Below are 144,179 nucleotides of genomic sequence, written 5' to 3' on the forward strand. Positions count from 1 at the left end.
CTGTTCCTGTGGAAAAAGTTGTATAACTTGAAGATGAAAGATGGAGACTCGGTGACAGAGAATCTGAATGCATTTAATACTGTGGTAAGTCAGTTAGCATCTATTGATATTAAAATTTCAGATGAAGATAAGTGCATCAGTTTGTTGTGTTCTCTACCATATTCGTGGGATAGTCTGGTTATTGCAATAGGTAGCAATGCAACTGCCTTGTAGTTTGATGAAATAGTCTTACCCTTGTTGTTGGAGGAGATGAGACGGCAAAATATGGAGAGCCAGAATGGTGATGCCTTGTCTGTACGAGGATGTCCCTAGAACAGAAACAAAAATAAGTCATCGAGTGGGAGATCTAAATCTAGAGGGAGATCTAAATCTCCAGGAAAACCTGTAAAGGTGGTGTGTTGGAAATGTAGAAAGGAAGGCCGCTTCAAAAGGGATTGTAAATCTAAAGCTTCTGACAAAGGAAAGGGATTTGATGAGGCTCCTTTTGCAGAGGCGAAAACCACCTCAAATGAAGGTGGGGATGTGTACTTGGCTTCTTCAAGTACACATGTAGATCATGATGCATGGTTGATTGACTCAGGTGCATCCTTTCACTTCACTCCCCATAGAGAGTGGTTCTGCGAGTATGAGAAATATGATGGTGGTGATGTCTTCTTGGGGGATGACAGGAAGGCTAAAGTCGTTGGTCGTGGAAAGGTAAAGTTGAAGTTGCAAGGTGGAAGATTTAGAACACTTCCAGGTGTTCTACATATTCCCGCATTGGCCAGAAATCTAATTTCTGTAAGCAAGCTGGATGATGCAGGTGTAAAAACAGTGTTCAAGAAGGATACCTGCAAGATGGTTCGGGGAGCACTGGTATTGATGTGGGGAGTTCGGATTGGAACTTTGTACAAGCTGCAAGGTAGCATAGTTGTTGATGGGTGCAACAGTTCTGTGGTTCTTGAAAGTGGAGTAGAAAATCTAGTGGTCTCTGGAGAGAAGACCATGTTGTGGCATCAAAGGCTTGGACATATTGGAGAGAAAGGCCTTCGAATACTTCATGGTAAAGGTATGGTAGAAGGTATAAGTAATAGCTCTCTGGATTTTGATTTTTGTGAAAATTGTGTATATGGGAAGCAGAATCGGGTGAGTTTCCCCTCTTGTGGTAAGAGGGAGAAACATATATTAGAGCTTGTGCACAGTGATGTGTTTGGACCTGTGAAGGTTCCATCACTGGGTAAGTCTGTGTACTATATATTATTTATAGATGACTTCTCAAGGAATACATGGATATCTTTCCTTAAGAAGAAATCTGAAGTCTTTGACAGGTTTAAAGAATTTAAGGCTCTCGTGGAAAATCAGACAGAGAAGAAGATAAAGGTACTGAGGACATATAATGGTGGAGAGTTTTGCAGCAAGGAATTTGAAGAATTTCGTAAGAAGTGTGGTATAGCACGGCAGGATAATACTCCATATACACCTCAACAAAATGGTGTTGCAAAAAGAATGAACAAGATGTTGATGGAAAGGGCAAGAAGCATGCTCAGTGGTGCCGGGTTAGGACAAGAATTCTAGGCAGAGGCGGTGGATACTGCATGTTACCTGATCAACAGGTCACCTTCATCAGCGTTGGAGGATAAGACTCCACATGAGGTATGGACTGGTAAGAAACCCTCTCTTTCACATCTAAGGGTATTTGGATGTGATGCATATGTACATGTTCCAAAGGAGAAACGAACCAAGTTGGATAGTAAATCTGAAAAGTGCATCTTTATTGGGTATAAGGATGGTTTAAAGGGTTATAAACTTTGGAACCCAGTAACAAGGAAGGTTGTGTACAATCGATATGTGGTGTTCAGAGAGGTGAAAGATGTTATTAAACATGAAGTCCAACCAAAGGAACCTGAGAAGATAGATTTTGAGCTAAAGGAGGAAGAATCAAACTCTACAGCAGAGGAGGAATTAGAAGATGAAGAGCCACAAACTCTGGCTGTGAGAAGATAAGTTCGAGAAAGAAGGGAGCCAAAGAGGTATAGTCCATCTACTTTATGTTCAAATTTTTCTTTGTCTGTTATTGATGATGATCCCAGAACTGTGAAGGAAGCAGTGGATTCAGAGGATGGAAAACTCTGGAAAGAGGCCATGGTTGATGAAATGGCATCTTTGCACAAAAATGAGGCTTGGGATCTGGTGGAGTTACCAACTGGGAGGAAACCCATTAGCAACAAATGGGTGTTCAAAAAGAAGACAAATGCAGAAGGAAAAGTGGAGAAACACAAAGCTTGGTTGGTAGCAAAAGGTTATTCCCAGGTGTTGGGAATTGATTTTGGTGATATCTTTTCTCCTGTTGCCAAGGTAACTTCTATTAGATTACTTTGATCTGTTGCTGTTGCTTTTGATTTTGAGGTAGAACAGATGGATGTGAAGACAACATTTCTTCACGGGGATTTGGAAGAAGAGATCTACATGAAGCAACTTGAAAGCTTTGCGGTGAAGGGTAAGAAAGAACTAGTATGCAAGTTAAAGAAGTCTTTGTATGGGTTAAAACAGTCACCAAGGATGTGGTATCATAAATTTGATACATTTATACGGGGACTTAGCTTCACCAGAAGCAAAGAAGATCACTGTAAGTATTTTAAATTAATTGGTGACTGTGTTATTTATCTGGTCTTGTATGTGGATGATATGTTGCTGGTTGGAAATGACAAAGAAATTATCCAGGATTTGAAGACCCAATTGTCCTCCAAATTCGACATGAAAGATCTTGGTGTTGCAAACTATATTTTGGTCATGGAAATTAAAAGATATCGGGAAAAGAGGAAGCTCTAGTTAAACCAGAGGAAGTATGTTGGGGCAATATTGCAGAGGTTTAATATGCAGGATAGTAAACCGGTGAAGGTTCCTATTCATGTAGGTGTGAGGTTATCTGCTGAACAGTGTCCCAAGACACAAGAAGAGGAAGAGGACATGTCCCGTGTTCCATATGCAAGTGCAGTCGGTAGCCTGATGTATGCAATGGTCTGTACTAGACTAGACATTGCACATGCAGTGGGAGTATTGAGCAGGTTTATGTTGAAACCAAGGAAGGAGCATTGGACAATAGTGAAGCGGGTTTTCAGGTATTTGCGTGGCACTAGTGATTATTGTTTGTGCTACCAAGGAAGACTAGGATTGGACAGAGTGTTGGATATTCATGGCTTTGTTGATGCAAACTGGGTTGGAGATCTGGATCAGAGAAGATCTACAAGTGGGTATGTGTTTAACTTATTTGGAGGTGCAGTCAGTTGGATGAGTAAGAAACAATCTGTAGTGGCACTATCAACTACAGAGGTAGAATACATGGTAGCCACTCATGAAAGCAAGGAAGCAATATGGTTGCATAGATTGTGTTCAAGTATGGGGTTAGTACAAGAAGCTATAAGGATAGACTGTGACAGCCAAAGCGCAATTTTCTTGGCAAAGAACCCTGCATATCATTCAAAGACAAAGCACATTGATGTTCAGTATCACTTTGTGAGGGATATGATAGAAGGCAAAAAGATGTTGCTGGTAAAGATGGACACTTTGAAGAATACTGCAGATGCATTGAAAAAATCTGTGAGCTCTAAGAAGTTCTCTTGGTGTAGAGAAACAATGGACATTGCAAGGCTGGATAAATGACTAAGCTCTCTTGTGGTCCCTTGTGGAAAGAAAACAACAAGTGGGAGAATGTTGGGTTGTGTTATATTCTTTCCACGACTAGCCCACGTAGTTAACCGGGGGTTAGAGGGGGGGAGGTCATAGGGGGTTTGAGGGGCACCCGTAACCCCACTTTATGGGGTTCGGGGGAACGCCCCGAAAATTTTTGGTTTTGGAACCTATGTTAGGTTGGGCGGACCCACCTATGGTTTTGTGCATGATTTTCGCACATGTTTTTTGGACATTATGGTTTTTGGTCCATGGTATTGGATGCGATGGTTTTCGGTCCATGGTATTGGATGCTTCGGCATGTATAAATATGTATTGTAACATTGAAAGGAATATAACAAAAAATCAAGCTGGTAGTCCCGGTTTTGGGATCTAGGGGAAAATCTCTGTGTATATGTGTTTTATGTGTTATGCTTTCGCATTGTTTATTTTCTGTGTTTAAGAATTCATATGCAGGTAATTTCTGTAGGGGGTTAAAACCTACACTTTGTACTTCTGCAACCTTTCTTCTACCCACCATTTACTTATCCTAACATTTTTTCTTCACTTAATTGGGTGCATTTACGCTAGCAGACCCTTTTCTTTCCTTTCTCTTTTGAAAAGAAAACCATCTAATTCTAACCTTATAACATCCAAGGGCTCAGATTAAGCTGATGAACTCCTTATTATTCTCTACTTAACTACTGATCTGTCAAGATTAAACAGTTTGGCTAGATCTTTATTCTCTAACTATAAACATGAGATTTAAAGCATGAACTCGTCAAAATTAAACTATTTGACTATCATGGGTTGTGGCATTTATGACAAGCTGCACACAACCATTATTTTTCATAATAAAGTAAAAAGTAGTGGCACTTGGACTTGCACACTTTCATGATCTGTTTTTTGCTTTTTGCTTTTCTCTCTAACCTAACATTTTATTTTTGCCTTCATTTTTTAGGGCATCTATTCTAACATTTTCTTTGATATGGACATATTTATTAAAATATTTCCTAACATTTTTATTCAGTATTATTTTTTTCCATATCCTAGCTTAACATTTTTTGAAAAATATTTTCATTTTTGGACTAATTTATTTTAACTTATCAAAACCAAAAAATGCTACAACATTGGCTCCATCTAGGGACTGCTTTCTCCTGTAGAATGCAGAGAACCTGCAGATCCATGTGCCTTCTCCTCGGGCTATGGAGTATTTTGCTGTAAAAAATCACACTGAAAACTTGAAAAGTAAAAGAAACCAGAGTTTTTACAATGGTAGTAATGAAATCTATTTCAACTTCTTAGTATTGAATGTAATGTTTGAGAAACCTTCCATTTATAGGATAAGTGGAATATAGCCCCTCAAGATTTTCTAGCACAAAAGTGTTTTTTCCCTTCACTTCAACAATTTCTAAAGGTCTAAACCACAGGTTGTCAAACTTGCCATGTTTTGCGTTTTCTTCTCTCCTGGAATCCCATCTTAGAACTAGATCACCATCCTTGAAGTCCCTTTCCCTGGATCTTCTATCAAACATGATCTTCATCTTATTCTGGTACTTTTTCAATTTGTATTGAACTTTATCTCTGTTTTCATTTAGTTCAATAATCTGATTTATTCTCCTTGAAAAATCATTTGGTTCATTTGTTGCATCCTGTAGGAATTTTAAAACAGGGAAGGCCAAATTGGTAAGGAAGATTGCATCTTTCCCATAAACTAACTGGAAAGGAGATTTTCGAGTAGATCTCTTTGGAGTAATTCTGTTTTCCCATACTACATAAATTAAATGAGAGTCCTAGCGCTTTTCATGATCTGCTAGAGTCTTTTTGATTACCTTTACCAGAATTTTATTGGAGGATTCTATAAGGCCATTACCTTGTGGGTAATATGGATTTGAATTATGTAATAGAATATGATATTTCTGGCACAAATCAATCATTTTAACACTAGAAAAAGCTGCTGCATTATCAATGACAATTTGAGTTGGGCAACCAAATCTAGATAATATGTTCTCTTCAATAATTTTGATTAGTACTGAATCAGTAGCATTTCTCATTGGAATTGCTTCCACCCATTTAGTGAAGTAGTCTGTTGTAGCGAGGATCCATCTATGCTAATTAATTGAAGTGGGATGAATCTCTCCAACAAAATCTAGTCCCCATTGGAGAAAATGTTCTAAGACTATTGATGGAACCAATGGAATAGCTGCTAATTTTTTCTTACCAGAAAACACTTGACAAGGAACACAACCTATGACCTTTGATTCTACTTGTAAGAGAAATGTTGGCCAATTAAATTCTCCCCTTAATATCTTATATGCTGTTGCTCTCCAAGCATAACGTCCTCCACAAAATCCTATATGAAACTGGTCAATGATTCCTTCAGTTTCTGATTCTGTTAAACATAATAACAAAATATCTAGTGGGTCTTTCCAGTAAAAATTTGCGTTTATGATACAATACTTGACTGCTTTCAGTTTGAGAGTTTTACACTAGCTTTTGGAGAATGATGATGGACATTCAAAATGGATCAAGAAATTTACAATGTCTTGGTACCAATCTCACAATAGAAATTTGTCATCAATGTATAAAGGGGGGATCTGAATGGAAGGTAAAGGTTCTCGTGGATTCTTTTCTTCAGGATAAAGGGAATGTTCTTGTGGATTCTCCTCTTCAGGATGAAGGTAAGGTTCTTGTGGATTCTCCTCTTTAGGATGAAGGGAAGGTTCTTGTGGATTCTCCCCTTCTGCAAGGACAGAAGGTTCTTGTGTGTTCTTCTTATTTGAAGTTTGATAAGGTTCTTGTGGATTCTTCCCTTGTATCTCTAAAACAGAATTGATTCCGAGCACTTTACAGTTGGATTCAAATAGAAGCTTAGCTAATCCTTGACCTTTTACTAGCTTTGTAGTTTTTTTAGTTAGATCAAACTCCAGTATTTGAGTGATCCATCTACCTCTCTTTCCATCAATGTCTGATTGAGTTAAAATTATTTTCACAGCACTGTTAGGAACATAAGCAGTAATAGGAGAATGTAGGACATACATCCTAAATGATTTCAGGGCCTAAATAAGGGCATAGGCTTGCTTCTCAATTATGTCATACTTAAGCTCGACATCTCTCATAACCTTACTGAAAAAGGCTATGGGTTGGTCATGGGATATTCATTCTTTTGTAGTAGAATAGCAGTAAGGGTTGTTTCTGAGGCAAAGGAAAAGATACTGAATGGTTTAGTGTAATTAGGGCTGGCTAAGGTGGGAGCTTCAGAGATAGCTTTCTTGATCTGACCAAAGGCATGCCTGGAAGAGACAGTCCATTTAACTTCATGATATTTTCGGAGCATGTAAGTTATATCTTTGACAATCTCAGCATAATTTGGGATGAATCTCCTTATAAAATTAATCTTGCCTAGAAAAGCTTGAATCTCCTTCTTGTTTCTAGGTAAGGTCAATGTTTTATTGGAAGAAACACGCTCATGATCAATCATCACTCCTTTTTTTGAAATTATATGGCCCAACAATTTTCCTTCTTTGATAGCAAACAAAGACTTTTTAGGATTCAATGATATTTCGAATTTTCTACACCTGTCACAAACCTTCATCAAGTGCTTTAGATGTTTTTGATCAGATTTGGAAAAAACAGTTATGCGTCAAGATAAATGACCACAAATTTATTTACCTGACCCACAAAAGCTACATCCATAGCTCTTTGAAATTTTGCTCCAGCATTGGATAAGCCAAATGGAATTCTAGCATACATGAATGTACCCCAGGGTGTAGTAAAGGTTATCTTCTCTCTGTCTGCTGAATCAACATTTGCCTGATTATTGCCTGAAAAATCATCAAGCATAGAAAGTATTTGTGCTCCTGAAAGCATAGATAGTTATCCTTTAATGATTCTTTGTTCAAATTTCTAAAGTCCACACAGAGTCTAATTTCTCCATTCTTCTTTATAACAGGAACTAAATTTGCAACCCAATTAGAATATCTAAGAGAGAGAAAGATCTGGCATCTAGCATTTTCTTAATTTCCTTTTCTACAGTTGGTATAAGAACTAGATTGATCCTCCTAAGTTTCTTTTGATAAGGAACTGCTTCTGGATTGAAAGGAATCTTATGCTGTATTAATGAAGTATCATAGGTTTTTAGATCATCATAGGTCTATGCAAAAACATCCTTATAATTTTGAAGTAACTTAAGGTATTGAGCTTTGATATCAAGATCTAGAGATGCACAAATTTTGATGTTTTTAATATCATCATTTGTTCCAATATTAATTTCTTCTATGTCTTCTTGTGAAGAAATGGATTGAGGGTTTCAGAGGACATAATTTTGATCAAACAATTTTTCTAAAGGAATGAGGCCTTTGGGAATAAAATTGTTAGACAATTGAATAATGTCCTGATCAACAATTTTTGAATTGAAATTTGAAGTATCATTTCCATTTGCATTTTCATTTATTTCTATTCTATCTTCATCAATTTGTAGAACTAAAAATTCATCTATAACCTGTAGAAAAGATTTCAAATGTTCATCATCTTCAAATATCTGCGAGTGTTTTAGATTGTCTAGGATGGATGGTCTGTACTTGACTTGTATTTGATAGAGTACATTGGTCTAATCAAGAATTTTAAATGAACTAGCAGAAACAGCTAAGGCATCTGCATGAATATTCTGATTTCTTGGAATATAAGTCAAATTAAAAGCATCAAATAAGTTTTCGACTGAATACCAAACTCCATTTCCATAATACCTAAGTGTAGGATGCTTAGTCTGGAAAATATTTCTCACTTGTTTGACAATAAGTTCTAAATCAATAAAGAAATTGAAAGATATGCGAGTGGAGAAGAAGAATTGGAGCACTGGGAACAAGACAACATGATGAAGAAATAAAAGTCAATAGTTCAATGACGCGCCGCGACCGTAAGGGCCTAGGTTAACCCTAGCCGCAGGAGCCGTAGGAATACAGGATGCCTCACTGGAACGGCCAGCTTTGAATAGGGATCGGGTATTGGATTCGTCACCAGTTAGCGACTGCGGTTATCGGAGGGTTGACCGGTATGGAGGACCTCGGAGTTACGGATCTCGTGGATTATTCCGAGGATCCACTAGAAGGGATTGGTATATTTAGAAACCCTAATGAGGCGTCCTCACCAGCTGTTGAGTTTTCTGCCACCCAGGACACCTTACCAGTGGTCTCCCTGCCCGATCCACCCCCCACTTCACCCGCTCTAGAAGCCCCGCCTCTTTCGCCAGGAACTGCCCTTCTTCTATCTTCATTATCACCAGACACATTGGCTTACGATCTACTATCATCGCCGAGAATCGATCAAGCCACAACACAAGTTGAGACTAGGGCAGCAGCAGAAAAACCCCTGCAAGAAGAAGGGATCAGGCCCTCGGGTTGTTTCAGCACTCCGGCCCTCAATGCTCAGCCCACAAAACCCTCCCCTGGGGTTGGGGTCTCTAATCCACTCGTAGATCATCCGACCACACCTCGCACGAAGAAGAGATCGAAGTGCATCAGAGCGACGGTAAAAGACATTACAGTATCCTTCGGTGACCTCACCAATTTTGAGGAGACTATGGCACTGGCTCGAACGGTCCTGGTAGGACATGTGCGGGGGCATACCTTCTCGGCAGAAAGATTGAAACTATGGGTGAAAGAAATCTGGGGTGCGCTATTCACAAAATTTCCGGAAGTACAAGAACTCCCGAGGGGATGGTTCTCTCTCCACTTCGCAAAAGAGGAATACACGGACACTGTACTGGCTCAGTACTAGCACATAGAATTGGCACCTGTGCCATTGAAGCGGTGAAGCCCTCTTTTTGATCCGGAGCGCGAACAGGTAGGAGCTGGTCCTCTATGGGTGCGATTGCCGGGGCTGCCATTACAATACTGGACTGAGGAAGCTTTCATTAGGATTGGGAATGCGCTGGGAACGTATTTGGATCACGACCGATCATACAAGGAGACCAACAAAAGAATCCTAGCTAGAATCCTGGTTCACCTGGACACCCGGGAGGGATTAGAAGAAAAGATGACTCTGAGATGGGGAAAATTTAGCAGAACGCAGATTTTGGATTACGAAGGCGTCCCCTTCAGATGCAACCGATGTCACCAAGTGGGTCACCTGTTCAAGGACTGTCCATTGAACAATAGTCAGGAAGGATCTCCAAAATCTACACCAACAGTTTCCAGTGGAGTCCCCCCAATCATCCATCGTCCTCCCCAAAGCAGTGCGGGACCTCAAGGTGTATCAGAGAAATCAGACCTGCACAAGACAACCCCGCCTTCGCCTCCGCTGACTAGGGCTCGGGCAGCAGCAGCGGCCGCGCAAGTGTCGGGTATCTCTCCTATCCTTCTCTCTAACTCATCTGAAATCTCTTATGCACATGTAAATTCTATTGCATGCTCCGTGGCTCAGTGTATTATTCCCCCTCCCCCTCCGTCGACTTCCACTGCTCCGCTCTCATTGCCCCTTTCATCCCCGCCCGCCTCGCCATCATCATCTCGATCGACCCCATCCCATTCATACTCCCTTCGACCCCGATCCACACATCTGGATGTCCCTGAATCCCATTCCGGGCTGGGTATTGTCCCTCTTGGCCCTGGTTTCCTTTCTACCCGGGGTGGCAAATCGTATCTTAGCAAAGCCATTAGGCATGCTGGCACGGAAGTGGTAGCTGGGCACCAAGCCACTATCGATGGGGTCCTTAGAGCATCAAAGCCCCCTAAGAATGGCCCCCCATGAAGTGCCTCTCCTTCAACTGCAGGGGCCTGGCTAGTTCCCCAAAAAAGCTAGCCCTCAAACGACTTTTTGAGGTCGAATTGCCTGATATCATTCTCCTCCAAGAAACCCTTGGATCTGCAGAGTCTACTATTCGATCCCTCACCTCAATGGGGGCCAGATGGAACTTCCTAGCTACTGATGCCATGGGCAGATCGGGTGGACTGGCGTTAGGATACAATCCAAACTCCATCAGACTGGACTCCTCTTGGGGGGGTCATGGTTACCTGGGAGTAGACATATTCTCTATTGACCTTGGCCTCTCCCTTCGTATTGTCAACATATATGGGCCCTGCCAACAGAGGGAAAATTTCTGGAGACATCTTCTCAGCTGCAACCTATTGACACTTGATCACATCATCTTAGGAGGAGACCTGAACTTCTCCCTGGGATTCAGTGAGTCATGGGGTTCATCGGCCCAAGTTGATCCTGTTAGCGCTTGAGATTTCACCCTAGGCTGAGGAAGGTAAACCTTCAAGGCAACATCAAACCATTTCACCTCGTAGCTAGCCCTACGGGGTATGAGAAGGCTCTCTCTGGTCAATCTCAGTAAAATATTCAATGGACAGAGATGACCAATACAGTGACACTGATATTAGGCTAGTAAACTGATTAAAAGGTTGATTTGGGGGTTTTTGGGGTTTTTTTTGGTGGCAAATTGAGGATCTGCAATTTTAGGGTGCGGGAATTTGACACAGTTTCTACAGGTGGGTCTTTGGGGCAAGGTAGGAGTTTGTGCTGATGCCTTTAGCTGAGATGGATGATCAAGGAGGAAAGAAGAGAAGCTAAAGAGGGCAAACAATGACTTTGAATCCTCTTTAGACAGTGGAAAACATAAACATTAAACAAATTTGAAAGCTGAGCATGACATGCATGAATTCAAACTTTATCACTTCATTTGTTTAATTAGCAGCAGTAAAGAAAGGGATGGAACACATAAACACACTTACAATTACAATAAGAGAACACACCATCAACACAAGAGTCCACAAGAATCCCAATGATGTCTGCAAAACCCTGGTCTTCCTTTTCCTCAAATTGCAGAGATACAAGTAAAATATACAATAGGAGCTTCTCCCTCAAGAGTCCAACCTTCCAACCCCTGAAAATGATTGAGAAAATACATAATATAGGCAATCCAACCTCTTCCCTTGCCTCTAGGGGTCGAACTCATCCTTCTAGGAGCTGTTTCAACCAATTCTAAACTGAGCACTAAAATCTAGGCAGTCAAAACAACTTGTCTCTATAAGCTAGGAAACCAATCCATTCATTAAATATTTACCCTTTACATGAATGAATCTTCTAGAAGTGTTAAAAAAGAGTAAAAGTGTCTTAGAGTTACAATAATTACATCAAAGATAATCATATTCCACCCCAAAAAGTCAAACTGAGTCAAATCTGCGTTTTCTGGGCTGTACAGTGCAATCTGGCAAAAAACTGCCTGACTGGTCGCGCCCCCTGCCTGATTGGTCGCGCCCCTTTGGAGCTCTGTTTGAGGGCCTTTCCGGTGTCCAAATCAGGTGCAAGATAGCTCGTTGGAAATTTTTGTGAGTCTACTTTCCAAACCCACCGGAATTTTTGAATTTGGAGTTTATTTGACCCCTCAAAAGTTATTTCTCCCAAGACAGATTTCTGCAACTCAAAATAGGGGCAGAAAGTAAAAAATTACATGTATTTTGAGCTTTTGGAAGCCCAAATCTCCATAAAATCTGAAACCCATCCATAGGAAATTGTATTTTCTCATGAAAATTCCAAAAATGCAAAGCTTTCCCCATTCTGAGCTGCCCCCATGTATGGTCGCGCGCGGGGTGAGACCAGTCAAATGGCCAAAACCTGTAAAATTCCCAAAAATGCCAAAAATGCTTCAAAACTCTCAAAATTTCTTGGGTTTGCTGCTAGGAGGATGCTAATGAGTATCATGGTGAGTGAGAGAAGCCTCAGCTAAGATACGGAGTGGATTTGGCCTTTTTCTCCTTTTTTGTGCCTTGGCCAACCGGCTTGGGTCCGACGATTGTAATTTTGGAATTTCTCTAAAACCATGACACATGTGAAAAAAGTGAAGGAGTTTTTTCTTCTCTGGCATGTTCGGGACAAAAACCTCTCTCAGTTTTCCAAAATTCATCTTTTATTGCTCTGAAACATCATTTGAGTGCGACTTGTCCCGATGTGTGAAACAAGGAATTTTGTCGAAATGGAGCGAAATGAAGGGGATAAGGGGCTTCTAAATTCTTGGGGAAATTTTTGGGAGTAGGGAGGGATGTTAGGAAGTAGGGGAAAGTGGAATCTCAGGGATTGGGTGAGGGAAAGGGGTCCAAAAGGGCAAAACACAGGCCCAACCTAGAAAATTGCCAAGTTGTAGCTAGAAACTAGGGTTTGTGCAAAAATGAGGAAATTGGCGGATATAAGGGATGGGAAGTGTTTGATAAGGTACTTTAAGGATAGGGGAAGGTGTATGAACATCAGGAAACAAGTTTTGCCGATGATTTGACCGTCCAAGAGAAATTGGCTTTCAAAACCCTAGGAAAGGGAAATGACCTTGCCTAGGTGCAACTGAAGCATGAACAAGGTGTGAAATAACTCATTAGATACTGACATGATAATGAAAACCCTCTGAATGATGATAGGCTCAGCTAAATGATGACATGGACTGACATTTGGGCAAACCCTAGACCTAATGCCTAGTGACCAAATTTTGCTTGAAGACTCACTGAAATGACAAAATTTGACCTTGACACTCTGAGACCACTTTGTAAGAGCACATTTGATCACTGTAGGAAGGCTGGAAAGACTGACACTAACAGATCCCATCACTGATTGCATGAGGCATTTATTGGATCAGCATGACTTCATTGACATCCCTATGCAGAAGCCCCTTCCTACGTGGAGAAATAGAAGGGTAGGATCAGCTGCACTGGCACGCAGGCTGGATAGATTCCTGCTGAAGGGCCCTCTGATTCATTGGTTGCACTCTTATAAACAGTGGGTAAGCAATTGGGGTATCTCTGGCCACTCCCCTATCGTTATGGAAATCCTGGGACCGCATCAGAAACCAAAAGCTCCTTTTAAGTTCAATCACTTGTGGCTTCAGGACCCGAGCTTCTCAAATCTGATCACCGAATTCTAGAGAGCACACCCCATTGATCGAGAATCCTCGATGGCGAGGGGATTCGTCAAAAACCTCACTGGGCTCAAGCACATAGTGATCAATTGGGCAAAAGAGAAGAAGACTAGAGAAGATGTGCAACTTAATAAAGTGGAAGAAGAATTGAATGCTCTTCTGGACGAACGAAATCTAGGGTTCATAACACAGGAAGACAAGGCTCGTCTGGTGGATCTGGAAAACCAGAAGAACAATATTCTAAAGGGTAGGGAGGAATCAATCAGACTTCGCAGTAGAGAAACTTGGCTTAAAGCCGGAGACGAGAATACTAGATTCTTCCACAACTTTGCCAAAGGAAGGAAAGTGGCAAATACCATATGGAACCTTCCCCTTCCTGATGGGGGGCTGGCGGATTCCTTTAACAAGCTCTCAAATCTGGGTACTACACACTTCAGAGGTTTATACAAGAGCCCTGCAAGTACAAATCTGGCGAAAATCATCAATGTGGCCACACATTTCCCTAGATTCGTTGATGAGGAGGATTCTGAAGGTCTTGAAGCACCCGTCACTATGGCAGAATTGGAAAGTACTCTCAAATGGTTCCAAAAGGAAAATAGCCCTGGACCGGATGGCTGGACTATAGAGTTCTACACTGCCTTCTTAGATCTCCTGGGAGGAGATATACTAAAGGTGGTTGAGGAAAGTAGGATCTCGGGTAGTCTCTACAATGCTATTAATTCCACATTCATTGCCCTCATTCCTAAAACAGACACCCCATCCTCCTTTGATGACTTTCGCCCCATATCCCTATGCAATGTTCTCTATAAGATCATCTCTAAGGTCATTGCCAATAGGATCAAGCCTATCCTGTCAAGACATATCTCCCCACAACAATTTGCATTTCTGGAAAACAGGAAGATCCATGAAGCCATTGGCTCAGCCCAAGAAGCGATACACTCCATTTGGACTAAACACCTCAACTGTATTCTGCTGAAGATAGACCTATCCAAGGCATTTGACCGAGTCAGCTGGCTATATATTAAGATGATCCTTATACATATCGGCTTCCCCCCTGCCCTAATCAATTGGATCATGGCTTGCATCACCTCTCCCACCTTCAGTATCCTAATCAATGGATCTGCCTCACACTTCTTTCACTCTGAAAGAGGGTTGCGACAGGGCTGTCCTCTCTCGCCACTACTCTTTCTACTGGTCATAGAAGCTCTAAGCCGGCTTATCATCACTGCAAAAAGGGAGGGGACTATCAAAGGCCTCAAAATCTCGGATGAATGTTTCCTCACACATATGCTATTTGTAGATGATGTCTTAATTCTATTGGATGGCAGCGTACAAGACACATCTTCCTTCACTCGTATCCTAGGTCTCTTCTCAAAAGCTATGGGTATGGAAGTGAACAGATCGAAGTCCACTATCACCATGGTTGGAACCTCAGCCAACGAATCCTACGTGGCTAGACGGGATTTTCCTTTTACCACCCAGCCTTTGGACAGAGGCCTTAAATATCTGGGATATTGGCTAAAGCCAACATGTCAAAAGATTGCTGATTGGGTATGGCTAGTAACAAAGATAGAAAAAAGGCTAACATGCTGGAGCCACAGATATCTATCCAGGGCTGGGAGATTAACCCTGATTAAATCCGTACTTGAAGCTACTCCGGTATTCTGGATGGCACTGGCCTGGATACCTCGCAATATTCTGGCAAAACTATAGCAACTATGCAATAGATATTTATGGGCTGGCAACCAAGACAAGCATATCTTTGCCTGGATTGGCTGGAACAAGATTTCCTTATCAAAGAAATGGGGAGGATCGGGGTTGAAGGAGCTCCCTATCTTTGCAAAAGCTCTAGCAGGGAAAATGGGCTGGGCTCTTCTGACGACCCAAAGTTTATGGACCAGAATCACTTTCCATAAATACATCTGGCCCCTCAGCATCATCGACTGGGTTAGGTTCCCAGAGTGGAATAAAACTGGCATATCATCTATCTGGAAGGCCCTATTACACTCAATGCCTCTCATAAGAGATAACCTGGTTTGGCATATCAGAGAAGGGAACAGCGCAAGGATTGGTCTTGACCCTTGGACGGGAAGCGGTGGAAGGCATATACTTCCACATGATCTAGTGGTATACCTCTCAGCTCAAAATATCAAGGTTATCTCACAGATTGCGGATCATGACCATTCAGACATCTTCCATCAAGCATGGAAATACACACACCAACTAAACCTCCCTAGAAGATGGCATGCAGCCTGGGAAGAATACAGAGAAGCCTTGATCGAATCACACATTCGAATTATAGAGGGCCCGGATGAACTAGTATGGAACTAGATAGATCACGGTATATACACTCCCAAGGAAGGTTACATACAACTTATCGCTCACAAAAAACCTGAGGTCAATTCTAGTTGGTGGCAGAGTATCTGGAAGCATTCCGCATCACCCCGATCTAAGCTTTTCAATTGGTGCATATTGCGGAATAAAATTCCCACCGGAGAACAGCTTATGAAAAGGGCACAACATGGTCCTACACGGTGCGTCCTATGCAAAGAGGATTCATAATCAATAGACCACATATTTCTGAAATGCCGTTCGACTCTGAACCTTTGGAAAAACCTCAATCCCTTCATAAATTACTCTGGTGATTGGGGCGGAATTGACCTCATCAATGCATGGACAGAATGGGAAAAGAAAAACAAAGGCTCTAAAAATATCAATCTCCCAATCATTGTTAACTGGTCCATCTGGAAAACAAGAAACATCGCGATATTTGAAAACAAGCCGATTCACTGGCCATTGCTTGAGGCAGGTATTATATCTGCCCTGAGGGAACTTCCTGACCCGCCTCCTCCTTCATCTCGTCAACCTGCTCCACCCCCTCCCATCGACCCAAGTATACCTTGGGCATATTTCGATGGAGTTGCTAACTTGCAAAGCTGTGGAGGAGGCATCATCCTATATGTATCAAAGCATCATCAATTCAGAATCAAGGCCGGTCTGGGTGCCGGTACCAATAACTTTGCAGAACTCATCACTCTTCGCCATTTACTTCACTTTGCACTGAGGCACCACTGCACTAGCATCAATATATTTGGGGATTCTCAGATCATCATTAATTGGATTAATGGCACAACAACATGTCACATGCACTCTCTCAGCATTATTTTACATGAAGCTCTTGCTCTCAAATCAGCATTTAACAATATTACTGTCTCTCACATCTACAGGGAACATAACAAAGGTGCCGACAAATTATCCAAGGAGGCAGCGCTGATGGACAAAGGCATTTGGGAGATTACAGAGATCAAAGACCAGCAGGAACAAAAATTTTTCCACCGTCCGTATATAGACCCGGGATACCCAACCTCGGGTCATCTAACAGCATAAAGGGAATCACTTATATATGACAGCAGTATATATATAGATTTATACTGAATTTTTTGAAAATATTTTTGGCTTGATATATGACGAACATGCTACTGTAAACAGCACAGACAGCTTACCCTGCGTGGTAATGCAAATTAACAGCACAAACTGTCAATATTTTGTAAAAAGCAGATACATTCTCATGTAATTTTTGCTTATTAATGAAATATTTATGGATTTTTCCAGAGGAAAAAAGTTCTAAATCAATAAAAGCACTTAAATTTTGAACCTTTAAGCTTTTGGCTAATTGCAGTCCCAAAAGGAAAGCTTCATATTCAGCCACATTATTTGTGACTTCGAAGTCGAGTTTGCATAATTGGGTGATATTTCTGTTTTTGTTTTTGTTTTTGTTTTTATTTTTTATTTTATTTTTTATTTTTTATTTTTATTTTTTTATCTTTATTTTTATTTTTATTTTTATTTTATTTTTTTATTTTTTATTTTTATTTTTATTTTATTTTATTTATTTTTTTATTTTTATTATATATATATATATATATATATATATATATATTTTGGTGAAATTAAAACTACCCCAACTCTTGCTCCATCTTTTATAAAAGAACCATAAAAAAATAGTTTCCATACATAAGTTTGATTTGGTACAGGACTTTCAATTACATCTTCTATTTTAACTTGAGTTTCATGTATTTGGTTTTAAGAGAGTTGAAAGCAACCAAAATCTTGATCAATTGCATAAATGGGATGGTTCCTTGGCTGGTCTGTTTTGCAAACAGTGTGCACAAATCTTACCTCTCTATATAACCTTAGTTGTTCTCCGCCATAAACTGGAATAGTGGCATAAGACATACACATGTGAAGGGTTCCCCCTAATTTGGCACAACAAGACCTAGAAAGGAGCATTCCAAATTTGGGAGGGATATCTGTGACAACTATATCAAGCACTACACTTTTCACTGGAATTTGGGCAAGGGTGACTACTAAATCCTTAATCAATCCTAAGCAAGGCACCCTTTTAGAATCAAAGGTGTACAAGTCATGATAGGATCTAGTTATGTCAAGTTTCAAATGGTCCATGATAGTTTTTGGCATGAGGTTATGTGATGCTCCAGAATCAAGCATACAATTATATAACATGGAATCATTTGTCTTAAGAGTTACATAGAAAGGAGGCACTATTTCATCTATCATATCTAAGCTAGGACCAAAGACAACTGCTGGTTTTTCATCTTGCAGACTAATAATATCACTTTCAGCATTATCCGAGGTGTTTTGCATCCATTTGGAGACTTGATTTTTATACCCAGGGTTTTTGGAAAGTTCTGAAAGTGGAATTGGGATTTTAACTCTTTCTAACTCTTTTTCAACATTAAATGTAGTCAAAGCATTTTTATCATTTTGAACAGTATCAGTTGACTGATTTAATGGTCGAATAACAGTTGTTTGAGTTTCAGCAACTTTGGTACGAGGTTCAATTATTGGAGTCTCCTTAGGAGGTCTTCCAGGGCCGGGTCTAGGCCTAAGATCATATCTCTTATTCAATTCTGCAATTAAAAATTTAGAGAAGGCATTATTGATCTTCTTGAACCTGATTTTGTTGTGATAGAGGAATAATAACTATTTGATTAGAAGAAGTATCCATGTTATTTATATCTTTAGTAATAGTCATATTATTTTCATTATGTTGCTGGTAATCTATCAGAAAAGGAGTGGGAACTTGCTGATCATTACTAGGTCTCTGAAGAATTTGTAATTGTGGATTCCTTTTATACTGACCTTGATTTTGATTTTGGGGTCTATTAACTGTTTGTTGAACTGTCCTAGGTTGAGTCTCAATCTCGGAAATTCTATTAGATAGATTTCTAAGAAGAGAAGTTATTTCATCTATTTTAGAATCTTCTGTTTTAGTCTTAGAAGAACTAGAGGAACTAGAGGTCTCTTGAATAGATTTGAGTTTTCTTTGGGCCTTTTCCTCTTTAGCTTTCAAGGAAGTCAAAGCTGCCCTATTTGCTTCCACCTCTATAGCATTTGTTTGCATATCTTCAAGATTTATTGAAGTTCTCTCTCTTAACATTACAACAAAATCTTCGTCAAAGGCTTTAGAAAACCTAGACTTAGCTGCTGCTACAGGTGTTTACAATTAGGGGGCATTTTATGATAAATTTTATTGAACCTTTTGATAAAATTTGATACAGGTTCACCAAAGTTTCTTTTAAGTTCTTCAAACTCAGTCAGAAAGTAAAGAGGATATTTCTTTACACCCCATTGATTTTTAAATATATTTGTAAGTTGTTCGCAATTTCTAATGGAATTTACAGGTAACTTCCTAAACCAAATTCTTACATTTCCTTCAAGTGACTATATAAACAATCTCATGTAAACATTTTCTTGTTCGACATTCATGTTGTTTTCAAAGTCTAGAAAAACTTGAAGATGGTCCTCAGCTGAGGGACCAATTTCTCCATTATACCTCAGAAGGTATTTCAAGTACCTAGCTGGGAATGCATCGAAGTTAGCAGGTAAGACTAAGCTACATATCAAGCCTGTACAATAGGTTGGAATGCCATAGTAGAAGGTGGTGTATGAGGTGTTTGCGTGGATTAAGAAGAATAATATGAAGAAGAGGGGGTGTGTGACTATGTGGAGGTGAAGAAGGAGGGGATCTCCTGAATAAATTTAAAGGAGCCTTAAGAACTAACTTTTGGACCTGTGAATGAATACCCTCTTTTGGTGAATGAATACCCTCTTTTGTTTCAAAGAGTGGATTTGAATACACAATGAGGGTCTCTTCAGGTTGTTTAGAAGTAAAAGCTTCAGGTCATTCAGAAGTGGAAGGAAATGAATAAGTGGTAGGGGATATGAAATTTGTGGGTTTGTATTCAGGTAAATGAACACCCAAGTTAGACTTAGTTTTAGGTGATCTTGGTGGTAGTGGGGGTTCTTGATGCATTTCAAAAGAATGAATGAGGAAAGTTGAATCTAAATCAACTCCCCTATCTAATAGTTCAAAAACCCGGGAGGTATTTGTGTCCAAACAAGATCAGATGGAATATTACTAAAAGGATCAAATGATGCTAAATCTTCAAACTGCAAGGCTGAAGAGGAAGAAGAAGATGGTTGATGTCTCCTTTTAGAACTGGCTTTTCTCAAAATTTTTTCAGGATCTGACAGAGGATTAACTAAGTCATATTCCAAATGAGATTTGGTGTGCTTAAAAGGTGCTAGCTTGGGCTAGTGGAGTCGCCAAAGGCAAGATTTTAACCTTTCTAGACCTTTAATCACCTTAAAGGAATAGAATGAATATCATTGCCCCAGAAAAACTTAATGAAATTCGAATTCCCCGGCAATGACGCTAGATTGATGTTGTACCTATGAGATGATAATGGTCATCTATCATGCCAAAGCATCTAAGATAATTGTTTTGGGGGTTTTCTTTTAATTTGGAGGACCAATGAATGAAATAGATGTAACACTGTAATGCCTAACCTTCTGAATAATATTAATACCAAAGCAGAGGGTTGCTATAAAATTTGACACAGTGAAATAGCTTGTACGGTGGTGAGAAGAAACAAAAAATAATATGATTATCACAGTTTTCAAATTGAAAATTAAATAATCACAAGTATGAAAACCTCTGACCTATGTTCAGAAGGTTTAAGAGAATATGCTTAAGCTTACAAAAGATGCTGATGATTTATTGATTCAGAGGGAATTAATTAAACTGACAATCCACTTTTTTCTCTTTATAGATTATCACTTCAAAAGCTTATAGGAATAGATTGAAACACAATTATTCCTACCTGGTTATCTCTATAAGACATAAGAATATGAAGAAAAACATAATGAGTAATACCGGAAAAACTTACAGGAAACACAAACTGTGTAAAATAGAATTCAGAATCCTTTGCTTTGTATTAAGGTTCCAGAAAATTCAAGTACATCAAATGTTTAGAAATGCTTCATCAAGGGTGCAATCCTTTAATAACTCATGAAGAGAGTTATTTATACATCAGTAGAACTAAGAAAATATCCTAAACTATTTTTACAAAAATATATTATTTTAAAATCAAAATAAAGAATGCTAGTTGATTTGGCACTATTTTGATGCTCTGCTGTTGGTGACTATTGCTAAGAAAAACTTAAAATTATTGAAGCTGGCTGACTGTCCCTCCAAAAGCTGAATGCTGTTCGATTTTCATGTTGGATGTCATATTTACTGATGACCTTTCATCTGATACACTTTATCTGCCTCCTCTGTTTAGTCTTTTACCATGAATGCACTGTTTTAACAATTACAGTAAATTCTTCCACCTTATTTCTTTGTTATCTTTTCACTTTTACCTTTTACAATAAGGCATAAGTAACAAGCAGTAAAATATGTCTTGGAGAGTTGCTAGTATGAATCTTTCATTGTTTGCTGTTGAAAATGATTTAATCTCTATTTTATCATTTACTGCCTCTGTGTAAATGATTTCTTCTGGTGTGTTGATGTATAGAATCTTCTGTTGAGGAAAACCATTTGAACACATTTCTTGAGAATCTGGAACAAACAAGTTTTTAACTATTATAAAAACTGTTTGTCCAGTTCTTATATGATCACCTGAAAAAATAAACTAGTAGTTAACGAAAACACAGGTTTGCAGGAAGGAGATAAATGGCTTTATTTGAGCTAAGAGGGGACGGAGTCTTGACAGTGTTTGGAAGGTAATTGGTGGTCGAATTGAGTTGCAGATGTTCACATTGGCACAAGAAGGGTTAGGGAGGTTTCACTGTGTAAACGGGAGAAAGAGCGAAAATGAGGGTCTTCGGTGGTTTAACGGGTAAAGTTTAAAATTTGGCTCGGAATTCAATAAGTGAGCAGTGGATGGTTTCGGCCTATGCGGGGAGGCCGTTTCGGAGGCCATCACATCACTTTTGATTGAAGGGCGATATTTTTTCTGAGAGAATGTGAGTTAATGTATAGCTGCCATGTAACCACAAGGGGCCCGAGCAAAACCACGAATCTCGTGTGCTCTCTGGCTGATAAAGGTCTGAGATCGGGAGCGCACGATATGGCTGTGGGTCGTTGGATTTTGAAGCGAATGATTGGAGGGCTGTCGCATAGTGGAGTTGCATGGAGGTAAATCAGTGGAGATTAGCGTTGCTCAGGAGATAATTACAAATGATTTGTAATTAATTTAATGAATAAAGCGGCAATTAAACATATTGTGATGGGTTTAATAAAGTGGGACCAGGGAATAAATACACTAGGGATATAAGTTAAACATGTATCAGGGAGGGTTTATTAACCACACCTAGGGTTAAATGTGGGGTTTGTTAACCACACCAAGGGGGTGGGTTAAACGGGTTTTTTCAGGAAAACATGATATTGGCAGAGTTAACTTAAATAAAGCAGAGGGGGGATAAAAGTTAGGATAAGGGGTTTTTATGGGTTTTTGGGTGAATTACAAGGGGAAAGTGATTTTTTCAATGGGGAAAGGGTTTCACACTAGGAAAAGGGGTTTTGGGTAGGGGAATGACCTTTGGGGGGTAATTTGCTAGGAAAATGTGTGAAACCAAGGGGCAAGGGTGAGAATGAAGGGAAAGGGTATTTTTTTAGGAAATTAGTAACTATATAGTGGGGGATGAAATGAAATGAGGGAAGTTAACCAAATCAACTTGTGAACATATTTTTACTTTCATAACTGCTCCTGCACACTAAACATTGGATTAAGCATGATAAATGTGCTTATGCTTCAATCAACTTTGTACTTCTGCAACCTTTCTTCTACCTACCCTTTACTTATCCTAACATTTTTTCTTCACTTAATTGGGTGCATTTAGGCTAGCAGACTCTTTTCTTTTGAAAAGAAAACTATCTAATTCTAACCTTATAACATCCAAGGGCTTAGATTAAACTGATGAGCTCCTTATTATTCTCTACCTAACTACTGATCTGCCAAGATTAAACAGTTTGGCTAGATCTTTATTCTCTAACTATAAACATGAAATTTAAAGCATGAACTAGTCAAGATTAAACTATTTGACTATCATGGGTTGCGGCATTTATGACAAGCTACACATAACCATTATTTTGCATAATAAATTAAAGAGTAGTGGTACTTGGACTTGCACACTTTCATGATTTGTTTTTTGCTTTTTGCTTTTCTCTCTAACCTAAAATTTTGTTTTTGCCTTCATTTGTTAGGGCATCTATTCTAACATTTTCTTTGATATGGACATATTTATCAAAATATTTCCTAACATTTTTATTCAGTATTATTTTGTCCATATCCTAGCTTAACATTTTTTGAATAATATTTTCATTTTTGGACTAATTTATTTTAACTTATCAAAACCAAAAAATGCTACAACAATATGCATGATTTGTACTAGACAAACATTGAACATGTAGTGGGAGTATTTAGTAGGTATATGTCAAAACCAAGGGATGAACATTGGGTAGCAACAAAGAAGCTCGTCAGGCATTTGTGTGGCACTACTAATTATGAATTGTTCTTCCAAGGAAGATCAAGACTAGACAATGTGTTGGACATGCATGACTTTGTCGATATAGATTGGGTTAAATATTTGGATTACAAAAGATATACAAGTGGGTATGTAATTAACCTATTTAGAGGAGCAATCATTTGGATGAGCAAAAGAAATTCTATAGTGGCACTCTCAACTACATAAATTGAATACATGGTATCCGCTCATTTAAAGAAGGAATCAATATGGTTGCAAAAATCATATTTAGGTATTAGGTTGGTACAACAAGCTATAATGATATATTTTCACTGTTAGAGTTGAATATTCTTGGAAGAAAACCCCACTATGATTTTAATACAAAACATATTGATATTTAATATCACTTTGTGAGATATACGGTTTAAGCCAAGGAGGGATTTCTAGTGAAAGTGGACACCTTGAAGAATGTTGCAGATTCACTAACAAATCCTGTCAACACTAAGAAGTTCTCTTGGTGTAGAGGAACAATGGACTTTGGTGCCTTGGATTGTTGATCATGTACTCCTATGACCCCTTATATTCAAGGAAAATAGCAAGTAAGAGAATATTTGGTATGCATTATATTCTTTGCACGACTACTGGCATGTGTGATCCATATGTGTTAGGCTCAGTAGGGGGGTCATAGGACAAGTGGAGCTCAAATTTTTTTTGGGTAGTTTTTGGTGATTTTCAACACAATTTTCACTTTTAGTGGTTATGGTGCATGGTGGTTTAGCCCATGGTTTTATAATTTCAATTAAGGGGATACATTTGTATTCTAGTCTAGGGTTAATTGATTGGGGGTTTATGGATGCTTCTAGATATGCATATTTTATGGTAACATTGGAAATAAATAATATATATTGAAAAACATTTATGGTTTTCTTGGTTTTAGGTTTTCATGAGTAAAATATGCGTTAAATGCATGTGTGCTATTACATATTTTCTATTTTTATTAAGAATATGTTTGCAACAATTAACTATCTAGGGTTAAAAGCAACACATAAACAATTATGCATATTAGCATTTTATTTATTCTCTAAAAAATTCAAAAAAACATTTATGTCATCAAAAAGTAAAGTTGTGGTTAGTCCTCTGTCATGATAATTAACAATGCTTCTTTATATTCAAGGTGCATGTGTAAAATTTATAAAGTGATCTTCTCGTAGGATGAAAGTGGTCTACTTAACTCGGTCTCAGTCCAATTAAACTTTTAAAAGGCTGTTCATAAAGTTGTTATTGTCATCATAAAGGCGTTTTCAAGTGAAATTTTTGACTTGAGCTTCCTTTGTGATCCATTTGATGAGCAGGATAGAGTCATGAAAAATTTGTATTTACTAGACCCAATGTTTTGGGCCATTTTAAGAAGTAATTTGAGTGCCATCGGTTCACATAAGTTGTTAGATTCTTACCTATTACCTGCATTAAACGATGTAAAATGTGTGGAGAAAGGAGATGAGATTCTTCTTGCACCTCCTATAGGAGGATTTCCTTGCAAATCCACATCAAAGTATGCTTATGGGATATTCTTACTTATTGTTTCTTTTATGAGTTCATATCTCAAACATTTTTCCTCCACTTGTGGGTAAACATTTAAGATTTTCAAACATTAAATCACACATTTGAGAAGGAGGGTTTCATTCAAGTAATATCAGATTCTTATTAAGTCATACTCCTCAAGTTATGTTGAGGGGAAGAGATTTGATATTCTTTGCATCCTTTATGGAGTACCAAGATTAGAGGACAACTTCTATATCTACTCCTTCCTGTTCAATTTTCAACTTATCATACCTTTCACTTTATTCCAAACTTCCTTAATAAATAAGCATAACATAATTAGATGTTTTATAATTTCATCTACTTGTTTGTATACATTGCACTAACTTAGACCATAAAATTTCTCTTTCTAAAGTACATCCCATTTAGGGGCCTTATTGTTTAAAGTCAACCACATGAAAAATTAAAGTCAACCACTTTAGTTTCCATATAAATCTAAACCACCAACTTTGTTGACCCCCTACACTTTTTTCAAAGAGTGCTCTATAACCTAGTTTAGGTACATATGTTCTAGAGGGGTTTAGAGTCCAAATCAACTAAGCACCGTCATTTAGAATTTTAAAATTTCTATCCTTAAAATATCTATATATCCCTCCCTTCTTTAACAAATTATTCTCTTAATCCCATATCCTCCCAAGTGAGCTATTGTTGTTATGCCATGGCCCAGACTTTGAGCATAACTATACATAAGTTGTATACAAAAAATTTGTAACCATTGATTGAGAAACTTAAAGAAAATTTTATTACCTTTTGTATAGTCCACATGAGAGTAAAGTGGGAGGAACTGTATGTAGGAGTTAAATAAACCAACTTACTTACAACTTGTAAACATCAAGCTATCATGCACCAATCTATAATTTCGTGGACTGTAACCAACGTTGGGGACAACTCTCTGCCCAACCATAGGTTTAGCTACACCATATTTTTCTGTAGTTGGCCACCCCTATTTCTCAATCAATTAATTTCTCCCAGTGACTAATCCTTTCTTCTCAATGTTTCTTTAGGAAAATAATGTCTCACATTAGTCTCCTTCTTCATTAAATATAATTCCTTTGTACAAAATTGGAAGGAAAACTTCATGCACATAGATATATTCACCACCATGCATTTTTATTTTTATCTTTAGTTTTTCTTAATTTATATTTTCAATAAATTTATCTTTGCTTATTTATTCTTTTTTATTTTATTAATAAAACAATTTGTTTTATTTAATTATTTTTATCCCTCACTTTATTTATTATTTACTTGTTATTTATTTATTTAATAATAATATGGGGCATTATATACTCTCCATTTTCAAGGAATTTTGTCTTAAAGTTAGCTTTGATTACATACTTATTATTTTTTTTCCTTTTTTTGTTAATTTTATTTTTTCACCCCGTATAATCCACATCACCTTTTATTGAACTAGTATAAAGGCCACTCCAAGTGACCACAATAGGCATCAAAAGTTCCAGATCACAACACTATGGGGAGTGTGAGCACCCTTTACTAAATTAGTATAAGGGCCACCTAAGTGACCATAATAGATATCAAAAGTTCAAATCACAACATTGTGGGAAGCGCAAGTACTCTCAAGGTCTTTTCTCGCAAATTTTAGAGCCAAGATCAAAGTCTCTAAATCTATCTGGATCCATAAGACTTATGAACTCATCTACCCCAAGTCAGGAATTTGGCTCGGTACTCACATATCCTAGGAATATCGAAAGGCTGACATACTCCCACCACAAATCACTAAAATACACATCCCTATATATTAAATTCCATTCCTACAACACCACCAATGAGAAACATTCCATCCCTTCTTTTGACATAAACATTACAACTCCAATATCATGCACTCTAGCCTCTCAATATGGTTCCATATCCCATCGAGAATTATACAAGGTAAAAGAAACACTGACATAAGTAGATGATTAAGCTTATCCCTAGCTCATAAAGTGTTAATTATATAAATTCTCCCTCATATGTATGGGCTATCACAAAATCATCAGATAAATCAACCCTTTTTTTCCACTAATGGATTCTTTGTCAAATACCACTTCCGAACATGCAACCGATGTATTAAATTATAATCATAACATCATTATCTCATAGAAAAAAATTGCACATGCTAACTCTCACATGTCATCATTAAACATGTCATCATAAAAGTTTCATCCAATTACATCACACCATCATGTCATGAGATACTATCATAATATTATAACATCAACATATTCTTATCAAATACATACCATTCCATCAATATAATTAATTGAACCACATGTTAATATAACATCATAACATAATATCATCAATATGGTAATCATACCAACACTTATAAGATGTGGAACACCAAAACACCATAAGCATTCATGTCACGATTCATTAGAAAAAATTGAATTCATGAACCTGTATAAATAATTCATACTGTCTTATTACATTTAATGCAACAACAATATTTAACATCCAACTAGGATCTAGGCTAGATCATCAATACACTAGTGTTTTGTTCTCATCAATAAGATAGCATGACTCAACTTTTGGTTCATCTTGCATCAATGTGAAGCAAAAGAATGGTGTTAAGAACATAAGTATAAGATTCATTTTTTTCTAAGCCTTTTAGACTAATTCCTTATCATTGGAAAAAATTTGATCAATTTTACATCGAGGTGCCATATTTAACAATGTTGTACTTGTAAGAGAATTTAACACACGGGGTCCATCTTCACCATTGAAAATTAGTTTTGCATACAATGATTTTAGTGCATTAAATGATCCAAGTTAAAATACATATAGTATATATATGACATTCGCACATATGCTTTTTGATTCTATCAAAGACATGCTTCAAACAAGAGATGGAGTTTAGCCTTAGAAGCTTGTTTGCGTACATTTTTGGTATTTGACCAAATCATATTTAGGAATTCAAAAGAGGTTAAATGGATGTTTTTAGGGACTGCGTTAATTTAATTGAAAAAATTCAATCTTAAGGCCCTTTGATACAAAAACATGTAGTAAATTTTTTCTTGTCACCTAGGCAATGTTGGCTTCATGGATTATGAAGCATATTGATATAAAGGTGGAATAATACATTTGATCTCTTATTGGAAATATATATCTTATCTACACTATATAATTGATGGTTCCCCAATCAAAATTTGTGATAATGAGTTATGGTTTTATGAAGCAAGAAAACCAAGTTTTTTTACCAATGCCCATTTTAATTAATTTTGAATGGTTTTAGAAGTAATATTTTTGCTCCATTTGCAACCATATGATAAAGATGAGGTTGTATTATGAGTGTAGAGCCTTAATGGTAAAATATTTGTCATATTAGCTTGGCTTAGAGAAGACAATGAAAGTGTGAGTAATATTTATGTTTTTCCATATTGACCCATCCAGGTGTACATTTCCACTTCAACTATATGCTTCAAATTCAAAAAACATAGTAAGAATCCTTAAATTCCGCTACTACACATGACTAACGACCCCAAATTTCTTGTTCAAGTTTCTAAGATACTATCAATGGATAAGGTAAGGGAGCCATTTTCTAATGTTACCAATTCACTTTATACAAGCTCCCTATTCAAACATTGGGTTGTAGGTGAACATTTGTCCATTATTTTCTTGCAGAGGAATGGTTGTTTGAAGCCATTTCAACCAAAAATAACCATTGGAGATCACCCTAGATAAATTTTACTAATTCTACCATGTTGGCAATGCACTTTTTCTCATGAAATCATGTTGCAAGTCTCTTTCACATTTCTCACATCTTAGAGAAGCCAATATTGTGGTTTCTATGGTTGCTAATACTTAGTAGATAAAATAGGTATCTAAATATATGTTTTCTTGCATTAAATTCTTCTCATCCATCCCATTTTAGGTTTCCCATGTAGCATGATGGCTATTGGAACTAATGCACACCCTTCTAGGTGATTGTTTTGTTTCCTGATACTAAATTTTTGACTGATGGGATCTACCTATTTTTCTTGCTTCTTTGGCACACTTTTCTATTGAAATTTGGGAAGCTATGGGATGAATTTCACATGAGAAACCCTACTACCTGAAAGGAAGACCAACTACCCTAAAGAGAATTTAATTGGAAAAAATAATAATTATTATTAATGTGACAAAATTATTTGGGCAAGTATTTGGAAAATATATTTTTAAATGAGAAAATGTATATTCCCTCCTATTTCTACAAGTAGAATTTATTTCATCATGTCGGCCTAACTATAAGTCGTGAACCTTCTTACATAGAAACAGCTATAAATTGGTATTGATCCTCTTCCATTTAGCACGAGTTTGATGTTTTGAGGCAGGTTAGCTCACACTATATTCTCTGAGGCTCACATATCATTATTGTGGCTCAATTCTTGGTAGCTCACATTAATCTATGGTTAGTATTACTATGGCTCGATATTATAGTAATTATGTAGCTGACATACAATGGCCTACACATCATACTGTGGTTCGATTTTTTGTGGATCATTATTTGTATGGCTTACTTTGTGGCATACGATATACTACTGTGGTGCAAAATATTATATTGGGTTGTATTTTTTCCTTGGCTCGATACATTATAGTGGATCATATTGTTTCATTGGCTCGATATATTACAATGGATTTCTTTCTTTCCTTGGCACACTATATTACAATAGATTACATTATTTACACAACTCACTTTACATTATAAAGGTTCACATATTTACCTCTATGGATTGGAATGACTAACACACATATTTTAATGGCTCACATTACCTTGGTTCACATTATATTCTATTATTTGGTTCAATATAAATGTGGTTTTCATCACTCACAGATAACCTTGTGATATATCTATGGCGCACACAAATTTCTGTGGCTCACTTATATACAGTGTTTAACATTTATCCTGTGGCTCACATTTTGTTGTGTACACATCATTCCAACATTATTGTGGATTGCATTCTATAGTGGATCACTTTACTTCTATGACTCACATTTTCCATTATAAGTGGATTGATTTACTTCTGTGAGTTGCATTTATCATTCTATGGTTCATATTATTATCTCTATGGATCACTTTACATTTGAGTATCACACTATACTCATTAGCATTATATTCAGTACGACAATACTCTTAATGAATGTGATCTATATGTATATGATGATGATCTTGATGCTACTCCATTAGATAAAATTTGAGGTCTAAAATGGGCCTCCTAAGGAATATTATAAAATAATAGTGGAAATAATAAAATAATATTATATTACATCATCAAGTTTTAGAGGGAAAAAGAAAAAACTACATTTTCAACTTATCTCTTTAAAATTTTACTCAAATTTCAAGCGAGAGCAATCGTTGGATGCAAAATTTAATTCCCCATCCAAGGGGTACCCGTGTTGCATACTTTAGATGGACCTTGCTACACAAAAAATGAGAAATACATGAAAAATTGATTGCAATCACATTTTTCATGTACTACTCATTTTTCATGTAGCATGGTCCATCAAAAGTATGAAACATGGGTACTACTTGGATGAGGAATTAAATTCTGCATCCAACAAGTGCTCCTGCTCGAAATTTGAGTAAAATTGTAGGGATATAAGTTGAAAATAAGAGTTGAAAAAATAGTTTTTATTTTATTTTTTATTTTTGATCTTTTAATCTTTTTACTTTTTAACTCCAAAATGGAGAATCATCCCCCGTGGTTGACATCATCATTTTGAATCCTATTAGTTCTTATAAAGTTTATTTTGGTTGTATATTTTTATTTTGAGGCCCATTTTAGACCTCGAAATTTATCTAATGATTTGATGTGGCAGTAACCATAGATATGACAGTGAATTATTACAACAATGATCTAATGATAATATTAGTAACCTATAACAATGCTAGTTTATGGACATTGATATGTGACAAATCATATGACAATATGGGCATTAATATATGGCAACTCATATCATATAACAATGATACGTGTGAAGCAATGGTAGAGTTGTGCAATGATAGATGTGAAAGTAATGTTTCTCTTATGATATATACGCTACAATGACCTTGCACCATGATGACATTGATAATTTCTATTATAACATATAATGATAGCGAGATATATGATGACAATGACCTTTATCTTGTGATACATGACAATAATATTGACACTTGAAAAATAGTGAAGAATCCTGATATTGATGACACTTAATGCAGTAACATGGATGATGCTACTTGAGGTAGTGATATGATATCAATTCTCTTGGACTTGTTTGATTATCGGAGGTCAAATTGTTCAGCTCACAAATGAAGTTATGAACTGACGTGGGGTTGATCTAGGAGGCTTGATGTGATTGATGTATGTCATTCTTATTCTACTTTGTATCTTAGCTGAATATTTGATGAATATGTAATAGAAGAAGAATTTGGTTGGGTTTTCCCCTTGTGGGGTTTTTCCCTGGACTCTGACCTAAATCCCGGTGTCTCTATTGTGCATGCTTTTCTTCTATTGTCTTTTATTGTTTTGTTGCATTGTTGATGTTTATTGTTCTCTCTACATAATCAATAATGATGATATGATGTTATGGGGTGAATTTAATGTGAAAATTTATAAATGCAATTATGTAGAACAAAGAACAATCTAGCCCCCAAAATTAACATGGAATCAGAGTTGCATTGAAGAAAAGTCATTGAAGATCACCCCCATGAAGACACCTATGATGAAGTTCATGATCAAAACAAAGTGAAATGGATGAAGATGGAAAAGACCTAAAGGAATGCTAGGGTTTGAAACAAACTCTAAGTAAGTCAATGTTCTTGCAAATAAAATCTAGGGTTTGAGAGAAACCCTAGGAGTGGCCTATATATGGAAAAGGGCTTTGTATGACTCAAAATTTATTTATACGATATGATCAATGAGAAGTTATTAAGTTATTTGGGACAGATCCAGAGAAAACCTAGATGGACTCGTCTCCTATGCAATAAGAGATGATATGATACAATGATCAACTTGTACATTGATAAGTTGGGCTTTAACTACCAATGAAAGAGATCAAGGATACAAGGTGATGTTCAAGATGGTGTATTTCATCTAAAGACAACATTGTCATAAAGTTGATGAATCATGGTGACTCGAGGAGACAAGATTAAGAGGGAGCTGATAGCTTCCAATAATCCTCATCAAAGATAAGTACTTTCAAGACTTATGCTTTTTCTTTATGACATTTATCTTGTTTATATCTATATTTTTTAATTATTTTTTATTCTTCCTGCCTAAATATTAGAATGATTTTAACTTCTTGGATAAGGATATGATCAAGGAAAGTGTATCCTTCTCGAGGATCATCATGATGTAGAGCATTACAGGAAGAGTAAAATCCAAGAGGGATATGGTACATGAAGAGTAAAATCCAAGAGGGATCTAGTGCATGAAAATGAAGGAGCCACTCTCTTATCTAGAAAAGGCTAATAGTCCTACTTCATCACTAGGTACAATTTAATTATTTTTATTTACTTTGCTATTGTTTCTCTTGCTCTTGTTTTGGGATCAAAAAGTACATCTGATGAAGTGAGGTCCAAGTCCTCTATACCAAGATTGAGGAGGATGCAGAAACATCACATGATTGCAGTGGAATTTGAAATGAACAAGAGACCAAACCTTGGAGGAAGGACCATAGTTTCCCAAGTTAATGACTATGATTAAAAAAATTCTTATTAAGAGGGAATAAACTGTCAGGTTGAATGTGATAGTCTGATGAGATGATGAAAACAATATGTCCTTCATGCACGGACCATTTTTAGATGACAATATGCAGTGACGTCAGATGCTTCCGTGACATCAAGATCAACAATAATAATATGCACTCAAAGGGAGATAATTATAGCTCCTGTTTCCGGATACACTGATCATATGTATGTGAAGTTGACTTCCTCCATGATGTTCTTAAAGAAGAAGTGTACATGGAGCTACCTTAGGTCTTTAAGACACATGAGAAAAATTCTCATGATTGCAAATTGAAGAAAGTATCATATGGATTTTGGAAAGTCCCCTAGGTTTGAGATGTTAGGACTAATGGACATATGATCCTAACCCCAATCTCTCTTCTTGGTTGAAGGTATGTCTTTGATATTTGGTTTTACATGCTAAAAATTTATTTCTAACAAGATCAGATCATCATCGTGTTTAATGCTAAAGGAAGTTGACATCTAGGCCCTAACATTAGAAATATAACAAAAAAATGTTGAGGATTTCCTCATTAAGGGAAGTATGTTAAGACTTGGCATGAGGGATTACACTGAAATAGTTGAGAGTGACTCCTCCTCAGATTCATATTTAATAACTAGATGGATACTTGCTTTGAATTATGTACTCCGAGATAAATAGAGCCCAAATATGTATTAGGATATCTACATGAAACGGTTATTCATGGATTGAGATACACTGTCGAACTTCATGGATACACTAATGCTGATTGAGACTAAAAAATATTATTGAAAAAGAATCACATCTAGGTGCTACTATAGCTTGGGGTCTACCGTGATTTCTTGCATCAGCTAGAAATAGAAGTATGTTGATTTGAGTATGACTGAGGAAAATCAAATTGTTGCTAGCATGACTAGTTGTGAGGCAGTGTGATTGAAAAATATATTTGAAGAGTTGCTTTAGCATATATTGGACATGACTATGATATAATGCAATAATATGAGTGGGATCTGAGTTTTAGAGAATCCCATGTTTATGACCAGACAAAGAATTTTGAGATTAGATATCATTGTATTCAGGATATGATGTAGAGGGAGAAACGAGGTTCCGACATTAATTTGTTGTGGAATTGAAGCAACGAGGCTTCAGTAGATGAGCTAGTTGCTGATATTCTCACCAATCCTTTTCCAAAAGCAAGGTTCTTGGTCCTAAGAGAGTAGCTTAGACTAGTGGATGTGACCCTCCAGGGAAAGGGTCATGATTGATTGAGAACATTGAGCTATGCTCTTCCCCCCTATTTGAGCTCCCAGGGAGGGAATGGAGCCAGAGAGCTCCTAGTGTTGAGGGAACTCTAGACAATAGGATAGTGTGTGATCGTTACCTCTCACCTATTGTCATTGTAAGGTGTGTGTGTGATCCTTTTCACTTATGCCAAGTGGGTATCTCTTGTTGGGTTGTGTTATATTCTTTCCACAACTAGCCCACGTAGTTAACCGGGGGGTTAGAGGGGGGTTGGAGCCCCCCTTCGTTGTGCCGATTGTGTAGCAGGGGGGGTCACAGGGGGTTTGAGGTGTACCTGTAACCCCAAAAAATTTTGGTTTTGGACCCTATGTTAGGATGGGCAGACCCACCTATGGTTTTGTGCATGATTTTCGCACATGTTTTTGGACGCGATGGTTTTCAGTCCATGGTTTTAGACGCGATGGTTTTCGGTCCATGGTATTGGATGCTTCGGCATGTATAAATATGTATTGTAACATTGAAAGTAACATAATGAAAAATCAAGCTGGTAGTCTCGGTTTTGGGATCCAGGGGAAAATCTCTGTGTATATGTGTTTTATGTGTTATGCTCTCGCATTGTTTATTTTCTGTGTTTTAGAATTCATATGTAGGTAATTTCTGTACGAGGTTAAAACCTACATTTAGTATTAGGGCAGTTTTGGCTTCAAGGGGACACCTTTGTTGCTGAGGGGTTTCACTCGGGCCTATGGTAGACCCTGTTCAGTGGGAGATCTACGAGATCGATTCTAGTGGTGAAAGAAGATGGCGAGCAGTGGAAAGATAGAGATCGAGAAATTTAATGGTTAGAGTTTTGAGTTGTGGAAACTCAAGATGGAGGATCTGTTGGTGGATAAAGATCAGTGGATCGCGGTAGATCCTGGCACTAAACCAACGGGAGTGTCCGATGAAGAATGGAAGAAGTTGGATCAGAAGGCAAAGAGCACAATACGATTGTGTGTCTCAGATTCAGTATTGCTGAATGTATCAGGGGAAGCTACGACGAAGTCTTTGTGGGACAAGTTACGGACTTTGTACCAATCTAAGTCTCTGGTGAATAAACTGTTCCTGTGGAAAAAGTTGTATAACCTGAGGATGAAAGATGGAGACTCGGTGACAGAGCATCTGAATGCATTTAATACTGTGGTAAGTCAGTTAGCATCTATTGATATTAAAATTTCAGATGAAGATAAGTGCATCAGTTTGTTGTGTTCTCTGCCAGATTTGTGGGATAGTCTGGTTATTGCAATAGGTAGCAATGCAACTGCCTTACAATTTGATGAAATAGTCTCATCCTTGTTGATGGAGGAGATGAGACAGAAAAATATGGAGAGCCAGAATGGTGATGCCTTGTCTGTATGAGGACGGTCCCAGAACAGAAACAAAAATAAGTCATCGCGTGGGAGATCTAAATCTAGAAGGAGATCTAAACCTCCAGGAAAACCTGTAAAGGTGGTGTGCTAGAAATGTGGAAAGGAAGGCCACTTCAAAAGGGACTGTAAATCTAAAGCTCCTGACAAAGGAAAGGGATCTGATGATACTCCTTCTGCAGAGGTGAAAACCGCCTCAGTTGAAGGTGGGGATGTGTACTTAGCTTCTTCAAGTACACATGTAGATCATGAGGCATGGTTGATTGACTCAGGTGCATCCTTTCACTTCACTCCCCACAGAGAGTGGTTTGTGAGTATGAGAAATATGATGGTGGTGATGTCTTCTTGGGGGGTGACAAGAAGGCTAGAATCATTGGTCGTGGAAAAATAAAGTTGAAGCTGCAAGGTGGAAGGGTTAGAACACTTCCGGGTGTTCTACATATTCCTGCATTAGCCAGAAATCTGATTTCTGTTAACAAGCTGGATGATGCAGGTGTAAAAACAGTGTTTGAGAAGGATACCTGCAAGATGGTTTGGGAGCACTGGTATTGATGTGGGGAGTTCGGATTGGAACTTTGTATAAGCTACAAGGTAGCACTGTTATTGATGGGTGCAATAGTTCTATGGTTCCTGAAAGTGGAGTAGAAGATCTAGTGGTCTCTAGAGAGAAGAACATGTTGTGGCATCAAAGGATTGTACATAGTGGAGAGAAGGGCCTTTGAATACTTCATGGTAAAGGTATGGTAGAAGGTATGAGTAATAGCTCTCTGGATTTTGATTTCTGTGAAAATTGTGTATATGGGAAGCATAATCGGGTGAGTTTCCCCTCTCGTAATAAGAGGGTGAAACATATATTAGAACTTGTGCATAGTGATGTTTTTGGAACTGTGAAGGTTCCATCACTGGTAAGTTTGTGTACTGTGTATCATTTATATATGACTTCTCAAGGAATACATGGATATATTTCCTTAAGAAGAAAACTGAAGTCTTTGATAGGTTTAAAGAATTTAAGGCCCTTGTGGAAAATCAAACAGAGAAGAAGATAAAGGTGCCGAGGACAGATAATGGTGGAGAGTTTTGCAACATAGAATTTGAAGAATTCTGTAAGAAGTGTGGTATAACATGGCAAAAGACTACTCCATATACACCTCAAAAAAATAGAGTTGCAAAAAGAATGAACAAGACGTTGATGGAAAGGGTAAGAAGCATGCTCAGTGGTGCTAGGTTAGGACAAGAATTATGGGCAGAGGCGGTGGATACTACATGTTACCTGGTCAACTAATCACCTTCATCGGCGTTGGAGGATAAAACTCCACAAGAGGTATGGACTGGCAAGAAACCCTCTCTTTCACATCTGAGGGTATTTGGATGTGATGCATATGTACATGTTCCAAAGGAGAAACGAACCAAGTTGGATAGTAAATTCGAAAAGTGCATATTTATCGGGTATAAGGATGGTTTAAAGGGTTATAAGCTTTTGAACCCAGTAACAAGGAAGGTTGTGTACATCCGAGATGTGGTGTTCAGAGAGGTGAAAGATGTTATTAAACATGAAGTCCAACCAAAGGAACCTGGGAAAATAGAGTTTGATCTAAAGGAGGAAGAATCAACTCTATAGCAGAGGAGGAATCAGAAGAAGAAGAGCCACAAACTCCAGTTGTGAGAAGATTAGTTCGAGAAAGAAGGCAGCCAGAAAGGTATAGTCCATATGCTTTCTGTTCAAATTTTACTTTGTTTGTTACTGATGATGATCCCAGAACTGTGAAGTAAGCAGTGGATTCAGAGGATGGGAAACTCTAGAAAGAGGCCATGGTTGATGAAATGGCATCTTTTCACAAAAATGAGGCTTGGGATCTGGTGGTGCGTGCGGCGCACAGAACCTCCAAAACAAAAAACTCACTGTGGCTTCAATAAAAATCAAAACCCATCATTCCATTAGACATGTTCATTGCTTGAAACTTTCATTGCTATGCCAAGAGGTCAAAGGATATTGATTTGAGGGTTAAAGGAAGGAATTTTGTGTTTGACTGTGCATTGAAGGGCCGCGCGGCGCATTGGAGGAGGTCGTGGTGCACACAGACCATGCGGCTCATTGGGCGAAATTTTGCAGTGTTAAATTACACTGTCGCGGCGCATCCAGGAGGCATGGCGCACTGGGTTTGTGCGCGGCCCACAGAGCCAACATGCCATTTTTTTATCCTGGCAGTCATTAAAACTCAAATAGCGCCATGTTTTTTGCTCCAAGTAAGTCTGAGCATTCTTGCTATTGAATTTAGTTTGGTTGGGTATTGTTTGGAGGGAAGCTTTAAAGCTTTGAAGTTTGAAAATATAAACCCTACATTTATATCAAAATCTGCTCCATTGGGTTTTGTGATTGGTGTTTTCAAATGATGATTTTGGTACCAAGTCTCTTCTCCCACTTGTGATCCCTTCCCTTTCATAATCCTATCATTATTAAAATTCAAAAACACTCATATCCCTGCTTCCCATTTTCCCTATACTAAACTCCTATCATTCCCTATCATTCTCCTCTCGTATCATTCACAAAATCCCTAAATCCCCACTCCCTAAACACATTCAAGTGACTGTTTTCTCATTTTAAAGGTTTCACTTGACAATTTTCACCATCCACTTTTCTCCCTGTCCCATATTCCTCACAATCCCTCATTTTTCAATGGCACATTGGCATTTAAAACAAAACATCTGATTTTCAAACCAAACCAAACACCTACTTGATATATACATTGTAGCACCATGATAGAGACAGATTCATCATATGAGCAAGACAGTGACTCAACCACTGAACTTAATGTGCCGAGAAGGCCTCAAAAAGGTGGAAGACATGTCAGAGAAGAGCCTACTTCCTTAACTCAATTGCAGGCCTGCCCGCTTGCAATGACATGTTTTCAGCAACTGTCATGCTTTCAGTATTGTGAGATGATTGCTCAGATCCAACATCATCATGAGTTATTTTGGTTGTTTGTTTTACATTTGCATGATAGTCATGTTACTCTTGCTGGAGTAAACTTCACCTTGACACCAGAAACCATCTCTTAGGCCACCGGGATACCAAATATAGGGGAAGAGTGGAACAAGAGGCAACAACTGGATAGATCATATTATGAACCTTACATCAGGCCTAGCTATTTGAGACATCTCAGGAGAGTATTCCCATTTTAGTTTCTGAAGGAATCTTATGCGCCATTGATGAGACTCATTATTAGATACTTCAGTTGTGAAGGTTGCTTCTCATGCCTCTATGCATACCATATCAGGTTATTGATGCATTTCACGAGAGTGACGTTGATGAACATTCCATATTTCATGTGCCAAAACATCGAGAGGATGACTACTGTTGTGCAGAAGAAGACTCCTGAACAACAGTACAACAGAATTTACCACTATGTGCTCATCAAAATTTTGGTGGTTCATCAGCTTGGATTACAGGGCATCACTTGGGATGATTTCATCTCCCATGATTTTGTCAGAGCTTCACAGGGGATTTCAGAAGTTGGGCATGAGATAGGTGGACCTTCTCATCAGTATGAGTGCCATGAGACCGTTAGTGTGTTGGTATTCATCACATATCAACGGGGCACTAGACATTTGTTTGCGACATCAAAGCAAGTGTTATCTCCACCCGGTGTGGAAGGGGCCTCGCTTCCGACATCAACATCACAGGTACAGGATAGAGGCAAGAGGCCAATGCAGGACGAGGGGCCTTTAGGTGAACGAGAGACCGACTTCATTCTCATTCATGATGATGATACAGATATGGGCCCAGAAAGTGCCAAACTTAGAGAGACCGTCCAGGTGCAACAAATAGAGTTCAAAGCCTTATCCCTTGACTTGGAGAGGGCTAAGTGGACTATGAAATACTTGGAGCAGAGGAACAAATAGCTTGAAGATCAGCAAGCAATCATGGAGTTACAAAACATCCGCGAGAAACGCCAAGCTGCATAAAGGAGGAGGATTGAGCTCACTTCATTGGAGCAAGAAATTAATGATGATTGGGAGTCTTGGCTCGAAAGAATCAACATCCACTTGGAGAGACTGTTGAACAAGGTATATAGAGATAAATCATTGTTGAGAAACATGGTTTTCCATTACAGGGTGCAAAATATGAGTTTCAAGGCATGAATAAGGAATCTAAAGGTAAAATTGAAGAAGGCGACAAAGAAGCAAAAGAGGCAAAAGGAGCATGATCATTCTCAGATCTTGGCTGAGGCTTCCTTGGCTGAACATGATACTCAATGACAGACCTCCAGCCCAAATTTCAAGGAATTTGTAGAGAATTTTGTCAATTTTGAATTTTTTTGGCTTTAAAATAGGTTTTTCTGCCCAACGCTTAGCGCCACTTGGCGCGCGCTTATAATTGGGAGATCTCCAGGAGGAAAACTTTAAATTTTTGGATTTGTCATAAAAATTTATGTATGCTCATGGGTTAACTAAGGATTTCATCAAGTTCTGGGTTGCCTAAAGGGTCGAAAACACCCTAAAAATGACCTTTCTTCCACTTTTTCCACACACAGGAAGCAGTCTTGGGATATTTAAGTTTTGGAGGGGAAAATGACATCCAAATCCAGAAATTCCACTTGGGTTGGAAAGTAGACAGGTAGGGCTTTCCAACAAGCACACTTGGGCTCAATTTGGACTTTAGGAAGTGCCTCAAAATCAGCTCCAAAGTTGTGCTACGCATACAAATTTTGGCGCGGCGCATAGAGAATTTTGGCCTGTTTTTCACTCAGCAGCTTAGAATTTCGCCCATTTTTGACTAGTTTTACTTTTTGATGCAATTATTGATATATCTTGATGTAACTTGATGACTATGATGTAATTTTGGCACATATTTACTTGTTCTAGAGGATTCATTCACTAAAAGGTGAAAATTGAATGAATGAATCAGTTTCCTAGCATATAGGGGTAAGTTGTTTGACTACCTATATTTCAGTTCCTTGTTTAGAATCAGTTCCAACAGCTTCTAGAATGATGAGATCGACCCCTAGAGGCATGGGAAGGAGTTAGGCTTGTCTATATCATGTAATTTCTCAGTCATTTTCAGGTTTGGATACTTGGGATTGCTTGGCACTCTATTGTACATTTCATTTATGCAATTTTGGCATAGGAAAGACCAGGGTTTTGCAGCACTTGTTGGGATCCATGTGGCTCTATGTTTTGATGGTGTTTTTCTCTATGTATTTTTAAGTTCATTTATGTTTATGTGTATCATTTTCCCTTCTCTTTTCTTCTGCAATTAAACAAATGAGGGATTAAGGTAGAATAAATTGCACTGTTATGCTCTGCCTTGATATTTTGTTTAATTCTTCACGTTTTCATCTGTTTGAGGAGGACTCTTGAGACTTTCTTGCCCTCCTTGGCTCCTCACCAGTCTGATCCACCCATTCATTCAATCCAAAGCATCAAAACAATTGCCTTCCTTGCCCCAATCAGAACTCTGCAAAAACTAGGCCTCATCCCCGGACCCAAAATTTGCTTGTCCCTTTTTTCCAACAAAACCCCCAAAAACTCAACTCAAAACTTTGCACTTAATACCTAGCCTAAAATTAGTTGCTAAATCAGTCATCTCCAGCCCCATTGATTATCTTTTGCTGAGATTGACTCGGAGAGAGCCCTCTCCTGTCCTCGTAGGGCTAGCTACGAGGCTGAGCATGGTTTGATGTGGACCTAGAAGCTTACCTTTTCAGCCTGAGGTAAATCTAGGCTCTAACATAGTGGCGACCATACTGGGGAAGAAAACGGTTTGCTTGTTGATGTCATTTGTTTTATAGCTACAGACGGAGCCTGAAGTTATGCTAGGTAGCCTTCGAAACGCTTTTGCTTTGCATTAGCAGAAGTAGATAAACGCTGCTTCAGTCAATATCCGGTCTAGCTTGTAAACTTGACATCTAACTTGTTAATTGTCCCAGTACATGTATCAAGTTCAGATATGATTGTTGATGGTGGACAACGATCAGACATAAGAAGGCTGAAATCATTCACTTGGCGACTCCATTCACTGAAAAATCCAGAAATCAATGCTTCATGGTGACTCTACTGCAGGAAGATCAGTAGCTTTAAGATTTTCAAGATGGAACAGGTTGCAAGAAGATACGCTCCCATGAGCCGAGATCACATTCCAGGTTTTCCAAATAAAATTCCCAAGGTAGATTGGCAAAATAATTTGCCTATGTTTAAAGATGATGATAGGAAGGATGCTGCCTTACATTTGGTTAGATTTCACATACATATTCACAAGTTCAAGGTTGATTTTTCTGAAGATTTCTTGATGAAGATATTCATGGCCACTCTGGAAGGTGAAGCCCGATCTTGGTATGAAAGTTTTCCGCCTACTTGTATTTACTGTTTGAAGGATTTTCATGCCATGTTCTTTGAAAGGTATAAAGAATATTATCCATCATTAAATTTAGTTCAGAACTGTTGCAAACATGCTTATATTTTTATTGAAAGCCTTGAGAAATATTATGAAGATGATGACTTCATGGATGATGAGATCATGGAAGCCTTGTATGAGAATCCATTTCAGCAACATGAAGAGAACCTAGAGGATTCCCATCAAGATGCTCAGGAAGCTTTGCAGCGGGATCAAGATCTTGATACAATGGAAAATGATGAAAGAGAAGGTTTTGTTTCAGATCTGTCCATAGAGGAAGACGATATGCAGGAAAGTCAAGTTTCGATTTTAGAAGGTGATAAAGTCAAGTCAGCTATTTAAGATATAGATTCAGATAGTGACGATCAAGAATACCTTGTGCTGAATCCCATGAAGGAGAGCTCTGCTGTTGATATCGTTCTCAATTCATTAGAACACAACCTTCATGAGGAGTTAATCCAGTCAGTCCATGAAAAACAGAATGAGATCTTTGTTCGAGTAAGTGATAAATCTTCTTTCAATAATTAGTGATAAATGATAATCTGATTGCCATGTCATATGAAAACAATTACTGTTTGAGCAAAAGAAAACAAAAATCATTATCTCCTTTGTCTGAAGATGAGATAGATCAACTCCTGAAAGGTCAAGTTACAACCAAAGCTAACGCAGATCTGTAGTGTGCACATGGTTAAGAAGGTGATGGTGGAACTTCATCCTCTTTTGAAAATGATGACGGTCTTGTAATCAGTTTTGTAGATCAGCAAACAGATAATATTTTCTTTCACAAAGATGATAAGGCTGTCATGTTTGATAATCTTGAAGATTGTTTTTTGTTTAAGAATGATCTAGACCATGAAGTTGAGGAATATGAGCTTGAGAGAGACAATATGCTAGGATTTCTCATGGTCAAGGAACCTACAGCTAACACTCAGATGGCAGAAGCACATATCTCTCTGTGCATTCCTATCCCTCGGAAATCAATTGTTCTTTCAGATCAAAATGGAGGGCGTACTTGTATTTTTGCAGCTGGACCTCAAGATAAGCCAATGCTTTAGGATTATTAAGATCCCTTTGGCGTTCTTTTGCAAGCATTAGAGAAGATAAATTTTTCCTGGTTCATTATCATAAGCTTTGGTTTCAGTGGTTATTTTGAGTTGCCTACAGGTTCATCGTTCTGCCTGCTCGAGAAAAGTGAGAGCAGAAATTTGGTATGTAGCCATTTACTGGATTGGTTACATTGGAAAGCTCATTACACATGATTGTACATATTTCATTAGTATGCAGGTGGTTGTCATCATGTTTTGAAATCTTGATGGATTGCTGCCCTTCAATAAGCTTTGTAAGTTCTTGTTTTAGTTAAGTCAGTCTTGAGTCATTTTTTGTTTCAGTCAGTTTAAAGATAGTTTTAGTTGAGTGTCCAGTTTCAGCTTTTGAGAGTCTTGTTTCAGTTTTGCATTATTCAGTTCAAGTATGAGTCTTGAGTCAAAGTTATTGGTTTTTGGGTGTTCTGAAGTTTTTGACTCCATTTCCCAGTGGATAAGGCACTGGTCTGCTCTCCTAAAGACTTGCCATTCTTGGCACCTCCAAGGAGCTACCATCCCCATTGGAGCCAATGTTAGAGTCGGTCTGGTCATCCCTCGGTCAGAGATCATTTCTATTATTGCATTTCATTTTTAGGTGTCCCACTCGATTCACTCAGCTGCATTCTACTAGGGGCATGCCATAATCTGATGGGAGGGTCTTGTTATTCATTACCCCTCATGCCTTATACCTGCTGGCTCAGGTCTTTTAATTAAACTTTTAAAGTCACTTACAGTCCTGTTTTAGTCTTTTGATCAACAAAGTCATTTCAGTCACTAGGTCTAGGGTTTCACAAATTGTGTCTTCAAACTGTCCAATAATGCCATTAGGCAAGAGGGAGGTTTTATTTCACAAAATTTTATCGTCATATGGATGGATTATGACTTTTCTTCAAAACTCTTTTTTGAAGAAAAGTCGTCATTTCATTTTGTAATAAATTGCCATGTAATTTTCAAGAATTTCTCAGTTGTTGAAATCTCCAGGCGCAGCCCTGGTCTTCCTTTGTCAATACATGCCATTATCCCTGCAAAAATCGCCAAAAGATTCATTATTCAAGTCAGAAGAACAGAAGAATAGAAGAATAGGGTTTGAATTAAAGTGAAAAAGTGCTAAAAGCTAAAACATTACAAAGATGGGCTTTTGAGAACCAAAAATCAAAGCCATGTCTTTATAAAGATTTTTCTGTGTGTACAATGTCATTTGCATCCAAGGAGATCATGGAAAGTCGAAGTTAGTGGTGAGAGGGCGATTTTCAAAGCCAAGACTGTGTTTATTGGCTGCATGGCACATTGGGTTAGAGTGCAGCGCACATAGGATGCGCGACGCATTGGGCCTCGTGCCATAGTGATTTTCTCCACTAGCGCGGCACACTGGGCTTGCACGCGGCGCACAGAACCTCCAAAACAAAAAATCATTGTGGCTTCAATAAAAATAAAAACCCATCATTCCATTAGACATGTTCATTGCTTGAAACTTTCATTGCTATGCCAAGAGGTCAAAGGATATTGATTTGAGGGTTAAAGGAAGGAATTTTGTGTTTGACTGTGCGTAGAAGGGCCGTGCAGCGCATTGGAGGAGGTCGCGGCGCACACAGGCCACGCGGTGCATTGGGTGAAATTTTGCAGTGTTAAATTACACTGTCGCGGCGCATCCAGGAGGCGCGACGCACTGGTTTTGTGCGCGGCGCACAGAGCCGACAGGACAGTTTTTTTATCCCGACAGTCATTAAAACTCAAATAGCGCCATGTCTTTTGCTCCAAGTAAGTCTGAGCATTCTTGCTATTGAATTTAGTTTGGTTGGGTATTGTTTGGAGGGAAGCTTTAAAGCTTTGAAGTTTGAAAATATAAACCCTACATTTATATCAAAATCTGCTCCATTGGGTTTTGTGATTGGTGTTTTCAAATGATGATTTTGGTGCCAAGTCTCCTCTCCCACTTGTGATCCCTTCCCTTTCATAATCCTTTCATTAATAAACTCCAAAAACACTCATATCCCTGCTTCCCATTTTCCCTATACTAAACTCCTATCATTCCCTATCATTCTCCTCTCGTATCATTAACAAAACCCTAAATCCCCACTCCCTAAACACATTCAAGTGACTGTTTGCTCATTTTAAAGATTTCACTTGACACTTTTCACCATCCACTTTTCTCCCTGTCCCATATTCCTCACAATCCCTCATTTTTTTGTGGCACATTGGCATTTAAAACAAAACCAAACCAAACACCTACTTGATATATACATTGCAGCACCATGACAGAGACAGATTCATCATATGAGCAAGACAGTGACTCAGCCACTGAGCTTAATGTGCCGAGAAGGCCTCAAAAAGGTGGCAGACATGTCAGAGAAGAGCCTACTTCCTTAACTCAATTGCAGGCCTGCCCGCTTGCAATGACATGTTTTCAGCAACTGTCATGCTTTCAGTATTGTGAAATGATTGCTCAGATCCAGCATCATCAGGAGTTAGTTCGGTTGTTTGTTTTACATTTTCATGATAGTCATGTTACTCTTGCTGGAGTAAACTTCACCTTGACACTAGAAACCATATCTTAGGCCGCCGGGATACCAAGTATAGGGGAAGAGTGGAACAAGAGGCAGCAGCTGGATAGATCATATTATGAAACTTACATTAGGCCTAGCTATTTGAGACAACTCAGGAGAGTATTCCCATTTCAGTTTCTGAAGGAATGTTATGTGCCATTGGTAAGACTCATTATCAGAAACTTCAGTTGTGAAGGTCGCTTCTCACGCCTCTATGCATACCATATCAGGTTATTGATGCATTTCACGAGAGTGAGGTTGATGAACATTCGATATTTCATGTGCCGAAACATCGAGAGGATGACTACTCTTGTGCAGAAGAAGACTCCTGAACAACAATACAACAACATTTACCACTATGCGCTCATCAAAATTTTGGTGGTTCATTAGCTTGGATTACAGGGCATCACTTGGGATGATTTCATCTCCCGTGATTTTTTCAGAGCTTCACAGGGGATTTCAGAAGTTGGGCATGATACAGGTGGATCTTCTCATCAGTATGAGTGCCATGAGACCGTTAGTGTGCCGGTATTCATCACATATCAGCAGGGCACTAGACATTTGTTTGCGGCAGCAAAGCGAGTGTTATCTCCACCCAGTGTGGAAGGGGCCTCGCTTCCAACATAACCATCACAGGTACATGACAGAGGAAAGAGGCCAATGTAGGACGAAGGGACTTCAGGTGAATGAGAGACTGAATTCATTCTCATTCATCATGATGATACAAAAATGGGCCCGGAAAGTGCCAAACTTAGAGAGATCATCCAGGAGCAGCAAATAGAGATCAAAGCCTTATCCCTTGACTTGGAGAGGGCTAAGTGGACTATGAAATAATTGGAGCAGAGGAAAAAATAGCTTGAAGATCAGCAAGCAATCATGGAGTTACAAAACATCCGCGAGAATCGCCAAGCTGCACAAAGGAGGAGGATTGAGCTCACTTCATTGGAGCAAGAAATTAATGATGATCAGGAGTCTTGGCTCGAAAGAATCAACATACACTTGAAGAGACTGCTGGACAAGGCCGATAGAGATAAAGCATTATTGAGACACATGGTTTTCCATTACAGGGTGCTGAATATGAGTTTCAAGGCACGAATAAGGAATCTAAAGGTAAAATTGAAGAAGGCGACAAAGAAGCAAAAGAGGCAAAAGGAGCATGATCATTCTCAGATCTTGGCTGAGGCTTCCTTGGCTGAACATGATACTCAATGATAGACCTCCTGCCCAAATTTCAAGGAATTTGTAGAGAATTTTGTCAATTTTGAATTTTTTTGGCTTTAAAATAGGTTTTTCTACCCAACGCGTAGCGCCACTTGGCGCGCGCTTATAATTGGGAGATCTCCAGGAGGAAAACTTTAAATTTTTGGATATTTCATAAAAATTTATGTATGCTCATGGATTACCTAAGGATTTCATCAAGTTTTGGGTTGCCTAAAGGGTCGAAAACACCCTAAAAATGACCTTTCTGCCACTTTTTCCACACACAGGAAGCAGTCTTGGGATATTTAAGTTTTGGAGGGAAAAATGACATCCAAATCTAGAAATTCCACTTGGGTTGGAAAGTAGACAGGTAGGGCTTTCCAACAAGCACACTTGGGCTCAATTTGGACTTTAGGAAGTGCCTCAAAATCAGCTCCAAAGTTGTGCTACGCATACAGATTTTGGCGCGGCGCATAGAGAATTTTGGCCTGTTTTTCACTCAGCAGCTCAGAATTTCGCCCAGTTTTGACTAGTTTTACTTTTTTATGCAATTATTGATATATCTTGATGTAACTTGATGACTATGATGTAATTTTGGCACATATTTACTTGTTCTAGAGGATTCATTCACTAAAAGGTGAAAATTGAATGAATGAATCAGTTTCCTAGCATATAGGGGTAAGTTGTTTGACTACCTAAGTTGTTTGACTGCCTGGATTTCAGTTCCTTGTTTAGAATCAGTTCCAACAGCTTCTAGAATGATGAGATCGACCCCTAGAGGCATGGGAAGGAGTTAGGCTTGTCTATATCATGTAATTTCTCAGTCATTTTCAGGGTTGGATACTTGGGATTGCTTGGCACTCTATTGTACATTTCATTTATGCAATTTTGGCAAAGGAAAGACCAGGATTTTGCAGCACTTGTTGGGATCCATGTGGCTCGATGTTTTGATGGTGTTTTTCTCTATGTATTTGTAAGTTCATTGATGTTTATGTGTATCATTTTCCCTTCTCTTTTCTTCTACAATTAAACAAATGAGTGATTAAGGTAGAATTCATTGCACTACTATGATCTGCCTTGATATTTTGTTTAATTCTTCATGTTTTCATCTGTTTGAGGGGGAATCTTGAGACCTTCTTTCCCTCCTTGGATCCTCACCAGTCTTATCCACCCATTCATTCAATCCAAAGCATCAAAACGATTTCCTTCCTTGCCCCAATCAGAACTCTGCGAAAACTAGGCCTCATCCCCGGACCCAAAATTTGCTTGTCCCTTTTTTCCAACAAAACCCCTAGAAACTCAACTCAAAACTTTTCACTTAATACCTACCCTAAAATTAATTGATAAATCAGTCATCTCCAGCCCCATTGATTATATTTTGCTGAGATTGACTCGGAGAGAGCCCTCTCCTGTCCTCGGAGGGCTAGCTACGAGGCTGAGCATGGTTTCATGTGGACCTTGAAGCTTACCTTTTCAGCCTGAGGTAAATCTAGGCTCTAACAGAAATGAAGTGTCCCAACATGATCCCTTCATTCATCATCATGTGACACTTTTCGGTGCTTAAAACAACATTAGTTTGTACACAATGTTCCAATACTTTTTCTAGATTAACTGATGTTGTGTCAAAGGCATCACCATGAGGTGTAAATTCGTCCATGAAGATTTCAAGATAGTCATTCAATAGGTCTAATAAGATTCCCAGTATTGTCCTCTAGAAAGTTATTGGCACATTTCAGAGTCCAAAAGGGAGGACTTTGTATGCAAAAGTTCCCCAAGGGCAAGTAAAGGTCATTTTATCCTGATCCTCTAGGGCAATCTGTATCTGATTGTAACCACTAAACCCATATAACAACGAAAAATACTTCTTCCTAGAGAGGGTGTCAAGGACCTGATCTATAAACAGTAGAGGAAAATGGTACTTTTGAGTGGCTTTCTTAAGTTCTCTATAATCCACATAGACTCTCCACTTTCCATTCTTCTTAGGGACGATGATAAGCAGAGACACCCAATAACTGTCAAATATTGGATAAATGAAGTTAGCATTTAGGAGTTTCTACAATTCTTCTTTCACTACCTCCTGCAGTGCAGGGTTCATGCGGCGATGATGTTATCTAACTGGATTGCATCCATCTTTCAAATAAATGTGGTGAGTGCACATGTTGGGATGAATACCTTTCATATTGGTGTAGTCTCATGCAAATGCCTTTTTGTATTTCTGTAACAGCTGTAACAACATTTTATTTTGCTTAACAGTCAGGTTTGGATTGATATTCAAATACTTCCCTGGTTCTATTTCAACTGAACTACTATCAGTATGCAAAGTGGTTCTCATTTGTTCAAAGTTTACATCATCTACCTCATCTTCCTCCCTTGAATTTTCAATAGAAGTGACAGAAAGTGAGTTACTAATAAATCCATTAATGATATCATCCTCTATCTCATCTTTAAAATATTGGGCTTTTCCAAGGGTAAGGAGTGGTAGGGAAAGATCTTATTCGAGTTCAAATTTATCCTACCAAGGATTTCTCAAGTCCATATTTGGTTTTTCTGGGGGGTAAAGATTAAGGTTCTTTGTATCCTGACCATTTGAAATCATCATAGATCTCGATCTGCACCCTATGAATGCATCTATAATGGCTAGCTAAGGTCTCCCTAAAATCAAAGGATGTCCCCCCAGGTTGGATTTGGTTTACAAGATAATAAACTTAGTTGGATACCCCCAGGAAGCTATTGTGATTACTACGTCCTCCAATACCCCCTCGGGTTTAACACGAGACCTATCTACTAATTCAAGCATGGTAGGTGTATGTCTAAGTCCATGTAGCATTGGGGTGGTAAAAAGGTCCTTTGTCATTCCGTTAATATCCACCCCTAGATCAATCGGTGTATTAGTTATGGGCTTGTTGTTAATATAAACAATAACATAGGGTTTCAATGGATCATTATACTTGGTTAAGAGAGGATGATCAGTCATCAATTTAGATAGTTTTCCCATCACATGTATAGTAGCAGGGTCCTTAGGCTTCCTTCCAGGTTTCTTAATGCACAAGTCTTGTATTGTTTTAGCATAGATAGGCACTTCTTTAATAGATTGTAGCAGAGGAATATGTTCATGCAAGTTTTTCAACTCCCTAAGAAAATCAGATTTAGTTTGTGAAGTCATTCCAGTCTCGATTAATCTTTGGGAATACAAAGGATCTTGAGTCGTAACAGCCGAATCGACTGTTACATGTGTATCAACTTTACTCGAGTTGGTTGTTATAGGAGCAACAATTCTTCTTGGGTTGGATGTTATAGGTGTAACAATCCGTCCTGCATTGGTTGTTATAGGTGTTACTAACAGCTGCTTCAAGATCTACCATATCTTCTCTAGAAGACTCACATTCCTCCTCGATGATGATAGATGAGTGGTTTAGTTGAATCACCTTACCCAACCGTAGTTGAATTTCATTAAGTATGACTAGAGTGATAAGATAATTCTGGAAGGTAGTTAGAGCCTCTATGCTTTGGGTTGCCTTATTATTCGGGTTAGGGTTAGGTTGGACAAGTAATTGGAGTCTCATAGGAGGTGTAGGAATAGGAGTTTGGAAATGAGGCAATTGTAACTGTTGCTACATCGACAATGCAGAGGGGATTGGACTTTGGGCATTCCCCCTCTAGTTTTGACTCCAAGGATATGGTTGAGATGGAGAATACTGAATAGATGGAGAGGGAGACCACTGGTTCCAGGGCGAAGGAAACTATGCTGGAGAAGGAGTAGAGTATGACCGTGGATATTGTTGAGCGTTATATACATTATTCTATGAATTAAAAGAAGAAAAGTATTGAGGCATACCTGGGGGTCGTGGTTGCCATGGTATCCTAGGTCCAATGAAATAGAAATACTAAACTTCTTCACTCGACTCTCTAAGCACCACCTTCAGCCTAGGAATCTCCAGACATTGACCTGTAGGATGTTCCATTTCACAAATATTGCACAAGCCGATGTTGTTCATTTCACAATCCCTCAAGGGATGTTTCTTTCTGAACTTAGAACAAAACACAACTAAAGCTATGTAAGCTTCCCCTTGTGTCTTCTTGATTTATGCCATCATTATCTGAGCAGATAAAATACTGAGGAAGTTGGTTTTAAAATTTTCAAATAAATTCCCGATCTCTGCTTTGGATACTCCTCCACTTGCATATTTCTGTATTTGGACTGAAGGATCTTGTACTAAGCTTCTTCCTTTAGTCGATCCTATTGAACTCCTTAGACATAATATTATTATTTCATCAAATGTTTCTTGTGATATGTCCCCTTTTCCTAGTAAATTCATGTGTTCCAGGCAGTCATCTCTCATGCCCCTTATGAATATGGTCTTCAAAACTTCTGGAGCTAGATTATTAAATTTAGACCTTTGTAGATTATAATGGAATCATTCCACATTATCTTCCAGGATTTCGTCCTCCTTTTGTGTTATCCTGAATATTTATTCCCTAAAATACTTGGTTTGTAAATAGTCCTGATGTTTAGAAAGAAATGTCTCTTTCATACCATTCCATGTCTGGATAGTACCAGCACCTAATCCCATAAACCATCTCAATGCTTCTCCTTTTATAGTAGCAGGAAATAGTTTCAGCTTCTGAGCATCTGAGGTGTAATCATAACTTCTACATAGAACATCAAATTTGAATATAAAATTATCAGAATATTCTACATCCATCCCTTGAAAATATGGAAGATACGACAAAGGAATATTTTTCATAGGTACTTCGCCTCTTATCTCTTGTATCGGGAACACAAAAGTAGTAACAGTGGCATTTATTTGAGTATTTTCATTCCCCATGGTTAATCCTCCTGACTCCCGGTGTGATGAATCTCCTTCAGACTACTCAGAGGACTGTCTTATAGGTGATGGGTTAGGAACTAATGGATCAAGCTGCCCCGGGGCCGACTGTTTCACCATGATGCCTGAATCTGGATAATGGTATCTGAATAGATTCCTTTCCAGTTCATGCTCTTGATGTTCCTTATCAGTCTTCCCCTAGACTTCTTGCCTCAAGCCTTATTCACTATCTCCCCACTACTGTTCTTGGTCTGGATTCCTAATCTCAGGAGTGGATATACTGATTGCAGGATGATAAGGTCCAGAGACCGAGGGACTAGACACTCCAGGACTTGATATGGTAGAAGCTTTCTATGGCCCTATTTTCCTTGTATCCCAGTGTGAAATGGACTGTTCTTTTTCTACTTTTAAAATTAGTTCCCCAAAAAAAATCTCCTCCCCAAATATACACTCTTCTTTTCCTTTTTACGACCCATTTTTCCTGCGACTAATTAGATTGGGGGTGTTTTTGGTATCTCTATTATTCCTACAATTGCACACATGGACCCTATGTGTATTGATTCACACCCTAAGTGTCTCAGTTTCTACATTGGTGAGCCTGCCCAGATATGTCAGAGCGATGCGCAGGTTCTTACCTCTCGTCTTACCGCCCATCAACTGAATAGCTGAAGCCACGTTTTTTAAGAAATACCAAAATGAAACATCCTAAGTGCCCTAGTGATCACAATGGTGAGCCCACCCAGGTATGTTAGAGTGATTCACAGGTTCTTACCTCTCGTCTTGCCGCCCAACAACTGTGGACTAGGAACATTCTATCATCAAACAAACAACTTGGATAACTATATTGTCAATTGCCTTCCCCAACAATGGTGCCAAAATGTAGTGTTGTATTAATCACCTTTAATTGGCTAAGATTGCAACCATTTAATTTTCAACCCAAGGTAGGTCTTTTTATTTCAAAGCAGTCTGCATTATCTGTGCTGGTACACCACAACCAAGGATGAAAATGGAAAATTGTAAAGAATACTACTGAATCAATTGAAAAAATTAACATTCATGCATAAATAAAAAACACTCTACAAGAATATAATCACACTTTACATCTACCATAAAAAAGGCGTGCCACACACTATTTTGTTAACTACACCAGCTAGCCAACTTCCATACTTCTAACCAAATATGTGTAATAGTGCATCATAAATCTGTAATTGAGGAAGATCCATTCTACAAATTATACAACGACAACAAAAACTGTGCATATACTGAAAGAAAGGAATAATAATATACAACTACTCTACCACCACAGTCCCTCCTAAAGAGGAGGGTCCTTCCTCCCTAGCAGGGCGCAGGAATGAACACAAACTTAGTTTAGAATTCAACTCAGAGGTAGTAACAACATCACCATAATGTCTTGATATTAACAATATTTAAGATTTACATAATCAGAATAACAGTACTCTTTGTGCCATCCCCCATGCCTGGGGGATTGAATTTCTATTATAGAAATTACATACTAAAAAATCAGGAACAGATCAGTCATGAGAATCTCACGATTATCATGCTAATCAATAAAATAGAAATTGTTATAACAAATTTATAAATACAAGTTTTGTTCAAATACATCCGTTGGAATCATAACCGCTTAGATTTGTCACTTTATAAATAGATAATTCGTAACTCTTCAACAACTTTCACATGGAATAGTACCCATGGCTTGACAGCTATAGTGTAACAACATCTTGTGGTAAAACAACAATTTTGGATGTAACAACAACATTTGGTAACATCAACGACTTGTAACGGCACCCGTAATATAAAGGCAACAATCTGTAACAGCAACGCGGTGTAACAACAAAGTCTGTGACAACACAGGGAGTGTAACAACAATCTGTTTCATCATTCTCATAGATCAATCAGCGTGACTTTTCATTTCATAACCTTGTTCTTTTGGGTAACACCCAAAAAATAGGAAAGGAACCAAAAGACTTCTTTGACGTTTGCCTCAGTTAGCCATAAAAATGAATATTGCATCATTATATCTAGCAAAAATGGAAAAATAACATGATGACAAAATATGTTGTTCATAATAAAGAAAGAGGTGGGTAATATGCAAATTTTTGTAGGCTCATATGGAAAAGGTCGAGAATGGGGAAAGAAAGTATAAAATATAGGTACAAAAGATACACCCAACAAACACATCCCTAGATTTTCTCAATCAATGGAGCTCCAGTATTTGTTAATAATTTCATGATATTCGGTTCATTTATTATACAATCTTGGTCCATCATGTAGCAGGGAGAAAGTACCCATATTATCTCATTGAGAATTTACTCCATATTCTCTCAATATTCTGCAAAAATAAATAATATTAGGCACATAATATGCAATTATCTCTAAACCTTCCTAAGAACATATTAAAGCTGAAAAAACGTTATTAAGTGTAGAAGTAGAGATTTAATATAGACTTTAAGTGCCTAGGAAAGGTTTGATGGGCCTTAATTTCTGCCTAATTTGGAGGCCCATCACATGGCATGAGAACAGAAGACCCACAAACCTTTCTTTTTGAATTTGAAATACTTTTGAGATCTTATGGTTACTTATTAAAATCTCAAAAAATGAATTTGTTTATGGAAAAATTGAAGGATAGAGCTCTTAAATGGTTCATGAGTTTAGGGATAAATTATATAAGGACATGAGATGATATGAGAAGAGTATTTTTAGAAAAATATAAAGGTTATTGCATACATCATGTCCTTAGAGATGAAGTATTTAATATTACCCAAAGAGAGGATGAAAGCCTTGAAGATTTATCAGAGAGGTTTAATTATAATGTAAAAGAGTTGAATTTCATGATTTAGGGTTTGACACATTAAAAAAATTCTTACTAAAGGCTATAAGGAATGAATGGATTGATTTTATTAACCCAATGAGTAAAGGAGATGTCTCTCATTTGTCATTTCAAGAGATTTGTGAACTTTTCAAGCACATATCAAGAGGAAAAAACAAAATATGGTAGATCCCCTCAAGATCCAGTGATGGCAAGAGTAAGTAAGTCGACATTAGGATTGGTAAGTCAAACTGAACTTATCATTTTGCTAGACATTCTTGGAAATTTAAGTGAACAAATCGATATGCTAAGAATGAAAAACGAGAAAAAAGCTGAGAATGTTACTTTCTTTATATTTTGACATAAATGTAGAAAGAAGCATGCTTTGTGAGAATGTCCACTTGATATTGAAACTTGTGCTATCTGTGTAGAATTACATGCTACTAAAGCTTGTCCATCATTAGTAGGGTTGAAGGTAGTTTACCAAGAAGAAAATCAAACACTGGGTAAAATCTGTTATGTAGCTCCCATTAGAGAAATTTTGAGGTCTAAAATGGGCCTCATAACAAAAATGTACAACCAAAATAAAATTTATAAGAATCAATAAGATTCAAGATGATGATGTTAACCACGGGGGGTGATTCACTATTTTCAGAATTAAAAAGTGAAAAAAAAACTACCTTTTCAACTTATCTCCCTACGGTTTTACTCAAATTTTGAGTGGAAGCACTCATTGGATGAAAAATTTAATTCATCATCCAAGGAGTACCCATGTTGCATACTTTTGATGGACCCTACTACACGAAAAATGAGACAACTGGAAATAAAAGTTCACAATAAGTTCTACAATTTGATGATGGTTTCAATCTTTTATTATGATTCTTCAAAGCATTTTTGGTTCTATGCTCGAGTTAGATGATGTGGGATTCCTTAAGGCCCACCTTCCAACGGATCTTGTCCCATTGACTTCAACCCCTTATCTAGGACCAAATTTAGAGAATCTTTTGAGGGTCTTAGAACTTACATACATCAACGGAAAGCCTCCTCATTGACATCAATGAGAATACAACAATGTATCTTAATTGTTAGATATTGTAGGTTACTCGAATTCAACACATTCATTCATCCCTATCAAAATGCACTCAGGTACATCCACAGTCATTTAAATTATCGGTGAGTTGTCTTGCATTGGTTAACGATTTTCATCAATGATCGGTAATCTAATGATTTCTTTCCATGCTCGACTTCAACACATTTATTCGCATGGTAGGAATTGTACCGTGGATTTTGGTTTTTATGACGACTATAGGGTTTAATGAAATCAACAAATGCAACTTGTTGCAGTTCATTTAATCGTTCTAAAAGTTTCTTATAACAACATGTTAGTCTTTTGTTCCAATAAAATTTGTCATCCAATGACAACATGAGGGCACTACTACAACTATTCTTCATTCATTTCATTTTTTCTAGAAAATCAATAAAATAAGATTAATCCGCAGTCAAATTTCATGGTCTCTACTTCAACATGTAGTAAAAAATATAAATTAGCAGTGCAGACTCAGTGTAAACAACTTTCAATTTAAAACAAATATAGCTGTGGATATTGACATTTTTTGCAACAAATCAGGAAAGTTGTGTTAAAGTTTTCTTAGGGATTATTGCTCTTTGTTTTAGAAAATTGCATTTTATCATTTACATATAGAATTTACCACACAACTTCATAACACTATTAAGATTTTCATCATTATTCAATAGCATATGAAATTATATAGAAAGAACAATATCACCATCAATGCAGCGGGACATAAATGAACAATATAATGAAATCATTCACACATAGAGACACCAGGATTGGTCGGAGACATGGGAAAAACCCACTACCAAGAAAACCATTTCCAATTCATCTTCTTATTATATTTTCATTGAATGGTTCAACAAAGAGATAATACAATGATCCATATCTTCAACCACAATCCTACCCAGAAAAATAAGCTAAACAACATCCATGAGATAAACCCAACAATGCTAATAATCAAAACCCTGCTTCAAAAGCCTGTGATCAATTGTCACTATCTATGGTCAACTAGTAAACTATGTGGCCAAATGATGAAATCTTCGGTCAATTACAAAACCCAAATCCTATGTCCCAACCATATAAAGAGAGTTATGTATTTGCGATTGAAACCCTCCAACCACACACATGATCTTGCATGCCTGCAATTATAGCCAAAAATTTCCTGTTACAAGCCTGTGGTTGGAAACCAAAACCATAGATCACACATGTGAGCTTCAAACCCTACAATCTTAGACCTGTATGAATCTATCTCCATGAACTACCTCACACATGTGCAATTCAAAACCAAAGAAGAGAATAGAATAATGCTTCATGATGATTTAGAAATGAGGTTGAGGTCACTTGTATTTATAGAATTCCAATAGTATCCAATTTCTTTTAGTGTTGACCTGATCAAATGTGCAGATGTGGGCTTTAATTCAAAAACACCCTTTCCCTTGTCTAAATTGAGTGCCTCAATAGTCAAAATTGGTCTTCTTGAAAAGAGGAATCTCGTCCCATGGTTTGAATTTGTCACTAAGTTTCCAAATTAACACTCCCTCTTAGCTAGGAAGAAATTGCAATTGCGTCATGTAAACATTGTGAGTATCCTATCATCAAATCATACCAAATGTCAAGTATCTAGTTAATAAATGCCATCACTACTCATCTCTGCTTATTCCTACTTATCTCTTGATTGTCCCTACTCATATGTTGTGTTAATTTTTCATAGGGTGGCATTGTTCTTTGCTATGATAGTTGCATTTCATCATAAATACATTAATTTCACCCCATATCATCATTACATTATGCAAATCTACACCATTATACATCAGCATATGCAATTACTTAGAAAGAAACAACATCACCATCACCATCAATGCAGCAAAATAAAAAAGGAACAATAGAAGAAAGCATGCACACATATAGAGACATGTTGTAGTGGCTACAACCACCCTCCAAAATTTTGCCTTAGCCTATTTTGGAGCCTCCCTACCAACCTTACACAACACTTTGTCTTGCTTCATCAAGTACTCAAGCTTCAGTGTTTTCCTTGCACAAAGGCAGCCTGTCGATCACATTCGATCCATTCCCCTCATAGACCACTTACCCAGACTTGGTCCAGCTGCAGGCTGAGTAGTTTCCCCTTGAAAATTTCACATTCCTGAAGGGAAACTAGCCTTTCCCTCCAGGAATTGTGCAATCCTCTCTGACAGCCTGTTGGTCTCCAAGATTGTGCAATCCTGCCAGCGAACCCTCCCAGTAGGATTTGCGCAATTTTTCCTATCAACAGGTTGTTCAACCTAGGATTTGCGCAAATCTGGGCAGCAGTTAGCTGCTGGGCCTAGAAATTGTGCAATCCCATTGGGTAGTTATCCAAGCTTATAGTCAAGAATGGACCTTTTTCCCAAGCAGTTGAGCACTGGAATGCATTGACAGTCTGGTTCACCAGTTCCACCCGGAATTGAAGAAAATTGACTTGCATGCATGCATGACTTGATCTTCCTGGAATAGTAAGAGACAACATGCAGAAGGCATCCCATGATTCAGGGAGCTATTTTTAGTAGCTGGGAGTTACATGCAAAGTTGTTTTAAAAGTTTCCCTCCAAGTGTCACTTTTTCCTAGATTTATGGCATGCATGTCTTGAGACCAAAATGATTTATTCAACACATCAGTTCTTATTCTTTCACATTGATCTTGGAGCTCTAACATCCCACAACACATCCAAGACTCTTCGAAACATCTGACTCGACTATGCATGGGTAAGTGGCCTAAACTTGTATTTTTCAACATTTTTGTCACTTTTTGTGTATTCGCTTGTATGATTGTTGTTTTCTTGATTTATTTAAACACTTGTTTTCGTTTACATATATTCTAGCTTTTCCTAGCTCTGTTTCAATTTTCGTTGCTATCTCACTGCTGTCGCATGCATGAAACTGTTTTGCATGGACGTTCGCCCAACCAACGAATGGCCTCACCCACATGCATGTTGATATGTTTTCTCAATCTTCCATCCATGTTTTGCATGCACTGTTTATCACTTCTGTTATCACTTAGTGTCGCCATGCATTTCATCAACTTACTTGCTTTCAGTTTCTCGTCGACGAGTCGGGCCAATCTTGGCCCGGTCTCTGCCTTCAACAAGGTTACATTGCACAATCTGGAGAAGGAAGGCTCACCTTCCTCTCCAGATTTGCACATTCTGGCCCAACACTAACCTCCTGGATTGAGTTGAGTTTTTCTGGAAGTCACTGGCTACTTGGCCCAAAAATTTGCGCAAATCTTCCCCTGGGCCAACAATATTTCCCAGCTAGAATCGCACATTGCGCAATCCCAGCAACGAACTGTCCAACTGGATTGCTCATTTTGTAGATCTAGTAGCCAGTCCAACATCCCAGTTATCCCACACTGCCTTTTGCGTAGTTCTGGCAGCTAGTCACTCAGCTTCCTAGCGAAATTTGCGCAATATTGCTCATCAGTTCCAAGGCATGTGTTGTGACCTTCCATGGATTTAGTTTGTTTTCATTGACATATTTCTTTCCATGCATGCTGATTGTTTCCAGATCTTTCAGGTGTTCATATGTCTCAATGGCTTCCAAGAGAATAGGATCCCGGGACACTAATGGTGCTGCAGCTGGAACAATGGTTGAATAGGTGTCCTCTAGCATGCTGATCTAAGAAGATGCAAAGTTGTATCTAGACAAGGACATCAAACTGAAGTGGCAAGAGGTGAATGAAACATTACAGGTACTTTTGGGGAAGATATTGAAGACCATCAAGTGTACGTGAACATTCATAAGTTCGGCATGTACCAGATTGCATGTAGATACATCGCGTTCCCATGTATAGATATGATTCACTCGATCCTCTCTCACACTGACCTCGAGACGATCACCTTGAGCAGTGTTAGTGGGATGAAGCTTGCAACCTTCTGGGAACGAGACTATGATGAGATGTATCATATGGATGAGCCCATGACTATCATGAACCCTCCATTTAGCTTGCCCAATAGCAGAGGCCACTCCAAAGATATTTTGAAGTATTGGGTAAAGGAGCTAGCTCGTTTCAATATGACCCCTAATTGGATCTATAAGATGAAGATATTGATGAAAGCATACTAATACTTGGTCATATTCGCATGTCGACTAAGTGGCCAAGCAAGTACTGAGACCTTCCCTTAGAGTTGGGTGGTCACGCTGGACCAATTGGCTAGAGAAGGAAGACCATGCAACTGGTCTGACATACTGGCTCATCAGCTGAAGGAGAAAGTCACAAAGGCTCGACAGTAGCCGGAAGGAATGCATGCAGAGATTTATATATCTGCCTACATTCTGGATGCAGTCTATACCCGACATGAGTTTAAAGGCATAGAGTGAGCATGGTCACTGATGGAGACTATTGTGAGCACATATTTGAAGCTATTCTCCAAGTGTAGCTTCAGTGGAGTGATCAAACGACTGTCCGACCATATTTTCGTCCCAGTGTATAGGTTGATATTCAAAAAGGATCCACCCTCAACGTCAGAAGAAGCGATGAAGGCATTGTTAGGTATTTCATATTGGTATGCCTCACCAAACGACACGTTCATTCGAGTGTTCAGTGCGAACAAGCCTTCACATGTTCTACCAAATTTTGCTTTGGACTTGCTTGTCATGCAGGAAGTAGAGTATCATATCTCAAAAGGATTAACAACTAGGCTGCAATGGAAGAAGAAGGCACCTTGGCCCACTCTTCTATTGCGGATTGGGTTGTATGGGATTCGAAGCATCAAGCAAGCAGATGTCGAAGCTGCAAAAATAAGGAAGTACCCATTCGACCTCCGAAGCTTCAACCCATATGAAACACATTGCATTGTGAAGGATCAATGCATGAGAGTTTAGTTCAATTGGATCCATGGGGCATTTCATTAGGCCGAGGAAGACTCATGGAGGTATTGTTACCATCATTCCAGACCCAATGAAATGGTCGGTTTCACCGTAGAATGGTTAGCACGACAACATGAAGCATCACCATGAAGAACACCAGCAGTAGCAGCAACAATAAAGGTAGCAGAGCCAAACATACATGCGTGTGGCAAAGGGAAGAGAAATATTGTCGACCGCATGGAGGAGGAACAAAGCTGCAAGTTTTGAGCAGATCCACTTATAGAACAAGAAACTGCGACTATTAACCAGAAGAGGCAGCAACGAGACAAGTGAATCATGCGAAGGCAGAGGGATCACAAGAGGATGGAAGAAGTAGAGAAGGAGTTTCATGAGCTGAGGGAGAAACTCTAGAAAGAACAAGAGTTGCACCAACATGAGAAGGAAGTGCAGCAACAGTATATTCAGCAGGGGGTGCATCATGTGCAAAAAGATGAAGTAATGTCCGTACAAGTAGTTGATTCTTCTGAACAATTGGCATCAAGCGAATAGGGTGAACCCTCGCAGGGGCAAGACTTTGCTCATGAGATAGAACATGCTTTTGAACAGTTGGATGCAGACATGGAGCAACAAGAGTTGGAATAGGATACTGACCTCATGCCTCACCACATATAGGTCGACTCGCTCGCTTCCATGCATCTAGATGATGAGCAAGTCTCAAATGACCAAGGATGCACTGAGATCCTTAGTGGTCAGCTGGAAGCAGAGATGCGTGACAACTCCTTTGATGAATCTCAACATAGAGTTGTGCACCCTGACAGAGTACCAACTCTAGAGGATCGAACATCCCATGTGCAAGTTGAAGAACAAGTGATCGTGACCAATGTTCATAGGGAACCAACTGCTTTGGCCGATGCAACTAGACTGTATGCCAAAGCCGATAGCTCTAGTGTTTGCTTCCTCATAGCTGAGAATGAGTGAATGGTGAAGGACCTATAAGTGGCCAAGTAGGGAGGAGACTTGGTGACAATGTTTGCCTGGGCTGAACTGAAGAAGGAAATACTGGAGGAAGTGTTGTCCTTGGACACTGTTATGCAAGAATTGTACTCCAAGTTTGGTACCATGCATCAAGAAGTCATTCATCTTCACGGATGGAAACATCCATGTGTGAGAAGAGCTTGCATATTAAATAACATACATGCTGATGTTGATATAATGCAAGCATGGATGATGAAGTATAAAGGAGCATTGCTTCAGTTTCGAAATATGATGAAGGCCAATGCGGTCGAGCTGTAAGCACGTATCCAGAGTCAGATCTAGAACTAATAGAACCTACTGAAACTCATCACTCGCATACAGGCTTCCCATGCATGAGAATTCAAGAGCATGGAGGTTGTTGTTCACACATATGCGATTCCATCACTTGGGACTCTCACCCAAGTGAAGACCAAGAAGCAGGTCCAAAAGGAGTTTGACTCATACTTCAGCGAGTTGATGTGTGTCGCCACTAGTCTAGACTTGCCTATCAGTGCAGACATCATGCGCAAATATGTTGCTGGTCCGGCCACATTGAGGACAATGATGCGCATACTTTCAGAGGAGTTGGAAAAAGGATTCCAAGCAGTGTACCTAGATTCCATGGAGGCAAGGTTCATGTTCCAGATGGATGTCACAGTGGAACACACAAAAACTATCAGAGACTACCAATCTTGGCACCAATATGTTATTGTTGATCAGCATGAGGATGTGGAGCAGTTGGACTTCTATAGTTGTCTAAGTCAGAGTGGTGTCTAGTTTGGCTTGTTCAAGCCATTGTTCACATGGGTACATACATTGTAATGTTGAGTCATGTCAAGTGTAATTAAAGTCTCAAGAGTGAATGTAACAGTCATAGAGTAGGTGAAGATTCATGAGGGTAATTAAATGGTCACAAAGGGGAATGTCAAGGGTCACCCCACCATTTTCTATAAGTAGTTCCTCATAACTCACTACATAGGCTTTTGGTCATCCAAGCTTCTACTACGACTATCTTGAAGAAGGCTTGGATAATATTGTAACATGCCTTGGCTTCCCCACTACACAAAGCTAGTACATCTCTTTGGAGGAGCAGGTGGATGTGGCTGTAACGTTCCACTGTTGGGGCTAGCAGGTTTACATAGTGTATTGTATGATTGTGACTTACACTTCTTTAATAATAAGAGTCAACACATTCTCATGCAAATGTTGTTATTGTAGTTGGAATGTTTCAGTTGCCTTAATGATATATGTTTTTTAACTTACGTACTTGTATATGAATTGATTTGTATGCAATTATATGAACTTGTTGTTAGTGTGTTGCATATGTTGTTAATGTTGTCACCATTCGTGTCGACTGCTCTGCCAGACATCAGACAAACCTTTCTCTGAACCTTGTTATATCAACCATCACACTCGTCTCAGACTAATTCGTGAATTTTTTTCGTGTTATCTTACCTTGTATGTTGTGACTGTCCCATATGTGTTGACTTCTCTACCGTAAGTTGTGCATGTCCTTTGTGTTGTGTGTTCCTAGCCGAGTTGGGACTGATCCTTTTCAACCTGGAACTCACCTTCACCTTCCTCTCCCTTCGAAGTGTTGGAACCTCTCATACTCATTCCTTGACTCACTGCATCAGTCACACCCTTGCTACTGATAGAGTTATCTTACTTGCCTCTATGCGACATCGCGGTCAAGGCATTACCTTACAACCCACTGCTGGGACTCCTACACCAAACAGTCTGAGGTCTAATTGGGACTTCTTACCAGGGAGATCCCCTTGACATGTTGGCGGGTCCAACACCGTCAACATTTCTGGTGCTAGAAGGAGGGCTTGATGACAAGCAGTGTCCTCTCATCCAGTTTTGAACCTTTGCATATCTTTCATGGAGTCTTGCATTCTTCTTCCCCCGAGGTGTTTTTCGAATCGTGAAGATGTCTCCATCTCAGGGAAGCTTTTCAATCTCTTGTCCACTCACATGTATGATGGTGAAGGCAAAGTGGCCTGGCCTAAGCACTTACATAACTTCCTTTCCATGATTTATGAGGAAGATGATTTTACTGATGAACAGGCCAGTCTGCTGCTTGCATTCACACTTTGCGAATCCCCATTTCGTTGGGTTCTCAGCCTACTGGCTGACACCATGCACTCATGTGAGCACTTCCATGATCTTATTGAAGACATATTCCATCATTTTGATCTAGATCATCTTGACTGGAAATTGTTACAGCAATGGAGGGCTCCACATGAATCCATTATTTATTTTTGGCAGTGCTTCCATGACTTACAGTTTCAAGCTCCGAAGAGCCAGATGAAGTTCACTTATCTATGGGTCAGGTTTGAGTATTGTCTTAAGAAATATGCCTGTCCCAAGAGAAAGCTTGATGTCAAGCCTCACTCAACCTTCTTTGTTGATGGAACTGCGCAATCCCATGTGGGAGCAGACACTGTCTCAATGGATTGTCCGTCTCTCTCTCATTCAATAATTCCACCATCACCTTGTGATGCTGAGGATCATGTTTGCACATCTGTTCACCCTTCACACCCTCCCAACATCAATCCACTCAATTTTCGCGTAGATTTGGTTGTGAGTCCTTCGAGTTCCCATATGCATTCTTTTCTTCAACCTCTATCTTCGCACTTATGTGTTCTTCCAGATGATGTCGTCTTATGTTCGTCCATTCCAGACTCTTTACTTGTTGTGAACGAGGAACAACCCATTGACGGAGTTGGTGTTTCACAACCAACATGTGCTGTAATTCAAGAAAAGTATGAATGGGAGCTTGAACATCAACACTTGGCGAAGGATGACTCCCTTCTATCCGAGCCCTCTCTGTTCTTTCCTAGCTTCTTTAGTGAACCTGCCATCCATGATTTTGTATGTGTGTCTTCATCTAAAGATGCACCCATTGTTGATCACTCACAAGAATCGCCGATGCTAGTCCATCATTCAATAATGAAGAGGATAAGTTATTCATTGAAGATACACTTGATCCTTCATCTGTCTTTTTCATAAATAGAGAGGATGAGTTCGTTCAATTTTCATCTACCACTCTATTTGATTCATCTGATCATGAGGATGCTGAAGAATTCATTGATTTTTATAATCATGGTGGTCATGATCCATTTGCTTCCAATTTTGATCACGATCACAAAGCTATCGTGGTTGATATTTTGAAGCCATCGGTTCATGATGATCTACCTGATGATGAAGTTGAGACACCCAAGACCGTCGAGGCACTTCGGTTGGAGCTGATGGTTGTGTCAGGTCCTCACTCTCTTGGGGTTAGTCTCACTTCCGATCACGGAACTGTTCAATCAACTAAGGCTTCTCATCACTCATCTGTATGCATTGAAGATCCATCTCACGCACAGATCACACTTCCTCCACTCGAACTACGCGATCCCATTTCTCATGCATTGGAGGAGTCTTATATTGCAAGCATTCATTCGCGACGCAAGTTATCTTTGTTTCTTTCATTTTCTTGCATGTCTCCGTCAAGAGTGTGCTTTTGCTTCAAAGTTGCACGTAGTGTCACACAACAACATGATAAGTCCACAAACTTTCCGTCATGCACATGCACTCACTTATGTCCCATGGGAACTTTGAAACACGAAGTGTGGCTATCTTCATTGTCATATTTTTCTTGTATGCTAGTCCACACAACTGGGTTACAACTGGGTTACAACACATCTAGGACTCTTCAACACATCCAACTCATCTATTCACGGGTAAGTGCCCTTAACTTGTCTTTTTCAACATTTATGTCACTTTTTGTGTATTCTCTTGTGTGAGTATTGTTTGCTTTATTTCTTTGAACGTCTATTATTTCTTACATATATGCTAGCTTGTCCTAGCTCCGTTTCAATTTTCATTGCTACCTCACTGCTGTCGCATGTATTAAACTGTTTTGCATAGACGTTCGCCCAATCGATGAATGGCCTCACTGACATGCATGTTGATTTGTTTGTTCAATATTCCATTCATGTTTTGCATGCATTATTTATCACTTCTGCTATCACTTAGTGTCATCATGCATTTCATCGACTTACTTGCTTTCAGTTTCCCGTTGGTGAGTCGGGCCAATCTTGGTCGGGTCTCTGCCTTCACCAAGGCTGCATTGCATAATTTGGAGAACGAAGGCTCACCTTCCTCTCCATATTTCCTCATTATGGCCCAACACTAACCTCCTAGACTGAATTTCACATTTCTGGAAGTCGGTGGCTGCTTGGCCCAAAAATCTGCGCAAATCTACCCCTAGGCTAGCAGTCTTTCCCAGCTGGAATCGCGCATTGTGCAATCTCGATAGCCAACTGCCCAATTGGATTGTGTATTTTGTAGATCCAATAGCCATTATAGTCTCCTAGTCATCCCAAACTACCTTTTGTGTAGTTCTAGCAGCCAGTCTCTCAGGCTTCCTGTGAAATTTGTGCAATCTTGCTTATCAGTTCCCCAGATATGTGTTGTGACCTTCCTCGGATTTGCTTTGTTTTCACTGACATATTTATTGCCATGCATGATTCTTGTTTCCAGACCTTTCAGGTTTTCATCTATTTCAATGGAATCAAAGAGAACAAGATTCGAAGACACTAATGGTGTTGTAGCTGGAACAACGGTTGAATAGGTGGCCTCTAGCATGCCGATCTACAAAGATACGAAGTTGTATCTAGACAAGGACATCAAACTGAAGTGGCAAGAGGTGAATGAAATGTTTCCAGGTAAATTTTTGGAACTCCTTGAAGACCGTCACGTGTACATGAACATTCATAAGTTTAGCCTATACCAAATTTCATGAAAATACCCTGCATTCCCATGTGCGGATATGACTCACTGGATCGTCTCTCACACTAACCCTGAGACGATGACCTTGAGTAGTGTTAGTGAGACAAAGCTTGCAACCTTTTGGGCATGAGACTATGATGAGATGTATCATATGGATGAGCCAATGACTGTCATGACCCCTCTGTTCATCTTGCCCAATAGAAGAGGCCACTCCAGAGATATTCTAAAGGATTGGGTAAAGGAGCCAGCTCATTTCAAGATGACCCCCAATCGGATCTATAAAACGAAGATATTGAGGAAGGCATACCAATACTTGTTCATATTCACTTATCGACTAAGTGGCCAAGCAATCACTGAGACCTTCCCTCAAAGTTGGGTGGTCGTGCTAGACCAACTGGCTACAGAAGGAAGACCATGCAAATGGTCTGGCATACTGGCTCATTAGCTAAAGGAACAAGTCACGAAGGATCGATAGTCGCCCGAAGGCATGCATGTAGTGATTTATATGTACACCTACATTCTAGATGCAGTCTGTTCCCGACATGAATTCCCGAGCTTAGAGTGGGCATGGTCACCGATGGAGACTATTGTGAGCACATATTTGAAGTAATTCTCCAAGTGCATCTTCAGAGGAGTGATCAAACGACTGTCCGACCATCTTATCGCCCCAGTGTACAGGTTGATATTTGAACAGGATCCACCCTCCATGTCAAAAGAAGTGATGAAGGTATTGTTAGGCATTTCATACTTGTATGCCTCACCGGATGGCACGTTCATCCAAGTGTTCAGTGTGGACAAGCCTCCACATGTTCTACCAAAGTTTTCTTTGGACTTACTTGTCATGTAGGAAGTAGAATATCATATCTCAGAAGGATTAACAGCTAGGTTGCAGTGGAAGAAGAAGGCACCTTGGCCCACTCTTCTGTTGTGGATTGGGTTGTATGAGATCTGGAGCATCAAGCAAGCAAATGTTGAAGCTGAACAAATGAGGAAGTACCTGTTTGACCTCTGAAGCTTCAACCCATATGACCCACATTGCATTGTGAAGGATCATTGCATGAGAGTTCAGTTCAATTGGATCCATGGGGCATTTCATTAGGCCGAGGAAGACTTATGGAGGTATTTTTACCATCATTCTAGACCCAATGAACAGGTTGGTTTCTCCATAGAATGGTTAGCATGGCACCACAAAGAACACCAATAACAGCAGCTGTAGCAGCAATGGCAGAGGCAGTAGGGCCAAGCATACCTACGCGCGACAAAGGGAAGAGAAAGATTGTCGATCACACGGAGGAGGAAAAAAGCTTCAATTTTCGAGTAGATCCACTTGTAGAACAACCAACTATGACTATTCAATAGAAGAGGCAGTAGCGTTACAAGAGAATTGCGCAAAGGCAAAGGGATTAGAAGATAATGGAAGAAGCAAAGAAGGAGTTGCATGAACTGAGGGAGAAACTTCGGAAAGAACAAGAGCTGCACCAACATGAGAAGGAAGCACAACAAGAACAGATTCAACAAGGGGTGCATCACGTGTAAACAAACGAAGCAATGCCTGTACAAGCGATTGATTCTTCTGAATAGATGGCATCAAGTGAACAGGGTGAACCATCATAGGGGTAAGACTTTTCTCATGAGATAGAACAAGATTTTGAATAGTTGAATGCAGACATGGAGCAGCAGGAGTTGGAAGAGGATACCGACCTCATGCCTCACCACAGATAGGTCGCTCACCTACTTCCATGCATCTAGATGATGAGCAAGTCTTGAATGACCAAGGATGCACTGAGATCCTTGGTGGTCAATTGGAAGAAGAGATGCGCAACAACTCCTTTGATGAATCTCAACATAGAGTTGTGCACCCTGACAAAGTACCAACTCTGGAGGACCGAACATCCCCTGCACAAGTTGAAGAACAAGTGATCATGACCGATGTGCACAAGGACCCAACTGCTTTGGCCGATGCAACTAGAGTGTATGTTGAAGCCACTAGTTCTAGTGTTCGCTTCCTCATAGCTGAGAATGAGTGAATGGCGAAGGAAATACAAGTGGCCAAGTAGGGAGGAGACTTGGTGATAATGTCTGCGTGAGATGAACTGAAGAAGGTAATACTAGAAGAAGTGTTGTCCTTGGACATGGTTATGCGAGCACTGTACTCCAATTTCAGTACCATGCATCAAGCATCCATTCATCTTCACGGATGGCAGATTCCATGTGTGAGAAGAGCTCGCATATTGAAGAACATACATGATGCCATTAATAGCATGCAAGCATGGACGATGAAGTATAAAGGAGCCCCATTTCATTTTCCAAAGATGATGAAGGCCAATGTGGTCGAGCTGCAAGCACGTATCCAGAACTATGAGGACCTACCGCAACTCATCACTGGCATACAAGCTTCCCATGCATGAGTATTCAAGAGCATGGAGGTTGTTGTGCACACATATGTGATTCCATCACTTGGGACTCTCACTGAAGTGAAGACCAAGAAGCACGTCCATTAGGAGCTCGAATCGTACTTCAATGAGTTGATGTGCATCGCCACCAACCCAGACTTCCCTATTAGTGCAGACATCATGCGCAAGTATGTTGCTAGTCCAGCCACATTGAGGACAATGATGCGCATGTTTTAATGAGTTTGACAGAGGAGACCAAGTAGTGTACCCCGATACCATGGAGGCAAGGTTCAGGTTCCAGATGGATGTCACAGCAGAACACATGGACACTATCAGAGACTACCAATATTAGCACCAATATGTTACTGTTGATCAGTATGAGGATGTCGAGCAATTGGACTTCTATAGCTGTCTAAGTCATAGTGGTGTCTAGTTTGGCTTGTTCAATCCATTGTTCACATGGGTACATGTGCATTGTAATGTTGAGTCATGTCAAGTGTAATTCAAGTCTCAAAAGTGAATGCAACATTCATAGAGTAGGTGAAGAGTCCTAAGGGTAGTTGAATGGTCACAAAGGGGAATGTCAAGGGTCACCCCACCCTTTGCTATAAATAGTCCCTCATAACTCATTGTATAGGATTTTGCTTAGCCAAGCTTCTACTAAGACTATCTTGAAGAAGGCTTGGATAGTATTGTAATGCGCTTTGGCTTCTCCACTGCACGGAGCTAGTACATCTCTTTGGAGGAGTAGGTAGATGTGGCTGTATTGTTCCATTGTTGGGGCTAGTAGGTTTACATGGTGTATTATATGATTGTGACTTACACTTATTTAATAATAAGAGCCAACAAATTCTCATGCATATGTTGTTATTGTAGTTGGACTGTTCCGATTTCCTTAATGATATATGTTGTTTAACTTACGTACTTGTATATGAACTGATTTGTATGCAATTATATGAATCTTGTTGTTAATGTGTTGCATATGTTGTTAATTTTGTCACCGTCTGTGTTGAATTCTTTGTCAAACATCAGACAAACCTTTCTCTGAACCTTGTTATATCAACCATCACACTCATCTCAGACTGATCCGTGAGTGTTGTTCATGTTATCTTACCTTATATGTTGTGAACGCTGCATCCATGTCGACTACTTTGCCAGAAGTTGTGCATTTCCTTTGTGTTGTGTGTTCTTAGTCGAGTTGGGACTGATCCCTTTCAACCTGGAACTCACCTTCAACTTCCTCTCCCTTTGAAGTATTGGAACTTCTGATACTCTTTCCTTGACTCACTGCATCAACCACACCCTTGCTATTGATAGAGTTATCTTACTTGCCTCTATGTGACATCACAGTCAAGGCATTACCTTATAACCCACTACTGGGCCTCTTACACCAAACGGTCTGAGGTCTAATTGGGACTTCTTATCGGGGATATACCCTTGACATGTTGGAAGGTCCAGCACCATCAACAAGACACCAGGATTGGTCCGAGACTAGGGAAAAGCCACTATGGGGAAACCCTTTCAAATATTCTTCTTATTAGATTGTGATCAAATGATGTAGCAAAAGAGAGTACAATGATCCATAACTTTATATATGCAGTAAAAAAATGATGATATCCATAAAACATATCTAATCATGATAGGAATTAGAACCCTCATATTGATGGCTAAAATGTGTTGCACAAAATAATGTCAAATGATGTATACTGTTGTCACTGTGCCAAACACTGTTGAGTACTATTGTCACTATGTCGAATACTATTGAGTACTGTTGTCACTATTAATGAGCCCAATACATATGTTTGTAGCGGAAACTAACAAATTAGATCTACATATCTACAAATCTTTATAATAGTATAGAGAAACACAAATATACATGATCATTGAAGTCAACTAAAGCCAAGATGTAAAACCTTAGATCTGAACTCGAGTCGCTCTCATCCAAACTGTCTATGTGTGACTAAAACTTCAGGGGTGCTCTCATGAATAAAGTATGCGAGCGACTGTGACTGCAGAGTCACTCCCAGTAGGTCTCTATGCGTGTGATTCTGGAAATAGACTGTAAAGACCCAAAGCCTCTCCACATCTGAGATATGTGAGTGATTGACAAACCAAAGTCATACCCTTTCTAAGTTGTGCGAGCGACTGAGATGATAGGGTCGCTCCTAAGGCTACAGGGTGCGAGCGACTAGGGACTAGAACCTTCTAATTTTCCTCTGAACCTAGAGATTTCCCATAAGCCTTTGTGCCAACATCCAAGGGTCTTGTAATATCCCATATCGGGAATATACCCAAACACAAGCAAACTCCAACCAAAGATGGACTGGGAGGGCATTTACCAGATATGTCGCCTCTAAAAAGAGGACAAGATCCAGAGGCTACCTGGCCCTTTTTAGATTCCGTCTAAGAGTATAATAGAAACACACAAGTGGTATAATAGCTGAGAATGCTCATAGAGATACAAGTAATAATGATACTATATATATCAAATAAACCATAAATAGATACACAAGAAATGCAGAGAGAATGCTAAGACATTTTATTATACTGAGTAATAAAATGAGTACAAGAGGTGATCGGGAAGATGGCACCTCTACTTGCACAAGGCAAGTGAAGAAATACACTCAGAATAGAAAAGGAATGGCCCCTCTTTGATCTGCGTCCAAGCTGCTGGGAAAACTGTTGTGCTGCTGCTACTACTAGAAATCAAACGAGGATTTGGGACTGCTCCCGTCCTCAAAAAAAGTTGAAACTCTGGAATCAGACTCTATTCAAGAAACCCAGAAAAACTCAAAAAGCTTTCATAGAATGGTCGACCCCCGAAAATCACCCCCTTGGGATTTTGTGCAGTTCCTCACTGCTCTGCGCTGCCATTGAATAGAACCCACCAAAAATCAGCCCAGAACTTTGCCAAACTCCTCCAATATGCAAGAGCTGATCTCTTGCTCAATTCGTTGGCTCAAATCCTCCACAAACCCTCAATCCAGACTGCTCCCAAAAAGAACTGCGTCCCTCTCCCAGTGTTGCGCAGTCCTCCAGAACACTGATAAAACCACTACTGAAATGCTGAAGATACTGCTGTTGAAATGCTAGCGAAAATACCTTGCCCAAGCAGGAAATCGAAGTCCCCCGAGGCTAAGGGTGAGATCTCCGAACGTAGACACTCAATGCACTAAATAATGTTGTAGAGTAGCTAAATAGCCAGCGTGCTCTAAGCCAAAACAACTATCACAAATGCACATAACCGAATGATCAAAATGAGGGGGCTCCTCTCTCTTTTATAGCTTCTGCCTCTCTCAATCCCAATGCTCACCTTCTCGTGCGTGATTCCCCTTTTGCCACATATTCCTCCGCTCCTGCACAGTCCCTCCATGTGTCTGCGTGGGCTCCATTTCTGTGTCCCCCTTTGGCCCCCTTCGCTCTCCCTTTAAGTCACAACGTTGTGCTACTGGGAAGTGACTTTTATTCTAAAAGTGAGTTATGTCCCCCTTTCTCACTTTTTTTATTTACATAATAACTATAGAAGGAAAAATTTGGCAAAATTGAATATTCCAATTAGCTAGGGCTAAATAAGAATATTACAGTCTCGCCTGGAAAAATGTTGCTTGTCCTCAAGCAACTGAAGTGATTGATGCTGTAAGATCTTCTCATTCTCCCAAGTGGCATCCTCATCCAGAAAATTCTTCCACCTCACCAAGAATTCCTGGACCATCCTGCTCTGCAGCTGCCTCTCCCTAGTATCAATGATAGCCTCCGGCTGCAATACCAAATGCCCCTCATCATCCATAGGTGGTAGCTCATCTGTCACTGTTACCTGCTGCCCCAATGCCTTTTTTAGGTATGATACATGAAAAATGTTATGAATCTTGCTGCCTTGGGGCAGCTCCAACTCATATGCAACCTGTCCAATCTTGCGTATCACCTTGTATGGCCCATAAAAGCAGGGCTTGAGCTTTTCATCCCCCTTCTGCTTCAGTGACAACTGTCGGTATGGCTGTAATCGTAGGTAGACCATGTCCCCCACCTCTCTACCCGACCCTTGTCAGCATACAACTTCTGCTAGTTTTACGCTGTAGCCATGTTATCCTTGAGAGCTCAGAGGATATCCTGATTCTCTTGGATCCAAATCTTGGCTCTAGGAGCCCTACTGTCACCAAACATCACGTCAACAAAAGATAAAGGATGATACCCATATAAGGCATAGAATGATGACATACCAATGGATATGTGATGTGAAGTATTGTAGCAATACTCCCCCAGATTCCACTTCAGCCATGCTTGCTGCTGCCCACTGAAATAGTTACGCAAGTAGCCCTCTAGCCACTTGTTAACTATCTCTGTCTGCCCATCCGTTTGTGGGTGGTAACTGGTACTCGGAGTCAACTGCGTCCCCACCAACCGGAAAAGCTCCTGCAAAAACCCGCCCATGAAACGACTGTCCCTGTCACTGACGATGGTCTTAGGAACACCATGTAGCCTGAAGATTTCCCTAAAGAATAGCTCAGCCACCTATGCTATTGTGTAGTGTGTGGATATGGCAAATAAATGCATGTACTTTGTCAGTCGATCAATGACGAAAAAGATACAATCATTGCCCTGTACTAAGGGCAATCCTATATTTAAGTCCATCAAAATGTTCTTCCATTTCCCCTCCAGAATGAGTAGTGGCTGCCATAAACTCGCGAGATGGCTCATCTCTCCCTTATTCCACTGGCAAACATTGCACTCCCTGATATGCCAGAGTACATCCTCCTTGAGGCCCTTCCAGGAGAACCTCTCTCTAATGGTCTTGTAGGTTTTGGTAAACCCTTGATGGCCTGCCAATGGTGAATCATGTGATGCCTGGAGTATCTTCTTCTTGAGCTAAGACCCCTTAGTCAAGAAGATCTGAACCCTGTAATAGATGATCTCATCGATCACCCTGAACCTGTCATCTGCCACCTGCCCATCCAGAATCTCACATGAAAACCTGTCCTTGGAGTACTCTACTAAGAGTCGAGCCCTCCAGTTTGTATCCAAACTCATAAGAGACAATGTGGCTGGTCTACGTGAAAGGGCATCTACTACCATGTTGTTCTTACCCTTGACATACTCAATGTCAAAGTCATATGCTTGGATCTTACTGATCCACTTCTGCTGCCTCTCCTGCAACTGCTTCTGCTCCAAAAAGAACTTTAGGCTGTTGTGATCAGTGCTCACCCTGAACCTGTTCCCAACCAAATACTGCCTGTACTTAGCTAATGCATGCATGATGGTCAACATCTCATTGTCGTATATAGAATACAACCTCTCGTGCAAAAGGAGCTTCTAGCTCTCAAAGGCTATAGGGTGATCTCCCTGCATCAATACTGCACCAATCCCCTCTCCCGACGCATCACACTCCAAAACAAATGGTTGCGTAAAATCTGGCAATGCAAGCACTGGGCATCTGCTCATAGCCTCCTTGAGGTTGTCAAAGGCTCACTGCGCTGTATCCAACCAACTGAATGCTCCCTTCCTCGTCAAATATTTCAAGGGTGCAGCAAGTTGTGAGAAACCTTTGACGAACTTCTGATAATAAGTAAAAATGCCAATGAATCCTCGAAGTTTCGCCACGTTTCTTGGCTCCAGCCAATCTCTGATGGCCCTAATCTTCTCCTCGTGGACCCTCACTCCATCCACTCCAATGATGTGTCCCAAGTATAACATCTCCGTCAACCAAAACTCACATTTGAGAGCTTGGCATAGAACTGCTGCTCCTCCAAGGTGCGTAATACTGTCTCAATATGCTAGAGATGCTCCCCCCACGTCCTGCTGTAAATGAGTATATCATCAAAGAACACCAACACAAACTTCCTCAAGTGACTACAGAAGATGTGATTCATGCAAGACTAGAATGTAGCTGGGGCGTTGGTTAGCCCGAAGGGCATCACCAAAAACTCAAAGTGCCCATAGTGACATTTGAAGGTAGTCTTGGGAATGTCCTGCTCCCTCACGCGAATCTGATGGTACCCTGATCTCAAATCAATCTTTGAGAATAACCGTGCTCCTCTCAACTCATCCGTTAACTCATCGATCCTGGGTATGGGGTCCCTGTTCTTTAGTGTCCTCTTGTTCAGGGCCCTATAGTGAATGCACATCCTCAATGTACCGTCCTTCTTCTTCACCAACACCACAGAAGAAGCAAAAGGACTCGTGCCCAGTCGGATGTGCCCAAGAGCCAACAACTCTTGGATGGCCTGCTCTATCTCATCCCGATAGGCCTTGGGATGCATATAGGGGGTAGTAATCACTGCTTGTATGCCCTGCTCAAGCTCAATAGTGTGCTCAAACCCCCAGTCCGGTGGTTTACCCGACGAAATCTCCCCAAATACTATGGTATACTGATCAAGGATGGATTGTATCTCTGGGTGAACTGTCTGCCCTATAGTCCCTACCTCTGATGCATGCAACTCTACTGCCCACTCTATGTATCCCTTACGGAAGACTGCCTCCTTCTGATGAGCCGAAACAGTTTTAGGCAGATACGTATGTTGTCCCCATATCTTCTCATGCCTCCCTGTCTTCTTATCATCCCACTCCATCTCTAGGGTCTTTCCAATCCATCATGACCTTCCCTAGAGTGATGAGCCATTGAACACCCAGTATCATGTTGGTGTCCAGAATATCGACCACGAAAAAGTGGTCAGTCAATGTGTAGGTGCCCATTTTCACTGAAAGCTTTGGAACATATCGAGCACATGTCATGGTCTGATCTCCTAGGACCAAGACTGAAAACCCATCGAAGCTCTCTGTCTGTATGCCTCTTTGCTCAATCATCTGTGCATCGATGAAGTTGTGGGTCGCCCCACTGTCAACCAAAACTGACACTCGCTGGCCACATACTGTCCCTTGTACGCGTAGCGTCAGATACTTGGGAACTCCTTGCAATGCGGCAAGGGCCCCTCCGGTGGGTGTAAAAGATGCACCACGTGCCGGTGGTGGTGGAGGTGGAAAACGTCCCTATCCATCATAACTATCGCCTACCTCCACACCATCCTCGTCATCGTCTTCTCCACTGCTCTCAGAGAAAACCTCAATGAAATGTGCCTTGCCAGCATCACATCTTGTCCTAGTGCCCATGGCTCCTGACATGTGAAGCACAACCACTTCTTCTTCAGCTCCCTCTTGACATCATCATCAATCTGCACTCATCCTGGATTCCCCTTTGGAGGTGGAATCCTCACATCCTTCCCCTTAGACTGGAAAGTCTGTCTCTGGGGGTAAGGTGTTCAGGTCCTGGGTAAGACATCCTGTAGGTCCTGGGTCCTGCTAATAGCATCCTGAAGGGTGGTCGGTCTAGCGGATCTGACTAGACCCCAAAGTGGCTCTGCTAACCCCTCAACATACATATAGATCCTCCATGCCGTGGATAGATCTGGCACCATCAGTGAGACACTCAAGAAACCTGCAATGTAGGTCTCTAGGCTCCCTGTCTGTTTGAGCCTTATCAGCTCAACAAAATGTTGCTCTGGATCCCTCCGATCAAATTGCTCCATCAATCTCCTGGTGAACTCAGCATATGTCGTCACCATGGAGTGTCCTAGTGTAACCATCCCATGAAACCACCAATCCTGGGCCTCACCATCCAAATTCCATGTCGCCACCTTAATGGCCTCTGTCTCCGACATCTGGTTAAGCTAGAAATAAATGTCCAGCTTCTCCACCCAAGACCTTGCCGAACTGTTTGAAGAGCCATCAAATGTAGGCAAGTGGAATCTACTCGCTACATGGTGGGTGTCACCATCATGATAATGTCAGTACCCTTTGTGATGGTCGCGGGGTCTACTATCCCACTGGAGCTGAACAAAATCACAGAATGAGAGGGCTTCCCTGAACTCCTGCCCGTAGGCCTGGTACTCTGCAAAATAATCACCCATGTGTCGAGGCTCTACCTCCTGTTGGGCTACGACCCCTGTGTCTGCTCCTAAGAAAGTGGGCATGGTAGAGCGTGTAGGGGCATGTGAGGCCACCTGCTGCGTAGTATCACGCTCCTCTAGCAAATGGTGGGATGCACCTGATCCATCACCAACCTGGAAAACCCGTGGGCTCTCATGCTATCTGGCCTCTACTACCGTGAATCTCTGCCCCATCACCTCAATCTGCCTCGACAGATTCTGCACTGATTTGAGGAGCATATCCGCAAATCTATTCTCATCATCATCTACCAATGGAGCTTCCTGCTCTGCGTCTACCACCAGCTCCCTCTGTTTTGTGTCCACCATAGGTTCCTCCTATTCTGCGTCCACCACCAGCTCCCTCTGTTTTGCGTCCACCAAGGGCTCCTCCTATTCTGCGTCCACCACCGGAACACAGTCTCCCTCTCCGTAGGTATTCTCCAACCTACGCCCAACGTCTCTGTTTCTCTGACCTCTGTAACAGATATAGGGTTTCTCCCCCGGTGTCATAGATTGCTAGCTCCACAGGCTGAGCCAGATCTATGCTTTGATACCACCGTAATATCCCATATCAGGAATATACCCCAAACACAAGCAAACTCCAACCAGAGATGGACTGGGAGGGCATTTACCAGATATGTCGCCTCTAAAAAGAGGACGAGATCCGGAGGCTACCTGGCCCTTTTCAGACTCTGTCTAAGAGTATAATAGAAACACACAAGTGGTATAATAGTCGAGAATGATCACAGATATACAAGTAACAATGATACTATATATATCAAATAAACCATAAACAGATACACAAGAAATGCAGAGAGAATGCTAAGCCATTTTATTATACTGAGTAATAAAATGAGTACAAGAGGTGATTAGGAATATGATACCTCTACTTGCACAAGGCAAGTGAAGAAATACACTCAGAATGGAATGGCCCCTCTCTGATCTGCGTCCAAGCTGCTGGGAAAACTGTTGTGCTGCTGTTGCTGCTAGAAATCAAACGAGGATTTGTGACTGCTCCCCTCCTCAGAAAAAGCTGAAAGTATGGAATCAGACTCTACTCAAGAAACCCAGAAAAACCCATAAATATTTCCTGGAATGGCCGACCCCTGAAAATCACCCCTTGGGGTTCTGCACAGTTCCTCACTATTCTGCGCTGCCACTGAATAGAACCCATCGAAACTCAGCCAGAACTCTACCAAACTCCTCCAATATGTAAGATCTAATCTCTTTTTCAATCCCTCAGCTCAAATCCTCCACAAACCCTCAATCTAGACTGCTCCTAAAAAGAATTACGTCCCTCTCCCAGTGCTGCGCAGCCCTCCAGAACACTGATAAAACCACTGTTGAAATGTTGAAGATACTGCTGTTGAAATGCCAATGAAAATACCTTTCCTGAGAATGCACTCAAAGTCCCCCGGGGCTAAGGGTGAGATCTACGAACAGAGACACTCAATGCACTAAACAATGTTGCATACTAGCTAAACAACCAACGTGATCTAAGCCAAAACGACTATCACAAATGCACATAACCAAATGATCAAAATGAGGGGCTTCCTCTCTCTTTTATAGCTTCTGGCTCTCTCAATCCCAATGCTCACCTTCTCCTGCATGATTCCCCTTTTGCCACGTGTTCCTCCCCTCTTGTGCAGTCCCTCCATGTGTCTATGTGGGCTCCATTTCTGCGTCCCCCTTTTGGCCCCCTTGGCTCTCCCTTTAAGTCACAACGTTGTGCTACTAGGAAGTGAATTTTATTCTAAAAGTGAGTTATGTCCCCCTTTCTCACTTTTTTTATTTACAAAATAACTATAAAAGGCAAAATTTGGAAAAATCCAATATTCCAATTAGCTGGGGCTAAATAGGAATATTACAGGTCTATTGTAGTTCTCATAGGCTTGTGTGCCAATGATTAGGGACCAGAATTCCCTGTTCTATGTTAGCGACCGAGATCCAGAAGATCGTAACCCAAAGCAAACCTTTCGCCTATGATTTTAGATCCTTGAGTGAACTCCTTCCGTCAAACTTGTGCATACTAAGACAATAGAGAAGAGAAGATACATCCAAATCATCTTGAGGTATCTTCTATTTATAAGATTTCCTAAGGGGTCACTTGGGGTTAAGACTGACCCAAGTAGTTACTCATGTGGTTAGGGCCGACCCATTCCATAATATATGTGTGAATAAAATAATTCATAACTCAACTTCTGCTTAACCAAATTGGGTGATATTTAGGTTGATTTTACTCCTCTCAAAAATAGGAATCTAATAAAATTATTATATTGGTCATTTGAGTTGTCTAAGGTTGAATTTTACCGCATTTGAGAAAATTAACACTCCCTCTCAACCAGGGAGAATTCCATCTTCTAATACATGTCCATCAAACAATATGCCATTATGGAATCTTTGAGTTTAATCATGAGTCATCTCTATCATATAGACATTGTGCCATTTCCATCTCAATTGTATCATCATCACAAATCATCATTTTACATCTAGATCTATCCTTTACTTATTCTTGTTTATCTCTTAATTGTTCCTACTCGTATGATTAAAATTATTAGATCTAGAAGAAGAAGAATTTGTTACTGGAGGGGAGCTCAAGCTACCACCCTCTATCCATCAGGTTGTTATGTAGAATCTCTACTAGCGGGCTGCTACCTGGAATATCATCGTCAATCATCATCGAAGATCATATCATCAAGGAGAACATCTCAACTTGGAACCACATCAAGGAGAAATAGCTTCCAACCATATTGAGTAATAGGATAACTCATCACACAAGGGAGTACACCCTCGACCCTGGAATTTCATCAGGGAGCTTACCCTCAACTCATAATCATATCAGGTTATGTCAACCCATCCTATTGCCTACTTATCTTCCCATTGATGACCCAGAATAGTCATGTGGTAGAACATATGCATCATAGTCAATCTGGGTTGTACACCCCAAGTACACTCTCAACTTGTTGGCCAAAATAAGAAGTGGTATTCCCATCAAGCTGACCTGCTTGAGGGTATGATGCCAACTGGTATATACTCTACAAAGACTAAGAGGGGAGAAACATTCTCTGACCCTATAACTATAGGGAAGCAACATTATTCTACCCTAGGTAATATATAGGGTAACGCCCTATTGTCCAGAGTTCCCTCAACCCCAAGAGCCCTATATCTCAATTACTCACCCTGGGAGCTCAAGCAGGGTATGAAGAGTTTTCTCAGTGTCCTCAATCAACAATTCTCTCATCATCAGCGTGTCTTAATAACAGTTATTTCCTGTTCATATAGAACATCAAATTGAATATCATGTAAGATCATATATAATAATATGAATCACAAAAGGATACCATAATCATCCTCCCTCTCACAGAGATGCCAACCACAAGCCTGAGCTTGTTTAAAACAACTGCACTGTCTCAATATATGAGAGTATCTTAGTCCCAACAATAAATATGGGACTTACTACCAATCATATCATCACAATGTATCCATGGTATCCATGTCATATCTAGATCATGCTCAAACAACTGTCTAAGGAGCTTTCATATCCTGCCTCATTGCTGGCCATGCTAGCGACACCGTGATCAACCTCATTCATGCTATGGACCTCTCATCCAAGATATCATGGAAGATCACATACTAAAGCAACATCCAAATGTGCTTATCAACAATAATCTCAAATATCAACAATACATCTATGCAGATACATATACTAGGAGAAATATATCATTCTCAAAATAGAATACCTCATGCAGATATTTCAAAGCATGCTCGGTGGAAACTCTATGTGAGTGAAGAAACGCACTCATGAATTCATTAAGGTTCTATGCACATCATACACACACACACACACACACACACACACACACACACACACACACACACACACACACACACACACACACACATATATGGATGTTCAAAATGGAACACCAATGCTTCAATCATTGAATGCCAAGTCAAGTTCAACTACACCTTGAACTTCAAATCAAAGTATCCAAGGATTTTGATTTTCATTATTAAATTTTTTTTCTAATAGCATTGCAATATGGAATTTCTTTCCAAATTCTAGAAATTGATTCATCATGCCATGATAAATTATTTTGAGCTTCATAATCCATCTCCCTCTGATTATATCATCAGAGGCTCATCACCTGTCACAAGTCTATCATCAAAAACCATAATCAATATCAAAGCCATACATTGGAACTCATCGTCCTGACTTCATCAGATAATTGTCAAATCTAGACATATCTAGATTGCAATGCTCTAAGCATAATGCCTTGCTAAGCCAACATAATCATAACTCAATGTTGTACCATCAACAAAAAAGTCAACTCATTAGAGTTTAGAAGCCAGATCAAGACCATTATCAAAGTCATCATTATCATAGTATTAATACTTTCAACTAGGAGACAAGTGGAGCTCATATCAAATCATGACTTCATCATGGAAGCAAGTTGTAATCAGTCATGCAATATCAATTCAAACTTTACCAAGTCATTCTTATAATCGTAATATAATTCATCCTGTCACTAGGTGCAAGTGCATACATCAAGGATGAGTCATGCAGATTCCATTTTTTTCATGCCAAATCAAAACTATCATTATTTCAACCATTGTGCTGAGAATAAGAAGGCCAATCTCCAAATACCCACATAAGTCATCATGCCCACATAGCAATGATATCAAGGAAAATCAACAATCGTCAAATCTGATGACTAGACATCGGGTCAAGTCCAAATTGCTATTGTAAAGAGATCTATAGTCAAAGCACATCTCAATCATCAATTAAAAACACTTTTCATACATACCATTAATGCCAAATCATGCCAACCTCATGTAGCACAAACATGGTGACATATCTATAAGTATGTCCCGATCACTTGCAAACATAAGTTCAGTCTACATGTTCATGTTATGGCAAACATTCAACCTTTTCCTATTAGCAGATCTTGCTATTATTTGCAATACATCTGTGGTCCTGATATCTTCTAGGTGACCATCTAATTTCATGCACAATACTTCATTATATGATCAACAATTTAACTCAACAACTTCATAAATCAGTTAACAATGGCAGAATATGTCATGGACATCATGATTCAGAGTTCAGATAGCTTCAGAAAGCTTTAGATGATGGTCAACAACAATCAAATATCTGGTCTCTCTCTTTAGGTTAGCATGGGAGCGCCTTTAGCTGCTCGGACACTGCCTAGGCCTTAGCATGCGTGCGACAAGGGACAAAATCTCCTAGATCTATGACTGTGACCGGAGCAGAAACCCTAATTTATGAATGGGCTTCAGATCTAAGAATCTACTACAGATCAATACTTTCATATGCACATAAATCATACTTCAGCAACATATAATACACACAGTAATAAGGGTAAGAATCTTGAGAAGCGATTCTCCCTCTAACTGGGGATCTGCATCATTCATCTCCATTCATGTAAGAAACCTATCTATACTAGAGTCATGCAACTTCAGATCTGTTAGATCATAAAAATATGGCTATCACCATCATGGCATCAAAATTTCATCAAAGGCTGAGACTCAAAGAAACATATAGATTTCAAAGTTTATGAACACAATAACACTTTCTATCAAGTCACTCCATCAAGTTACTACATCCAGTTTAACCATATGCCATCAAGACAAGACCACAGGTAGTAAAAGATATGGAATATATATATTATACCTCTCACATGCACTTTATGACCAATGAGATCAGATTAGGTCATTCAATAATGCTTTATCAAAAAAACAAGAGTGTCAATCTCTCTTTCCATATGCTTTCATCATGATTTTCACAAGCATTACCAGTAGACTCATGTATAGGATTCAATGAACTATCCTTCTATATGAAATCCATCATGAAAAGTATCAAGAGTATCATTTTCTAGAGCTAAGATGATAGCCCTCTTTATAGGATCAAGATATCCACCAAATAGATCATAGATGTTACCCAAACATCAAGTGTATCAATGTATCAACATTAGATAGCCTCATATAATTCAATAAGATAAAAAATGTTCAATACCAGTTGCATATTTTCATCATAGGAAACATAGATCCAAGTCACTTTCATATGCATGTATGAGCTATTAAAGAAAGAGGCATACTCATCATACCTTAGGGCTTACTGAGCCAATAGTTGAAACACAACATACCATGCATACCTTGTGGTATTCAAATACCTAAGAACCTACTATTTAGACATAGGCCACTTGAAGCACTTTGTCACCTTTTCACCAAGTACCTCTTTATCTCTTCCTAGATCTGCATCTCAAAATGATCCTCAAGAAAGATCTAATATTCACATCTCAACAAGGAGGTTAGAAACATCCATATATTCAAATACATATGTAGGAAGTACAAGAAATAAAAATAATCATTAGATCCATAAGAGAAACAAGTAAGAAGCATCATAAGTCAAGAAATAATTGTCTTTAATGAGAGGTGAACCTCTCCCTCTTGAACCAATCTTCAAGAGCTATCATTGTCCATGGTCTGTATACCAATGTTGTCTTCAAGTATCCAACCAGATCTGCTAGGGATTATCCCATCTAGGGCTTCATTAAATCTCCCACAAGTACTTGAGCATCTTCTCATTGACCATATTATACCTAATGTAGTTTCCATAAACCAAGGTTTTCTCTCAAACCCTAACATCATAGGTTCCATCAACCCTAATCGTTAAGATTCCTAGGGTTTTGTTTAAACCCTAGAATTCATTTAGGTATCCACCATCCTCTTCCTGCTTCCATCAATGGTGTCATCATTCGGGTGATCTCCATGGATTTTCTTCATCCTATCTCTTATACCATTGTTATTTTCTATGATAGTTGCATTTCATCATAAATACTTTAAGTTCACCCCATATCATCATTACATTATTCATATCTATACCATTATACATAAGCATATGAAATTACTTAGAGGGAAACAACATCACCATCATCATCAATGCAACATAATATAAAAGGAATAGTAGAAGAAATCATGCACACATATAGAGATGCCATGATTGGTTTGAGACCAGGGAAAAAGCCACTATGGGGAAAACCCTTGCAAATATTCTTCTTCTTAGATTGTCATCAAATGATGCATCACAAGAGATTAAAATGATCCATAACTCTATCTATGCAGTAAAACAATAATGATATCCATCAAACAAATCTAATCATGATAGGAATCAAAGAACTTGTGCATCTTGAGTATCCAAGCCTCTACATCTTCTGGTTTCTTCAAGTCTCCATCAAAATTAAGTGGCTTTTCTTTCTTAAAATCATATGTAAAATATCCCCTATCAATCCTCCTATAAGTATGATAACGATGATGATCATGATGCCTATATGAATCATAACTAGAATAATAACTGTATCCATCCCCTCTCCTATTTGGAGTATCCAACAACCTATCATCTCTAACCATGTCATCTCTATCTGACCTATGACCACCATTAGACCTACCTCCATATGCCCCATTAGTTATGTCCTCCTGCCCATGGCTGATCTGAAGTGGCCCATGTCACTACAATTCTGAAAAACTAAAAAGGAGTATTGCATTAACCTTTGCTTGTTTCTCTTGTGCCTGCATGATTTTGTCATTGTCCACCTTACAACTCCTTATTTCTTCCTTCAAGTTTCTTAATGTTTCTGCTAAATCAAAAGCATTTCCAACAACATGCTGCTCATCTGACTCATAGGGATAATATTTGTAGTCTACCATCTTCCTAGTCATTTTTATCTCTTTCCTGCAAGGCATACTATGTTAGCAAAACCAAATCACAATAACCAATCAACATAATACATGTATAAAATAACCATAACAACATATAACAAATAGATGTATCAACACATAAACATCATTCTAGCTAGAGTCTGATCATCAATGCATGACCATATCAACTACACATACCATGACCTCATGCATGTACACAACAACCATACCAATGTACACTGAAAATACGTAAGCATAAACAACATGCAACCAATCATACACTCATGACGACACACTTCACAAGAACACCACCATCCTCTTTCACATAGCAACATCGCTACAACCATGACCAACACCATGCATATGCAACAAACTTATAGACCACAAGGATGATCAACACATGTGCAATCCACTTGAATACATGACCAAAACACACCACCCATCTAGTACGAGGGTTGAACCATGCTTTGATACCACTTTGTAACACCCTTCTCACACATCTACCCAAGTAACCAACCAACCAGGATAAACATGTGGCGAGAGGCTACTATTATATGATTCAACCTCCTAAGTCACCTTAAGGAAGAGGAACTGGTAGAAACACACCATACAAACCTTGCACATTAGTAACATGACTCCCACGAACCATCCCAACCTCTCATGGTAACCAACCCTTGTGTCCCACTAATTTTTTAGACCAATTAACCCCTGGATACTCCCATGATATGGGCATGCATGTGTCCAGAAGGCTCTAGACACTCCCACAACATGGTATGCCAACGTCTAGGGACTTTTTTGCCTAGTTTTGTGCCAACATCCCCGAGATTTGAGCCACTTTTTCAAGCCCAGATCCCAGGTCACTGCCCAAAACTCAAAGACACCTTCATAATAGAAAGATAACAGTGGAATGATAATATAAATGACAAAACTTGAACAAGGGCTTGAATGGACCCCTACTAGCCATGACAAGAATTTCGTCAAACATATCACAAATATGTAATCTATAGGTGAAAACAAAAGATATTAGCATAGAGGTCTCATACTTATCTGATAATCACTAAGAAGCGTTGTTACCTTATATCATTAGCTACATTATCATCTATTAGGTAATAGATACATTTCTCATTCATTTATGAATAAAAAGATGAGGAGAGACATACATTAGCACTGTCACAATACATGCTTATAACCAACATAAATATCAAGGATACATCAACCATAAAATCCACATATAAACCCATACATTTATACATAAGATATCAAGGAAAGAACCTCTTATTAATGAATGCAAAATCCAACCTTGGATGAGACTACTACGTTCCACCCAACTATAGAATGGATGAGCCCATTATCTCTTCAACCATTCACCCCTGTACCATATTCCAAGCATGAATGTAGGACTCAAACCAAAAGAACCAACCAAGGCATCCCAAAACTAAACCACCTCACCCTCATCAATAGAAACCATAATTTACCATAATCCATCCCGGATCACTAGGCCAACACAACAAACATGTAATAATAGGTTTTACCATGATTTCCACCAGATCACTAGTCCAAAACAAGCATGTATGCCACTGTATTTATCCACCTATGTTGTGAGGAATTTTCTTGTATCCTAGTCTCTTAGGATTTACCACAATCCACAGTTCGATCCAAGGATCACTAGGCCCTAAACCGAGACACCACCCTCTAGACTTTACCATATATCCTACCGTTCACTAACAATGATTCCTAGGCCTAATCAAGGGAAACCACCTCTAGGGTTTACCATATATCCCACCATTCTCCAATCGAGCATTCCTAGGCCCATCGAGGCAACACAAAATTTGGCTTTACTGCAATCCACAATCGAGTTTAGGGGTTACTAGGCCATGTGTTCTATCATTCGAAGATCCACTTCACTAACCTTTGAATCCATCCGATAATCTAGCTCAACCAAAAGATGAGAACCCCATCACACCAAGGCTATATGAAAAAGGCAAGGCTAGGCTAAAAACATTGTCACACCTGGAAAAACCCATGCCATAAAAATAAAGAACCACACATGAAAATCGATACATGCAAAGAATCTTGTTGTAGCTGCTTGATCCCGCTCTTCCTTGCTTGCTCCTTCCTTCCTCTTTCCTTATTTGTATTCCTTTATCTAATGCCAAAGTGATCCAAGAAAACTCTAAGTGTCCAAGAGTGAGAGAGAGAGAGAGAGAGGGAATAATGAGAGAGCTCCAAAACTGAACTGACAAAAGGTTACAAGCTGACCCTCAAAAAATCTTTTATCAATTAGGTCTCTATTTTCCTCATTTTCCATTATTTTCCTTCATTTTCCTCCTCACATGCAACCTGTGACCTTTCACCTTCCTTTTCTCCTAATTTCCATTATTTCATAATTAAATGTGCCAAAAATGATATTTTCCTTTTCAAATCCTTAGCCATTGCCTTTTCCAATTTCCTTAGCCATAATAAACCAATGAACACCCACACTAGGATGTCTTGCCCAACATTCAACTTTGAATAAGTGTCCCATCGACCATGGTTATTATTTTTTCCTTTATTAACTTTTATTGCATGAAATTTTTGCAAGGGTTGTTACAAGAAATAAGGTGGAACACTAGAGACGGGACCTCATCCAATGGCGAGGATGAGGAGAACTGTGCCTTGGATGGAAAATAAAATAAAGGGAAGGGGAAGAAATCCCAATCCAAAGAAGATTTGAGTCAAGGGGGAAAGAAGAAATACTTTTCCAGAATCAAGTGCTTTCACTGTCCTGAATTCAAGAACTATGCAACGAAGTGTCCACACAAGAAGGCAAGCAAGTAGACAATAGGAGCAATGGGTGAAGCCTTGGCTTCATAGTTTGAACTTGATTTTACCCTCATTGTAAAACCCTCCCCCCACATTTACATAAGCTAACCAGTCCACCAGGGTAAACATGGATGAAGAGTTACTATGATATGATTCAACTCCCTAACTGTAGTTAAGGAAGTGGAATGATGGACAAACACTTTACAGACCTCCCTCAAGTGCTACATGAGCCCCAGGAGCTAATACACCACTCTAGGTGCCCAACCCTTGAGTTAACCTAGCCTTTCAATGAATTAAGCCCCCATTTTCTTCCATGACATGGGCATGCATGCGACAAAGAGCCTCCAATCACTCCCACGATACCTGAAAAGGAGAGACTCCAATCTTTTTAACCAGTTCTATGCCAGAGATTGTGACATTTAAGCCACCTTTTCGGGGCTAGTCTCTAAACCACTGCCCAAAACTTGACAATACTTTCTATGACTATAAATGACACCAAGAAAAATCCTCTAACACAAAACATGATCAAGGACTTGACCTAACCACGCCTAACCATGACAGACATTTCGTTGAACACATCATGAACATGTATTCTACATGTCATAATAACATATCTAAGCATAGGGGTCTCATATTTATTTGAGATTTGTAAGGAAGCCTTGATGCCTTATCACATTAGCTGCATTATCATCTATTAGGTCATATATTCATTGTTCATTCATTTACAAATCAAAACATGATGAGAGCCATGACATTGTCACTGTCATAAAACATACTCATACCCAACATATAAACAACATAAATAAAAATGACACAATTAGTCATAGATTCAACATACAAGCCAGTACATTTACACATGAAATAACAAGGAGAAGGAACTATTATTAATGAATGTAAAATCCAACCATGTTTGGGACTTCCACAAACCACTTGACGATAGATTGATTGAACTAAATCTTTATTTCAGCCAATCACCCTCGTGCCAAATTCCAAGCATGAATGTGGGACTAAATTAACAAGGAATTCTCGAGGCTAAACCACCTCATCCTCATCAATAGAACCAGGCTTTACCACAATCCTCACCATATCACTAGGCCCTAAACTAGCATGGATGCCACTGGATTTCTCCATCTATACCATGAGGAATTTTATTTTCTCCTAGTATCTAGGCTTTACCGCAATCCATGGTATGATTCATGGATCACTAGGCCATAATTGAGACACCACCCTCTAGGACTTACCATATATCCTGCCATTCACCGGTTAGGGATTCATAGGCTTGATCAAGGGCACCCACCTATAGGCTTTACCGCATATCCTACCATTCATCGGTCAAGTATTCCTAGGCCCATTGAGGCAACACAAAATTAGGCTTTACCATAATGCACAATCTAGTTTAGGGGTTAGTAGGCTAAGGATTTACTGCAATCCATAGTCTAGTTCAGGGATCACTAGGCTATGTGTTCTTACAAAGGCAGTAGTTCATCAAGATCTGAAATCATGATGACAACCACCTGTGTTTCTTACAAGACAATATACATCAAACTATATCAAAATGCCAATGCAACCAATAAAGAAGATGCCTTCTTGATTGATTCTCCTGATTAGATCTTCTGGTCAACAATAAATACTGGTAACTGGGCATCCAAAAATATAGCTGACCATGATCTCCTTCATCACTAAACACCGAAATAAACACTATCACTGTTGGCTGCAACAAATCTGCCATTGGATCCTGGAAAACATGAAGACTTGACATTGCCACCTCCTGCTGAAAGAACAAGGTATCCTTTGTTTCAAATTCTGATCTGCCTTCATCATGTGCTTCAGAAAGAGTATGTTCCTGGTCCTCAAAAAATTCTAAACAAGTAGATGAGCAGATCTCCTCTTGAAAAAACATTTCAAAACATGAGACATATGAGGAAGAATCTGAAAGGTAACCCTGTATGCTATGATCTTCTGTAGTCTGACAATATGGTAGGTCATCTTCATATGATATCACAACCAAATTATCAAGTTCCTTATGACATTCTTCAATATTATCAAGCACAATATTATCATTTACATCGTCTACCACAAATTCACTCAAAGGAACTTTTTCACTTGCTTGAGCAAAGATCTCACCTTGCTGTTCATGAGCAGACTGAATGACCTCCTCATGAAGACTCGGTTCTAATGACAGACTGGCAGCACGACTGAAAACATTTGAATCCATACCGCTGTCTATGATCTCAACAACAAAATTCTCCTTTTCAGGATTCAACACAAGGTATTCTTGGTCATCATGATCTGAATGTTGATATGAAATAGCTGACTTGACTGCATCACATTCTGAAATTGAATCTTGACTACCCTGCACACTGTCTTCTTCTGTGGGTAGATCTGAAACAACATTTACTCTTTCCTCATTTTCAGCCATATGGAAATCTTCAGCCTGCTGATCTTGACAAGTATCCTCTAAGATTTCTATGTGCTGCTGAAACGGATCTTCATACAGAGCCTCCATGATCTCAACATCCATAAAATTATCATCTTCATAATATTTCTCAAGGCTTTCAATAAAACTATAAGCATGCTTGCAACAGTATTGCACTAAATTTAATGATGGATAAGAGTCCTTATATCGTTCAATGAACATAGCATGAAAATCCTTTAAACAGTAAATACAAGCAGGCGGAAAACTTTCATACCATGATTGGGCTTTACCTTCCAGAGTGGCCAAGAATATCTTCATCAAGCAATCTTCAGGAAAATCCACCTTCAATTTGCAAATATGCATGTGAAATCTAACTAGATGTAAAGCAGCATCCTTCTTACCATCATCATTAAATATAGGCAGATTCCTTGACCAATCTACCTTTGGAATTTTATTTGGAAAACCAGGGATGTGATCTCGGCTCAAGGGAGCATATCTTCTTGCAATCCGATCCATCTTGAAAAGCTCAAAGCTACTAATATTCCTGCAGTGAAGTCACCATGAAGCATTGATCTCTGGAGTTTTCAGTGAAGGAGTCGCCAGTGAATGATTTCAGCCTTGTCAGTGTCTGATCGTTGTCCACTATCAACAATCAAATCTGAACTTGATACATGTACTGGGGTAAAATGCAAATGAAGTGCTGTATTCACAAGCTCACGGAGATTGACTGAAGCAGCGTTTATCTACTTCCGCTAATGCAAAGCAAAAGCGTTTCGAAGGCTACCTGGCATAACTTCAGGCTCCGTCTAAGACTTATGAAACAAACACATCAATCCACAAATAAGTTTGTTCTCCCCAGTATGGTCGCCAGTATGTTAGCGCTTGAAATTTCACCTCAGGCTGAGAAAGGTAAACCTCAAGGCAACATCAAACCACTTAGCCTCGTAGCTAGCCCTACGGGGCAGGAGAGGGCTCTCTCCGGACTATCTCGATAAAGATCTTCAATGGGCGAGATAACCAATAGGGTAACACTGATTTTAGGCTAGTAAACTAATCAAAGGGTTGATTTGGGATTTTTAGGGTTTTTGGTGGAAAATTGGGGAAATGGCAATTTTAGGTGCGGGGATTGGACACAGTTTTCGCAGGGGGTTCTTTGGGGTGAGGTAGGAAACAATATTGATGCCTTTAATAGAGATGGATGGTTGAGAATGACCGGTGAGGAGTTATAGAGAGCAAGCAATAACCTTGAATTCCCTTTAAACAGTCGAAAACATTGATATTAAGCAAACTTAAAAGCAGAGCATGACAGTCATGAGTTCTACTTTAACACTTCATTTGCCTAATGTGCAGAAGGAAAATTAAGGAAATGATTCACATAACACACTTACAAGTACAAAGAGAAACACACCATCAATACATGTGACCACAAGAATCCCAAAAAGGACTGCAAAACCCTGGTCTTCCTTTGCCAAAAATTGCAGAGATACAGTGAGTAATACAATAAGAGCTTCTCCCTCAAAAGTCCAACCATGAAAATGAGCAAGAGAGTACATAATATAGATCATCTAACATCTTTCCCTGCCTCTAGGGGTCGAGCTCACTATCCTAGGAGCTGTTTCAACCAATTCTAAACTAAGCACTGAAAACTAGGCAGTCAAAACAACTTGCCTCTATAAACTAGGAAACCAATTCATTCATTTAATTTTCACCTATCTCATGAATGAATCTTCCAGAAGAGATACATAAGTGTAAAAGTGTCATAAATTTACATCATTTACAACAAGAAGGATAAAAATCAACTCCAAAAAGTCAAACACAGTCAAAACTGCGTTTTGCTGAGCTGTAGGCTGAAATCCTGAGCAATTTGCCTGACGGGTCACGCGCCTTTAAGAGAGTTTTTGGGGCACTTTCGGGTGTCCAAATGAGGCAAGAGTAGGCATGTTGGAAAGGTCTGTGAGTCTACTTTCCAACCCAACTGGAATTTCTGAATTTGGTTGTCATTGTCCCCTCCAAAATTGCAATCTCCCAAGACTGCTTTCTGTGTGTCAAAAATGTGGCAGAAAGTCATTTTTTGCTTGTTTTTTGACTTTCAGGAGGCCCAAAACTTCATAAAATCTCTTGGCAATGGGTGAGCATGTGTAAATTTTCATGCCAAATCTAGAAATGCTGAGTTTTTTAAAATAGAGTTTCCAAGTGAAAGGGTCGCGCGGGGGGTGAGACCCGTCAAGCGGAAAAACCTGTTTTTTGCCTTAAAAACCAAAAATCACCCAAAATGCTCAAAATTTCTTGGAATTTGTGCTGGGGCTGAGCTATTTAGTGCCATGCTCCTTCAAGGAAGCCTCAGCCAAGATGTGGAGGGGATCGGGCCTTTTTCTCTGTTTTTGTGCTTTGACCAACCGCCTTTGGAGCACCTTCATCCTTGCCTTGCACACGTGCATCTGTGCCCAATAATGATTCTTCATGTTTCTCAGCAATTTCTTATCTTGGTTGGCCTTAGCCAACAACCTCTCTAAATGAGCATTGAGCCGGATAAGCATAGCCTCTCGCTCAACTGGCACTAAATCACCGGGTCTTCTTCGATTCAAGTTGCGGTCACTACGAATCCTCCACAACTCATCAAGAGTTTGCTCATCCTCCAACTGCTTGTTGCGCTGTTCTAGATATGAGATTGTCCATTGTGCCCCTTCTAATCTCTTCTTCAATGCATCATTTTCAGCTCTAAGGTGCTGAATGATCTCCTTTGACTCTAGGCTAGGAGAACTGACATCAAGATCAACAAGCTCTATATCTGGAACACCTGATGGCCCCTCATCAATCCTGGGTTGTTTGCCCCTCTCTGATACCTGTGCTGCTGTCGGAGACGAGGCCCCTTCCACCTGGTGTGGAGATAACACTCGTGGTGCTGATGAAGAAGGCGAGAACCCTTCCACCTGGTGTGGAGAAAATACTCGCCTAGCTGCTGCAAATAAGGCCCTGTGGCCTCTCTGATAAGTGACCAATGGAGAAGAGCTGACATGGCTAGTCCCGGGGATATCATGCTGCTGTGATGGTCCTCCCTCCTCATGAACAATCTCCAGATGTGGTGGTGGTGCTGTAAAGAACTCACGAGAGATGAACTCCTCCCATGTGATGCCTTGCTGAGCCAACTGATGTCTGACCACAAGCTGAATCAAACCGTAATGATAGAGGCTCCTATACTGCTGTGCTGGGCTCTTCCTCTGCATCAAGGGCACCATCCTCTCAATGTTCTGGCAAATGAAAACAGGGATGTTCATCATCCGTACCCGTGTGAAATGCATCATCAGGCGAATATGGTACGAATATATCTGTGAAAATCTGCCCTCACAGGTGAAAAAGAGCATGATAAGCCTCATCATGGGAGCATACTCACTCCTCAAAAATCTGAAGGGAAATACACCCGTCAAATGTCTCATGAATGCAGGTCTAATGAAAGGCTCAAACTGAACACTGTCCAACATCCTGCGCTTGTTCCACACCTCTCTGACATTCGGTATCCCTGTGGCTTGAGCAATCATCTCGGGTGTCAATGTAAAATCCACCCCAGCAAGGTTCACATGTCCATCTTGCAAATGCAAAACAAATAAGCGAGCCAACTCCCTGTGATGCTGAATCCGAGAGATCCTCTCGCAAAATTCATAACAAGACATATAACGGAAACATGATACTGCCATTGGACAAGCCTGCAAATCGGTCAAAGAGGTGGGCTCCTCTCTCCTATGATGACCGCCCTTTCCACCCTTGTGGGGCCCTTCTCTGTTCCTCAAACTCTGAAGCTGATGCATGGTCATCACTTTGCTCATAATTGGTTTCGGTTTCTGACATTGTTTTAGGAGCATAGTGGCTGAAATGTATTGCTGTTTCTGCTTTGCAAACTGCTGATTAAAATGCTGTTTCAAGGGGACAAGGAGCACATGGGAAATGTTAGGGAAGGGATATTTTAAAGGGAAACTGGGAATAATAATGAAACAGGGAGTTTAGGGAAAGGATTATTGCATATACATTATTTTCCAAATTTATTTACAATAATGATATGGGAGGAAGGGCTAGGGTTTAATTTTTCTTTTGATTTCTTGGGAAGAAGGGTAGGGTTTAGGGCTCTTTAACAAATTTGGAAGGGAAATTTACATAAAATGATAAGGAAAATGTAATGGGAGGTGGAAAAAAATGAGAACAATGGGATACCTCAAAACAGCATAATAAACCCTAGCAATTTTTACAACTTCAAGCCAAAGCATAATAGAGACTTCTTCTTGCAAATGGAGACCTTTACAAATATAATCATGACCTTCTTGAACTGTAACAAGCAATAATTTTTTATGATGGAGGGCCTACCTTGCACAATTTAGCAATTTGTGGCTCCTTGGCAAATTTGCTGGCGGTTTTGCAGAGAGAGCGCTGATGGGTCGCGCGCCTTACCCAACAGGTCGCGCGCCTCTAACGGGTCGCGCGCGTTGTAAATTAACACTGGCGGAAGGTGCCTGACGGGTCGCGCGCCTGGTTCGACAGGTCGCGCGCCTTCCCAACTCACAAACTTCACTCAAACTCTCTTGCAATCAGTTGCTCTATCACTTGGATGCATAATGAGGCTTAATAGAGGGAGATTAGGGCTTTTATAGCCTTGTTTGAATTAATTTCATATCATAACCCACTTTATAATGTTTTTTCCATGACACTTTATAAACTTGACTTTTTGGTTTCCTTTTGTCCTGAAACTGATTGATTTGATGCTTTTCTTTGATAATTTTTGCAGGGATAGGCTCTGAGGGATCTTGGCAAGGGAGCCAGGGTTATATGCTGTCCTTTGAATCATTTTGAATTTTTTACAATTTTTACAAAATTTTTGAGAAATGACTTTGGCTTTAAAAACAAGGTTTTTAAATCCAAGGTGAAAATTAACTGTATAAGATGAAATTTTTCGAAGAAATACTTTGAAAATCATCCCTCTGGCTTGCTGGGCACTTATTGACCTTCAGAGACGTGACCTTGAAAACAAACTGTACCTAAACCCTAGACCTAAGACTTTGACCTCAAGCAAGACAAACAACTTTGAAAAAGTTTAATGACTAAAACAACCTGATCCAACAGTGCCAAGAGGGGAATAAAATACCAGCTCCTCCATCAGGGTTATGGCATGCCTAATGGAATGCAAGACACTGATGAGACACCTACTTATGCAAATGCAAAGAGCTTTGATCGCTGATGGAGGGCTATTAGACTGACTCTAACATTGGCTCCAATTGGGATGGTAGCTCCTTGGAGATACCAAGAACCTTAGACCTCTGGGAGAGCAGACCAGTGCTTTATAATCATTGGGCAATGGAGTCATTATTTACACATGTGACCCAAATTTGGACAACTTTATTGACTTAAACTTGATTCAAACCGACTCAATTATGAAACCTACATGACTGAAAACTGACTCACAAATGACTCATGACTGACTTAACGAAAACAACAACTTACAAAGCTTATTGAAGGGCAGTAGTTCATCAAGATCTGAAATCATGATGACAACCACCTGTGTTTCTTACAAGACAATATACATCAAACTTTATCAAAATGCCAATGCAACCAATCAAGCAGATGCCTTCTTGATTGATTCTCCTGATTAGATCTTCTGGTCAACAATAAATACTGGTAACTGGGCATCCAAAAATATAGCCCATGATCTCCTTCATCACTGAACACCGAAATAAACACTATCACTGTTGGCTGCAACAAATCTGCCATTGGATCCTGGAAAACATGAAGACTTGACATTGCCACCTCCTGCTGAAAGAACAAGGTATCCTTTGTTTCAAATTCTGATCTGCCTCCATCATGTGCTTCAGAAAGAGTATGTTTCTGGTCCTCAAAAAATTCTGAACAAGTAGATGAGCAGATCTCCTCTTGAAAAAACATTTCAAAACATGAGACATATGAGGAAGAATCTGAAAGGTAACCCTGTATGCTATGATCTTCTGTAGTCTGACAATATGGTAGGTCATCTTCATATGATATCACAACCAAATTATCATGTTCCTTATTACATTCTTCAATATTATCAAGCACAATATTATCATTTACATCGTCTACCACAAATTCACTCAAAGAAACTTTTTCACTTGCTTGAGCAAAGATCTCACCTTGCTGTTCATGAGCAGACTGAATGACCTCCTCATGAAGACTCAGTTCTAATGACAGACTGGCAGCACGACTGAGAACATTTGAATCCATACCGCTGTCTATGATCTCAACAACAAAATTCTCCTTTTCAGGATTCAGCACAAGGTATTCTTGGTCATCATGATCTGAATGTTGATCTGAAATAGCTGACTTGACTGCATCACATTCTAAAATTGAATCTTGACTACCCTGCACGCTGTCTTCTTCTGTGGGCAGATCTGAAACAACATTTGCTCTTTCCTCATTTTCAGCCATATGGAAATCTTCAGCCTGCTGATCTTGACAAGTATCCTCTAAGATTTCTGTGTGCTGCTGAAACGGATTTTCATACAGAGCCTCCATGATCTCAACATCCATAAAATTATCATCTTCATAATATTTCTCAAGGTTTTCAATAAAACTATAAGCATGCTTGCAACAATCTTGCACTAAATTTAATGATGGATAAGAGTCCTTATATCGTTCAATGAACATAGCATGAAAATCCTTTAAACAGTAAATACAAGCAGGCGGCAAACTTTCATACCATGATTGGGCTTTACCTTCCAGAGTGGCCAAGAATATCTTCATCAAGCAATCTTCAGGAAAATCCACCTTCAATTTGCGAATATGCATGTGAAATCTAACTAGATGTAAAGCAGCATCCTTCTTACCATCATCATTAAATATAGGCAGATTCCTTGACCAATCTACCTTTGGAATTTTATTTGGAAAACCAGGGATGTGATCTCGGCTCAAGGGAGCATATCTTCTTGCAATCCGATCCATCTTGAAAAGCTTAAAGCTACTAATCTTCCTGCAGTGAAGTCACCATGAAGCATTGATCTCTGGAGTTTTCAGTGAAGGAGTCGCCAGTGAATGATTTCAGCCTTGTCAGTGTCTGATCGTTGTCCACTATCAACAATCAGATCCGAACTTGATACATGTACTGGGGTAAAATGCAAATGAAGTGCTGTATTCACAAGCTCACGGAGATTGACTGAAGCAACGTTTATCTACTTCCGCTAATGCAAAGCAAAAGCGTTTCGAAGGCTACCTGGCATAACTTCAGGCTCCGTCTAAGACTTATGAAACAAACACATCAATCCACAAATAAGTTTGTTCTCCCCAGTATGGTCGCCAGTATGTTAACGCTTGAAATTTCACCTCAGGCTGAGAAAGGTAAACCTCAAGGCAACATCAAACCACTTAGCCTCGTAGCTAGCCCTACGGGGCAGGAGAGGGCTCTCTCCGGTCTATCTCGATAAAGATCTTCAATGGGCGAGATAACCAATAGGGTAACACTGATTTTAGGCTAGTAAACTGATCAAAAGGGTTGATTTGGGATTTTTAGGGTTTTTGGTGGAAAATTGGGGAAATGGCAATTTTAGGTGCGGGGATTGGACACAGTTTTCGCAGGGGGTTCTTTGGGTGAGGTAGGAAATAGTATTTATGCCTTTAATAGAGATGGATGGTTGAGAATGACCGGTGAGGAGTTAAAGAGAGCAAGCAATAACCTTGAATTCCCTTTAAACAGTCGAAAACATTGATATTAAGCAAACTTAAAAGCAGAGCATGACAGTCATGAGTTCTACTTTAACACTTCATTTGCCTAATGTGCAGAAGGAAAAGTAAGGAAATGATTCACATAACACACTTACAAGTACAAAGAGAAATACACCATCAATACATGTGACCACAAGAATCCCAAAAAGGACTGCAAAACCCTGATCTTCCTTTGCCAAAAATTGCAGAGATACAGTGAGTAATACAATAAGAGCTTCTCCCTCAAAAGTACAACCATGAAAATGAGCAAGAGAGTACATAATATAGATCATCTAACATCTTTCCCTGCCTCTAGGGGTCGATCTCACTATCCTAGGAGCTGTTTCAACCAATTCTAAACTAAGCACTGAAAACTAGGCAGTCAAAACAACTTGCCTCTATAAACTAGGAAACCAATTCATTCATTTAATTTTCACCTATCTCATGAATGAATCTTCCAGAAGAGATACATAAGTGTAAAAGTGTCATAAATTTACATCATTTAAAACAAGAAGGATAAAAATCAACTCCAAAAAGTCAAACACAGTCAAAACTGCGTTTTGCTGAGCTGTAGGCTGAAATCCTGAGCAATTTGCCTGACGGGTCGCGCGCCAAATCCTGACGGGTCGCCCGCCTTTGAGAGCACTTTTGGGGCACCTTCAGGTGTCCAAATGAGGCAAGAGTAGGCTTGTTAGAAAGGTATGTGAGTCTACTTTCCAGCCCAACTAGAAATTCTGAATTTGGTTGTAATTTGCCCCTCCAAAATTGCAATCTCCCAAGACTGCTTTCTGTGTGTCAAAAATGTGGCAGAAAGTCATTTTTTGCTTGTTTTTTGACTTTCAGGAGGTCCAAAACTTCATAAAATCTCTTGGCAATGGGTGAGCATGTGTAACTTTTCATGCCAAATCCAGAAAATCTGATTTTTTTGAAAATATAGTTTCCAAGTGAAAGGGTCGCGCGGGGGGTGAGACCCGTCAAGCGGAAAAACCTGTTTTTTGCCTTAAAAACCAAAAATCACCCAAAATGCTCAAAATTTCTTGGAATTTGTGTTGGGGCTGAGCTATTTAGTGCCATGCTCCTTCAAGGAAGCCTCAGCCAAGATGTGGAGGGGATCGGGCCTTTTTCTCCGTTTTTGTGCTTTGACCAACCGCCTTTGGAGCACCTTCATCCTTGCCTTGCACACGTGCATCTGTGCCCAATAATGATTCTTCATGTTTCTCAGAAATTTCTTATCTTGGTTGGCCTTAGCCAACAACCTCTCTAAATGAGCATTGAGCCGGATAAGCATAGCCTCTCGCTCAACTGGCACTAAATCACCGGGTCTTATTCGATTCAAGTTGCGGTCACTACGAATCCTCCACAACTCATCAAGAGTTTTCTCATCCTCCAACTGCTTGTTGCGCTGTTCTAGATATGAGATTATCCATTGTGCCCCTTCTAATCTCTTCTGCAATGCATCATTTTCAGCTCTAAGGTGCCGAATGATCTCCTTTGACTCTAGGCTAGGAGAACTGACATAAAGATCAACAAGCTCTATATCTGGAACACCTAATGGCCCCTCATCAATCCTGGGTTGTTTTCCCCTATCTGATACCTGTGCTGCTGTCGAAGACGAGGCCCCTTCCACCTGGTGTGGAGATAACACTCATGGTGCTGATGAAGAAGGCGAGACCCCTTCCACCTGGTGTGGAGAAAATACTCGCCTAGTTGCTGCAAATAAGGCCCCGTGACCTCTCTGATAAGTGACCTATGGAGAAGAGCTGACATGGCTAGTCCTGGGGATATCATGCTGCTGTGATGGTCCTCCCTCCTCATGAACAATCTCCATATGTGGTGGTGGTGCTGTAAAGAACTCACGAGAGATGAACTCCTCCCATGTGATGCCTTGCTGAGCCAACTGATGTCTGACCACAAGCTGAATCAAACCGTAATGATAGAGGCTCCTATACTGTTGTGCTGGGCTCTTCCTCTGCATCAAGGGCACCATCCTCTCAATGTTATGGCACATGAAAACAGGGATGTTCATCATCCGTACCCGTGTGAAATGCATCATCAGGCGAATATGGTACGAATATATCTGTGAAAATCTGCCCTCACAGGTGAAAAAGAGCATGATAAGCCTCATCATGGGAGCATACTCACTCCTCAAAAATCTGAAGGGAAATACACCCGTCAAATGTCTCATGAATGCAGGTCTAATGAAAGGCTCAAACTGAACACTGTCCAACATCCTGCGCTTGTTCCACACCTCTCTGACATTCGGTATCCCTGTGGCTTGAGCAATCATCTCGGGTGTCAATGTAAAATCCACCCCAGCAAGGTTCACATGTCCATCATGCAAATGAAAAACAAATAAGCGAGTCAACTCCCTGTGATGCTGAATCCGAGAGATCCTCTCGCAAAACTCATAACAAGACATATAACGGAAACATGATACTGCCATTGGACAAACCTGCAAATCGGTCAAAGAGGTGGGCTCCTCTCTCCTATGATGACCGCCCTTTCCACCCTTGTGAGGCCTCCTCTGTTCCTCAAACTCTGAAGCTGATGCATGGTCATCACTTTGCTCATAATTGGTTTCAGTTTCTGACATTGTTTTAGGAGAAAAGTGGCTGAAATGTACTGCTATTTCTGATTTGCAAACTGCTGAGTAAAATGTTGTTTCAAGGGGACAAGGAGCACAAGGGAAATGTTAGGGAAGGGATATTTTAAAGGGAAACTGGGAATAATAATGAAACAGGGAGTTTAGGGAAAGGATTATTGCATATACATTATTTTCCAAATTTATTTACAATAATGATATGGGAGGAAGGGCTAGGGTTTAATTTTTCTTTTGATTTCTTGGGAAGAAGGGTAGGGTTTAGGGCTCTTTAACAAATTTGGAAGGGAAATTTACATAAAATGATAAGGAAAATGTAATGGGAGGTGGAAAAAAATGAGAACAATGGGATACCTCAAAACAGCATAATAAACCCTAGAAATTTTTACAACTTCAAGCCAAAGCATAATATAGACTTCTTCTTGCAAATGGAGACCTTTACAAATATAATCATGACCTTCTTGAACTGTAACAAGCAATAATTTTTTATGATGGAGGGCCTACCTTGCACAATTTAGCAATTTGTGGCTCCTTGGCAAATTTGCTGGCGGTTTTGCAGAGAGAGCGCTGATGGGTCGCGCGCCTCAGCCAACAGGTTGCGCGCCTCTGACGGGTCGCGCGCCTCTGACGGGTCGCGTGCCTGGTTCGACGGGTCGCGCGCCTTCCCAACTTACAAACTTCACTCAAACTCTCTTGTAATCAGTTGCTCTATCACTTGGATGCATAATGAGGCTTGATATAGGGAGATTAGGGCTTTTATAGCCTTGTTTGAATTAATTTCATATCATAACCCACTTTATAATGTTTTTTCCATGACACTTTATAAACTTGACTTTTTGGTTTCCTTTTGTCCTGAAACTGATTGATTTGATGCTTTTCTTTGATAATTTTTGTAGGGATAGGCTCTGAGGGATCTTGGCAAGGGAGCCAGGGTTATATGTTGTCCTTTGAATCATTTTGAATTTTTTACAATTTTTACAAAATTTTTGAGAAATGACTTTGGCTTTAAAAACAGGGTTTTTGAATCCAAGGTGAAAATTAACTGTACAAGATGAAATTTTTCGAAGAAATACTTTGAAAATCATCCCTCTGGCTTGCTGGGCACTTATTGACCTTTAGAGACGTGACCTTGAAAACAAACTGGACCTAAACCCTAGACCTAAGACTTTGATCTCAAGCAAGACAAACAACTTTGAAAAAGTTTAATGACTAAAACAACCTGATCCAGCAGTGCCAAGAGGGGAATAAAATACCAGCTCCTCCATCAGGGTTATGGCATGCCTAATGGAATGCAAGACACTGATGAGACACCTACTTATGCAAATGCAAAGAGCTTTGATCGCTGATGGAGGGCTACTAGACTAACTCTAACAGAACCCTTACGCAGGGGAATATGCAAGGAATCTAAAAGATTCCCTAAGGGCCAAATTTTGAGAGTTTCATAACCAGACCAACTTTATACTCATTTTACTTAGTTTTTTCAAGGAACATAGTGGTGAAGTCAAATTTGTCATCTGAGCAACAGATCTTCAGTAAACTTGCAAAGAGGAACCTTTGTGGAATCATGAGGAACCTAAAAAATTCCCTAAGGGACAAATTATGATAGTTTTAGAACTAGAACGAATTTATAATCATTTTACTTAGTGTTTTGCAAGGAGCTTAGTAGTGAAGTCAAATTCATCATCCGAATGGAAAATTTTTCTCCTATCTCCAAAACAGAATCTTGGGGGAATCTTTGAGATTCCTGGGTTCCTAAAATTGATGGTGTCAAAAATGAGTCAATGTTACAGTCATTTGACACGATTTCGCACCACAAATTCAATGGTTCAGTCCATTTCTTTAGCAGCGCTATGAATTTTCAAGCCATCCTTGGAAATGGAGGTATATGATGCAGTGATGCCATGACTTTCTTTTGATTTTCTTAGATGATGTTTTTGATGTTGAGATCCTTGTTTACCGTTCTGTTGGAGGATATTTGTATGCCACTTAAGATAATTTGATATCTTGTCATGCTAAAGGAAGGCCCATATGAGTGAGAGTTCCTATAGGAGAACATCTTGTGGAGAGACATGCCACTCTAGTTAAGGGAGCTTATCCTTGTAATGACAAAGAATACACCACATACTCATTATCTTGCAACATTTAATGAAGCGGCCTCCCCACTCTTGACACTGGGCTTGGAGATGTAATCCACACTGGGTGAACTTCATTATCAACTTGTGTGTGTTCCTTGATTTTATGGTTGTCATTATGTTTCCTCTTCTTTATAGTATGCACATGTGGTTTTTTCATACTCTTTCACATGCGATTTTGCTAACATCACAGAAGTAAAATATCATAGGTAATTCTGCTAGCAGAGAGAATTCATATCAAGTTTGGTATCAGAGTGTTTTTCTCACTGATGTGAATTGCGAGTGTGAATGATTGAATGTGCGACTAGAAATAAAATGGAGGATGACAAATATCCCTACGAGACCTTCTACAGGATGGCCAACATGGTAGATATAATGTATGCAGATTATGAGGAGAAAATAACAAGAGAGAAAAAAGAGAAAGAAATAGTAGGGGATGATGCTCCATCTACTTCCTCAATTAAACATTCTTCTTATTCATCATCTTCTCATCATTGAAATGAGGGGATCAATTAGAGTCTTCAAGAAGAGAATGTCGAAATGAGGATATTTATACAAGAATAAAAAGAGGAGAAGCAAAGATTGCAATTTCAATTATGAGCCACGAAAAAGGCCTTGGAAAGGTTGAAGCACAACGAAGGCATAATGAAGCCACCATCACCTTCTTCAGAATCGACAACTAAGGTAAACAATGTTGATAGTTCTTCAGTTTCATTTCACATGATGATGATGATTTGGGTGCTTTTTAAAAGCACACTACAGGCATTAGTTCAAGATTATTGAAAGTATGCGATATAAAGGTAAGGGCCTAGGAGCTAATGGGAAAGGCATTGTAAATCCCATCCAAGTGGTGGAATTACCACAACATGCAGGATTGGGCTATGTCAGAAAGGAAGAGATATGAGAATATTTAGGTGACAAGTCTGAGACAATGAAGGATGTTGAGAGTACCTGAAAAGCATCCAGTGATCGTGATTGCAGGCCATTTCCAAATGGAAGTGAGCATTCCAAAGAGGGAGGAAAACAAGTTATACAAAGTTCAAGTATTCTAAATTTCATTTTGATTAAAAGCATATTGTTAATGATGAACATAAATCATGACGTAGAAAACCATGTAATTTTTGTGGCTTGTATAACCACGTGGTTGCCGAGTGCTGGAAGAGAATGGAAAAAAGAAAGAGGATGAGGCATGAAAGGCCTTCTCCACATCAGGGAAGGAATAAGGTTAAGAAGGTATGGAGGAAGAAGAATTTTTATAGCCATTGCAACAAAGATAGACATCAAAGAGCCACATGTTTGAGGCTCCATCTAGAGCAGCGTATCAAGGACAAAACACCTGTACAGGAACCAGTTGATTTTTTTTTCAATAAGTGAATCAAATTCAGGATGATGACCCATTCACTTTGATTAGCCTGAGATGGTTTTATTAGATATAATAGTTTGTCATGGGCCATGGCCATCTTATTTTAAATCATATGTTGTGACATGATTGTAAAGTGATGACTATTGGTCGATAAAAGGTGCCTTCAATAACTCCTAATTATCCTCACATTAATTATCAATTCGGGAAAGTCTTCTTAATTCAAGAGTGTTCATAGTATGTGGCTGCTATTTAACTCAGAGAGTTTTCCTAAATTGCAGTATAGATCTTTTAAATACAGGAGTAAATGGATGCATCTAGTAAATTCCAATTGCAATTAAATAAAACTTAATCCTTTAACGAAATCAAATCTTACATTCATCAAAGTAACAACAACATCAGTTGAGAGTACAGTAGTGATAACTCATCCCTCTTTAACTGATTTAATCTAAATCAAACCCATCCCTCAATAACTAATCTAAAAAACAAATGATATCAATCTGAGAGTTTCAACAACAATAGTTAATACTCTTTACAGTTGATTATATCAAGTGGAATATTTATCTAAGTAACTTGATCTGAAATGAAAGTAAACTAAATCAACGAAAACACTGCAAATTATATAAAGAAGAGAGATTCTGTTAACACTAGAAAATAATAAAAAGTGAAGCGATAAAACCACAGAAAGCAAGAATACTATCAAACCATCACACTTGCGAGAATTGGAAATGTATGACACAAGAAGAGTTGAATCCACCAGAGGTCGGGCCCTTAGCCACCAGCGAACACTGCTAAGTTACTTCAGGAAACGTGAGGGAACAACGACTTTACTTATATATTAATCATCAAACTGAATGAGCATTACAATATATTCGGGTTCTTCTTGACAGCAAGAGTTTGTAATTACAATTACAATTTCAATAACACATAAATTCCTCCTCCCTTTCCTTCTTACAATACATATCCTTTTATAATAGGAAAGGGTAAAAAGATAAATGATAAACGCGAGAGATATAGAAAAGATAAGAATAAAGGAAAAGGATGATAAGGTAAGCAGGGGAGTATGTTGGGTATGCAGAGTAGTCAAAGTATAAGCTGGAGAAGGAATGTTGTAAAGCGGTCTGAAACCATGATTCTTGGCCAAGAGCTCAAAGATGTGCCCCGTCTATCCTTCAAGCAGTTCATATATAGCCCAATATCCTTCAGTAGCATACCAAAAAATAAGGCTGCGGAATCGAAAACCTAGCCAATAATGACCTTCTCTTAAGATGAGATTGCTATAAGTGACAAAGCATTCTACAGCCAATTTAAAATTTTTATAATTAAATGGCACTCTATTCTGTACATTACTATTGGAGACTGTCCACCTGAGCTTGGCTACAGCCAAGGAGCTTTCTTGAATGGAGAGGAAGTATTCTACTCCCTTCTGGACAATCTCTTTCTGAATAGGCCCCAAAATTTTGATTACTCCTTCCCTTTTCGTCAGAATTTTGTGATTGGTCAGCGTTTGTAATGGGTGTTTTGGTTCACCTCTGACCCAAAGGTCCAATCCATTATCCTACCTTTGGAACGCGTTATGAGCCTTGAACCATTTCAGTTGATTGACAGCAAATGAAATAAAAACTTGGAATTGCATATCCCCCACAAAAGGATTGGGGTTCTTTTCGATTTCTTCCTCTAATACAAAATTTTGTAGGTAAAATTCACACAACAATCTTTGAACTTTTACCCCATGCTGTTTGCAACAGTTTATGAAATCCTCAATTGTTTTTAATTCTATCGGTTTTCCAGCTCTATTGGCTTTAATTTTCAGCTGCAAGTATCTTTCTAGTAAAAATAAGGCATAATTATTGGTAGTAGATCTCCATTCCAAGACATTAGTGTACAATGAGAAATTAGTATCCGTTTGAATCATGACCTTCTCTAATCTAAGCTTCATTTTCTCAATTCTTTCCTTTGCCTTTTGGTATTTATCGAAGGTCTCACTTTCTGATGTATTCATGTCCCGAAGTTGCCTCTGTAATTCTTGGTATTTTTGTTGGGAGACAGTTTCTAGCTCAAGCCGTTCTATGGTAAGTTGAGCCTGGGCTAAATCTTCTTGAAGATTCACTATACTAGGGTCGTTGCTCATCATGATATCTTTGGCTTGAGTATTTGTCTGCATACTCCTGCTATGAGAATGGATGCCTATTGTCTGTGTTTCTTTGTTATGGGAGGCCCAAGCCTCCATCTGGGTAGCCGTGTTGTAGGAGGGTACCACCTCCGTCTGAATAGCTAAGTCATAAGAAGGTATAGCCTCTGTTTGGGTAGCTGCTTCTGCAAAAATTGCATGTTGTTCCTTAACAGGTTGAGTGAGTATGGGCTCAATTTGAGTCCCTATAGCTTTTGTTTCATGTAATTCAGTTTGAACAGTTGCGTTTATTGTTTCCAGGGTTTTGTCTGGAACCTTCCCTGCTGCTAATTTTCTTATCTTTCACTTGAGCCTTTTTACTATTTTCCACAGCCTCTGTTGTTCCTTCCTAAGCTTTTTAATTTTTTCTTTATGCTTTTTAGGAGGAACAACTGTTCTGCTAATCGTCTCTGCTCCTAACAAGCTCGGTTGCTCATCTTGGCTTTGTTCTACAAGAACTGTGTCCCCATATTGGTAGTCATCTCCCTGGTTTGTTTCTGTTTCTCCTATTTGGCCTACATTCTCTGTATTTAGGCCTACCTAACTAGGTTCTCCTGGACGCATATCACCAAGTTGGTTCACCTCTTTTTGAGTGGCCTCTTCCCTTGTTTCTGCTTCGTAGCGTATGTTTTCTAATATAATTCTATCATGGCTAGAGTTCTCTATAGATTGGGTTGCTCCAATGTTCAAATTGAGCAGGCTTTCGAGCTGTATGAAATCATCCATATTGGCCAAAATCTAGGCCAATTCGATATCATGTAGTAAGTCACCTGGGGGACTTGATGTTAAGGGGAGTTTTGATTCATTTCTTTCTTCTTCTCTAGAATGCCTTGTTTCCTCCTCATGATCTAACTTAGGGTTACCCTAGCCTTCTATCTGCAATTGTTGTTTACTTCCCAGGCTAGACAATTCTATGGGCTGGTTGATACTACCCTGGGGGTTTTCAACCGCTCCTAAGTTTGTCCTCAACCTAGCAGAATTCCTGCGCTTTTGGGGAATGTTTGTTGTAAGGGTAGTCCTCTTCCTTTTTGAAACAGGGTTAGGTGCAGGCAGAGCTAGGCCCCCTTCAATGGAAAATACTAATTCCTCCCAACTTGATTGCTGCTAGGAGAGGTTGTAACTCACTATTAGCCTAATCAAGCAGTGGTGGCTCACGATGGTTTCTATATGTTGAGACTTTTTTATGCTTCGAGCGGTGTCATGCAATAGGAAATTCAAATATGCAGGGAAATTCACAAAACATTTTTTTCAGAACTACTAAGAGTTTAAGTTGACGCGACCTTACCACGTCTTTTCACCTGTCACATGTGATGTAATTCTAGATGACTCTTGCTAGTTCTCCCCACGGTTCTCCAAGGGATGATGGTCAAAATCCTTTGCCTTTGATGATCAAGTCTTGTCCCTCATCCTTAAAAACTGCAATAACATCCTGCAACTTCAATATTTTATTAGCCCATATGGGTCCTTCTGCTAGTAATCTGAACACTTCAGCTATCACCGCATCTGACACTGTGATTTGCTTCCCTCTTATCATAGATTGTCCATTCTGTAAATTTTGTAGGAATTCAATAGCAATTGCTTCGTTGGGTTGTTGAAATCATGTGAAATATGTTATCCACCTAGTTCAGGCTAGAATTCTCTGGCTGCATCATAAACAACCAGTATTAGTGGCTCCCTATGCATTGTTCTTCCTCCCATAATTCCTGGATTCTATGAATAGTTAGTGTAGCAGAGATATCATAGCAATAGACAGAGCTGAGTGACGGAACAACAAGTTGTTATAATGGTTATTTCGGATGATACTTTACAGGCATAAATATCGTTATCTAGGACTTTCTATTGTACCACATACTTCGTAATCATGGAATGTTGTATTGCCCTGCACAATCGAATAAAGGACTGACACGCATACATAAATACACTAGAGGTTTCTCCTCGCCCCCCTTTGAAATGATAGGTCGCCTTCAATTGAATGAGTGAAGGAATGACGTGCTCGCGGCGAAGTACAAGGGTGATAAAAGTGGTAAGGTACACATATTAATGATAGGATCGCAAAAGATATCAGAGTGTTGAAATCAATGCATATAACGAAAATTATGAATAAATGTGGAGATGCTGTGAGGTGATTCGAAAAGGAAAAAGGACATCCGACACAGGAAAGATACTTTTCCATCGTCATTCCACTTAAACTACAATGATTGATTTTTAAAAGATATCGCATGCATAAAGGTTCAAAAATAGATTAGGAACATAATCTCTCTATAGTGAAGGTAAAAAATAAGAAAAGGGAGTTATAAGAACTATTGATGTTGAAAATATGATTCCAATACCATCAGCAGAGCTTCTGTTGCTCGCAAGCATTCATAGCCTCGACAAAGTTTCTTTTTCACCCTTTGGAACCATGATCCTCTATGTATAATTAGGGAAGTGCATTATGATGTCAGAGTAGAGACCAATGTGCTGACTTGGTAACCAGATGAACACATTGTTGTTGGGTGTGGAGCCTGATTATCTTCTATATTCAAAGGTATCGCCACATAGGACCCCAGTTCGAAATGGGGGCGGCAACGCCGCCCGTAAAATATTCGCTGCAGGGGGGGTCCAGGGGGGGGGGCGGCTGCGACCTTTGGGAGCCCCCCCCTGGCGGAGGGTTTCGGGGGCAGCGCCCCCGAAGCTAAAAACAACTGTAAAATTGCCTTGTAAAAGTATATTAATTTCTAGTCAATCTGGGCCGTGCATTAGGCGGATGATCTGACGGTAGAACTTATGTTTAGTTTAGGGTTTTTTTCCCTAGAAGGCAACCCCTCTCTTTGTATGAGGGTATTGTATTTGAGGCTATGAGATAGATGTGTATTCTGTGAGTGATGAATAGAGAGGTGAGACTGTGAGATAAAATAGAGGATATTACAGCGGATTTGTTGTAGGTTGTGTCTCTTCATTTTGCTGGATAATAGAAAGGAAGGACTGGCTGTTCGGGGTGGACGTAGCCCAAACTGGGTGAACAACGTATATCTGTGTCTCTCTTGTTTTGTGTGTTTTCTGTGTTTATATTTCTGCAATATTTTATGTGTTCCATTGCTCCGTAATATATAATTTTCTAACAATTGCCATTCATTGAGAAGGAGTGAAAGGTGGGAAGGCTAGCTCGTGATGAGACCTCTTATTCCAAGGAATTTATTTTTCTGATGCATCCATTGGATCACATCCCTGGTGTGGTGGCCATAGAGGGAATGCCACTTCGTTGTTTCCTTATGATCATGGTAGGCTGGCTCATGATGAGACCCCCTATCTTCCATCTGAAAAATCATAGAATTGTTAGTAAACATATGTATTTTTTATTTTATTTTATTTTTTTAGACAACGCTTCCTATTTGTATATAGAGGGTGGCTCAACAATCCTTAAGATTAGGGATGGTGGAAGAAGTCTGAACATATCAATAGAAAAAAATATGCCCTTAACTTTATTTGATAATAATGAACAGAGAGAATTATAGGGGTTAGGGGAGAACCAACATGGTACAAATAATCAATCAATTCGATTTATAGTGAAAATAAGGACAATGAAGTGATATAGATGGTTGTGTCCTTCCTTTTTAGATCAATACAAAACAATCTCATTAAAGATGATAATATTTGACTTGCTTATTCCAATAAACTTCAAATTTTGTATCCTTACATATATATATTTGTATACTTGACCGAAATGATATTCACAAAGTGCTTATTTCCTAAAGGAAAGAGCAAAAGAAAACCTCACACAAAGAGTGTTGTTCCTTATAGGGAACAACAAGAAAAGACACACAAAAAGGTGTTGTTCCTTAGAGGGAACAATAGTTGTTCCTTGTAGGGAACAACAAAGGGAATACATGCTGAAAAAAACTTGTTGTTCCTTAGAGGGAACAACAGCTGTTCCTTGTAAGGAACAAAAAAAAGAAAGAAAAGATTGGACGCAAAATTGTTGTTCCTTAGAGGGAACATCAGCTGTTCCTTAGAGGGAATGGCGGGAAAACAAATACACATAGAATTGTTGTTCCTTAGAGGGAACAATAGCTATTCCTTAGAGGGAACAACCATTGTTTCTTAGAGGGAACAACAACTATTCCTTAGATGGAACAACGAGACAACAAATATGCACGAAAATATTGTTCCTTAGAGGGAACAACACTTGTTCCTTAGAGGGAACAACAACTATTCCTTAAAGGGAACAACAAGAAAAAAATAAATACAAACATTGTTGTTCTTTAGAGGGGACAACAATTGTTCCTTAGAGGGAACAAAAACTATTCCTTAGAGGGAACAACAAAGGAAAAGTAGAAAAAATAACTTATATACAATTTATACAAGCAAATTCAATCAAATAGAAAGGAAAATTTATGTACAAATTTCAAAAACAAATAAATTCTTCAGTAGACCGATGCTGTGGACGGGTTACCCTCCTCAACAAAAATTTGTATGGTGGAATCTTCCTGTAATTGTTGGCAAAAGGACTCCCTAGTAAGCGGTTTGTGATAGAGTCGTACTTTATGTCCATTCGCTTTAAAAGAGTAGCCAGACCCATCAATGGTGGCTAATGTGAGGGTGCCATTATCATGCACCTCTTGTATCTCATAAGGCCCTAACCATCTGGTCTGGAGTTTTCCCGAGAAATCCTGGAACCTAGAATCATACAGGAGTGCCCAATCTCCTTCATGGAAGATCTTCTTCTTGATAAGGGCATCATGCCATTTCACTCTTTGTTGTTGGATCAGTGCAGTGTGCTGAAGAGTTGATAGCTAGATTTCATCCAATTCATTAATTTGATGTAGCCTATTAACCTGTGCTTCATTTAAGTCCAAGCCTACCTCCTGAGCTATCCTTAATGTCTGGATTTCAAATTCGATTAGGAAGATAGGTTCTTTCCCAAACACTAGCTGAGATGGGGAATATTCCGTGTTATTTCTCCATGTCGTGAGATATGCCCACAGGGCTTCTGGAAATTGGGTAGCCTAGTCACGTCTATGTGATGCAACTATCTTTGTGATTATTGCCTTGATTACTTTATTGGTGCTTTCTACCTGGCCATTTGCCTGCAGGTGGTATGGAGTTGTGATTCTATGCATGATATGATGATTTTTTAATGCTGCAGCAATCTTATGGCCTATAAATTGTGCCCCTCCATCCGTGATTATTTCTCTAGGCAAGCCATATCGCACGAATAGCTGGAAAAGAAAGTGGATTACTGAGTCCTCTGTTGCCCTTGGCAATGCTTCTTCATCCACCCATTTAGTCACATATTCTGTTGTGACTAGTATGTATGTCTTTTGATTAGATGATGGGTTCATTAGACCAATGAAATCTAACTTCCATCGTTCAAAAGGTTCAATGACTAATTGCGGATGCAGGGGAATCTCATCAAACTGCCCAGGCTGTCCCATTCTTTGGCAACTGTCGCATGCCTGGAAAAACTTCTTGGCGTCTTTAAAAATGGTGGGCCAATAATAACCCATTTATAAGACTTTGTGACCAGTCCTGATGTCTACAAAATAACCACCGCAGGGCCCATCGTGGCAAGCTTTCAGGATGTTGAAGACTTCATCTTCCTTGACACATCTTCGAATGTGCATATCGGCTCTTGTATGAAATAAATATCCTCCGATCCAAGAGAACCAAGTGCTAGGCTATACTATTTGTTTTCTTTCATTAGGCTTCAGGTGCTTGGGTAATTTTCCCACTACTAGGTAGTTGGCGACATCCGCGTACCATGGTGTTTTCATGGTGACAGTGAATAAGTGTTCATCAGGGAATTGGTCTTCTACTACTATCGAGTCATCTGTCTTTGACATTTGTGAAAGGAAGTCTACTACTGGATTTTCTTTTCCTGGTCGATCTTTGATTGTTATATCGAATTCTTGCAAAAGGATCAACCATCTTGTCACTCTTCCATTTATAACAAGTTTATTAGCTAGATGTTTAATAGCAGAGTGATCAATATACAAAACCACAGGGTATCCTGTTATATAATGTCTAAATTTATTGATAGCATAGATTACAACCAAAAATTCTTTTTTAGTAACAATATAATATAATTCAGCAGGAGATAGATTTTTGCTAATATAGTATATTGCATATGACTTCTTATCTTCCTCCCGGCCGAGAACTTCTCCAATGGCTGTATCTGAAGCGTCAGATGAAATCTGGAATGGAAAATCCCAGTTTGGGCCTCGTAATACTGGAGCTGTTGATACAAGCCATTTTAAATCTTCAAAAGCAATGTCACATTTGTCAGTCCAAATGAAATCGATATTTCCTGTTAATGCATATAATGGTGTAGCAATTTGAGAAAAATTCTTTATAAATCTTCTATAATAGCCAGAAAATCCCAAGAAACTGTGTACCTCAGTTTGTGTGGAAGGGGTAGGTATTAAAAGAATTATCTGAATTTTTGTTGGATCTACCTGGATTCTAGCTGCTGAGATATAGTGACCCAAGATGAGGCCCTTGGTCATCATCATGTGGCATTTTTCATGGCTTAAACAGAGCTTGGTAGCAATGCATCTTTGCAGAACTTTCTCTAATGTTTGTAATGCTGGCTCGAAGTCATCTCTGTAAGGTGTAAAGTCATCCATGTACACCTCGAGCCCTTCATTTATCATATCTAAAAAAATGCTGAGTATAGCCCTCTGGAATATGGCAAGTGCATTGCACAACCCAAAAGGTAAGACCTTGTAAGAAAATGTCCCCCAAGGGCAGGTAAAGGTAGTCTTATCCTGGTCTTAAAGGGAAATTTGAATTTGATTGTAACCGTTGAAGCCATCTTGGAATGAAAATAATTTTTTTCCTGCCAATTTGTCCAAGACCTGTGTTGGTACTATTTTATTGCCATTCTTTTCTTCTAAAAATCCATCATTTATCTATCATTTTCTTCCATAAACCCCTCATAGTCCATTGAAATTGATTAATGAAGCATTCTAATTTTTATTTTACATTAAATTTAATTTATGGATTTTTATGTTAAAAATTGGAAATTTTCAACAAAATTACAGGATGTCATGACTTCCTGTAATTGGTTTATGTTGTGACACGTGGCATGGCAGGAAAATCGGAACAAAAGATAAGGACATGATCTAGGATGTACATACATGGTGGAAAATCTATTTAGCATCGAATTTGGAGCTCCTGAATACATGGTCAATGCTGGTCAAACCCAACCTTTTTAGTTGTAAAAGCAACAAAAATCTGAAGTTACCTAAATTGATTTCGTTTTGTTTTAGAAATCAGTTAGGATTAGGAAAAACGAAAATAGCCTTTTTGATTGTAAAAGCAGAAACATCTGAAGTGATAATGAATGTACGTTTGGTTGTAAATTTTAATAAATAAGAGGAACGCTGGTAAGGAAAAGAGATTAGACAAGAGCAGACTTGAGACTGTAAGCGTATTCCAGAACTCTATTTTGAATTTAGTCGATTCTCAGAACTTAATCAAAAGGCAGAATTTCATATGGTGTTTATGACTTAGCGTTCTTATCATTTGAAGTTTTCTAAGTGTGCCATCAAAACGTGGAAGGGCCCTACGTGAATATTGGTACACTTTCATTTCTATTTCATAGGATTTAGTCTTCAGATCTGAATAGCATTTGATGTTATTTCATTGCTTGTGAGTTGATCGGTTTGATTAGAAGTTCTTGTGATTGTTATTTTATGATTCATAGTAGTACCTTGGAAATTCAATTGCAAAATTATTGAATCAAACTTTGTAAAAGGTTTATTTGAACATTGAATTTCAAGATATCACTATGGACTCTGTTTTCACGAATTTGATCTTTGGTATGCTTAGTGTGTTGTCTTGAAAGATTTTTTGTGAATTATGTCCTTGTAAGAGGATTGAGAACTCAGACGAGTAACACTCTGTTTTTATAACAGTTAATTAAATTAGATGATATAAGTGTTTAAATTGTGAAAGGAAACATATTTCAATCTCTTGTAAAAGAGTGTTGTATCCTGTCACAATAGACACTTATTTAGATAGATGAGATCCTTTTAGGTCTATAAATTTTAGACACATGCCTCTAAGTTTACCTACCTTGGTTGACATTAAATTTAGTCTAATTTAGACCCCTGGATTGGTCACTACATTTTGGCGTCGTTGTCGGGGAGGCATAACTAGAGGATTTCTAAAAAAAAAAAAAAAACATAAACAAAAACAAACAAAAACATAGATTTAATTTTAATTGATCATTTTAGAAGTCATATTTACTTATGTCTAGATCTAGAGATGATAAAGGTAGATTCATAAAAACCCCCCACCCAAAAACTAATTCACCACTAGGAGCAAACCCTTTAGGAAAAATTGAACACACAACACCAGCTGGGAAAGTCACCATACAAAAATTAGAGGATAAATAGAAATCAAGGCAAAGACTCACACTCATTGAGAGAAAAATTCTATTGGCACACGAATCACAGAAGAAACATCTCCCTGAATCCTCTATAAAAAGAGAAAGTAGCAAAATAACTCAACAATCTCTCCTTGAACCTACTGATTTTGAAAAATCTCAAGAAGGAGAAAAATCACTAGAACAACTTCTCTTTGAAACAAGTGACACAGTACAAGAAATTAAATCAACATAGGAACCTATCAAAATGGTTGAGGAAGGAGGAGGATCAGCAAGAGGACCACAAAATCAAGATCGAAGAGAGGAGGAAGAGTCAACCTTTAAATTTCCTATTCAAGAACTAGGAGAAAATTATGATGAGGAAATAAAAATGAAAAACATACCTCCATCTGTGTTACCAAACTTTTATGGCATGGCTTCAGAAGATCCAGATTCATTCTTGTTTTAATTTGACATAGTATGCTGAACATATTGTTACACGGATGATGCCCATAGGCTTAGACTCTTCCCAACAACATTAAAAGCATCAGCATTAAGATGGTTCATGGGACTTGGTGAACATGCAATAACTGATTGGGATGGCATGAGAAAAATATTCCTAAGGAAATACCAACCTTATTGTAGATCGAAAGATTCTAAAGATGATATCTTTAGAATGAATCAACAAGAGGATGAAAGTTTAGAGGAGTACTTGGAACGATTTGTTTACAATTTACAAAAATCAAAACATAGAACCATGTATCTTGATATGATTCGAACAATATTTTTGAAGGGAATTCGAGAGGAATACTTAGATGATCTTAATTTGATGGGCAAAGGTGATATTTCCACTTTACCTTTGGAAGAAATTGTTGACTTATGTGAAAATTATTCTAGGAGCAAAGCCAGAAATGGAAAAAGAGCTATACCATCCAAAGCCACAAAATCTGCTTCAGCAAGTGTCACAAGGGCTGAAATAGGAAACTTGTTAGAAGAATTCAAAACAGTTCTATTAAGTACCTTAGGAAATCAAATTGACACTCTGAAAGCAAAGAAAAGACAAGAAGAGGAAGATCAATTAATGGCTATCTTTTGTCCAAAATACTGGAAGAAACATGCTTTGAAAGACTGCCCATTAGAAAGCATTCAAGTTTGTGCCTTTTGTACTGAAAATCATGATATGTTTCATTGCTCTAAAATCAAGATTTTGCAGAATCGTAATGTGGAAGCTAACATAGGTATGGAGAATGTGTATTTCATGGGCGCTAAGAGGCCATGGCAACCAAGACCTCCACCTCTAGGTATGTTTCCAAACCAAAATTTGCAATTTCCTGCACAAGATCAGATGAATGTTCAGAATTCTTGGAATGTACCCATGCCATGGCAACACCAAAATTACCCACAACAACAATGGAAACCATTTCAGAAATACTCTCAACAATATCAACCATATCCTCAACCATACCAACAATACTCATCCATATCAACAATATCATCAGCCATATCAATAGTATCATTAGCCATATTCACAATATCCTCAAACATATCAACAATATCCTCAGCAGCAAGTTGTTTGTCAACCCCAAAACACTCAACAAGCATTGCCTGATCCTCCACCAATAAATCCACCTCAATTACAACTTCCATCTAACCAACCTCCTAGACCCACTTAGATTCCTGCTCAACCTGTACCAAATCCAAATAATAGAGCATATAGACCAGCTTATAGTATAGATGAGGGACCATCATATCCCACATTACCTTTACAAAATATCGAGCTGAGGTCTGGTAAGGTACTTCAAAAAGAACCTCCAATAGCTGAAAAACAAGAAGAAAGCGAAGAAAACGAAAATGAAACTTCAACTCCAAGGAAACAAAATGATGACATCAAAAATAAACAAATGCAACCGTTGCATCCACCACCTTTTTCAGAAAGATTGGTCCAAGCAAAACTTCCCATGTCTATACCACAGTTTGATGTTTTAGATGAGCTAAAGAATGTCTATATAAAAATTCCACTATTACAAGCCATAAAAGACATTTCGATATATACTAAAGCAATCAAAGAACTATGCCTCAAGAAGCCTACCAGGAAAAGAGTTGATCCACAAACTATTCATGTTATTAGACATTTAGCTGGCCTTATGAAAAACACCATTTCAATGGAAAAGTATGTTGATCATGGTATTCCTAGAGTCACTACAATCATTAACAACATACATATTCCAAACACCTTAATTGACCTTGGGGCTGCAATAAATGTGATGACTCTTGAAACAAAGAAAACACAGCAGCTCATAAACTTGCAGCACACAACAATTGTTCTAGAACTAGCTGATAGGTCTAAAGTGATTCCTGAAGGGATTTTGGAGGACATAATTGTTTCACTGGACTCTTGGGAGTATCCAGTGGACTTTTTAGTTCTTCAGCCAAAATCTAATTTAGGAGGACACCCTATCATCCTTGGTAGACCATGGTTAGCAACTGCTGATGCATTCATAGGATGTAGATCGGGTAATATGATTATTTCACGAGGAACTGAAAGAAAACAACTCACTCTCTACCCATCAGTACAATCACTAGCAGTAGCACACAATTTATGGCTAGATGATAAATACATTGATAAGGAAGAAGTTCAATCTGTTTTCAGCATCAATCAAATCTATGATTTTCAAGAACATAATAATGATTTTTTTTTTTCCCATGGAAAAAAGTCGTAATTTCTATTAATATATAAGAAATTACATTTTGTAGATACCGAGGCATATGCATATGGAGGCAAGATTGCCTGTCAAGATACATGAAACTGTCCAGATAAAGATATAAAAGCTTAACTGCTAACCGCTATTACTCCATGCAGGGAGTCTGATATCATCTATATTATGTGTAAGCTTCCCTCAACAGGTAGAGAGAAAAAAGTCCAAAATTCTATCATCTCTGCGTAGAGAGAGATAAACTATGTACCAAAACCAAAACTGTGTGTGCAAAGTCATATATACAAACCACTAAAATAGATATGAGAAACATAATTTATACAATGAGATCAGAAAATATTGGGTTTATAGCCCAATTTGACCAAGTTCTACAAAAGGTCTATGGTAGTATTGATGGTAGGAGCCATCAATTTCCTCCTGTATTAGCTAGTCATTGCCCTGTAAATGCGCTGCCTCTTTTGAAAGTTGATCTGCCTCCGTGTTTTTTTCCCTATAAATATGTCGATAGACAAAGGAGTCAAATGAGGATATCAATCTTTGAGCTTCTCCTAGAATATGCCGCAAAGTAAATGCATTACAATGAGATGCATTGTTAAGCCAGTTACAAACGATTTTTGAATCACCAAACAACTGTAGATGACTGCAATGTTGCTCTAAGGAAAAATATATGAGATGTTTGCAGTAATGATTTCAGCAAAATTGTTAGTACCCATGCCCAGATTAATTTGGATTTTGAAACTGTGGGTATCATTCAGGAAGAGAATGGCTCCTTCGCCACATCCTGCCTCCTGTGCAGAACCATCAAAATATGCCCATGGTTTAGATTTGTCTATGATTTCAGGTATGATGGTGCGAGGAGGGGCTATGTAATCATCCTCAGGAAGGAGATCAAAATTAGCGATGGTATGAAGCAGTATAGAAGGCCAATGGGGGTCTTTGAGGTTGAATATGGAGTGGTTTCTAGCAATCCATATAGCCTAGTAGGCTAGTAGGGGCATGTTCTTGGCTTTTTCCTTATGGAATTGGCACCAAGAACTCCAAGCATCCTGTATGTTGTGACGTGACAGGCTTTTAGGGATGGGTAGTATGCAGTGATGCAGTTCCAATACTCTTTAGAGGATGAGCAACTTAAGAAGAGGTGTTCAGTACTTTCTTCATCAAGTCGACAAAGGTGACACCGAAAAGGGCCATGAAAGGATCTTTTCATCTGATTGGCACCTGTAGGGATCTTTTCAAATAGTGTGTTCCACAGTAATAGGCGGGTACGAGGAGCAGCCTTGAGCTTCCAAAGTAATCTCCAGCTCGGGTTGATGGTCTGAGGTTTATAGGGTTCCATGAACCTGATGTATCCTTCTTTAGGGGAGTATGTTCCGTGCTTTGCGAATGCCCATATAACCTCATCCGGTTCATCAGTCAGGCAGATATGTGCCTGAGTGAGAGCTTCAGTGTATTGCTGCCAGTCAAGTCGCCATTTCTCGGGGATGTCCAATTCATGAGCCGATTTCCAAGCCTGCTGAAGAAAGGTAGAATTATTTCGATCTCCTATGTGTTTAATGTGGATAATGCCCCTGCTGTTTAGGAACCTGAACAAGTCAGCTAGAAATTTGTGGGCATTACCACAACCCACCCATGGATCCGTGCCTATACAAACTGCATTTCCTTCATTAATTCTCCACGTGATGCCTTGTCGCAGAAGAGGTAGTGCATTCATCATCGCCTTCCAAATGTTGGAGATGTTGTTGTTTGTGTGATGTATCTGTCTAAACCAATCCATCAGGTTCATGGGCCAGATGTATTTTGCTTGTGCAACCCGAGACCAAAGACTGTTGGTGGTGACGAGTTGCCAACCAAGTTTTGTTGCCAGAGCTTTCGAGAACATATAATGCCTTTTGATTCCCCATCCTCCCCATCGTTTTGGTATTGCAATTCTATCCCATTTGACCCAAGCAAAGATTTTCCCCGGTTGGTTACCCTTCCATAAAAATCTGCAGCATATATTTTGGAGTGCGTTTAGAATGCCTTTCGGTATCCATGCTAGAGTCATCCAGAAAATAGGTGGGGCCTCGATTACCGCCTTTATGAGTACTAATCTACCAGCACAGGAAAGATATTTGTGGTGCCAGATCTGTAAGCATTTTTCCACTTTCATAATAAGCCACGTCCAGTCTGCAATCCTATATCCAAGGGGCTTAAGCCGGAAGCCCAGGTATTTAATCCCATCTTCCAAATTTAGACCGGAGAAGGGGAAGAGCTAGGTAGTGTAGATGGTCTCATGCTGAGAGCATCCAAAGATGGTAATTGTAGATTTTCCTTCATTAACTATCATCCCGGTTGCCTGCTGAAAGAGTTTGAATATATTCTGTAAGACTGAGGAGTCTCCAATGCTTCCATTTAAGAAAATAAGAACGTCATCAACAAACAATAGATGGGTCAGATATAAATTCTCCGAAATCTTGATACCAACCAGTTGATTTCTGTTGCGGGCAGCAATGATGGATCTACTTAAACCTTCCATTATAAGTAAAAATAGGAGAGGGGAGAGAGGGCATCCCTACCTGAGTCCTCTCTCGGATAGGAAGAAAGGTGTGGCTTCCCCATTTAGTAAGACACTGTAAGATACATCCTTGATGTAGCTCATGATCCATTTGATGTATGCATAGGGGTACCCAAAATGAGTCAATAATAATCTAATATAGAGCCAATTTTCTCTATCAAATGCCTTCGAGAGGTCCACTTTCAAGATCATGCCTTTCTACTTCTTTGTCTGCATAGTGTGAAGAAGTTCTTGAGCAGTGGCAATCGCCTCATGTATCTGTCGATGCTGTAGAAAAGCAAATTGCTTAGAAGATATATGTCTAGATAGGATTGGCTTCAGGCGATTTGCAATGATCTTAGCAATAATCTTATACAGACAGTTACAAAGGGAGATGGGTCTGAAATCATTGAAGGAGGAAGGGGAATCAGATTTCGAAATGAGGGCAATGAAGGTGGATTTGATGGCTGAGGAAATATTGCCACTTCTTCTACAGTCCTCTACAATCTTGAGTAAATAATCCCCCAGGATATCAAAGAAAGTAATATAGAATTCGATGGTCCACCTGTCAGGTCCATGGCTCTTATCTTTCTTGAACCACTTTATAGTAGCTTCAAGTTCTTCCTTCGTCACTTCCATCATCAGGTTCTCTGAGTCTTCCTGTTGCACAAACTTGGGGAAAAGTTCTGCAAACCGCATAATTTCCAAAATATTCACTTCTCTAGGCGCCTTGTAGATGGTCTTGAAGTGCTCATTGGCTAATCTAGCCAAATCCTGCTGAGTTGATACCACTTGGCCTTGTTCATTTTGAAGTTCCCAGATAGTATTAATGGCTTTCCTTCCATTGGAAAATTTGTGATAGAACTTAGTGTTGTTATCACCTTCAGTGAGCCAGATTGCCCTGCTTTTGAGACGCCAGCTCTCCTCTCTTTCCTTCAGGATTTGGGAACGCTTTGAGACTAGGGAAGTGTATAGGTCCTTGTTAGCCTGTGATAAGAAGGTACCATTAGATGAGTCCTCATATAAGGCTATGGCTCATTCTGCTTCCTTCAAAATATTATCATCTTTTATCCGTTTCTGGTGTGCTCAATTTCTAGAGATCTTCTTAAGTTCTATCAACTTCCTGATAAAACCAGCAGTATGATCCTCCCGTTCCAAGATAGGGTTGGATTTCCAATATTCAGATACCAGTTGCATATAGGAGGGATCCTTGAGCCAGGAGGCATTGAATTTGAAGGGGCTTTTAATCCTCTGAATTTTGTCCGACAGTTCCAAAAATATAGGTCAATGGTCAAATATGCCACCAGTACCAGCCCACTACCTAATGCGAGGTTGAACGTTTAAGAAGGCTTCTTTGATAAGAAATTTGTCTAGCCTCCTTGCAAGACTGTGATCGCCACTTCGGTTGTTTGTCCAAGTATACTAGATCCTGACTGAAGGAATGTCTACCCACTGATGCTCTTCGAGTAAGGTAGAGATAGTGTCAGAGAGGCTATCAACCTGGGCCGAGTGGCCCCAGGATTCACAGAATCCCAACGAGAAATTCAAATCTCCTCCTAGGATGATGTTGTCAGCCTGTAAGAGTTCAGAGTCGAGAAGGGACCTCCAAAAAGTTTCCCTATCCACACATGGGCCATATACGTTCAAGATAAGAATTTCAGATCCAAGAGTGTGGGCGTATATGTCTATACCAATGAAACCTCTGCCTCCCCATAAGTTCCTGAGCTCCATATACTTGTTACAGAAGCCTATAGAAGTACCGCCCAATCTCCCAGACGCATCCATAGCATGGAAGGTCCAATTCGGCAGCCATGAGTTAAGAGTGGGAATGAGAGAGGCAGCCGAGCAAATGGTTTCTTGTAAGAAAATGATGTCCAACTCGGTCGATGTGAGCAGTCTTCTGAGAGCTAGTTTTTTGGGAGGGCTAGCAATCCCTCGGCAATTGAATGATAAGAATTTCATGGAGGGTGAGGTAGAGGGCCGTTCCTTGCTCTAAGGGCCTTGTCAATGGTTTGCTGTCACCCGAGGGCAACTTCTTCACCCACGGTGTGTCTAGCTTCAATTAACTGAGAGGGGCATCCCCTAGATGATTTGTGGGAGGCCGGGGGAATCACAGGGTCCAGACCAATCACATCTAAAATCTTATCCTTCGATCTGGAGTGGAGAGGGTACCGGGGGGAAATAGGGGGAGAGAGGGGAGGGATAGAAGGGAGGGAGGTTGAAATCAGGGAGGGGATGTTGGGGGTAGTGATGGGGGGGAAGGGGGAGGGATCATATGAGGGAGGAGGGAGGGATAAAGCCCAGGGATCTTGGGAGAGCCGAAGTGTCCGAGGGTGGAGGAATAGGTGGGGAAGTACCCATGCAAGTATGAGATGCAAAAACTTTAGATAAGCCAGATACAGGAGGAGAGAGAGGGGAAGCAGGGAATAACATACCCGCTGTCGTGATGATCTCCTTTGCTGGACCAGAGCTTGTTGGAGGAGGAGGCGAGGTACGAATAAAATCCGCTGGTTGCTTGTAAGATGCCACTTTGTCAGGAGATCTCTGAGGTTCCCCTGCATTTTTTGGTACAGTGTCTTCCTCGCACTGAGTAGGGCTTCCGCCCGTCTGCTCAGTCTCCAGTCTCTGATCAATGCCCCTATTCTTTTGCAAGAGTGGGCAGTCCCTGTACAAGTGCCCTACTTTATGGCATCTGCGGCAGCGATACGGGATGCCTTCGTAGTCGATAATCTACTTGCGGGATGTGTCCCTCCATTGTACAGTGATGTATTCCTGAATCCCTCCTCTTGTGTCAAGATTAATAAGAATGCGAGCATATGCCATCATACCCGTAAGAAGATAGGACTTGTCGTGTTCCATGTAGGTGCCAATAGCGTTGCCGATCCGTCTGAATATGTCTTCAGACCAGTATTGTAATGGGAGACCTGGGAGCCGAATCCACACTGGTCCTATACCAATATGTTCAGTCTCTGGGTCGAAGAGTGGCATCCGGCATTTCAGAAGAACCGGGGCATGCTCAAAGTGCTAGTAGGAGGATAAGACCCAATTTGTGTGGTTAGCACGAGCGAATCTCAAAGCGAACCATCCCCTCACAAAAGTCTGCACAAAGGGGATGTCAACCAGATGGTGACCCCACACCTCTGCTGCCCAGGCCTTCAGACGGGCAGCTGTGTAGTTCTAGCCCTTGATGCGACCAACCAAGACTCTGTCAGCAAAATCTATAGTTTCTCCCCACTGTATGTCCTCTTCTAATCGCAGGACAATGTCGTCCGCCTTTGATTTGTAGCACTTGTACTTCTTCTTGGTCCCTTGAGGGGGAGGCGGATACTGTACCCAGCCCGAAGGAGGACCCAAAGAAACAAGGGGAGGGCAAGGGTAAGACGAGGAGGGGGGAGGCTGTCAGCCGAATAAGGTAAAGTACTGGCAAGAGGCTGTACGACAGAAAAACATCCAGAAGGAGGAGCAAGTGAGGCCTGTAGGTTCAAACTGATAGTTACCCCGGTCACCGATGGAGGAAACGAGGTTTGAGAGCCTGTGGTAAGAGGGTCTAAACCAGGGTTACGGTTTAGGCAGGCGGAAACGAAACCAAGGGATAACGGGAGGCCGGGGGGGTAGATAAAGATGGCCAGGTAGGAGGGTCGTCAGGCAAGACCACTGTATGTGTTCGGGAGGGTTCTGCCAAAGAGTAGCCAGCATTGAACAGTCCAACCGACGCAGGAAATGAGGAGCGCCAGATGGATACCCCCTCCAGCGGGTCTTCGGAATAGTCCACGGCATCAATATCCTCCATGTCGACAGTTTCTCCTTAGAATAAAGGGCACCTCGTAACTGCAGGAGAAAAATGGAGAAGATACCAAAAACCTCAGATCGGATAGCCAGGATATAGGATCAGACCACAGATAGAGACGGTCGGTAACAGAACAACGAATAAACCCCCGAGTAACTCGAACAGGTCAAGACCCCCGGTGGAGAGAAACTGCAACAGAAAGTATGTAGTAACAGAGACACAAATGATAGAGACAGAGCAGGTTCAACGACCGTCCATGGTTAGCCGCAGAAAAAAAGAAAACCCTAACCGTAACCCTCTCGAGCAATCTCCATCTCCACATAATAATGATGATTTGGTAGAATTGTTCCTTTCTCAACCTGATATTTCTGAAGAATTAAGAAATGAACAATACCATGCTGCAGATGAACTTTTGGCATAGAATTTTTAGGAAACATGCACCATTCATTCTTTGAAAACAACATTTCAGAACATTTTTCCCATTCAATCTATCACAAACACACAGAGCAAGACCATAGAGATTAGTCCAGGAAAAACTTTGAATATTAGCACTCACCTAGACTCATCTCAGGAGGAAAAATTGATTCAATTATTGAGAAAATATCAGAAATAATTTGCTTGGGATTACACCGATATGCACATAATTCACCCTGAAACATGCACTCACCATATTTATACGGATAGTAATATCAAACCAGTGAGGTAACCGTAGAGAAGAATGAATCCCATGCTTCAGGATATTGTTAGAGATGAATTACAAAAACTATTGAAATTCGATTTTATTTATCCTATCTTTGACAGTCAGTGGGTATCCCCATTGGTAGTAGTTCCCAAGAAAAATGGCAAGTGGAGGATTTGTGTTGATTACAGACAATTTAACAAAGCAACACTCAAAGATTATTTCCCACTACCATTTATTGACCAAGTGCTAGACACGTTAGATGGGAAATCATCATTCTCTTTTCTTGATGGTTTTAGTGGCTATAACCAGATCAGGATAGCCTTAGAAGACCAAGAAAAAAACCACTTTTACTTGTCCCTGGGGCACTTATATCTATAATGTTTTACCATTTGGACTTTGAAATGCTCCAGCTACATTTCAGAGAGCTGTATTAGCTATTTTTGCTGTTTTAGTTCATGAATGTGTTGAAGTTTACATGGATGATTTTTCAGCGTATGGTAATTTATTTGAGCATTCATTAGAAAATCTTGAAAAAGTTTTGAAGAGATGTATTGAAGCTAATCTGTCCCTGAGCAATGAAAAGTGTTTTATGATGTTAAATGAAGGGATAGTATTAGGTCACTATATTTCTTCTCAAGGCATTAAAGTTGATCCATTAAAAATCCAGATCATTGTCAATTTGCCAATTCTGAAGACTCAAAAAGAGGTAAGAAGTTTTCTTGGGTATGCAAGCTATTACAGAAGGTTTATTGAACATTTTAGTAAAATAGCTTTACCTCTGTTTAAGCTTATAGCAAAAGATACACCTTTCAACTGGAATGAGAATTGTCAGCAAGCTTTTGAAATACTCAAAGAAAAATTATCAACCACACCAGTCTTAAAAGGACCTAACTGGACCCTACCATTTCACATATTTACATATGCATCTGATACTGCAGTAGATGCCTCGTTAGGCCAAAAAGAAGAGACTTTCAATTATTCCATCTATTTCATTAGTAAAAATCTAACACCTGCAGAATTAAACTATACAGTCACTGAAAAAGAAATGCTTGCAATCATACATGCTGTGAATAAATTACGACATTATATAACTGGTTATGAGGTTTTTGTACATACTGACCACTCTGCCATTAAGTATTTAATGAATAAACCAATCACTAATGGCAGAGTTACCAGATGGCTGTTATTATTATAGGAATTTAATATTACAGTGTTAGATAGACCAGGTAAGGAGAATCAGGTGGCAGATTTTGTTTCTAGACTGCAAAATTCAGGTGAGGTTGTTCCGGTTGAAGATTATTTTCCAGATGAAAATTTATTTGCAATTTCAATAGTGAATCCTTGGTATGCTGACTTGGCTAATTATTTGTCCATAGGAAAAACACCTCCATATTTTACTCCAAAGGAAAAGAAGAGGCGGATCAAACAAAGTGCTATATATTCATGGGTTAATGGAGATTTATTTTACACCGGTTATGATATGATTATTAGACGATGTGTAAGAAATGATGAAATAATTGATATTTTAAAATCTTGTCATGATGATCCGTGTGGTGGTCATTTTGCAGCAAAAAGAATAGCATTCAAGATTCTCAGTCTTGGCTACTATTGGCCATTTATTTTTAAGGATTCCAAGAAATATGTGAAAAGTTGTGATAGCTGTCAAAGAATGGGTAGACCAACAACTACAGATGAAATGCCACTTCAGCCTCAAGTACATTTAGAGCCATTTGAGAAATGGGCTCTAGATTTTATAGGACCCATCAATCCAACTTCCAAAGGCAAAAAGTACATCCTAGTATGTACTGATTACGTGACAAAATGGGCTGAAGTAAAAGCACTAGTCTGGGCAACTGAACAAACAGTGGTAAACTTCCTTTTTGAAGAAATTTTTGTAAGGTATGGAGTACCAAGGGAAATAGTGATAGATCAAGGTACTCAGTTTACTTCAAAGCTGGTCAAAGACATCACAGAAAAATATAAAATCAAGCACATGAAAAGTACACCTTACCATCCACAAGGCAATGACCAGGTGGAATCTACAAATAAAGCATTGGAAGGAATTATCACTAAGACAGTAGCAATGAACAGAAAGAATTGGGAAGAGAAGCTCAAAGATGTACTCTGGGCTTACAGAATCACGTGGAAAAACACTACAGGATTTACACCATATCAGCCGGTGTATGGAAAAGAGGTAATGCTTCCTATTGAATTTCAAATACATACTTATAAGATGGCTGCAGATTTAGGAATTGATCTCAATGAAGCACAAACAAAGAGAATTCGACAATTGAACCAGTTAGATGAAATGAGGTAGCAAGCAGAGGAGATAGCAATCCTAATGCAGAAACAAAGGAAGCAGTGGCATGATGCACACATTAAAAAGAAATAGTTCAAAGAAGGAGACTGGGCTTTACTCTTCGACTCTAAATTTAGAGATCATAAAGCCAAATTTACAACACATTGGATGGGCCCATATGAAATAGTTCAAGTATATGAAAATGGATTAATCAAGCTTACTACAATTGATGGAGAAGGAAACACCTTTATTGTCAATGGACATAGGTTGAAACTCTATCATAAGCCCATCAACAAGGAAGATTTTCTTCAAACTGTATCTTAGCAAAGGGAGGTTGAGATATTGCAGCCTTCAGTTGTGATATCTCTACCTTAGTTCATTCAATTTCATTTTTTCTTTAACAATAAAATAAAAAAAATAAAAAATAAATTAAAAAATAAATTAAAATAATACAAAATAAAAAAAAATAAAAATAAATAATGGTTTAGATGTGAAAACCAAACTCTGGCACACTCTAAACCCGAATTCTTACTAGAAAACCAATCATTTGGCTGGTAAGAATTCCTTGTTTTACTTGTTTACTGTTTTTCATCAATTCAATAATGACTTGAGGACAAGTCAAAGACTTAGTGGGGGAGAAGAAACAATGGTTTTTCCCTATCTCATCTCCTCATTTTAAATCTTCAAGGAATTTGTTTCAGTAATTCAGTATTTCAATAAAAGCATTGTTTTTGTTCAGAGGGATCTGTTCAAGCAATATGCAGTGGGACCTGTTTAAAAGACTATGTCAACATTACCAATATGTTGTGGGACCTGTTCAGAAGGCTATGTAAACATCACCAATATCAGAGGGACCTGTTAAAGACTGCATTCAAGATACATCAAGCTACTTCAACAAAGTTTTCAAAGGTTGCTTATCATCAGAATTATAATCAAGGCTACATCAACACCAAGGATAAAAGAAGCTTCACAAACATGGTTCTTCAGAGTTCTTCAGATTTTAAAGGGACTTGTTATATTCAATTTCATTTCAAAGGGACCTGTTTTAGACAATGAAGATCAATCATACCTATACAATGAAGATCAGTCATACCTGTACAATGAAGATCAGTCATACCTGTGCACGCCAAATCAACAATTTGTCAACCAACAAGTGTAATATATTGTTGAAATTTTCATTTTTAACATTTAAAATTCTTAAATTATTTTAGTGTTAAAAATGATAATTATTATTGCTTGTTATCAATTTCAAAAATCCTTATCCCCATAACCTTTGTCATATTCCTAAATACTCACCTCATTATCACTCTGCTTATCATTTCTGATCACACCTTAGCCTATTTTTATTCCTACTATGCTCTTCAAGCCTTTCATACACCGCTCTTCAAACCTTGTCATCAACTCATCATTTTTAAATCGGACTTCTAGCAATCAAGTACCAACAAGTAGTGGATACTCAATGTACAAGTCCGTTCAATGGAAAGACAAGTGTTAAACCGTCTGTCCTCAAATGATTTCATTCATTTCGATTGCTCGAGTTATAAAACAATCTTTTGACCCAAGTCTGCTTATGAAATATATTTGTTATCATCACACGATTTGCATGTTGTGTTATCATGATTATGCTTCTGAAAATCAGTACTACTCCTCTGTATTCATGATTTGAATGTGCCTTCCGACTCTGCATTATCATCATAGCAATTGGATGAAGGTCGGCTGTTGAGTTTTCATTTTATAAGACTTTGAGTTCATAAAGTTAGTTACGACGTTAGTATTCAGACTCTGAGTTTCTAAAAAAGGGTCGAGATAGTAGGTGCTATAAAGGGAGAAAATATAGCAGACAGGCTTATCCAAAGTTTTATTACTTCCACCCAGAATTTGAGGACGTTAACCAGGTCAGCTCAGGAATTGAAGAAGTAAGCTCAAATAATTGAGGACGTTAACCAGGTCAGCTCAGTGGAACGTAGGAAAAGAGGTAACAAGTTGAAAACACTGATTGAATTTTTTAGCATAAAAAAAAGGTTAGAACAGAGATTTTTAAAATGAACAATAGAGCAGAGCCCGAAAACTTTGATAGTTCAAAATATCATGAAGAATGTGTCAATATTTTAAGGGAAAAACACTGGTTACCTTTTCTAGAGAAATTTAATGGAAATAATGAATAGGTTACGAAGCAATTTATATTTTCCTTCAATGGAGAGAAAGCTTTAATAGGAAATTTCTATTTTAGAATTTCAGAGGATACCATAGCACAAAAATTGGAAATCAGTCCAAAAGGGGAAAAGTATTTCAAAACCAAGCAATTTAGAGAAAAATCATGGACTCAGTTTATGTGTAGGTCAAGGGTTTCCTCTGTCAATTTGGAAAAGGGTGTTCCCAGAAGTTGGCTAATTCACCCATGGGATGAGATGATATACATTATTCAAAATTTTTTTACATGTGAAGGACGTTACAGTATAGTATACCTATATCACATAAAAATTCTGTTGCACTTAAAAGGTCAATGCACTATCAGTCTGCCCTATTTCCTCTTACGAAGTCTGACTAAAATGTCGAAGACCATTCAGAAACAAAAAGGTAATGAAGATAGGAGTTTGTATCATTTTGGTTTGATCAAAATTCTAATTGAATTTGAGTTGCAGAGGAGAGGAAAAACATGGAAAGAATTTCTAATTGACAATCAAATCAAAATTAAAGAAGATGAATAGGAAAAACAAGAAAGAACAGAGTTTATGATTGATATTGATGAGGAAATCCCTGAGCTTAAGTCAAGCAATGTTCCTCAACCCAAAAGTAGTGTAACGACAAGAAGGATGATGTTATGCTCTTAACCTCCAAAATGATACCCAAATACAGAATATGTGAAGAAAAGATACCCAGAACACAGAATAACAATGATTTTATTATTCAGAGAGTAATGTTCACTTGCCTCTTCGAGGGGGCAACCTCCAATAGAGCAGAGCTCGACTACAAAATAAGACACGATGCTCCTCGCAGGGAGTCTCTATCCTTTATATATGACTCATACATGCAATACCACGGGCCAATACCGTGGGTTTTATTAATACCATCTATCTAATACTATGACCCATTTGCAACTAACTGTGGTTCCGTCATTAATTGCAGATTAACCACTTACAATTATTAATATGGGCTTTATTGACTCTTGACTATGACGTGATCCCATTACATAAATAAGGGGGTTAGGGTGGGACCCTAACATGCCCTCCCCCTTAAGACTAGCTTTGTCCTCAAGGCTAAAGCTGTGGAAACTGCTAAAGAATAGTGGCTGGTTCCCAAGTTGCATCTTCCAGAGAGGTGTCTTTCCATTTGACGAGGACTTCCTTAATCATGCGGCCGCGCAGTTGCTTGTCTCGTGTGTCTAGGACCTGTTCGGGTTGAAGCCAGATGGAACCTTATTCGTCCAATTCATGTAGACTGGTCTGAATTCTACAATTGTTCCCAATCACTTTATTGAGGCATGAGACATGGAAAACTGGATGGATTTTTGCAGTAGGTGGCAAGGCCAACTTGTAGGCCACTTCTCCAATGCGCTGAAGTACTTGATATGGTCCGTAGAATTTGGGAGAGAGTTTCTGACACCCCTTGTCTTTGAGTGATGTTTTCTTATATGGTTGGAGCCGTAAAAAGACCTGATCCCCTTCTTGAAATTGGCGCTCTAAGCGATGCTGGTCTACCTGTTGCTTCATGCGGTTCTGAGCTTGATGAAGATTCTCTTGAAGATGGGCGAGCATGGTTGCACGGTGTTGTAGGAGTTGATCCACTTCTTGTACTTTTGAGCATCCCTTGAGATATGAAGTAGGTGAAGGTGGGAGTTGACCATATACTGCTTCATAGGGAGTCATTTTGGTGGTGGCATGATAGTTGGTGTTATACCACCATTCAGCCAGAGGTAGCCACTGTACCCAAAGGTGTTGCTTTTCTTAAGTGAAACACCTAAGGTAGGATTCTAGACATTTGTTGACGGCTTCGATTTGATCATCTATTTGCGGATTATAGGAAGTACTGAGTTTTAGTTGAGTGCCTTGTATTCTGAAGAGTTCCTGCCAAAAATTATTGGTGAAGATCAGGTCGCGGTCGGACACAATAGAAGTGGGCATGCCATGCAATTTGAAGATCTGATCCATGAAAGATTGAGCAACCAAAGTTGGTGTAAATGGGTGGGGTAGGGTGCAGAAATGAGCATACTTCGACAGTTGGTCCACAAGCACCATGATGACTGACTTGTTCCCTGAATTTGGAAGACCTGTAATGAAATACATAGAAACCTCCGTCCAAATTAATGCCGGAATGGGCAATGGTTGTAATGTGCCTGGTGTGTTGACGGTTTCCCCTTTATGGCGTTGACAGACATCGCATTCTGCTACGAAAGTAAGGATGTCCTTTTTCATGCCTGTCCAAAAAAATGATCTTCTGGTGCGAGCATACGTCTTCTGAAAGCCCGAATGTCCTACAATGGGAGATGAGTGCAATTATGCCAAAATGCGACTTTTGAGGGTGGATGTTGGTGATATTACGACTCTGTCCTTGTAGCGAAGAATATCACCCTACCGCGAGTAGCCCTTGGTGAAATTTTGATCTACCTACAATTAAGAAATGAGTTGGGAGAGCCCGGGGTGTGAAAACCATTCCCTGCGAGCCTCTTCAATCCATTCTGGAATGGGGAGGGAAATTGCTAGCATAGTACTTTCCTCCTCAAATTGGCGAGATAATGCATCTGCTACACTATTGTCTTTCCCTTTCTTGTAAATGATCTCATAATCATATCCCAGCATTTTGGCTAGCCATTTATTTTGTTGTGGGGAGGATAGGTGTTGCTCCAAAAAATATTTAAGACTGTGATGATCTATGCGGATTTGGAAACGTCACCCCTGTTAGTGTCAGTCTTTACAGCCTTCCTCCAGTGATCAAATGTGCTCTTACATAGTGATTTTGAAGTGTCAAGGTCAAATTTTGTCATTTCAGTGAGTCTTCAAGCAAAATTTGGTCACTAGGCATTAGGCCTAGGGTTTGCCCAAATGTCAGTCCATGTCATCATTCAGCTGAGCTTATCATCATTCAGAGGTTTGTCATCGTCATGTCAGTGTCTAATGGGTCATTTTACACCATGTTCATGCTTCAGTTGTGCCTAGGCAAGCTCATTTCCCTCTCCTAGGGTTTTGAAAGCCAATTTCTCTTGGGCGGCCAAATTATCGGCAAAACTTGTTTCCTGATGTTAATACACCTTCCCCTATCCTTCATGTACCTTATCAAACACTTCCCATCCCTTAGATCCGCCAAATTCCTCATTTTTGCACAAACCCTAGTTTCTAGCTACAACTTGGCAATTTTCTAGGTTTGGCCTGTGTTTTGCTCTTTTGGACCCCTTCCCCTCGCTCAATCTCTGAGATTCCACTTTCCCCTGCTTCCTAACATCCCTCCCCATTCCCAAAAATTTCCCCAAGAATTTAGAAGCCCTCTGTCCCCTTCATTCCGCTTCATTTCGACAAAATTCCTTGTTTCACACATCGGGACAAGTTTCACTCAAAAGCTGTTTCTGAGCAATCAAAGATGAATTTTTCAAAAATGAGAGAGGTTTTTGTCCAAAACATGCCAAGGAAGAAAAACCTCCTGCATTTTTTACACAGGTGTCATGGTTTGAGAGAAATGTCAAGAATACCGTTGCCTCAGGAGAATCAAAGGCACCTCTGAAGTGACCTTGGGAAAATCAAGTTTTCTCCTAGCTTGGTTGGCCAAATGACTTGCTTGATGGGTAAATTGATAACTAGACACGAAGATATTTCCAATGAGCTATCCTGCGCTCAATTTGGGGTTGAGGAAGGCATTCAAAAGTTGACTGCAACAGCACTCTTCCTTGAGGCAGCCTCATTGGACACTTTTTGACCAGTCTTGGGAGATTTGCTTTTTGACAGGTCAAATCAACTCCAAATTGAAAAATTCCGGTTGGGTTGGAAAGTAGACTCAAATACCTTTCCAACGAGCCATCCTGCGCCTGATTCCGATGCCGGGAAGGCCCTCAAACAAGGCTGTGAACGTGCGCGACCAAACGGAGGTGCGCGACCAAAAACAGGCCAACGCACTGTGTTAAATTACACAGGCGCGACCAAACGGAGGTGCGCGACCAAAAACTCTGTCTGCTGTAAAAACTCACTCAAACGCCAAATCTCCCTCAAATTTGCTCAATTTTGTTGAGGTATGTCTCTTCCACGTGTTGTGTGATGGTTTTGTGGTTGCAAAGGAAGGTAATGCTCATGATTTTATGCAAGGAATCAATAGAGAATAAGCTAAATGACTTGATGTTTTGCAAGCAATATGCATGGACAGTTTGTTTGTTTTCAAGGCAAATTTTCCCTTATGTCCCTCCTTTCATTTTCCCATGTAAATTACATATGTTAACATGTCATATTTATTGATCTCATTTGCAAATTAATCATACCAACCCTACCCCTAAATCCTATCAAACCCTAGTCCCCTCTAATCATTTCAAACCCTAATTCAATTGCATTTCCCTTCATTAAAACTCCTTATGCAATTGAATGTCCCTCCCTATGATCAAAGCACACAGTGAAACCCTAATTCCCCATGGTAAAAGCATGATGAAGCTGCCTCTGTTCTAAATGAATTGCTGTTATGTAAATTAGATTGTCAGTGATTTGTAATGAGGGTTTCATGGTCCCCCTAAACCTAATTCCTAATATCCTCTTTTTTTCCCTAATTCCCAAGTTACCAATCCCTTCCATTGTAACATAATCACAGCAATCCCCTCTCCCTTCCTCTTGCAATCAAATACTCTAACTCCCTGTTTCCCAAAGCATCAAATGGCCATTCCAAAAGTTATAAAAAACAGAGTATGCTCCTCAAGGACATGCAAAAGCAAAATGAAATGAGCTGCCTGTTACTTGTACATAAGTGATGCTGCCCTATCCCCCTATGCCCATGACATCCTCCCCTCCATCATGAAGATTTTCATTGTCCTTTCCCTTGGTGCTTAAAAAACACAGTTTCCCTAAATAAAGTATTGATTTGCAAATGGTAAGAGATGGAATGACATGTTTAGTATTATGTGATGTTTTCCTTCAGAATTCCCTGCTTATATATATTTTTCCCTTTCCAATATGTAAATTCCCTCCCCTAACATGTCCCTCATGATGTTTCCCCTTGAAAACAGCATACTTCATAGCATTTTGCAGGCAGGGCAGCGGTCATTTTGACTTGTTTATTCCACCTTGCTCAATAACACCATGTCAACCACTGAGACTAATGAGCAAGGTGATGACCGGTCTTCTTCTACAGAGGATTGAGACACAGCAGAGGCCTCGTAAGGGTGGCAAAGGTGGTCATCATAGTGGTTACATGTTTGCAAGGCTAAAATGAAAATTCTCCAAAGGAAGCTGTCAGAGGCCCAGAAGAAGAAGAAAAGGACAAACCCACTCTGTATCTTGGCTGAGGCATCTCTCACTCATCATGGTACTGATCAGCCTTGATCTAGCATCAAAATGTGAAAATTTTGAGAATTTTGGAGCATTTTGGAAATTTTTGGTAAAATTACAGGTTTTGCCCACGGTTTGGTCTCACCCCGGGTGAGACCATTTTGGAGGACTGCTCGGAATTTTGAAAACTTGGCATTTTTGGAAAGGGCATGCAAAAACAAAAATTACCAATGCTTGGGAGAAGCCTGGTTTTGAGTTTTGAGCCTCCAAAAGCTCAAAATACATCAAAAAAATGACTTTCTGCCCACTTTTTGAGTTGCAGAAAGTGACCTTGGGAGAATTGATTTTTGAGGGGTCAAATCAACACCAAATTCAGAAATTCCACTTGGGATGGAAAGTAGACAGGCCAAGCTTTCCAATGAGCCATCTTGCACCTGATTTGGACCAGTGGAACCCACTCAAAAACAGCTATGAAGGGGCGCGACCAGAACTTCCAGGGGCGCGACCAGAACTTCCAGATTTGCCAGAATTGCCATTTTCGGTCAAAAAACACTGTTTTGACTATGGTTGACCATTTTTACTTGTAGATGATGGATGAATGTAATATTTTCATGGCACTTTGATAGGTTTTATCTTTCTTTACTCTTCTAGAAGCTTCTTTGATGTAAATAGTGAATAATTAATGCATGGATGAGTTAGCTAAGTAATAGAGGCAAGTTGTTGGGCTGCCTATTTTCTAGTTCTTAGTTTAGAATTAGTTCAAACTGCTCCTAGGAAGCTGAGCTCGACCCCTAGAGGTGGGGAAAGGAGTTAGATGGTCTAGGAGGTCTATATTATGCTCTCTCCTTCTCATTTTCATGGTTGGACTCTTGTGGAAGGAAGCTTTATTGTATATTGTGCATCTATTTCTCCAATTTGAGGCAAGGAAAGCCAGGGTTTTACAGACATCTTTGAGGATTCTTGTGGACTGATATGTTGATGGTGTGTTCTCTACATGTTCTTGTAAGTTTGTTTATGTATTTCATATCTCTCTTATGCTTCTAAATTGGACAGATGAAGTGGTAAAGTTGAATTCATGTTTTAGCATGCTCAGCTTTTTAGTTTGTTCAATTTTAATGTTTTCTACTGTCTAGAGAGGATTCAAAATGTGTGTTTGTCCTCTTTAGCTCCTCCTCTATCATCTCTGATCATCCATCATCGGATTAAAGCATCAGCACTCGCTCCTACCTTGCCCCTTAGATTCCCCTGTGAAAACTGTGCTCAATCCCCGCACCTTGAATTGCACTTCCACCAATTGCCACCAAAACCCCCAAAAATCATCAAATCAAACCCCCTATCAATTTACTAGCCTAAAATCTTTATTTATATTTGGTCAGCCTAATTATATTATAAGATCTATCAAATCTGACCCGAGAGAGCCTTCTCATACCTCGTAGGGCTAGCTACGAGGTGAAATGGTTTGATGTAGCCTTGAGAGTTTGTCTATCTCAGCCTAGGTGAATTCCAAGCGCTAACATATTGGCGACCATACTGGGGAAGAACAAACTTGTTTGTGTGTTGATGTGTGTGTTTCGCGAGTCTTAGACGGAGCCTGAAGTTACGCCAGAAGCCTTTGAAAACGCTCTTGTTTTACATCAGCGTTAGTAGATAAACGCTGCTTCAGTCAATCTCCGTGAGCTTGTGAATACGACTTCATTTGCGTTTTACCCCAGTACATGTATCAAGTTCAGATCTGATTGTTGATGGTGAACAACGATCAGACACTTGAAAGGCTGAAATCATTCACTTGGCGACTCTAAATCAGTTTTGAAGATCAGATCCAAAGACTCCACTGGAGGATGATCCCGACCAGCAGAAACATGAAAGGAGAATATGGCAAGATCAGGTACTCAAGTTGGAATTTCATCCAGGACATTTTGTTCTTTGTTGTAAATTATTTCTTCTCTTTTCCCGAGAATGTCAAGACTGTTTTGCAAAGTATATTGTATTTGAGAAGAGATCCTCGGCCTGCAGTTGATTCTTTCCCTTTGAAAAGTGTGAATACCAAAGATTTGCATGCCTGTGAGTTTGATCAAGATCCTTTTTCCGAATTTTGTGATGACCATCTTCAAATTGATGAGCCCCAAGAGACCAAGACCGATTCTATATCTGCTGTACATAACCCTACACCTTGTAAAATTCCAGATCGGTATAAACCTCTTGTTTTACCTTCTGTTCTCCACGCTTTCCCCAAAAACTATGATCTATACTTGCCGAGGTTTGATGGTGAATGTAAGGATGTCAACGCTGAGCAACATGTCCAGAATTTTGAGAATTTTCTAGATCTTTTTGAAGTTGATGAAGAAGATGTTAGTATAAGGCTTTTTGCTCTTTCTTTGCAAGCCAAAGTGAAGAGTTGGTTCAAAGCCCTGCCTGATGCGAGCATCTCAGATTTCCAGCAGTTCGTCAAAGTTTTTCTCGATAGGTGGATGATTGGGCGAAACCTTTTCTTGATTGTAGAAGAGTATAACCAGCTCAAAAGATTGCCAGGGGAGACAGTACAACAGTTTTCAGCGAGATTTAACCAAGTTTATTATTCAATCCCAGTTGATATAAGGCCTACTCCTAGATCTGCTCTCTTGCACTATCCGGGTGCCTTTGATCCGGAGATGGAGTTTCAGTTGAGAGAAAGGGATATTGCAACACTTCACAAGATGCAAAACAGTGCAGTGAATGTAGAGGCGCATCTGCTGATCCGACGGGCAAGGATGAAGGAAGAAGAGATGAAAAACATAGATCCGGCCGAATCAACATCTTTAGAGGTAGAGCTTGATATTTTGGTAAGTGCAGTAGAAAAGATGATGGACAAGATCAACACAAGGAATGATTATGATGTTCAAGCTCATGGCTCGCTGATTGAAGAAGAACAAGTTGCTGATCCAAAACATTTTGTTTCTTACCCTAGTTGTCGTAGTGATTGTTTTATAGATCATTGTGAAGAAGAGAGAGCTGTTGATATGATGTGTATGTTTGATGATGATTTGCCTCATTATGATCAGTATGATGATGATTATGTTCTCCAAACAGAAGCTAATCTTACAGACAAATCAACAGCTCGTTTGTGGGAGGAAGAAGTTCATTTTCAGCAGCTCGAATACAATGATCAGCCATCATATATCAGCTATGACAGTGACGAGGAAAGTGCAGCAAATTTTGAAGTAAGTGAAGGATCTTTGCCTTTTTGTTTTGATTCATGTCAGTTCATTAGAGACAACTTCCATGCAATCACAAATCAAATGTCAACAAGTCTTGATTTAGATCATCTTGAGGGCAATGAAAACCTTGTTCAAGACTTCTCATATTCAGATTTGCAACCTCCGAAAGCCATTGATTGTCCAGTTGCAGATGAAGGCATGAAAGTTGACATATTTGATCAAATGATACAAGAAGGTTCCCTACCTTTTTGTTTTGAATCAATTCAGTTTTTGAAGGGTAGATTGCATAGTAAATCTTCAAATGGACAGCCTATAACAAATCAACAATCACTCAGTTTTAATGTTGAGGATGAAGGTCAGATTATAGATGAAGTTGTGGAGGATGAAATACATGATGTGATGATGCAGGAAGATTCTATACCCTTTTGTTTCGAAACATTTCAGTTTATAAGGCAGAATTTTTGTAAAATCTCTAAAGAACAGGATGAGCAGCATGTAGGCAATCATGTAATCACATTGGAACCAATAGAAAATGGGTTGCAACAGTCTTTTCAAGTTTTTCATGATCCAATAGCTGATGTTTTGGATGAGTTTTGCAGTCAAAGTCTTTCTCCATTTACTATGTGTGAGCTTGAAAAATGTGCTTATATGAATTTGATCTGGCAGCCAGTTTCTTCATCATTTTCAGCAGGGGTCTCGTCACAAGGCTCAGATCAAAGTGCGCATTCACGGTATAAGGGAAAGAGAAGTAATCTATTGGATGAGCTAAGTTCCAGTGTGCTTGCATTTCATGATCCTTATGCAGTGTTTTTGGAAGCGGATAGAGAGTTCATATCATTCAACGGATCTGTTTCTAAGTTGCCATCAGAGTTGCTTTTCAGTTGTTCTCTCTTGTTGGTCATAAGTGAGCACTTGTGGAGAATTCGAACAGCAGATGGGATGCTTACTTGGTTGCATTGGTTGTTTCATTTCACTTGATCAGGTGATGAATGAAACTGTTAGAGTAGGTTGTGATGAATAAGCTCCACTTTGAGCATCATTTTCAGTTGGTCGATTGTGTTTAAGTATTGAGTCAGTTTTTAGTTGAGTCATGAGTCCTTTGTGAGTCCATTTTCAGTCTTGTTGTTAAGTTAGTTTGAGTCGGTTTGAGTCAAGTTTCAGTTAAGTTTCAGTCAAGTTTTCATTCAATAAATGAGTCAAAGTCTTGTGTCGTTTGCCGAAATATTGACTCCATCGCCCAATGGTTGAAGGCACTGGTCTGCTCTCCTAGAGGTCTGAGGTTCTTGGCACCTCCAAGGAGCTACCATCCCCATTGGAGCCAATGTTAGTGTCAGTCTTTAGAGCCTTCCTCCAGTGATCAAATGTGCTCTTACATAGTGATTTTGAAGTGTCAAGGTCAAATTTTGTCATTTCAGTGAGTCTTCAAGCAAAATTTGGTCACTAGGCATTAGGCCTAGGGTTTGCCCAAATGTCAGTCCATGTCATCATTTAGCTGAGCTTATCATCATTCAGAGGTTTGTCATCGTCATGTCAGTGTCTAATGGGTCATTTTACACCATGTTCATGCTTCAGTTGTGCCTAGGCAAGCTCATTTCCCTCTCCTAGGGTTTTGAAAGCCAATTTCTCTTGGGCGGCCAAATTATCGGAAAAACTTGTTTCCTGATGTTAATACACCTTCCCCTATCCTTCATGTACCTTATCAAACACTTCCCATCCCTTAGATCCGCCAAATTCCTCATTTTTGCACAAACCCTAGTTTCTAGCTACAACTTGGCAATTTTCTAGGTTTGGCCTGTGTTTTGCCCTTTTGGACCCCTTCCCCTCGCTCAATCTCTGAGATTCCACTTTCCCCTGCTTCCTAACATCCCTCCCCATTCCCAAAAATTTCCCCAAGAATTTAGAAGCCCTCTGTCCCCTTCATTCCGCTTCATTTCGACAAAATTCCTTGTTTCACACATCGGGACAAGTTTCACTCAAAAGCTGTTTCTGAGCAATCAAAGATGAATTTTTCAAAACTGAGAGAGGTTTTTGTCCAAAACATGCCAAGGAAGAAAAACCTCCTGCATTTTTTACACAGGTGTCATGGTTTGAGAGAAATGTCAAGAATACCGTTGCCTCAGGAGAATCAAAGGCACCTCTGAAGTGACCTTGGGAAAATCAAGTTTTCTCCTAGCTTGGTTGGCCAAATGACTTGCTTGATGGGTAAATTGATAACTAGACACGAAGATCTTTCCAATGAGCTATCCTGCGCTCAATTTGGGGTTGAGGAAGGCATTCAAAAGTTGACTGCAACAGCACTCTTCCTTGAGGCAGCCTCATTGGACACTTTTTGACCAGTCTTGGGAGATTTGCTTTTTGACAGGTCAAATCAACTCCAAATTGAAAAATTCCGGTTGGGTTGGAAAGTAGACTCAAATACCTTTCCAACGAGCCATCCTGCGCCTGATTCCGATGCCGGGAAGGCCCTCAAACAAGGCTGTGAACGTGCGCGACCAAACGGAGGTGCGCGACCAAAAACAGGCCAACGCACTGTGTTAAATTACACAGGCGCGACCAAACGGAGGTGCGCGACCAAAAACTCTGTCTGCTGTAAAAACTCACTCAAACGCCAAATCTCCCTCAAATTTGCTCAATTTTGTTGAGGTATGTCTCTTCCACGTGTTGTGTGATGGTTTTGTGGTTGCAAAGGAAGGTAATGCTCATGATTTTATGCAAGGAATCAATAGAGAATAAGCTAAATGACTTGATGTTTTGCAAGCAATATGCATGGACAGTTTGTTTGTTTTCAAGGCAATTTTTCCCTTATGTCCCTCCTTTCATTTTCCCATGTAAATTACATATGTTAACATGTCATATTTATTGATCTCATTTGCAAATTAATCATACCAACCCTACCCCTAAATCCTATCAAACCCTAGTCCCCTCTAATCATTTCAAACCCTAATTCAATTGCATTTCCCTTCATTAAAACTCCTTATGCAATTGAATGTCCCTCCCTATGATCAAAGCACACAGTGAAACCCTAATTCCCCATGGTAAAAGCATGATGAAGCTGCCTCTGTTCTAAATGAATTGCTGTTATGTAAATTAGATTGTCAGTGATTTGTAAAGAGGGTTTCATGGTCCCCCTAAACCTAATTCCTAATATCCTCTTTTTTTCCCTAATTCCCAAGTTACCAATCCCTTCCATTGTAACATAATCACAGCAATCCCCTCTCCCTTCCTCTTGCAATCAAATACTCTAACTCCCTGTTTCCCAAAGCATCAAATGGCCATTCCAAAAGTTATAAAAAACAGAGTATGCTCCTCAAGGACATGCAAAAGCAAAATGAAATGAGCTGCCTGTTACTTGTACATAAGTGATGCTGCCCTATCCCCCTATGCCCATGACATCCTCCCCTCCATCATGAAGATTTTCATTGTCCTTTCCCTTGGTGCTTAAAAAACACAGTTTCCCTAAATAAAGTATTGATTTGCAAATGGTAAGAGATGGAATGACATGTTTAGTATTATGTGATGTTTTCCTTCAGAATTCCCTGCTTATATATATTTTTCCCTTTCCAATATGTAAATTCCCTCCCCTAACATGTCCCTCATGATGTTTCCCCTTGAAAACAGCATACTTCATAGCATTTTGCAGGCAGGGCAGCGGTCATTTTGACTTGTTTATTCCACCTTGCTCAATAACACCATGTCAACCACTGAGACTAATGAGCAAGGTGATGACCGGTCTTCTTCTATAGAGGATTGAGACACAGCAGAGGCCTCGTAAGGGTGGCAAAGGTGGTCATCATAGTGGTTACATGTTTGCAAGGCTAAAATGAAAATTCTCCAAAGGAAGCTGTCAGAGGCCCAGAAGAAGAAGAAAAGGACAAACCCACTCCGTATCTTGGCTGAGGCATCTCTCACTCATCATGGTACTGATCAGCCTTGATCTAGTATCAAAATGTGAAAATTTTGAGAATTTTGGAGCATTTTGGAAATTTTTGGTAAAATTACAGGTTTTGCCCACGGTTTGGTCTCACCCCGGGTGAGACCATTTTGGAGGACTGCTCGGAATTTTGAAAACTTGGCATTTTTGGAAAGGGCATGCAAAAACAAAAATTACCAATGCTTGGGAGAAGCCTGGTTTTGAGTTTTGAGCCTCCAAAAGCTCAAAATACATCAAAAAAATGACTTTCTGCCCACTTTTTGAGTTGCAGAAAGTGACCTTGGGAGAATTGATTTTTGAGGGGTCAAATCAACACCAAATTCAGAAATTCCACTTGGGATGGAAAGTAGACAGGCCAAGCTTTCCAATGAGCCATCTTGCACCTGATTTGGACCAGTGGAACCCACTCAAAAACAGCTGTGAAGGGGCGCGACCAGAACTTCCAGGGGCGCGACCAGAACTTCCAGATTTGCCAGAATTGCCATTTTCGGTCAAAAAACACTGTTTTGACTATGGTTGACCATTTTTACTTGTAGATGATGGATGAATGTAATATTTTCATGGCACTTTGATAGGTTTTATCTTTCTTTACTCTTCTAGAAGCTTCTTTGATGTAAATAGTGAATAATTAATGCATGGATGAGTTAGCTAAGTAATAGAGGCAAGTTGTTGGGCTGCCTATTTTCTAGTTCTTAGTTTAGAATTAGTTCAAACTGCTCCTAGGAAGCTGAGCTCGACCCCTAGAGGTGGGGAAAGGAGTTAGATGGTCTAGGAGGTCTATATTATGCTCTCTCCTTCTCATTTTCATGGTTGGACTCTTGTGGAAGGAAGCTTTATTGTATATTGTGCATCTATTTCTCCAATTTGAGGCAAGGAAAGCCAGGGTTTTACAGACATCTTTGAGGATTCTTGTGGACTGATATGTTGATGGTGTGTTCTCTACATGTTCTTGTAAGTTTGTTTATGTATTTCATATCTCTCTTATGCTTCTAAATTGGACAGATGAAGTGGTAAAGTTGAATTCATGTTTTAGCATGCTCAGCTTTTTAGTTTGTTCAATTTTAATGTTTTCTACTGTCTAGAGAGGATTCAAAATGTGTGTTTGCCCTCTTTAGCTCCTCCTCTATCATCTCTGATCATCCATCATCAGATTAAAGCATCAGCACTCGCTCCTACCTTGCCCCTTAGATTCCCCTGTGAAAACTGTGCTCAATCCCCGCACCTTGAATTGCACTTCCACCAATTGCCACCAAAACCCCCAAAAATCATCAAATCAAACCCCCTATCAATTTACTAGCCTAAAATCTTTATTTATATTTGGTCAGCCTAATTATATTATAAGATCTATCAAATCTGACCCGAGAGAGCCTTCTCATACCTCGTAGGGCTAGCTACGAGGTGAAATGGTTTGATGTAGCCTTGAGAGTTTGTCTATCTCAGCCTAGGTGAATTCCAAGCGCTAACAACCCCAATAAGTAAGGTCGCTAGGTCTCGACTGCATGTAAGATGGCCATCATTTCCTTCTCGTAGGTAGATTGGCCCAGATTCCTCCCACTGAGTTGTTGGCTTGTGAAGGTCAACGGTCGCCCTTCCTGCATTAAGACTGCCCCAATACCTGTACCCGAAGCATCACATTCAATGACAAAAGATTTGGTGAAGTCAGGTAGTGCTAAGACTGGAGTGGAACACATGGCATTTTTTAGAGCTTTAAAGGCCTGTTGTGCTTCCCCATTCCAGAAGAATGAATTTTTCTTTAGGAGTTGGGTGAGGGGCTTCGCTATGCGACCATAGTTGCAGACAAATTTATGATAATAGCCTGTGAGACCCAAAAATCCTCTCAAGCTCTTCAAGGTCTTAGGTTGAGGCCATTCCTGCATTGCCTGGATCTTTTTGGGTCCACCTTGACACCTTCACGCCCCACAATGTGGCCCAAATACTCTACTTCTGCCATGCCAAACGAACACTTGGACATCTTGACAAATAATTTATGCTTGTGGAGTAGTTGCAAGAGTAGATCTACATGCTGAAGATGTGTGGCCCAAGTGCAACTATAGATGAGGATGTCATCGAAGAAGACAAGGACAAATTTCCTGAGATATGGTTTGAGAATGTGGTTCATAAGGCTCTGAAAAGTAGAGGGGGCATTAAAAAGACCAAATGGCATGACCAGGAATTCATAATTGCCTTCATGAGTTCGGAAAGCAATCTTGGGGATGTCGACTTCCTTCATGCGAATTTGGTGGTAGCCTGAGCGAAGATCCAGCTTAGTGAAGAATTGAGCCCCATTGAGTTCATCCAGCAAATCATCAACCACCAGGATGGGAAATTTATCTTTGACTGTCAACTTATTGAGGGCCCTGAAGTCGGGACACATCCGCCACTCCCCATCTTACTTGAGCACCATGACCACTGGGGATGAATAACGGCTAATGTTGGGACGAATAACACCTGCTTCCAAAAGTTCCTTGATGATTTTTTCTATTTCATTCTTTTGGGTGAACGGATATCTGTATGGGCGCACATTTGGGGGTTGGACCCCTAGAACCAAGGTGATGCTATGATCACGTTCCCCTCGCGAGGGTGGAAGCTCATGAGGCTTGTCAAAGACCGACAGATGGTTATTTAAAATCTGTTGCATCTCAGGATGAATTGGCAGAGGCTTGGTTTCGACTGCCTGGATGACATTAAATTGAGCTACAACTCCATGATTGCCCTTTTTTAACAAATTTTCCATCCTATGCGAGCTGATGATAGAGGGGGCTCCCGCCTGGAGTCCACGGAGGGTATGTGTGTAGTTGTTCTGCTTAAAACTCATATATAACTCCTGGAAATCCATTGTGATTGACCCAAGAGTGCGGAGCCATTCAATGCCGAGAACAATGTCGCAACCCCCCATGTGTATGGCAAACATGTGAGCTTTCAACTGATAATCCCCCATTTGAAGTTTGACATTTTCACAGCGGCCTTCACATTTCATTGTGCCTCCATCCGCAATTTGAACTTGGAAGTTAGAAACTGCTCGTACAAAACAATGCACTGCTTCTGTGACTTTTTGATGGATGAAATTATGTGTACTTCCACTATCAATCAAGACTACTACTGGGCGATGTTTAATAAAACCTTTGATTTTGAGAGTTTGAGGGGAAGAAATCCCTGCCAAAGCATGCAATGAAATAATTGGTTCATCAGAGACATTGTCCTTTTGGTTGTCTTCTTCTAGCGGCTCATGTTCCTCCAGTGGTGGATCTTCCTCTGTTGAGCTATAGCCAGTGGCATCAATTTGAAAAATTTTGGGCTCCTTGCATTTATGACTTGGGGAGTATTTTTCATCACAGTAGTAACATAGGCCTTGCTTTCTTCTTTCGGCCATTTCCGCAGGTGACACCTTTTGGACCTTAAGTGTTTGAGTCATGTTGTGAGCCTGTGGGGGGTGACCTTTAGCGGAGAAATTTGGGTGACTGTATTGGGCTGCTAATGCACGTTCCACGTTATGAGCGACCTTGCAAGCCTCCGTCCATGTGGGAGGGTGGTGCAGTAGGACTTGGGCTTTTATAGCTTCTTTAAGACCGCTGATAAAACATTCCGTGTAGAACACATCTGAGAGACCCCAAGTGGGAAGGCTAAGGCTTCAAAAGCTGTAATATATTCATCCACTGTACCAGTCTGTCGGAGCTTAGTAAGACGACCCAAAAAAGATGATTCCTGGTCAAAGCGGTCTTGAAGAGCTTTGGTGAATTTGGTCCAAGTCTTAAAAGGTCTAGTGAAACGTTGATGCCATTCCCACCATTGCCACCTTTCATTTTCCAAGTACATGCTCCCCAACATAAGCTAAGTCTCATCATCGAAGATGCGATTCAGTTTGAAATATTGCTCCACTTGTGCTATCCATGCTGACGGGTGAGAGCCGTCAAATTTATGCATATTCAATTTGGGAGGCCGCTGACTGGGTGGTGGGTGGGTGTGCCAGACGTGAGGAGAGTGGCTAGACTCACCCTCATTGTGTTCAGTGCCATTATACTCCTCCTCGTGGGCTTGCTCCTTGCCCTTCAGGACTATTTTCTCGACCATGTTACATAGTCTGGTAAGCTGAAGGTGGAGGTTGTGCATTGATTCTTCAAATTTTTCCATCCTTTCATTGGCCATCGCTT

This window comes from Pinus tabuliformis, chromosome 8 (genome assembly GCF_031772625.1).
Source record: "Pinus tabuliformis cultivar Carrire ecotype Pingquan chromosome 8, CPIR1, whole genome shotgun sequence".
Lineage (NCBI taxonomy): Eukaryota > Viridiplantae > Streptophyta > Pinopsida > Pinales > Pinaceae > Pinus > Pinus tabuliformis.